This window comes from Hylobates moloch, unplaced genomic scaffold (assembly GCF_009828535.3).
Source record: "Hylobates moloch isolate HMO894 unplaced genomic scaffold, HMol_V3 SCAFFOLD_8, whole genome shotgun sequence".
Classification (NCBI taxonomy): Eukaryota; Metazoa; Chordata; class Mammalia; order Primates; family Hylobatidae; genus Hylobates; species Hylobates moloch.
Window position 1 is genome coordinate 7,839,010 of NW_026652283.1, and position 118,724 is coordinate 7,957,733.

A 118,724-nucleotide genomic window follows, 5' to 3' on the forward strand; every position below is an offset into this window, starting at 1 on the left:
TCAAATAACATATCTTAACTGCTTGATATATGTGAAAAACGGTGCCATGCCAAAATCAGGATGAATTAAGCTATATTCTAATCTCCAGAGATTCACAATCGAGTGGGAATATGTACCCATACATATACACACAAAGCTGTAATACAACCTAGGCTATAATAATAGAAGTAACAATAGAAGTAAAATAATAGAACACTCTAGGCAGGGGTATATATAACCCAGGGCAATCTAGGAGAGTCTTAAGATAGAAATAAGATGTGGGCAAGTCCTTAAGTACCTGTAGGAATTCTAGAGACAGAAAAAGGTGAAAAGCTGCTTAGGCTATAAGTGGAGCCTAGTCAAAGGCAGGCAGGTGGGAGAGGGCAGGTAGGTGGGGAGGTAGGTGGGAGAGCTTAGTGGTCACTGGAGAACAGGCTGGAGTCTAGGTGCTGTTTCATCAGGAAGGAGTACAGAAGACTGAAGGTAATTCCTGCTTAATGAATACTATGCTGTAAATAATTCTTATATTATTCTTTTAGATATATGCATATAATCTTTTAGATATATGCATATAAAATAAAGTTGATTTGGGTCAAATGTATTTGAACACTGTTGTCTGTGATATAGGCTTCAGTCTATATTAATCAACTTGTCCAAACCATAATATCTGCTCCTCCGCTTGTTTGCAGTCAAGTCACCACGGAATATTTTTGAGGCAGAAAGACCAGAAGAAAAATGCCAAGAGTTGAGTAGTATTTATTAGTTTATCTCCATTGTCATCATCTAATTACAAAAATAGAACATACTTTGTTCTAGAAGAGATAAATTGAAATAATAACAGCAGTATAATGGGTAAAAAAAGTGAAAGATTTTCTTTTCAATTCCACTGCCCGAAGTAACTATTTTTAATAGGTTAGTGTTCATTCTTCCTGATCTTTTTTTTTCTGAATATAGCACACATTTTATTTGTTTGAGACAGGGCCTCAGTCTGTCGCCCAGGCTGGAGTGCAGTGGCACGATCTGGGCTCACTGCAACCTCTGCCTCCTAGGTTCAAGCAATTCTCCCACCTCATCCTCCTTAGTAGCTGGGACTACAGGCATGCGCCACCACAACTGGCTAATTTTTGTATTTTTTTGGTAGAGATGGGGTTTTGCCATGTTGGGCAGGCTGGTCTTGAACTCCTAAGCTCAGGTGATCCACCTGCCTCAGCCTCCCAAAGTGCTGTGATCATCAGTGTGAGCCACCCCGCCCGGCCTAACACACATTTTTTTAAAAGGTAGTTTTGAACATAAATGGGATGGTAATTTATATGTGATTTTATGTCTTGCTTTTTTACTTAACAATATATCAAAACGTATTTCCATGTTAGTACATATAATTCTATTGATTATTTTGGGTTTTCTTTCCTCCAATATTTGGAAATATTGAATAATATAGAATATTATTCAGAAAGCATATAAAATGTAAGATTATCATATATGTACATATATATCTAATTAAAATATATTTTATAAAAGCAATTAATTCCCAACGGTAAAAATTAAATATGAGAAGATTAAAGTAAAAACTAAAATTTCCTAAACACCTAGCTATCCTTTTTCCACTTTCCAGATGTAGTCTCTCTCATAAATACATGTATTCTACTATGCATATTGTTTTGTTCTATTTTTTCCACTTATCTTTTTATATCAGGACATCTTGGCCCAAATTATACTTTTTTTTTTTCTCCTGAGACAGAGTTTTGCTCTTGTCGCCCAGGTTGGAGTGCAATGGTGCGATCTCGGCTCACTGCAACTTCTGCCTCCTGGCTTCGATTGATTCTCCTGCCTCAGCCTCCCGAGTAGCTGGGATTACAGGTGCCCACAACCACGCCTGGCTAATTTTTTGTATGTTTAGTAGAGATGGGGTTTCACCATGTTGGCCAGGCTAGTCTCAAACTCCTGATCTCAGGTGATCCACTCACCTCGGCCTCCCAAAGTCCTGGGATTACAGGCGTGAGCCACTGCACGCGGTCCCAAATTATACTTTTTATGTTGCTCCATATTGTTCCATTTAATCAATTATTTTTTGTTGAATATTGTTTTTATCCAATTTTAAATGATTATAAACAAAACTCAATGAGCACTATTGTATTTACATGTTTTTCTGTAGAATAGAGTTTTAGAATTGGAATTGCTAAGTTTAAGAGCACACACTTTTACGTTTTGAAAGATACAGAATTTTCCACTAAAGAGACTTCACCAATTGTCACACTAAGTTCAGTACCATAAACATATAGTCTGCTCCTGCTCCTGACACAGTGTGTTGCACGCGGAAGATGGAGGAGGAATGAGAGATGTATCAGTAGGGGCTACTAGGAGGGCACAATACACCCTGGGAACATGAAACCGTAAGAGACTAATTCTCATGGAAGCAAACCCACGATGATGCACTGAAGAGGTAGCATCCGGGCCATAAGGATGGGTAGAAATTTGTCAGGCAATAGTACTGTAAAATAATACCTTGTTTGTCTCTCTCCCCTACCATGAATTTCTTGTCTGTCTCCAGTGGCTGCTACCTTGCCTGGTATAACAGGTCTGTGGCACCAATAAGTGAATGAATGTTTTTTTGAAAGGGATGTTGACATCTGAATATAATTCAAATAATTAACTTGAGTCCTTAAAGTTGTTTCTGGTGTGAATTCAATTTTACTAATTTCTCTCTCTCTAAAGATTACACAGCAATGTGACTGGGCGTGGTGGCTCATGCCTGTAATCCCAGCACTTTGGGAGACCGAGGCGGGCGGATCACCTGAGGTTGGGAGTTTGAGACCAGCCTGGCCAAGATGAAGAAACCCCGTCTCTACTAAAAATACAAAAATTTAGCTGGACGTTATACAGCAATTTAAACTGGTTTAAGAGCTCCCAGCTGTGTTCCTTGGATTTTTCAGGAAGAAAATTACTACAAACATGTTGTGAATAGTGTTCCTGTTTCTGGATGACTTCTCTCTCTTCTTATACAGTGCTGGTTGTTTTGTGGTGTATTGTGGAAAGCTCTGAGGAAGTTATGTGATTCACTTCTGTTTTGTTCTATTCTGAATATCTAAATATAAATTTCTAAAAGCAGGGATCAGCCACTTTGGAAAAAAGAAAATTTGAATATATATTGCAAAGGCAGCCATATTAAAACCTTTTACCAGTCACTTGACTAATTCTACACTGTCATTGATGGAGATCTGTATTAAAGCTTGTTTGGCCAAAATAAAAATTTTAGAATCACAGAATCTCTAGCTTGTTTTCTCTGAGAGAGTTAAATACATGATAAAGTTATTGTCCTTAAAGACTTCAACAAAAAATGATTAAATCCGTTATTAGGTAATTTGTAGTAACCTATGCTCTAAATTAAATATAACTAAGTGCCAAAAACTGTGGATGACGCAGACAAATGCAATGGCTGGTCAGCAAAGGGTAAGATTGATTGATGGTGGCTAGAATTAGCTGGAAAATTTTTGTGGAAGAAAAGATTCATGAGGTGAATAGAGCACTAGACCAGGAATGTGGAGACATGCATTCGACTTTCAGTTTTATAATAACTACTCGACCTTGCGCTAGATACTTGACCTAGAAATTTGTTGTTGTTTTCCTAGGTGGAAAATTAAAGGTTGGATTAAATGATCTTTCAGGTTTATTTTATATCTAACAATCTATAATTCTCTCATTTGAGCAGGGAGATTGAAGCTGAGAGGGCATTTCGAGGGAAAAGCATGAGCACATATTAAGGGGGAGGTGAGCCCAACACAAATAAATAGCACAGATACATTGCGTTGGTGGGAGTAAAAAGGGTATTCTAAGGACTAAGGGAGGGCAGGTAGAAAGCCTGGGTTTAAGTCTCAGCTCTGCCACTTACTAATTGTATTACTGAAAAGAAATTGCTCACACTCCATGTTCTCGTTTTCTCATCTGCAAAACAGGAACCGTGTCAGATATCATCTATCGATACTCAAGCCGTCCCCACCCCTCCTTATTATCTATTAGAAACCTATGGACTATGCCTCCTTGACCTTCTCTCCAGCTGGGTTCTGAAGAGGATCTTCCAGAAGGACATGTTCATGTGTCAATGGAAAGTAAGGAGAAAGAGGAACTATTGCCTTTCATTTCATAACTTGGTTGTGCACAGAGATTGCAAATCTATTTTAAAAGTAAAAGAGGCCGGGCGCGGTGGCTCACGCCTGTAATCCCAGCACTTTGGGAGGCCGAGGCAGGTGGATCATGAGGTCAGGAGATCGAGGCCATCCTGGCTAACACAGTGAAACCCCATCTCTACTAAAAATACTTAAAGAAATTCACCAGGTGTGGTGGCGGGCGCCTGTAGTCCCAGCTACTCTGGAGGCTGAGGCAGGAGAATGGCGTGAACCCGGGAGGCGGAGCTTGCAGTGAGCCGAGATTGTGCCACTGCACTCCCGGCTGGGCAAAAGAGCGAGACCCCATCTCAAAAAAAAAAAAAAAAAAAAAAAAAATAAGAGTACAAGCTTTTGGTCCAGTGTTCCTGGGTTTGAATTCTGATTCTGCCAATTGCTGTGTGATCTTAGGTAAATGACTTAACCTCTCTGTACCTCAATTTCCTCCGGTTTCATTCAATTGTCATGAGGATAAAATGAGTTAATAAGCATGCATTTGGACCAGTAGCTACTTCACAATGGGTGCTATGTGAATAAGAGTACAAGCTTTGGGCCGGGCGCGGTGGCTCACGCTTGTAATCCCAGCACTTTGGGAGGCCGAGGCAGGCGGATCACGAGGTCAGGAGATCGAGACCACGGTGAAACCCCGTCTCTACTAAAAATACAAAAAAATTAGCCGGGCGTGGTGGCAGGCGCCTGTAGTCCCAGCTACTCGGAGAGGCTGAGGCAGGAGAATGGCATGAACCTGGGAGGCGGAGCTTGCAGTGAGCCGAGATTGCGCCACTGCACTCCAGCCTGGGAGACAGAGTGAGACTCCGTCTCAAAAAAAAAAAAAAAAAAGGAAAAGAAAGCGGTCATTCATGCTTGTAACCCCAGCACTTTGGGAGGCCAAGGCAGGCAGATTGCCTGAGCCAGGGGTTCAAGACCAGCCTGGGTAATATGGCAAAACCCCCCTCTACTAAAAATACAAAAAATCAGCTGGGCATGGTGGTGCACACCGGTAGACCCAGGTACTTGGGAGGCTGAGGCGGGAGGATGGCTTGAGCTTGGGAGGTTGAGGCTGCAGGGAGCTATGATAGTGCCACTGCACTCCAGCTCAGGCAACAAAGAACCTGTCTCAAAAAATAAATAAAAATAAAAAATAAACAAGTAAAAGAACAAACACTACAAAATAGAATAAACATTAAAATTGTTAAAACAAAAGCAATATGGGAGAAAGGGATATCATTTAGCACCTGATTTCTGCAATGGAGGGGGCAGGTGTGGCAGCAGTGGCTGCTGGCTACTGGAGGCTCCAGCGGGATTACTGGTTCCAGCAGCAAGCAGCAACAAGCAGCAGGCCTGTGAGTTTAGATTCTTGTTAAGTGGCAGCAAGAACTCCCATCCTTAAAAGCAAATGCATGCTTTCCTATTCTAGGTAACATCCTTTTCCATTTTTTCTCTTCCAATTGTAGGGAAGCATCCTCCTGCAGTAATTGATACACAGCTAATATCATCTTCTCACTTTTTATTCCTCTATTTCTTTTGACACTTCTGTAGCCAAGTCTTGTTTTTCTTTCTCTTTTCTTTTCTTTTTTTTTTTTTTTTTTTGAGACAGGGTCTTGCTCTGTTGCCCAGGCTGGAGGGCAGTGGCTTTATTGTAGGTCACTGCATCCTTGAACTCCTGGGCTCAAGCGATCCTCCTGCCTCAGCCTCCCGAGTGGCTGGGACTACAGGCATGCACCACCACATCCAGCTATTTTTAAAAGTTGTTTTGCAGAGATGGGGTCTTACTATGTTGCCCAGACTGGTCTTGAACTCCTGGCCTCAACTCCCAAAATGCTATGATTACAGGCGTGAACCACCATGCCTGGCCCAAGTCCTTGTCTCATATATCCCTTTTGAAGTACCTACAGTGGTTTTAGATTTCCTGGCTGGAAAATGACTAATTCAGGGAATATTCTCTTACCTACTCTATAGGATTGCCAGGAGCAGATTAACAGACACACAAAGCTCTTAAAACAGTGCCAGCATATAAGGAGCTTAACAAATATTAGACATTATTATGTCAAAAAACTAATGTGAATTACGGTTGCTTATTAGATCAAAATCATTTTCCATCTCAGACAAGTGGCAAATAATTTACAAAATGTTCCCTTCCCAGTGTGAAATCATACCCTTTTTGTCAAGTCAAATTCTAACCTATGGCCCTCAAAGATGTAGATTAGATGTACTCTTTCCCCCCTAGAGTATAACTGCCTAATTATCCACGTAGTTATGGTAAAGCCAAGTAGGAACACAAACTGAAGAACAAAGTTGCCCAGAAATTAAAATAATTCAGTTAAAAAGTAAATAAAATAAAAAACTGTTAACTCTACCATAATAACAAATATCTATGCCTGGATCTTGAAAGAAATCAGCCAAATTTGGCATGATAACTCCGACAAATCTTAGTGATTTAAGCAAAATCTAACAAACTTTGCTTATTCTATCGATTTATTGGTTTTTGACTTTCTATTATAGAATGTATCTAGAATAGCCAGGTAGGAGAGGCTGAAGTGGAAGTAAACTGAATGCAGGTACATGTTTCATTAACACCCTTTGTGACTTTAGTTCTATAAAGCCAAAAGTGAACAAGGAGATAAGGGAGAAGACCACCCCTCATATTGTCTTTTGCCCAGTTTCTGCCTCCAAAGAAAGAAGAAGTAAAAACTAAAAGGCAGAAATGAAATCCACAAGCAGACAGCCCGGTGCCACACCATGGGCCTGGTAGTTAAAGATCGACCCCAACCTAATCAGTTATGTTATCTATAGATTTCAGACATTGTATAGAAAAGCACTGTGAAAATCCCTGTCCTGTTCTGTTCTGATCTAATGACAGCACATGCAGCCCCCAGACATGTACCCCCTGCTTGCTCAATTGATCACGACCCTCTCAGGCGGACCCCCTTAGAGTTGTGAGCCCTTAAAAAGGACAGGAATTGCTCACTCAGGGAGTTCAGTTGTTGGAGACATGAGTCTTGCCGAAGCTCCCAGCCGAATAAAGCCCTTCCTTCTTTAACTCGTCGTCTGAGGGCTTTTGTCTGTGGCTTGTCCTGCTACAGAGACAAGTCTTCTGTGTATGTCCAACTGATCTAATGAGAAGTCGTAGAAGCTTTTTTTTGGAGGGGAGACATATTGGAGGACTACTGAGGGGTATATGGCTCTCGTCAATGTAGGTCAAGGTATATTTTTGATACAAAAATTAGCTGGGCATGGTGATGCAAGCCTGTAGTTCCAGCTACTAGGGAGGCTGAGGCAGGAGGATTGTTTGAGCTTGGGAGGCAGAGGTTGCACCGAGCTGAGATCGCGCCACTGCACTCCAGCCTGGATGACAGAGGAGACTCCGTCTCAAAAAAAAAAAAAAAAAAAAAGAAGAAAATGTGTTCTCCATTTCTTTTCTCCTTTGCTCTTTCTTCTCCATTTCATTCCCACTAAAATGCAGGCAAAAGAAGGTGATGACACATAAACATTTCAGATAAAATGTTCCTTCTAAATCTCTTCAAATCATACTACACTGGGCAGATTTGTTAGCCATTAGGAGAAAAGGTGTTTTTTTTGTTTTTTTTTTTTTTTTTGAGATGGTGTCTCGCTCTGTTGCCAGGCTGGAGTGCAGTGGCATGATCTTGGCTCACTGCAATCTCTGCCTCCCGGGTTCAAGCGATTCCCCTGCCTCAGCCTCCCGAGTAGCTGGGACAACAGGCGTGCACCACCATGCCTGGCTAATTTTTAGTATTTTAGTAGAGACCGGGTTTCACTGTGTTGGCCAGGATGGTGTCAATCTCCTGACCCTGTGATCCACCGCCTTGGCCTCCCAAAGTGCTGGGATTACAGGCGTGAGCCACTGTGCCTAGCGAGAAAAGGTTTTAAAATGGCAATTATATTTTAGTTGTTATGTTTTGTTATGTATCTTCTGAAGTGCCAAAATATCAATTGTATCATTGTTTATATTTCCCTAAACAAACATAATACTTATTTCAAATGCTAGTTAGTATTAGTAATAACGTACACAGGATGGTTTATTAACTAGGCTCTGTGCTAAGCACTTCATTGGTTGTATGCTGTTTAACTCACACAGCAACCCAATGATGAGATAGGTAACTCATTGTTAAACAGGACACTGACATGCCAAGTAGCTATTTACCTAAGTTCACACCACTATGTAAGTGGCAGAGCTAGAACCAAAGAGCTGGCCTCCAGAGCTTCTGCTGTTAGCTGGAATGTTTCCCTAAATGCGAATACTCTCATTATGTGAGGCAGTCATATTTTATAAAGTCATGGGGAACACATCAAACGATCAATACTTTTTTTTTTTGAGACTGAGTCTCGCTCTGTCTCCCAGGCTAGAGTGCAGTGGCGCAGTCTTGGCTCACTGCAATCTCCACCTCCTGAGTTCAAGCGATTCTCCTGCCTCAGCCTCCTGAGTAGCTGAGATTACAGGCATCTGCCACCATGTCCGACAGATCAATACATAATCTTGTTTTATGTGTCTTTCTGTTTAAAGATGGCTTATTTACTTATTAATTATTTTTGAGAAGGAGTCCTCCTCTTCTTGCCAGGCTGGAGTGCAGTGGCTTGATCTTGGCTTAAGGGAAACTCCACCTCCTGGGTTCAAGCGATTCTCCTGCCTCAGCCTCCCAAATAGCTGGGATTACAGGCGCCCGCCAGCACACCCAGCTAATTTTTGTATTTTTAGTAGAGGCTCTGTTGGCCAGGCTGGTCTCAAACTCCTGACCTCAGGTGATCCACCTGCCTCAGCCTCTCAAAGTCCTGGGATTACAGGCGTGAGCCACCACACTCCGCCAATGGCTTATTTCACATACTTTGCTGATTTATTAGCGTTGACCTTTATAACGAAAGCTCTATAACTCATCCCTGAATGAAGTATAGCTAACACGCATGTTTCCTCTGTAAGGTATATCAAAGCCTTCTTATGTTTAGGAATACTAGACAGTATTTCAGCACTACGCTCAGTGAACATTTTAAATGATAAAATCATTTAAAAACAACAAAAAACCAAAAATTCAAAAAATGTGGCACTAAATAGACTGCGAAAAGGATACTTGTTTATAGTATGAAAGCTAAAACAAGAAGGCAGTATCACCTTGTTTGACAGCTGGATAAATTCTAGTAAGTACCTGATTTGCAAATACGTGATCCATAAATAACAAGTATCTACTGTAATCGCTGTAACTATTGTATATTCTGTCCCTTTTATAGATGAAGAGGTTGAGGAGAGAAGGAAAACATTATTGACACAGAATTGCATACTGGTTAATGACCTGGGTTTAGAGATAATTAGATATATGTCTGCCACTTATGGCTGTGGACAAATTATTTAATCACAATGTATCAGTTTCTTCTTCTGTAGAGTGGGCATGATCATAATAGTACCTATGTCATATGATTAGTGATATGATGCATATAAGCATGTAGAACAGTACTCAGTACTTGATAAATGTTAATTATTACTATAATTTAACCATAGGCATAGCAATGCTAGTAATACATACAAACATTTAACTATAAGTTATAGTCAGCTGTTGCTTTGGTACCAGGAATTTCGGGTTCTGTTCCTGACACTTAAATATTAGATGAGCAAGTCACTGACCTTTCTGTAACTCAGCATACTTTTTATGAAAATGGGAATAACATTACCTACTCTGCAAGATTGTTGTGAGAAATAAATGAGATAGTATGCGTGAAAGCATTTTGTAATCTTAAAGATCTTATATAAATATTAGGTAATGTGATCGTCATGATTATTATACAGAATGTTTATTGTTAAAATCGGTATCTGAGAACTTAGTTGTTCACCATAATTTATTGTGTGTTATATCACATATTTGGAAGAATGCATATAATTAATAGATACATTCTGAATAATAAAATTACCATCCATGAGCTTACCATTCAGCATCAGAAATAGAATGCTACCATTTTCTCTCAAGCATCCTCTACAAACTACCCTGATCTACCTCCTGCACCTCCTTACCAAGTAATCACAACTGGAAATTTTGTATTTATCATTTTCTTTTTTTTTGAGATGGAGTTTCACTCTTGTGTGCAGACTGGAGTGCAATGGCACGATCTTGGCTTACGGCAACCACTGCCTCCTGAGTTCAAGCAATTTTCCTGCCTCAGCCTCTGGAGTAGCTGGGATTACAAGCGCTTGCCACCACGCCCAGCCTGTATTTATCATTTCCTTAAATTTCATAAAATGTTTACACATCTTAGATTTGCCTTTTTAAAAGATTGTATAAATGGGACAGTTTTATTTTTAAATTTATTTTCCCTGCTTAATATTTTATTTTTGTCATCTATCCATGTTGATGCACACAGCAAATAGTTCATTTGTGTTCACTATTTATACTATCCCATTGTTCGTTCTAATGATGGACATTTATTTGCAATGTCTTGCTATTATAAATAGTAAACAACACTGCAGTGAAATTCTTGGGCATTTTTCCTACTGTATATTTGCAGGAGTTGCTCTACCTAAGTAGGAAATTCAGGGGTAATGAGGTATGAGCATATTCCATTTTACCAGATACTGCCAAAGTTCCCATTGCCCCACATCCTTACTGGCACTGGGTATTGACAGATATTTAAATTTTTGACAATCTGGGGTGTAAGAAATGTCCTCTAAGACTCTTCAATGAATAAGCTCATCACTCTGGAAATCAGCTATTTCCTTAGTAAGTCATCTGCACTCTAGTAACCATAGCAGGTAGTAGAAATTCTTTCTGCTGGGTTTCCATTTGATGGTGCAGTAGGGGGATGATGGAGTTGGGGGAAAAAGCAGGTATCTTTAGTTTTAGGGCCTGGTCCTTCTCCTAATTACACCTAGCACCTGCCAGATGACTCACATCCTCATTAAACAGTGGAGATTCACGAAGGGTGAGTCATTGCTGTAAATCTCCCTGGGGCCAAGTTTTATTCATGTTCTGAAGCTATTATATAGCTTGGACATGTAGGAGGAAAGGATATTTCCCTTAAATCATCAGGAAACAGAATTCTAACTTAAAGTGTCTTAAGTGAGACGTATCCTTTGCTTTTCAGGCTGTAGAACCCGATATGTTTTCTTCATGAATAGTATTAATACCAAAGTAGCTTTGATCCTAAGTTCTGTAGTTATAGGATCCTCAATCTTTTTTATTTTTTTCTCTCTCTAGGTTTCTAGATTATTGTCATTTAAACTACAAATATTGATTGAACACCTACCATGTGCCAGGCACTGTTCAAGGTGTTGGGGATACAGCAGTAAATAAATCAAAGTTAGAATTCATTACCCCTCAGATTTGAAGATTGTCAAATTTACAAGCAAAGCCAGTTTAACCTGACACAGCAGCTACAGCACAACACTGCAGAGCAAGGAGTAGGTATGGCTAGATTTAGGTCAATGGCTGACTTTAACTACTATTTGATTAAAATATGAGATCATGGTAAGACCAATACGGTGTTTTCAACTTTAAAAAATGTTCGTTTTTTAATGGTTGAAACTGATGGAGGGCTTACCCATCTCACGGTGGAAACAGTGTTGGTTTGTAAATAATGAGATATGAAGTTCTAATCCTGACTGCATCACCAACTATGTCTTTGGATGAGGTCTGAACTAAAAGGTTACTAAGGTCCACTCTAGCTAAAAAAATCCTGTAAACTATGATTCGAATCTCATTGCAATTTTTATTACCACTGCATGTGTAGCAACTTCAGGATTTAGGAAAATTATACTTTAACAAATACCATTGATAGCATTACCCTGAGCAAAGATAAGTCAGAATTTAATCTGTGATAAATACCTTTTTGTGTGTGCGTAAAGAAGAGCTGGGAAATATGTTACTGGTAGGGATAAGTTAAGAAAACTGTTAAGTTATTTTCATGTTTAAATTACATCTAAAAGTGATCAAGATTTGAGATGGGTAAAAGGCCTCCATGAATTTCAACAAAAGTGCTTTTGTTAAACTTGGTTAAATCATATACTTACAAAACCACATACAAGAACACTAGCTTGACTTTTAGCACAGTCTACTCTCAGCCCAGAACCTATGAGCTGTGTAGCTACTACTCCCAGGTGGTGGGCAAAGATAAGTTCAAGACAAGACATTTTTTATTTTTTATTTGTTTATTTTTTGATATGGAGTCTCATTCAGTAACCCAGGCTGGAGTGCAGTGGCGTGATCTTGGCTCACTGCAACCTTCGTCTCCTGGGTTCAAGCGATTCTCCTGCCTCAGCCTCCCAAGTAGCTGGCATTACAGGCATGCACCACTATGCCCAGATAGTTTTTGTATTTTCAGTAGAGACAGGGTTTCAACATGTTAGCCAGGCTGGTCTTGAACTCCTGACCTCAAGGCCTGCCTTGGCCTCCCAAGGTGCTGAGGTTACAGGCATGAACCACTGTGCCGGCTCAAGACATTTTTAATTATTTTGATTGGGAAAGAACAAACCATCCCTTTTAAGGCAGGCTGAAATGATCATTCATTTAGCAAATAAACATACAGAGTTCTTACTATAGTCTGAAAACTGTGCTAGATGCTGGGAAAACACAAACCTGTTTCTTTCCCTTGGAAAACAGTATGCCAACAAGCAGTTGAATGCAATGTGGTAAGAACTAAAACAGGTGTAAAAATGTTGTGGGAGCATAGAGGAGGCAGTTACCAGCTCTATTTAGAGAAGTTGAGGAAAACTTCTCAGATAAATTGATATTTAGATTAGATCTAAAGGCATCTTACCAAGGAATGAACGGGAAGGGCATTTCAATCTGTGCAAATATGTTCAGCATGAATAAAAATGGCATGTGTGGAAAATTATGGCAATGTGATCAGTTAAGCTAGAGAGGACATCGTGGGTGAGAGTGAGGAAGACTGTATTTTTTTCTGTTTCTGTTGAGATGAAGCGAGAGAAGGGAAATTTAAACTTATATAAAGAAAAAACATGGTTAAGTAAGGTTTTTTTTTTTTTAGGTGAAAGGACTTGAATATACTTATATGGTGAGGGAAAGGGGTGAGTGGAAAATGAGTTTTAAGATACAGGAAAGAAAGGAGATAACTGATTAAGCCAGGTCCCTGAGGAGAATCCAGGGCACACACAAGTGGATAGGAGAAAGAATAGATGAAGATGCAGATAGGACTATGAATAGAGTGTCATTAAGTTGAGAGAGTTCACACAAACTTTATTTTCTTAGGGAAGTTGTAAGATGTTTTACCTGTCAAGAAAGGAAAGGAGAAGACTTAGAGTTGAAGGCCTGAAAGGGCAGCAAAATTTGGAACAACCATTAAAGGGAATGAAAATAAAAACTAGCAATGGCAAATCTGGGTGTTAAGGGCAAAGCTGAGATTCAAACCCATAAACTTTTAGGGACACCAATCTTTATACTTGTGTGATTTGCTTTTGGAGAATGATGGAGGGAGATGGTTGGAATATATATGACTGGAGTCTTTTGGGTTGGCTGTGATGGAAAAACAAAGAGGAAAGGAAACTTAAGGATGCTGGCAAGAGAACTGTTGAAACAAGGAGAGGGGAGGAATAAAGAGAAGGCTAACAATGTGCAGAACATGAAGAAAAACAGGTGAGGTAGAAAAGAGAGGTAAAGATGGTTAGATTTATGTCAGGAGATTGTATGGCTAGGAAGAGTTAACTATATGCGCTTTGAAATCTCTAAAAGATTTGGGAGAAGAGGAAGAGTATAAACTAGTAAGAAGGTGAACCAGAAGCCAGAATCCTCCAAAAATGATTGCCAGTGATAACACAGACAGAGAAAAAAAAAGAGGTACAGTGTGGTGTAGTCGTATGACCTAGGCTTCAGATGAGATCATAGGGTCAGAAATATGGAACAACAAGTAATAAACCACTTTTCTGTCTTTATTTTTCTTTTAACATGTATTCAGTGACGATAATAGCTATATAAATCTTAAACAACAGAGAAATATATGGAGGAGAAAATAAGTTTCTTTCCCCCACTTAGCCCTATATCCTTTGAAAGCCTTCTCAATGCATTTACAGGCATACATATATAATTTTGGGGTGTTTCGACAAAATTTGATAATGCTGTATGTTTTTTGTAGTTGGCTTTAAAAAATCTTGGATCTCTTTCAATGGCTAACCATTTAGTTCAAAACATCTCATAGTAATAGATATGCCATTAACCATTTCCCATTGATAGATGGTCATGTTGTTTCCATTTTTTTCACTACTACAAACAATGCTGTAGTATTATTGTACATACTTTTTTGTGCATATAAGGATTTCTCTACAATACTTATTAGTGAAACTGCTCAATTGAAGATTATGTCCAATTAATATTTTGATAAATTCTGTTAATTTCCCTTTTAAAAATGCTGTGCCAATTTACATTCCTGCCAACAGTGTATGAGATTAGACTATTCCTCACGTCCTCGCCAGGGATAAATATTGTAATTCTTTTTGAAATTTAAGATATCACTTTCTAAGGTGGAGTAGACAAATTAGAGGCAGGTTTGCTTTTTTTTTTTTTCTCATTAAACTTTTTTAATGGGTCTCAAAATTCTGTGACAAATTTTTGGTCAAGTTGTTTCCATTAAAAAGTACTGATTTTAAAAACTAATAACTTAAAACTGCCACACGCAAAAAAGAAAACCAAAGTGGTCCACAAAACATTCTCCTTTCCTTCTGAAGGTTTTACGATGCATTGTTATCATTAACTGGTCTTTTACTACTGAACTTAAATGGCCAATTGAAACAAACAGTTCTGAGATCGTTCTTCCACCACTGATTAAGAGTGGGGTGGCAGGTATTAGGGATAATATTCATTTAGCCTTCTGAGCTTCCTGGGCAGACTTGGTGACCTTGCCAGCTCCAGCAGCGGTGAAAACTGCTGCTGTTGTAATGAGGCAGGCTTGAGTTCCTATCTCAGTTTTGCCACTTGCTATCTGTACTAAGTCACGGTGTTGTGGTTAAGTTTACCTTTGGGGCGCAGAAAGAGCATATTTATTGTGAGAGTTCGGTAGCATTTATCATTATAATAGAACTGGGAGCTAATAGCGGCCATTAGATAGTTCACTATGCTTCCGATTTTATCAGGACTTGAGTTGATCCCATTTATAGTCTATTTAACAGGATCAAATTTTCCAAAAAGATAATCGGAATACACGCTGAAAGTGTGGCAAAACATTTTAACAGGTGTCGTCCTGAAAAATCGGAGATAAAAGTGTCAGGCACTGAATCAAGTTGGGTGTTTTCAGCGTTTAGACTCTGGAGAGTTGAAATCCACGGTGTCTATGACCAGATCATACATCATTCTCCGTAGGTACCTCGTCTGGGATTACCGGCTGGAGGTTGCCTCTTTTCTGCCGGAAGACTACAGTTAGGAAGTGACTCCTGGAAGAAAATCCGTCAGGATTCAATATGGTCCTCGTCCTCGTAGGACGCTCCAGGCACCTGCCTAGAGTAAGATGGCGATTTGCCTAAGCACCTCTCAGGGAGAGAGATTTCCATAACGAGAGTCACGCACTTGGAGGCCATCTTTGCCATTACCCAAGATGGTGAGCCGCGCAGCCTCATCGTTTCCAGGTTTCAATATGGCTCCCCGCGTCACCGAAAAGGTTAATCTCAGAAACTAACTTGAACTCGTGCGGAAGTGACGCAACAGAAGTTGTCGCGCTTTGCATCTCCGCCTCCCATGCTCCGCCCCCGATCTTACGTTTCGCCCCCGGACAGCGGAGCCAAGATGGCGGCCGAGTTGGAGTACGAGTCTGTGCTGTGTGTGAAGCCGGACGTCAGCGTCTACCGGATTCCGCCCCGGGCCTCCAACCGCGGTTACAGGTACTAACCCCGAGGCGCTGCCGCACACGCGTACTCTGTCGCAGATGACAGCTTCCTTCTCAGCTAGCACGCTGTCCGTCCCTGCCACTACTACCTCTGTATTGTCACCTTGCTAGCCTCCCTACCTGGGTTGTCATCTCCCTGACCTCCTGCTCCATCTCCACTCTGGACTGTCATCACCGTATTTCTGCCGTTTTTTTTTTTTTTTTTTAAATTACCACTCTGCATTATTCCACCCTGCCTCCCCCGTAACCCCCTGGGGCACCCATCTGCTCCCCATCATCCACTTTCAGTCGTGCCTGCTCCATCGCCAGTCCCCTTTCATTCGCTCTTCCCTGCGTCCTTCTGCTTATCATCCTCATCCTTTCTCACACACACACACCTTTCCAGTTCCCCATGCACATTTATGGGTAATCGTGTTGCTTGCCACTCTGGATTATCTGATTTATTTTTTGTACTGTTGTCAATTTCGTCACCAACTGTCATCATCCACCATTCGGTTTTTCCTTCAGCAGTTTTACCAGTGAGCAAAGGTTATGATCATAAGCTTTACAATGGTTGTTCATTCTGTTTCTTCTCATTGTATTTTCTTGATGATTATATAGTATTTTCTGTCTTCCTTCCCTACCTCCCTTCTTAACCTCTCCTACACCTTTTCCCTCCAAAGTTGAGGCAGCATTTTCCCTGTTGGGCCTAACTAACCACCTTGTAATCCAATGACTGTGAGGTTCTGAGAATGCTATAGGACATTATGTAGTTGAAAGACAGTTCACTGGGCTTCATGTTAAACAATATGAGTGTGAGCCCTTTCCAAGCCTCAATTTTCTCTTCTGTAAAATAGAAAAAAACAAAAAACCTGTTAGTGATGATACCTGCGCTCTTCTGATAATGTACTTAACAAGGGTTTTGGGGAGAGTAAAATTAAATCATATAATGGATGTGAAAGAATGTAGGAAATGCAATAAAGCAGTTGCAAATACTATTTGTTTGTTCTTTTTTTTTGAGATGGAGTCTCACTTTGTTGCCCAGGCTGGAGCACAATGGCTCAATCTCAGCTCACTGCAACCTCTGCCTCCCGGGTTCAAGCGATTCTCTTGCTTCGGCTTCCTGAATAGTTGGGATTATAGGCATGCACCACCACACCTGGCTAATTTTTGTATTTTGAGTAGAGATAGGGTTTCACCAAATTGGCCAGGCTGGTCTTGAACTCCTGACCTTGTGATCTGCCCACCTTGGCCTCCCATAGTACTGGGATTACAGGCGTGACACCACGCCCAGCCGTCGTTTTTGTTTTTTTTTTTTTTTTTTTTTTTTTTAGAGAGGCGGGGTCTCATTCTGTCATCCAGGCTGGAGTGCAGTGGTGCAATCATAGCTCACTGCAGCTGCGAACTCCTGGCACAAGGGATCCTCCTACCTCAGCCTCCCAAGTTGCTAGGGCTACAGGCATTGCCTCACCACGCCTGGCTAATTTTTAAATTTTTTTGTGTGGACAGGATCTTGATATATTTCCCAGGCTGGTCTCGAACTCCTGGCCTCAAGTGATTCTCCTGCCACAGCCTCCCAAAATGTTGAAATTACAGGGGTGGGCCACTGCACCTGGCCAAGATACTGTTCTTATTCTTCTCTCTGACCCACATCATCATTGTGATTTTTCCTCCTGGCGTTTTATCATTACCTTGGCTGAAAAGTTACCCTCTCCTTATGTCTATTATTTTGCCTCTTACTGGAGTTTTATTCATCATGAATCAATATTTTTATGCTTGCTGACCTGTGCACTGGGTCCTGTGGATTGCACCTTTGGCAAAGAGGTAGCAGTTCTGTTTTTAATAAGCTTTTAGTTGGACCCCAAGCTGACCCTAAGTAGAAATCAACATACTTTTAGATGGTAGTTACAGGTACTATATGAGTCACTTAAACATCACCTTCTTTGGGAAGCCCTATGTGACCCTTCCATTCTGGTTTAGATATGCACCCTGTGTGCTTCCATAGCATCTTTTTCTTTTTTACTTTAAGTTCTGGGATACATGTGTAGAATGTGCAGGTTTGTTACATAGGTATGCATGTGCCATGGTGGTTTGCTGCACCCATCAACCTGTCATCCTCGCCCCTCCCCCGAGAGGCCCCAGTGTGTGTTGTTCCCCTTCCTGTGTCCATGCATTCTCACTGTTCAACTCCCACTTGTGAGTGAGAACATGTGGTGTTTGGTTTTCTGTTTCTGCGTAGCACTTTATTCTTATCTCTATTCCAGGGCTCTTCATTTTGTATTGTAATGGATTACAATGGATTGTACAATGGATTGTTTAGTGTCCCTTTTTCTCCAGACTAGACTGTGAACAACTTGAGATCTTTTTAACTTTATATTCTCAGGGTCTAGCACAGTATCTGGTACACTTTGGGCACCCTGTAAATGTTGACTGAAAGAAGAAATCAGTAGATTACACAGAGAAACCTAATCACATAAATTGGCATTGGTTGAACTGTTAAATAAGGTCAAATAGCTCATTACTTCCAACTTTAGGAATTAAGACTCCTAAAGGATATGCTACATATTGAAGTGGGATTATATTCTTTTTCTCGAAGTTTTTTTTTTTTTTGAGATGGAGTCTTGCTCTGTTGCCCAGGCTGGAGTGCAGTGGCACAATCTCAGCTCGCCACAACCTCCGCCTGCCCAGTTCAAGTGATTTTCCTGCCTCAGCCTCCCAAGTAGCTGGGACTACAGGCATGTGCCACCATGCCTGGCTAATTTTTGTATTTTTAGTAGAGATGGGGTTTCACTATGTTGGCCAGGCTGGTCTCAAACTCTTGACCTCGTGATCCGCCTGCCTTGGCCTTCCAAAGCGCTGGGATTACAGGCGTGAGCCACCACACCCAGCCTACTTCAAGCTTTTTAAAACACCTCCCCTCTCTCACCCATCTGCATTCTCTATCTTCACTTCCTAGTTTTCCACAACCTTTATACTTACATCAGTTAACTGCACTGAGCCATTAAAGCAGTTTCTTAATTTTCCTCTTTTTCCTGTTACCCTTCTGTGTTTTCCATGCCTATTGGCATTTTTTATCCTCCAAGAGGCATGTTATCATCAATCACTTTTTTAGTACAGTACATTAAGAGAGCAGAATTAAGTTTGAATAACGATATTTATTTGCTGGGTTACCTTTGGCAAATCACTACTTTTGAATGTTAGTTTCTTCATTTGTAAAAATGACTATAACTATACTTACCTTGTAGGATTCTCTCACTTAATTTTCTTTCTTTTTTTTTTTTTTTTTTTTGTTGAGACAGAGTCTCGCTCTGTCACCCAGGCTGGAGTGCAGTGGTGTAATCATGGCTCACTGCAATCTCTGCCTCCCAGATTCAAGCGATTCTCGTGCCTCAGCCTCCTGAGTAGTTGAGATTACAGATGTGCGCTGCCATCCTTGGCTAATTTTTTGTATTTTTAGTAGAGATGGGGTTTCACCATGTTGGTCAGGCTGGTCTTGAACTCCTGGCCTCAGGCAGTCCACCCACCTGAACCTCCCAAAGTGCTGGGATTACAGGCATGAGCCACTGCGCCTGGCCCTCTCACTTAATTTTCACAAGAATGGGCATAATGCCTGGCACATAATAAATGCTTGATAAATGCTGGTTTTCTTTTCATTTGCATAATCTTTCTTATTTACCAGAACCCACTTTATATTATAAGCAGGATTTATTCTCTAGGCTGACATTAAAGGACAAACTGGGCCTTTTAGAAAGCAGGAGGAATTTTTCCTTTGAGTGACTGATAAGATTAAAGAGAATAATTGATTTTAATTCACCTAGTGTAAGCTGTTTGTTCCCAGACTTTAACTGACCAGACTTCTAGACTATGAGAAGGAAAATTTGGGTTGACAAGAAACTTACCAGGCTGAGTGCAGTGGCTCATGCCTGTAATCCCAGGACTTTGGGAGGCCGAGGCGCACGGATCACTTGAGGTCAGGAGTTCCAGACCAGCCTGGCCAACATGGCGAAACCCCATCTCTACAAAAATACAAAAAACTTAGCCAGCTGTGGTGGCGCATACCTGTAGTCCCAGCTATGTGGGTGGCTGAGGCAGAAGAATTGTTTGAACTCGGGAGGCGGAGGTTGCAGTGAGCTGAGATCATGCCACTGCTCTCCAGCCTAGGCGACAGAGCAGGACTCCGTCTCAAAACAAACAAACAAAAAGGAAACTTACAAATGCTTAGAAAACAGTCTGGGCTCGGTGGCTCACTCCTGTAATCCCAGCACTTTGGGAGGCCAAGGCGGGCAGATTACCTGAAGTCGGGAGTTTGAGACAAGCCTGGCCAACTTGGTGGAACCCCGTCTTTACTAAAAGTACAAAAGAAATTAGCTGGGCATGGTGGCCTGTGCCTGTAATCTCAGCTACTCAGGAGGCTGAGGCAAGAGAATCGCTTGAACCCGGGAGGCGGAGGTTGTAGTGAGCCAAGATTGCACCATTGCACTCCAGCCTGGGTGGAAGATTGAGACTCTATTACACACACACACACACACACACACACACACACACACACAAATAAATGGTTAGAAAACAGTTTCCAACCTATAAAACAATTTTTTTAACAAAAATATTCTTCACTACCCTCTTCCCTTAGCTAAATCAATATTAACCTCTATAATGTGTTTCAGTGTAATGAAAGAATAATGGACTTTGAAGTTAGGCATTATTACTTACTGTGTTATCCTTTCCATCATTTAGAGAGAAAGAGAGGTATGATAGGCTTTTCATGCCTATTTCACATATCTACTATAAGGACATATTAAAATGTACATTTGGAATCTTACTGTGAATCATCAGTGGTTTTTTATTAATATATATATAAAGTTTTATTACTAAGGTAAATGAAAATTTGTGAGGTAGGTTTAAAGTCTTGTCAGAGGACAAGCAACATCTAGAGTTCTTTAGATTAGGTCTTGGAGTAGGAAAGGAACTAAGGCTCAAGGCTGAGGGAATCTGCTGCCATGAATATCCATTTACTTACAGAATTTGTTAAATATTGGACACTAGATACACAAGGTAACTAAGGAACTCATCCAAGAAAAACACATTTAATAGGCTTGTTCCTAATTTTTTGTTGTTGTTGTTGTTTTTAGAGACGGTCTCACCCTGTTGATCAGGCTGGAGTGCAGTGGGGCGATCATAGCTCACTGCAACCTCAAATTCTTGGGCTCAAGCAGTCCTCCCGCCTCGGCTTCCCAAAGTGCTGGTTATAGGCGTGAGCCACCGTGCCTGGCTGTTCCTAATATTTTTAATAGCCCATTTACATTAGCTCTTGGTGGCATGATTATAATAAGTAATGACTCATTAATATAATAGATGAAGAACTTTAGAGCTCTCTAATCTGGATCAGATTTAGGTACTTGAGGGTCTTTGAAGGCAGGGAATCAAGAGGGAAGAGAATGGGAAGGATTTATTTTACAGATCCTGTTCAAAACCTGTGCTAATTTTCACTTTCATTTTCCGCCTTTCAGCTTTTTACCTCTCATCTTGTTAAACTCATTCTTGCTCAGATATACCTTATTGTTGCTTTTCTAGTCTTTAAGTATTAGTCTTTGATTTCTTAAAAGATGAATTATTAATAACTTTTACTTTGCTAATCTCTTTTCCATACTCCTGGCAAAACAAATCACAAATACAGTGTTTTGTAAAATTCATCATAAATAATCTTAGTTGTTGTTCAAGTTGATTATAACACGTTTTATAAATTTCTGATGTTTTCATGGACGTTTGTATCTCCAGCCCAGATGTCTTTCTTGAACTCGTCTCATATATTTTACTGCCTACTCTACATCTCTTGAAAATCTACTAGACATCCCAAACTCAGCATATTTAAAACTGAATCCCTGATACTTCTTCCTAGACGTGTTCCTCCTCATCTCAGTAATTGGCAACTCCTTTGCTCAGGCTAAACACCTTGGAGTTGTCCTTGGCTTCTGTTTTTCTCCTCTATCCCGCATCTAATCCATTAGAAAATCCTGCTGCTTTTACCCTAAATATATCCAGAATCTAGCCACTTCTGCTACCATTGTGACTTTTCTAGATTACTGCAGTAGTCCCTTAGCTAATCCCCCTGCTTCAGTTCTCTTATCCCTACAGCTTTTCTCCAGACAGCAGATGTAGTCATCTTTTTAGAATGTAAAGGAGATCATGTCACACCTCTGCTTAAAATTTGTAGTAGCTCCTTTTTCACTCAGAGTGAAAGCTGAAGTTGTTACTATGGCCCACAAGGCCCTGCATGATCTGGCCCTCTGTTACCTCCCGCACCTTGTCTCTTACTCTCTTCTAACCACAGTGGCTTCCTTGTTGTCTCTCAAACATGCCAGGCATGCCCCCACCTTAGCGCCTTTGGGCTAACTGTTCCCTATGTCTAGAATGCTTTCCCCCCTAGACATCTGTATGGATAACTCTCTTGCTTCACATTTTAGCTCACATTTCACCTTAATGAGACCTACCCCAACCACCCTCTTGAATGCTACAACTTGTTCATTCTCCCACTGTCTTCTCAATCTTCCTAATTTGCCTCTACATTTTCTTTTTGCCTTAGAACTCACCACTTTCTAAGATACTAATTATGCTGTTTATTATGTTTCTTTTTTATTTTCTATCTTCTGTTAGAATGTAAGCCTCATGAGGGTTGGAATCTTTGTTTTGGTTGCTGTTGTATCCTAAGCGTCTAGACCAGTGATTCCTCTGTCTTAATAAGTACTGTATAAATATTGATTGAATTCAGTGAAAGATAGTATATTTACTGATTTGGGAGGGCTCCCATTACCTAGGATATTTAATTTAGTAGACTTTGTGGTTATCTGATTAGTAAAGCATGGTTATCTAGTATACTATCTATAGTTTGAAAATAGCATCGTTATGAGAAATTTTATTTATTTATTTATTTGAGACCAAGTCTTGTTCTGTCACCCAGGCTGGAGAGCAGTGGCGCAATCTCGGCTTACTGCAACTTCCACCCCCCAGGTTCAGTTGATTCTGCCTCAGCCTCCCAAGGGATTGCAGGCGCATGCCACCATAACCAGCTGATTTTTGTATTTTTAGAAGACGGGGTTTCACCATCTTGGCCAGACTGGTCTCAAACTCCTGACCTCAAGTGATCCACCCACCTTGGCCTCCCAAAGGGCTGGGATTACAGGCTTGAGCCACCATGCTCGGCCAGAATTTTATTTTTTATTGCTTTTATTCGTGCTTTTACATCTTTTTAATGATGCTTATTGGACTCCAAAGTCCTCAAGTAGTAGTAGCATTGTCTTTTACTTGCTTTGGACTATAAGTAACATGAGGCATCTAAATAGATCATGAATTATTCTTGTTGATTAATAGGTAGAAAGAATAGGCAATCCAGGACAGGGAAATAGAAATACAGTCAAAGATTCTGGGTAGGCTTTAGTAAATTAAGGACATGTGCCTGAGGCTTCCTCTTTTCCTGTCCCTAGGGCATCTGACTGGAAATTAGACCAGCCTGATTGGACTGGTCGCCTCCGAATCACTTCAAAAGGGAAGACTGCCTATATCAAACTCGAGGATAAAGTTTCAGGTAATCTTTGCAGGTGACCCTCTAATATTAAGAATATTAATTTGGTGTGCTTTTATAAGCACCTTCAATTTGGGGACTGGAACGGAAATACTACTTGTTAATTGGAGTTCTGGATTTTGGCTTCCTTTACTCAAAAAAAGTCTTTCTCTTATCTCTCAGGGGAGCTCTTTGCTCAGGCACCAGTAGAACAATATCCTGGTATTGCTGTGGAGACAGTGACAGATTCCAGCCGCTACTTTGTAATCCGGATCCAGGATGGTACTGGTAAGAGAACTGGGATTTTGAATGGAACGAAGTTAGGAAAACAGCTGAATGCACAGCCATGAAAAGTGTGTCCGATTGCATTTATCTTTCTTTGGTTTACTTCATTTTTTCTTCCCTTTCTCTAAAGTTACTATAGTTGCTAAAGGAAAAGTATTAACATGTTATTTGTAATAGATAAGCACAAGTTCAAGATGTGGGAATTCATATGTAGACTTAAATAAATCAAAAACACATATCTAACAAATGAATTAACACATTTTGCACTTTAGGAGGCCGAGGTGAGTGGATCACCTGAGGTCAGGAGTTCGAGGGCAGCCTGACTAATATGATGAAACCCCGTCGCTACTGAAAATACAAAAATTAGCCAGGCATGGTGGCAGGTGCCTGTAATCCCAGCTACTCGGGTGGCTGAGACAGGAGAATCGCTTGAATTGGGGAAGTGGAGGTTGCTGAGATCGTGCCATTGCACTCCAGCCTGGGCAACAAGAACAAAACTCCATCTCAAAAAAAGAAAAAAAGAATGAACACTTTTTGCCCGTTTATTGTTTGTGGTAGTTTTTGGTGGGACTATCTTGAATCATCTTATGTGTGGAGGAGTTATTCTCACTCTTTTCTCCATGGTCTATAACAGAGGTTGGCAAACAGACAAATAATAAATATTTTAGGTTTTGCAGGTCAAGTGGCCTCTGCTGCAGCTATTCAGTTTTGCTGTTGCAGTGTGAAAGCACTGTAGAAAATAAGTAAACACATTGATATGACTATGTCGCAATGAAACTTTTTCTACAAAACCAGGCTATGGCAGGATAAAGCCCATGGGCTCTATGTAGTTTATCAACTCTTGGTCTATGAGAAGATGTTTCACATTCAGACTTTGTCTAGTTAGGGTGACTGTTATATTTTCACTGGGCAAAATTTGCCATAGAGCAGCAGTCCTCAACCTTTTTGGCACCAGGGACCCATTTTGTGGAAGACAGTTTTCCACAGACCGGCATTAGGGGATGGTTTCAGGATGATTCAAGTGCATCACACTTATTGTACACTTTATTTCTATTATTATTACATTGTAATGTATAATGAAATAATTATACAACTCATTATAATGTAGAATCAGTGGGACCCTTGAGCTTGTTTTCCTGCAACTAGATGGGGGTGGTGGGAGACCCCCATCTGGGGGTGATGGTAGACAGTGACAGATCATCAGGCATCAGATTCTCATAGGGAGCACATAACCTAGATCCCTCACATGTGCAGTTCACAGTAGGGTTCACACCCCTCTGAGAATCTAATGCTGCCACTGATGTGACAGGAGGCAGAGCTCAGGTGGTAATGCAAGTGATGGGGAGCAGCCGTAAATACAATGAAGCTTTGCTCTCTTGTGTACAACTCACCTCCTGCTGTATGGCCTGGTTTCTAACAGGCCGCAGACTGGTACCAGGGGTTGGGGGCTCCTGCCATAGAGGACACTTCCTAGTCGAGTCTTCCTGCCTTTTCCACAGGGCGCAGTGCTTTCATTGGCATTGGCTTCACAGATCGGGGAGATGCCTTCGACTTTAATGTCTCCTTGCAGGATCACTTCAAGTGAGTGAAGCTTGTCCTTAGTTACCAGGTTGAATGCTTATAGGAATGCTGCTTCTCACATGAATGGGCAGTATCTCTTTTCCTCCTGGTTTCTTTATTTCTTAAACTATTTCATTATGGATATAAATCTCCCCATTCACTTTTGTTTCCTTAGGTCATCTTTGTGTCTATTCTATGTTTCCTTTCCTTATAGCCTGCAATATGTTTTAGATCCCTTGTGCAGTAGTTTGAAATGATGCTCTGTCGAATGTGCCCCGTCTTTTAGGTGGTAGAGGGAGGCCTACAGTAACAGCAGGGCTTTATGTGGGGAGTCGTGTGCCACTCTTGTTACCTTATGTAGCTGACATGTTTTGTGACTTTTGCAACATTTCTTTAGCCCGCTTGATTTTGGTGCAGCTGTGGTTGACAGCGCTGTGCACACTGTCAGCTTTCTACCTCAAGAGCAAGCATGTCTCTCCTTTTCTGCCTCAGGACTCTCTGAAGTTGTAGAAGGCTAAGAGCAAGCTTTAACTTGGAAAGACTGAGAAACTAACACCCCTTCAGGAGCAGCCCTCAACTGTGGGGAATGGGAATTGGTGGCTAAATGTCATCTTTTTTGAAGGGGCGATTCTAATACGTATTCCGTGAGATTTCTCAGAGTCCCCAGTGGAATTGAACCCCAGTTGTTTTCTTTCTTGGCTTTTTTTCCTTTTGTTTCTCTTTTTTATCTCTCACTGTGTTTTCTGGAATCTCATTTCATAAAAGTACATAGACCCAAATTTGTATGTCAGACTCTGCTTTCAGGAAATCTCAAACTAAGATAACTTCCTGTGTTCCCAAAGGTGGGTAAAGCAGGAATCTGAGATTTCCAAGGAATCTCAAGAAATGGATGCTCGTCCTAAGTTGGATCTGGGCTTCAAGGAAGGACAAACCATCAAGTTGAGTATCGGGGTGAGTATGGTTTTTAAAAATTTTGTTTTCCTGTGCTTCCATAAGCCTATGACATCTTTCTCTTGCTCTTCTTTTTTTCTTTTGTAGAACATTACAAACAAGAAAGGAGGTGCTTCTAAACCCAGGACTGCAAGGGGTGGGGGCCTGAGCTTACTCCCACCCCCGCCAGGAGGCAAAGTCACTATTCCCCCACCATCCTCCTCAGTTGCCATCAGCAATCATGTCACCCCACCACCCATTCCGAAATCTAACCATGGAGGCAGTGATGCAGGTAAATCTAGTACTTCTAATTTTGAGAAATCCAATCTTATGTTTTAATTAAGTGACACCTGTTTGTCAAGGAGAGTTAATGTTTTTGCTATGAAATAGCTCATGGTACTGACAAGGTGATTCTGGCAGCTTCTAGCAAGGAATCAAAACTTTTCTAGTCAGCTGAGAGTCATAGTATCTCATAGGTTCTTTGGCAGAAAATATTTGCTTATTAAAATGACAGTTTCCTTCATTTTTTTCTTGGTTAGATGCTTATAAGCTTTTGAGTCAGATGGACCAAGGTTTTGGTCATGGCTCTGCTACTTTATATTTGAATGTGCTTGGTAAACATTACTTAAGTTTTTTGAGTTTCAATTTCCTTATCTACAAACTGGAGATGTAAAACCACCCCAGTGGGGACTTTGGCTCACGCCTGTAATCTCAGCACTTTGGGAGGCTGAGGTGGGTGGATTGCTTAAGCTTAGGAGTTTGAGATCAGTCTGGGCAACATGACGATTGAAACCCCATCTCTACAAAAAAATACAAACATTAGTTGGATGTGGTGGTGCATGCCTGTAGACCCAGCTACTTGGGAGGCTGAGGTGGGAGGATGGCTTGAGTCTGGGAGGCTGCAGTGAACCATGATTGTGCCACTGTACTCCATCCTGGGTGACAGAGTGAGATCTTGTCTTATAAAAAACAAAGAAACAAAAATAAATAAATAAATAGATAAAATAAAATACCATCCCAAGGTCGTGAGGGTTAAATGATTTGACAGCACTTAGCATAGCACTTGGAACATAGTAGCCATTTAGTAAATGTTATTTTTTAAACCTTCCCATTTCTTCACAAGAGCAATTGGGAGAAAAGGAGAAGATATCTAGGTTTGTCCATACACTTTCATTCTTTCTTTCTGTTTGGTGGGAGAAGGAATAAATATAGTTCTATCTTCTCATTTGAAAAATGAGAGCTTTGGAACTGAGAAAAGAATTTTTCTAAGATTAGAGAACTGTATCTTAGAATCTGAGAATTTTAACTTAATGTATTGGACAATGCAGATAATTTGTTGAATTGATTACTAAGGGTGAGCTTTCTCTTTCTGGAATTTTTGAGGTGAAAATATTATAGCCTGCTTCTTTTGGTAAGTGTTGCCAGAAGCCACTGGGGATAGTATCTAGGATTTTTTTAAAATTAAATTATTATTTTGAGATAATCGTAGATTAACATGCAGTTGTAAGAAATAATATGAAGAGATCCTGTTTACCCTTTTCCCAGCTTCCCTCAATTGGTAATATTTTGTGGAACTATTGTCAAGTATCACAAATGAAAAATTGACGTTGATACCACTTTCTCATCTTACTCAGCTTACACCATTTTGCATGTTCTCATCTGTGTATATTTGTGTGGATCTGTATATTTAGTTCTATGCAGGATTTTTTGTTATTTTTTTGAGATAGGGTCTCACACTGTTGCCCAGGCTAGAGTACAGTGGTGCAGTCATAGCTCACTGCAGCCTCAAACTCCTGGGCTCAAGAGATCCTTCTGCGTCAGCCTCCCAAACATCTGGGACTACAGGTGCACACTGCCACACCAAGCTAATTTTTTAATTTTTGTAGCAACAGAGTTTCACTACGTTGCCCAGGCTGGCCTCGAACTTCTGGGCTTCAGTGATCCTCCTGCCTTGGCCCCCTAAAATGCTGGGATTACAGGTGTGAGCCACTGCATCTGGCCAGTTCTTTGCAGTTTTGTCATGTGTAGGTTCATGGATCCACCATCATTTCAGGTTATAGAACAGTTTAATCACTACGAAGATCCCCTGTGTCAACCTTACACGACCGCACCCATCTCCCTCTCATCCTTTCTTCCCCCATTCCTAACGCTTGGCAATCACCAGTCTGTTCTCCATCTTTATAATTTTGTCACTTCAGGAATGTTCTATGAAAGGAATCATATAGCATATAACCTTTGGGACAGGCTTTTCCCACTCAGCATAATTCCCTTGAGATTCATTCAAGTTGTGTATATCAATAGTCTGTTTCTTTTTACTGCTGAGTAGTAGTCCATGGTATGGATATACCAGTGTGTGTAACTATTGCCCATGGAGTGACATCTAGGTTGTTTACAGTTTTTGACCATTATGAATAAAGCTGCCATGGCATTTGTGTACAGATTTTTTGTGCAAACACAAATTCTCGTTTCCAAGATTTTGATTATGTTTTTCTTTTTTCATTTCTTACCTTGTGTTTAGATATCCTTTTAGACTTGGATTCTCCTGCTCCTGTCACGACACCAGCACCAACTCCAGTTTCTGCAAGCAATGACTTGTGGGGAGACTTCAGCACTGCATCCAGGTAATGGGCATAGTGAAACTAGCATACTCTCAGTCAGGGTGTAGAAGATATGTACAGTCAATCAATCAGGTGTAGAAGATATGTACAGTCATTGAAATCTTTGATCTGGAGAAGCAATGGATGTGCAGGTCACGTAGAGTCTTTTGGAGGAGTTCTAGTGAACGAAATATAGTAGTGCTGGGAATGGGGGGACAACAAAGCTGTAGGATGAGCTTTGAGTGGGATATTTCAGGCCTTGGTAAGTAGGATTGCCATGAAGTGTGGTTTTGGAAATTCTAGGCAGTGATTTCTTAGAAACTATTAGGTAAAGAATGGAGTTGTTATCCTAATGTTATGTCTTTGGCTTTCTCTATTCTCCTGTCTTGCAGCTCTGTTCCAAACCAGGCACCACAGCCATCCAACTGGGTCCAGTTCTGAATGGCATTGGCAGGACATTAAGGACAGACTTGAGGAATAAAAATGACCTTGAGGGCACCAATCTGTGAGGGAAGTTAGGAACCCATTTGCTCCCCAGAACCAAAATGACTGGACAATCTTTTTCATTAGCTTCTCCATCACATTCAAGCTGGTTTATGTTACTCCCCTGTGTTGTTACTTGTACAGCCAAGAAAGTATCTGTTATCTCCTTCTTAGTACCAAGGTAGGGGACTAGTGGATCTTATCATAGTTTTGGCTGACTATGCAGGGCTCAAAAGGCCATCATCTGTTTGAGAGGGAATGACCTTTAACATCTGTAAAATTTGTCTCATCTTTCAAATTCTTTAACTTATTTCAAAATCATCTCATGACCCTTGTGTGCCTCTTTGTGAAGCCCTATTTAGCAATTCCAGGGGAGTCAAAAACCTTGCAACTTCCTTCTCCACTAACCCAGGACTAAAAATGGACAGGCTGACCTCAGTGTTTACAAATTCAGAATTTTGATAGGGGTAGATATGGAGAAAGACCTATTTCCTGGGTCTCTGCTGTGTAGCCTCCTTCAGGCTTATTGTACTCAGTGAACATCCAGTGCTGGGTGCAGCTCCATCACCCTCTTGTGTGTTTACATGTTTCTTTCTATGATAAGAGGGTTGTGTTAGTGGCACCTCCACTATTCTTTTCTGTTTGTTGAATTTGAATTGTGGAACATCTTTGACCAGTGGGTGTCTCTGTAATGAAGGAGGTTCAAGAGGCTGTGCTTTCCAAGTGATAGTCTATAGGAGTGTTTAAGTTCTTGCAGCTCCATCTGGTTGCTGCATTTGAAGCATGGCATTAATTTGTATTTGCCCTGTTATTTGACCTAAAGTTGAAGGGTTTAGAGTTTTTAACCTGATCTGTAGAGCAGAGAGGTTGAAAGCACTTAACTCTTGTTTAGTATCCTCATTGCCTCGCTGCCTGGGTATCTGGCCCCTTTCCATAAACATTTCAGTTCATGTAGTTCTTTAATAGAAAGCTGCTATTATGTATATTGTCATTTGTGAAGGAAGTTGGAGAGTCACAGCTTTACTGTGACAGGTTTTGCCCAAGGCTTTGATACCTGTCACCCAGGGTATCTTAAAAGCAAGTTGTTCTCCCACTACTTTCCTGTCCCTCTGCCCTGCCATTCCTTTTACAATGCTGTGAAAAAAGTTCTGCTTCTTAGGTGAATGGGTACTTTCTATTTTGTTTCTAAATGAGCAATTTTGAGGATGAAATGGGAAGATATCATTGCTTCGTTTTTGCACCTATTGGGTATGTACACTCTGGCAGAAGGGAGTCCTTATGTTTAGTTTCAAAATATATTACTTTCCTGGATTCCCTTCTTAACTTTTTCTGACTTCGGGTCCATTTTCTTTTCATTGCCTCCTTTTCTAGGCAGCTGTATTCTTGCAGAGCCATGGCAGGACATATTAAAATTCCAATAGAAAACACTAAACGGAAAGTCTGTAGAATCACTAGTGACTAAATACTGGGAACCTATTTTCTCAATCTTCCTCCATGTTGTGTTCTTTGTATTCTCAAGATGATAATATATTATGTATTTGAATTCCTGAAAAATGGAAAATGTTTAAGATATATGTATATAAAGCATATGCTGTGTTGGTGCAATAATGGTAATTAAAAATATGAAAAAAGTGTCTCTTTTATCTTTTAATTTGCTTATTTGATTACCTTTTAAATTTAATTGACCAAATATAAGTGGGCCAGTAGGTAATAAAGATATTTATATCACTCTTTATTAAGAAATAAGGCTTTTAAGAAGTTGAGACTAGACCTCTGTGCTCATGGTTCTAAAATGACAGAGCACCCTGTGTAATCAATGAATATTCATTATTTATTTTCTGGTACAGTTAATTTAATTTGCTTCAAATTATCTTCATGATCTAGGCCACCTCTTATATCTTAACTGTAATCAGCAGAAATGAAAGGGATCAGTATAAGAGAAATAACTAAGGTCAGAGCCACAGACTTTGGAAACCAGAAAAGATCTTGGGAGTTCTTGTTCAGTGATTGTCACAGGAGATAAATTAGCTAGATGTGGTGGTTTACTCCTGTAATTCCAGCACTTTGAGAGGCTAAGATGGGAAGATTGGTTGAAGCCAGTTCAAGACTAGCCTGGGCAATATAGCGAGATCTCATCTCTACAAAAAATCTAAAAATTACCTGGGCATGGCAGCATGTGCCTGTAGTCCTAGCTACTTGGGAGGCTGAGGTGGGAGGGTCACTTGAGCCTGGGAGGACGAGGCTGCAGTGAGCTGTGATTGTACCATGGTACTCTAGCCTGGGTGATAAAATGAGACTCTCTCAAAAGAAAAAACAAAAAACATGGATCAAGGCTGGGCACGGTGGCTCATACCTATAATGCTAGCACTTTGGGAGGCTGAGGCGGGTGGATCACCGGAAGTCAGGAGTTCAAGACCAGCCTGGCCAACATGGTGAAACCCTGTCTCTACTACAAATACAAAAATTAGCTGGGCGTAGTGGTGGGTGCCTGTAATCCCAGCTACTCTGGAGGCTGAGGCAGGAGAATCACTTGAACCTGGGAGGCAGAGGTTGCAGTGGGCTAAGATTGTACCACTGCACTCCAGCCTGGGTGACAGTGAGACTCCATCTCAAAAAAAAAGCCCCCCCAAAAACCCCCCAAACCGTAAAACTATAGCTACAGTAATTTGTTAGTGGATACACAGTATAAAAATATGAAAATTGGTATCAAAAACAAAATGTGGCTGGGTGTGGTGGCTCACGCCTATAATCCTAGCACTTTGGGAGGCTGAGGCGGGAGTATTGCTTGAGACCAGGAGTTCAGGACCACATAGTAAGACCCTGTCTCAAACAAAACAAAAAATATATATGAGAGGGAAAAGTGCAGAGTTTTTGTATGTGATTTAAATTATCAGCTTAAAATAAACTGTTAAAAAGTGTTATGTAAACCTCATGGTAACCACAAAGCAAAAACCTGTAGTAGATACACAAAAGATAAAGAGAACAATCAAAGGACTATAGAAAATCATCAAATAAAGGAATAGAGCAAGAGAGGAAGAAAGGAACAAAGGGCCCACAAAACAAAAAACAATTTAAAAAATGGCAGTAGTAAGTCCTTACCTATTAATGATTATTTTGAATGCAAAATGGATTACATTCTCCAATCAAAAGACAGAGTGGCTAAATGAATTAAAAAAATGAGACTCAACTGTATTCTGCCTACCAGAGCATCACTTCACCTTTAAGGACACATAGAGACTGAAAGTGAGGCATGGAGAAAGATATTTCATGCGAATGGAAACCAAAAGAGAGCAGGGGTAGCTATATTACTATATAGTCCCTCCTTATCTGAGGTTTTGTTTTCTGTGCGTTCAGTTACCTGCAGTCAACCATGCTTTGAAAATACCAAGTGGAAAGTTTCAAAAATTACTCGTAAGTTTAAAAGTGGCACACTGGGGGCTGGGCGCGGTGGCTCACCCCTGTAATCCCAGCACTTTGGGAGTCTGAGGCGGGCGGATCATGAGGTCAGGAGATTGAGACCATCCTGGCTAACATGGTGAAACCCCGTCTCTACTAAAAAATAGAAAAAATTAGCCAGGCATGGTGGCGGGCACCTGTAGTCCCAGCTACTTGGGACTCGGGAGGCTGAGGCAGAATGGTGTGAAGCTGGGAGGCGGAGCTTGCAGTGAGCTCAGATTGTGCCACTGCACTCCAGCCTGGGTGACAGAGTGAGACTCCGTCTCAAAAAAAAAAAAAAAAAAAATACTGCACACTGTTTTGAGTAGTGTGATGAAATCTCGCACCATATTCCTTTGCCCTGCTCTGGATGTGAATCATCCTTTTGTCCAATGTATCCATTCTGTATACATTACCTACCTATTTGACGCTTAGTAGTCCTCTTGATTATCAGATTGTTGTGGTATTGCAATGCTTGTACAAATTCAGTTAACCCTTATTTTACTTAATAGTGGCTCCAAAGCACAAGAGTAGTGCTCTGGTGTATTGTTATATTTATTCTATTTTATTATTGCTTATTGTTAATCTCTTGCTGTGCCTAATTTATAAATTAAACTTTATCATAGGTATATATATAGGAGAAAACATAATGTATATAGGGTTCAGTACCATCTGTGGTTTCAGGCATCCAAGGGCGATCTTGGAATGTATTCCCTCAGGCTAAGGGGGGAATACTGTATGTATTTCAGACAAAATAGACTTTAAGTCAAAAGCTATAACAAGAGCAAGAGACACGGTCATTACATAAATGTTGAAGAGGTAAATTCTTTTTTTTTTTTTGAGACAGAATCTCCCTCTTGCCCAGGCTGGAGTGCAGTGGTATAATCTTGGCTCACTGCAACCTCTGCCTCCTGGGTTCAAGCGATTCTCCTGCCTCAGCCTCCTGAAGCCGGGACTACAGGCACGTACCACCAGACCCGGCTAATTTTTGTATTTTTAGTAGAGATGAGGTTTCACCATGTTGGCCTCGCTGGTCTTGAACTCCAGACCTCAAGTGACCCACCCACCTCGGCCTCCCAAAGTGCTGAGATTACAGGTGTGAGCCATCGCGCCTGGCCCAAAGAGGTAAATTCATCAAGATGATTGGAGCATCAAAATATATAAAGCAAATAACAGATTTTTTTAAAAAGTGGAAGCAAGTTTATTAAGAAAGTAAAGGAACAAAAGAATGGCAGAACAGCCCTCTTAACAGACTTGAAGAGGGAAAGAGACAGCAATAGAATACCCCACTTTCAACAATGGATAGATCAGGCAGAAAATCAAAGAGGAATCATTGAACTTGAGCTGCACTTTAGACAATGTGGGCCTAAGAGACATATACACAACATTTATTCAACAGCAGCAGAATACACATGCTTCTCAAGTGCACATGGGATGTTCTCCAGTAGAAATATGTTTGGTCACAAAACAAGTCTTAACAAATTTAAGATTCAAATCATATTAAGTATCTTTTGACTCTAATAGTCTGAAATTAGACATCAATAACAGCATGAAAACCAGAACATTCACAAATATGTGGAAATTAAAATGTTTCCTGAACAACCGATGGGTCAAAGAATCAAAAAAGAAAAAAATATCTTGAGACAAATTAAAGTGGAAACACAGCATATCAAAATTTATGGGATGCAGCAAAAGTAGTTCTGAAAGGGAAGTTTATACCTCCTTTAAGAAAAAAGAAAGATCTTAAACAACCTAATGTTACCCCTACAGGAACTAGCCAAAGCCCAAAGTTAGCAGAAAGAAAGAAGTAACAGGCCAGGCAAAGTGGCTCACGTCTGTAATCCCAGCACTTTGGGAAGCCGAGGCGGGTGGATCACGAGGTCAGGAGTTTGAGATGAGCCTGGCCAACATAGTGAAACCCTGTCTTTCCTAAAAATACAAAAATTAGCTGGGTGTGGTGGCACGTGCCTGTTGTCTCAGCTACTCGGGAGGCTGAGGCGGGAGAATTGCTTGAATCCTGGAGGCAGAGGTTGCACTGAGCTGAGACTGTGCCATTGCACTCCAGCCTGGGTGGCAGAGTGAGATTCCCTCTCAAAAAAGAAAAAAGGAAAAAAAAAAAAAAAGAAATAACTAAGATCAGAGGAGAAATAAATGAAATTTATATGCCTTTTCTGCTACATTAAAAAGAAAGAACTGATACCAATCCTTCTCAAACTCTTCCAAAAAATTGAAGAGGAGGGAATAATTTCAAACTCATTTTACAGGGTCAGCATTACCCTGATACCAAAGCCAGATAAGGACGCTACAAGAAAATTACATCCCAGTATCCCTGATAAACACAGATGCAAAATCCTCAAGAAAATACTAGCCAACTGAATTTGGCTAGTATATTTAATAGAGCCTGTTAAAAGATTATACACCATGATCAACTGGGACTTATCCCTTGGATACAAGGATGGTTCAACACACACAAATCAAATGTGATAAACTGTCTTAACAGAACGAAGGACAAAGGCCATATCATCTCAACAGATGTGGAAAAAGCATTTAACTAAATTCAACATTCTTTTATGATAAATACCCTACAATTTAGATACAGAAAGAACTTACTTCAACACAATGAAGGCCATATATCACAAGCCCAGAGCTAACATGATTGTCCATGGTGAAAAACTGAAAGCTTTTCCTCTAATTTAGGAAGAAGACAAGGATGCCCACTCACTACTTCTATTCAACATAGTGCTGGAAGACTTAGCCAGAGCAATTAGGCAAGAAAAAGAAATAAGAGGCATTCGAATCAGAAAGAAAGAAATAAAATTGTCTTTGTTTGCAGAAGACACTAAATGAAATAAGCCAGACAGATAAATGATGCATGATCTCACTTACAAGTGGAATCTAGAAAAAGTCAAACTCATAGAAACAGTAGAATCACAGTTACCCAGGCTGGGAGGTCAGGGAAGAAGGGAGATAATGGTCAAAGGGTACAAACCTTCAGCTATAAGATGAATAAGCACCGAGACCTGATGTATAGCATGGTAACTATAGTTAATAATAACGCATACCTGAAGTTTGCTAAGAGAGCAGATCTCAAGTGTTCTCACCACACACACAAGTAACTATGTGAGGTGATGGATACGTTTATTAGCCTAATTGTAATCATTTCACAATGTATACATACATTAAAATATCACATTGTATATTCTAAATATATATAATTTTTATTTGTCAACCATATCTCAATAAAGCTGGAAAAAAGATATATATATATTATATATATATGTATGTATGTGTATGTAAAAAGTAACACATAACTGCTTTCTTCAGAGATTCTGATATACCTCCTCCTTTTGCCTTCCTGTAGTAGGACTTAAGAGACTTCCTGGGCCGGGCGCGGTGGCTCACGCTTGTAATCCCAGCACTTTGGGAGGCCGAGGCGGGCGGATCACGAGGTCAGGAGATCAAGACCATGGTGAAACCCCATCTCTACTAAAAATAACAAAAAAAATTAGCTGGGCGTGGTGGCGGGCGCCTGTAGTCCCAGCTACTCGGAGAGGCTGAGGCAGGAGAATAGCGTGAACCTGGGAGGCGGAGCTTGCAGTGAGCCGAGATTGTGCCACTGCACTCCAGCCTGGGCGACAGAGCGAGACTCTGTCTCAAAAAAAAAAAAAAAAAAAAAAAGAGACTTCCTGAACTGTGTCTTTTCTTATCATTACTGAGATTTTGAGGCACTGCTATTGATAGAGGTATATCTTAGACCTTAAGTTTTTGTTTGGGAAAAAAAATGTGGACAATCAATTTTCTAGCTCAACTCCCCTTAATTATATTTGATACTACTTGTCTTGTTATAATGTGAGCCTGTATTACTCACTTCCTCCATTCCAATAACCTCCTAGGCAGTCGGCTTGCCAATGGCTTTTTTAGTTCTAATTCATTGCTTACATGTTAACCGCAAAGTAATGTTTGTGTAACAAAGCTCTGCTCATGTTTTTTACTCTCCTATTAATTGCCTTTAATAATTCTTCTTTGCTTATAAAGTCCAAAATATCATTTCATCTTCAACTCAGTTTTCCCATTTCATCTTCAACTCAGTTTTCCCATTCACTCACAATGTGCTTTAACAAACTTAAGCACTACTAGTTGTTTTGCTTTCTTTCTGTTTTGTTTTTTTTTTTTTGAGACGGAGTCTCTCTCTGTCGCCCAGGCTGGAGGGCAGTGGCGCGACTCTGCTCACTACAAGCTCCGCCTCCCGGGTTCATGCCATTCTCCTGCCTCAGCCTCCCGAGTAGCTGGGACTACAGGGGCATGCCACCACACCTGGCTAATTTTTTGTATTTTTAGTAGAGACGGGGTTTCACCATGTTAGCCAGGATGGTCTCGATCTCCTGACCTCGTGATCCGCCCACCTTGGCCTCCCAAAGTGCTGGGATTACAGGAGTGAGCCACCATGCCCGGCTACACTAGTTGTTTTTCATATGCCACAAGTATTGAGTGCTTGCTAAATTAAAATTTCTTCTGCCTAGAATACCTTCCCTTTTATACCTGCCTGTTGAGGTCCTTCCCATTGTGTAATGCTCGCCCAAATACTACTTCATGAAATGTTTACCTATCCTTTCAATCTGAAAGGTGATCTGTTTATTTGAGGGGGCAAAGGGTGGGGAGTGTTGCTGTTGAAATTCTCTTCCTCACTTGTTTTAAGCTCTTTGAATATAAAAACCATGTCTTCATTTTTATGTACTTGCAGTACTTCCCATACACCTTTCTAGATAGTAGATGCTCACTAAGTACTTGTGGAATTAACAGTGATTTCAGTGAGTAGGGACTAGAAGTCAGTAAGTTGAGTGTTTTCTGTCTTTTACTCATTTTCATTTGGGTTGCTCCTGGCTACATGACTTAAGCATTCCTTATATGCTTTATCATAGTTGCAGAAAATCTCATTTCTTTTTTTTTTTTAGGTCAGTACATTTTAGTAAGGCCAGTCCATCACCTTAAATGTTTTCTAGATGAGATACACCAGTTGTGACAAATACTTGGTCTTACATTGAATTGTAAGCCACCTCAGAATAAATTAAATTCCATTTTCCTTTTTTCATTCCAGTGAATTTTCCCCATTTTTCCTCTGTATTTAGGATGGCAAACAAGTACTTTATGCCTTGCAAATAAATTGGTTTCTGTGGTCATAATTACAAATCAAGCCAATTGGGTGCTGCTGTGCATATCAAAGCCTATGGCTTCTCCATGAATCCTAATACAGGACAGTTGATTCTCTTCAAGAAACAATCAAACCATCCCTGCCTTCTCCACCATATCTTTGATGTTTCCCTGCACCTTTTCTTTCTTTTTTTGAAAAACTTCTATTTTAGATTCAGAGGTACATATGCAGGTTTATTATATAGGTAAATTGCATGTCATGGGGGTTGGATATACAGATTATTTTGTTGCCTAGGTAATAAGCATAGTACTTGATAGGTAGTTTTTCAATCCTCTCCCTTCTCCCCCTCCCCACTCAGGGACCCAATGTCTGTTGTTCCCTTCTTTGTGTCCATATGTACTCAAGGTTTAGATCTCATTCACAAGTGAGAACATGTGGTATTTGGTTTCCTATTCCCGCATTAGTTCACTTAGGTTTACGGCCTCCAGCTCTATCTATGTTGCTGCCAAGGACGTGTTCTTTTTCTTTTTTTATGGCTGCATAGTATTCCATAGTGTATATATACCACATTTTCTTTATCCAGTCTACCATTGATGGGCATTTAGGTTGATTCCACAACTTTGCTATTGTGAATAGTGCTTCAGTGAACATATGTGTGCGGCATGCATGTGTCTTTATGGTAGAATGATTTATATTCCTTTGGGTATATACCCAATAATGGGATTACTGGGTTGAATGGTAGTTCTAAGTTCTTTGAGAAATCACCACGCTACTTTCTACAATGGCTGAACTAATTTATGTTCCCACCAGCAGTGTGCAAGTGTTCCCTTTTTCCCACAGCCTCATCAACAACTGTTATTTTGACTTTTTCATAATAGCCATTCTGACTAGTGTGAGATGGTATCTTATTGTGGTTTTGATTTGTGTTTCTCTAATGATTAGTGATGTTGAGCAATTTTTCTTTTCTTTTTTTTTTTTAGATGGAGTTTCGCTCTTGTCACCCAGGCTGGAGTGCAATGGCATGATCTCGGCTCACTGCAACATCCGCCTCCCGGGTTCAAGCGATTCTCTTGCCTCAGCCTCCCAAGTAGCTGGGACTACAGGTGTGTGCCACCATGGCTGGCTAAGTTTTTTGTATTTTTAGTAGAGACGGGGTTTCACCATCTTGGCCAGGCTGGTCTCAAACTCCTGACCTCATGATCCACCCGCCTCAGCCTCCCAAAGTGCTAGGATTACAGGCGTGAGGCACCGTGCCTGGCCGATGTTGAGCAATTTTTCATATGCTTGTTGGCCACGTGTCTTCTTTTGAAAAGTGTCTGTTCTTGTTCTTTGCCCACTTTTTAATGGGTTGTTTTTTGCTTGTTAAATTGCTGTTTATAGATTCTGGATATCAGATCTTTGTCAGATGCATAGTTTACAAATATATTCTCCCATTCTGTTGGTTGTCTGTTTACTCTGTGGATAGTTTATTTTGCTGTGCAGAAGCTCTTTAGTTTAATTTGTTTTCATTTGTTAGTTTTTGTTTTTGTTGTAATTGGTTTTGACATATTCTTTATGAAATCTTTGCCCATTCCTACGTCCAGAATGATATTTCCTAGGTTATCTTTCAGGGTTTTTATAGTTTTATGTTTTATATTTAAGTCTTTAATCCCTCTTGAGTTGATTTTTGTATGCAGTATAAGGAAGGGGTCCAGTTTCAATCTTCTGCATATGGCTAGCTAGTTATCCCAGCACCATTTATTGAATAGAGAATCCTTTCCCATTGCTTGTTTTTGTCAACTTTGTCAAAGATAAGATGGTTGTAGGTGTGCAGCTTTATTTCTGGACTCTCTATTCTGTTACATTGGTCTATGTGTCTGTTTTTGTACCAGTACCATGCTGTTTTGGTTATTGTAGCCTTGTAGTATAGTTTGAAGTCAGGCAACACAATGCCTCCAGCTTTGTTCTTTTTGCTCAGGATTGCCCTGGCTATCTGAGCTCTTTTTTGGTTCCATATGAGTTTTAGAATAGTTTAAAAAAAATTCTGTGAAGAATGTCATTGGTAGTTTGAAAGGAATAGCATCAAATCTGTAAATTGCTTTGGGCAGTATGGCCATTTTAACAATATTGATTCTTCTTATCCATGAGCATGGAATATTTTTCCATTTGCTTGTGTCATCTCTGATTTCTTTGAGCAGTGTTTTGTAATACTTGTTGTAGAGATCTTTTACCTCCCTGGTTAGCTGTATTCCTAGGTATTTTATTTTATTATTTTTTGTGGCTATTTTGAATGGAATTACATTTTTGATTTGCCTCTCAGCTTGGACGTTGGATTTTTGTACACTGATTTTCTATCTTGAAACTTTACTGAAGTTGTTTATTAGATCTAGGAGCTTTTGGGCAGAGACTGTGGGTTTTCTAGGTATAGAATCATCTCGTCTGCAAACAGATGATTTGATTTCCTCTGTTACTATTTGGATACCTTTTATTTCTTTCTCTTGCCTGATTATCCTGCCTGGAACTTCCAGTACTGTGTTGCATAGGAATGGTGAGAGTAGGTATCCGTGTCTTGTTCCAGTTCTCAAGGAGAATGCTTCCAGCTTTCGCCCATTCAGTATGATGTTGGCTGTGGGTCTGTCATAGATGGCTCTTATTATTTTATGGTATATTCCTCCAGTGCCTAGTGTGTTGAGGGTTTTTAACATGAAGAGATGTTGAATTTTATCAAAAGTCTTTTTTGCATCTATTTAGATGATTGCGTGGCTTTTGTTTTTAGTTTTCTTTATGTGGTGAATTACATTCATGGATTTGTGTATGTTGAACCAACCTTGCATCCCAGAGATAAAGCCTACTTGATAATGGTGGATTAACTTTTTGATGTGCTACTGGATTTGGTTTGCTTGTATTTTGTTGATGATTTTTGTATCTATGCTCATCAAGGATATTGACCTGGTTTCCTTTTTTCTTCTGTCTCTGCCAGGTTTTGGAATCAGGATGATACTGGCTTCATAGAGTGAGTTAGCGATGAGTCCTTCCTCCTCAAATTTTTGGAACAGTTTCAGTAGGAATAGTTCAGCAGGAACCTCTTCTTTATACATCCAGTAGAATTTGGCCATGAATCCACCTGGTCCTGGGCCTTTTCTGGTTGGTAGGCTTTTTATTACTGATTCAGTTTCAGAACTTGTTACTGATCTGTTCAGGGATTCAATTTCTTCCTGGGTCAATCTTAGGAGGTTGCATGTTTCCAAGAATTTATCCATTTCTAGTTTTTCTAGGTTTTCTAGTTTGTGTGCATAGAGGTGTTCATAATAGTCTCTGAGGGTTTTTTGTATTTCTGTGGGGCCTATGGTAATGCCCCTTTTGTCATTCTGATTGTATTTATATGGATCTTCTGCTTTTTTTTTTTCCTTTATTAGTCTAGCTAGTGGTCTATTAATCTTCTTTGTTCTTTTAAAAAACAAACTGTGGGATTTCTTGATCTTTTGTATGGCTTTTTGCTTCTCAGTTTGGTTTTGGTTATTTCTTGATTTCTGTTAGCTTTGGGATTGGTTTGCTCTTGTTTCTCTAGTTCCTCTAGGAGTGGTGTTAGGTTGTTACTTTGAGATCTTTCTAACCTTTTGATGTGGGCATTTAGCACTATAAATTTCCCTCTTAACAACTGCTTTAGCTGTGTCCCAGAGATTCTGGTATATTGTATATTTCTCATTAGTTTCAAAGAATTTCTTGATTTCCACCTTAATTTTATTGTTTACCCAAAAGTCACTCAGGAGCAGGTTGTTTAATTTCCGTGCAATTGTATGGTTTTGAGTGAAGAAAATCTCATTTTTGTGCTTCAGAGCCAGTCAATTTGAGAGAGCCAAGTAAGTAGTAATGAAGACAGATTTTACTTTGGTACATAGACTTTTTGGCCTGGGGAAGGAACACCAGGTACCATATAGTAGAGTTGCTGATACATTTGGTAGTTTACTGTCTCATTTTAATTTTAAGTGGCTAAAATTGCATTGTACTTTGCTCATGTTTTAGTTTTTTTGTAGCCTTTTCAAAAACCATTTTTTTTAAATTGCCCCCCAATTGTACATGAAGGAAATACATATGTGACTATAGGACTAATGTTCGGGAGTTCTCCCACAATCACATATTCTCCATCAGTCACATATTCAAAGGAAGGAAAGAGGGAGAATTTTATTTACTTGTGGGTCCGTAGCCTGGGTTTATATAGATGGTTTTCACAGCGTTTTTATGGTTTGACATTTATTTCAAAATTTTGCTAGAACTGTCATCTTCAGTTTCCTTTTCAAAGACATACAATACAGGGTGGTATATTTTCAAAAAAGCTCTGGTATACTTAAATTACCAGCATCTGAGCCAGTAGTGAAATAATTGTCCATTGCGACTTCATGTTCTGCCCCATCAATCTAAGGATAACATCATCCCTTCAATTAAACAAAATCATGCATTAAGACCCACTATGGATTTTTTGGCTTGCTTTTCAACATTTTCTTTGTTCCTACTATATGTATTCTGCCAACGTACCTGTTACTGGAAAAAAAAGTCATTGAAGCACTTTGTGTCAGTGCTGCATCTGGCTGCATATTAGCATGGGACCACTAGAGGGCATGCTCCGCCTAGCAACTGGAATAGTTGTAGCAATTTGCTCAGACTCCTGGTGGCAGGGGAAACATTTGTTTTTTATTTTTTATTTTCTTTTTCAACAATCTAAGATGGGACGAGAACAGGGTGAGCATTTAAAAAGAAAGAAATGAAGACTGGATGGGGGCGTTTAGTCTATGGAGTCTAAGCCTGCAACTGATCCAAAGTTTGTTGAGAATGTAGAAAAATAGCTGTTTGGGCAGGCAGAAAATGAAGTACCAAATGATCCCTTCTTCATACTTTAATACTTTAATAAATACTTGAATGGGGAATATACTTAATTTTAATGACACCCCCCTCCTCCTAGCTCCACCCATAATAGAGGATGAATGGGCAGTAAAGAGTTGTGGTCAGGAACATGGATTTGGGAGAAGACAAACTACTTTGCTACAAAATTTGTCTCTGCCACTTACTGGCTTTTTGACCTTGGAAAAATTAGTTAAACTTTGTTTGCCTCAGTTTCCTCATATACAAAATGAAAATAGTACCTGTGGAATATTGTGACCGTAAAATAAATTTTAAAATTAAATTGCTTAGCTGGGCATGGTGGCTCACTTCTGTAATCCCAGCACTTTAGGAGTCTACGGTGGGAGAATCGCTTGAGCCCAGGATTTTGAGGTTGCAGTGAGATATGATGGTGCCACTGCACTCCAGCTTGGGGTGACAGAGTGAGACACTGTCTCTAAAAATATATATAAAGTAATTAAAGTGCCTAGAACAGGGCCTGGAATATGGTAAGCTCCATTTAAATATTTGTTGCTGGTTTTCCCATCTTGCAAGATGGCGAGTGAAAAAGTTGAGAAGCCAGATACTAAAGAGAAGAAACCCGAAGCCAAGAAGGCTGATGCTGGTGGCAAGGTGAAAAAGGGTCACCTCAAGGCTAAAAAGCCCAAGAAGGGGAAGCCCCATTGCAGCCGCAACCCTGTCCTTGTCAGAGGAATTGGCAGGTATTCCCGATCTGCCATGTATTCCAGAAAGGCCATGTGCAAGAGGAAGTACTCCGCCGCTAAATCCAAGGTTGAAAAGAAAAAGAAGGAGAAGGTTCTTGCAACTGTTACAAAACCAGTTGGTGGTGACAAGAACGGCGGTACCCGGGTGGTTAAACTTCCCAAAATGCCTAGATATTACCCTACTGAAGATGTGCCTCGAAAGCTGTTGAGCCATGGCAACAAACCCTTCAGTCAGCACGTAGAAAACTGCGAGCCAGCATTACCCCTGGGACCATTCTGATCCTCCTCGCTGGACGCCACAGGGGCAAGAGGGTGGTTTTCCTGAAGCAGCTGGCTAGTGGCTTGTTACTTCTAACTGGACCTCTGGTCCTCAATCGAGTTCCTCTACGAAGAACACACCAGAAATTTGTCATTGCCACCTCAACCAAAATTGATATCAGCAATGTAAAAATCCCAAAACGTCTTACTGATGCTTACTTCAAGAAGAAGAAGCTGCGGAAGCCCAGACACCAGGAAGGTGAGATCTTCGACACAGAAAAAGAGAAATACGAGATTACGGAGCAGCGCAAGATTGATCAGAAAGCTGTGGACTCACAAATTTTACCAAAAATCAAAGCTATTCCTCAGCTCCAGGGCTACCTGCAATCTATGTTTGCCCTGACAAATGGAATTTATCCTCACAAATTGGTGTTCTAAATATCTTAAGAACCTAATTAAATAGCTGACTACAAAAAAAAAAAAAAAAAATTTGTTGCTGGTACTGCTTCTAATTCTGGCTCTCCAGGTGTGTAATGGGATGGTGTAAGGGCGAAATGACAGGAGTTCTTTTTTTATTGTCTCAGAAGTGAGGTAGATGCCCAAGATTGGGGCAGGAAGTAGGAAGAGTCATCTGATAGAGGAGAAACGGGGAGTAAGGGATAACAGGGAGACATGCTTCTGAGACATGTTTCACACTGATTCCATAGTAAGGATTTAAATTCTTATTCTGTCTTTGTAATCCTGCTCAACCCCTTTTATAGCTTTTATACTATATACCTTTTCACATAAGTAAGAAACCTCAAACCAACTGTCTTCTTATCCTGTATTTTTTGAGCACTGATCATTTGCTAGGGACTAGCTAAGTGCTTTATAAAGATTGTCTCATTCAATCTTCACACAAACCCCTGGGATTCTTACTTCTGGGATTTCTTAATTCTTACCCTCTGGGGTGAAATATGGTTATCCATAGTTCACAGATGAGGACACAGAGGCATAGAGAGGTTAAAAAAAAAACTTTACTAATTTGTACCTAAAGTGACAACATGCTAGTGTCAAAGATAATAATTAATGAATTGATTGTGGCCTACCTCTGTACCTTCATTTTATAAAAAGGAAACCTCCATATTCGTATTAATACTCCAGCCAGACTGATCTAATTATATGCTGCACTATTTCGTACTACAGTGCCTTTACATTCTCTGGTCTTTCTGCCTCAAGTACTTTTTTCCCAAGTTCCTGTGCATCCACTACAGAACCTTTCCTCATAAGCTCAAGCCGAAACCATCTCTTCTTTCTCCTTTGTGCCACCACTGCACAGTGTATAACTGGGTCTTGTGCTTCTCCCATTGTATTGAAAGTATTTATTTACATGCTTCTCTATTAGATATTAGGTTTTTAAATTAGGAATCATGTCCCTTCCTTCCCCCTAGCCCTTAACTCCTAATACAGTGTTTGTCACATGATAAAGACATGATAAAGTATATAGAACAGTGTAAGTGCCCCCCTTGCTTGCCTTTTTCTCTCCTCAGTCCCTTCTGCAAAGTAAACCATTGTCAATAATTTTGTGTGCATCCTTCTAGACATCTTTTTTTTTTTTTTTTTGAGATAGTGTCTCCCTCTGTCACCCAGGCCAGAGTGCAGTGGTGTGATCTCGGCTCACTACAAGCTCTGCCTCCCAGGTTCACACCATTCTCCTGCCTCAGCCTCCCGAGTAGCTGGGACTGTAGGTGCCTACCACCACGCCCGGCTAATTTTTTGTATTTTTAGTAGAGATGGGGTTTCACTGTGTTAGCCAGGATGGTCTTGATCTCCTGACCTTGTGATCCACCGCCTCAGCCTCCCAAAGGGCTGGGATTACAGGTGTGAGCCACCGTGCCTGGCCCAACATCTTTTTTTTTTGAGACGGAGTCTGGCTCTGTTGCCCACACTGGAGTGCAGTGGCTGATCTCAGCTCACTGCAACCTCTGCCTCCCAGGTTCAAGCAATTCTCCTGCCTCAGCCTGCCAAATAGCTGGGATTACAGGCATGCACCACCACCTCCGGCTAATTTTTGTATTTTTAGTGGACACAGGGTTTCACCATGTTGGCCAGGCTGGCCTTGAACTCCTGACCTCAGATGGTCCACCTGCCTCAGCCTCCCAAAGTGCTGGGATTACAGGTGTGAGCCACTGCACCTGGCCTTCTAGACATTTTTTAAAGCATTCTCTCTCTGTGTGTATCTGCCTATGCAAAGATACTTTAATAAAATAAAAATTACATGTAAATTATTTATGTTATCATTTTAAAAATTAATAATGTTCTGAAGTTCTTTCTTTGCCCATGCATTTGTATTTACTTATGTTTAGTTTATGTTTAGAATTATTCAGGTTCTCTAATGTATGGAGGTACCGTAATATATTTAACCACTGTCCTCGTTGATAATAACATTTCCGACATTTTTGACACTAAATTTTACACTGAACATCTTTTACATATAATATGTACTTAAATGAAAAATTTGAAGGATAGATTCCCCAGAAATGGACTTGGTGGGTGAAATGCGATTAATTTTAAAAAAATTCAACTTTTTTTTTAGACTCAGGGGGTACATGTGCAGGCTTGTTATGTGAGTGTATATATGTGTGTGTGTGTGTATATATATATATATATATATATATATATTTTTTTTTTTTTTTTTTTTCAGACAGAGCTTTGCCCTTGTTGCCCAGGCTGGAGTGCAATTGTGCAATCTCTGCTCACCTCAGTCTCTGCTTCCTGGATTCAAGCAATTCTCCTGCCTCAGCCTCCTGAGTAGCTGGGATTACAGGCATGCACCACCACGCCCGGCTAATTTTGTATTTTTAGTAGTGATGGGGTTTCTCCATGTTGGTCAGGATGGTCTCAAACTCTTGACCTCAGGTGATCTGCCCAGCTCGGCCTCCCAAAGTGCTGGGATTACAGGCGTGAGCTACCGCACCTGGCCTACGTGGGTATATTGTGTGATGCTGAAGTTTGGGATACGACTGATCCCATCACTCAGGTAGTGAGCATAGTATCCAATAATGTTTCAACCCTTGCCTCCCTTCCTCCCTCCCCCAACATTTAAAATTTTGATAGATTTATTTCTATATTATCTTCTGCCTGATTCATATACTTAATATAAATTCTGAGGCTGTTTCTCTGTTTTGTCAACACATTATTTTAAAAATATTTAGTTAATATATTGGGTGAAAAATATATTCATTTCTCTTACTACAGCGAGATTGTGCTCTTTTCATATATTTATTTACTATCTTTTTTTTTTTTCATGTGTTGTCATGTGTTTAAGTTTTAGTTGTGAGTTTGTCTTTAGTGTTTTCCTTATGGGCAATCCTGTTCTACCTCAGTTGTGGGAGTATTTCTTTGGAGTGGTTTTGCATTTGCCTTTTCTAAGTCCTCAGGATTATTATCAGATTGAGACCTAATTTTAAGTTAAATTCCTGGCTCAGAGTCTCCTTTATATCATATAAGTCATATAAGTTTATACTCCAAAATTATATATATCATAGATAATATGAGTTGGTACTCCAAACTTACACAGAGGCCTGGGATTTTCCCTTCCACTTTTTATCATGAATATTTTCAAACAGAAGTTGAATGAATAATACAGTTAATACCCATATATCCATTATCCATTTTTAACAATTGTTGACATTTTGACAAATTTGGCTTTCTGCTTAGGTGATTTGTTTTTGTTTTGGTGTTGAGTTGTACAGTCTTTAAATTCAGAAAATGTTCTAGGGAGAAATTAGCAATGTACTTGAAGTCTCCTTAAAGCTCTACCAAACGCTCTGATGGCTTTTTTGTCCCCTAGCAGCACCCATCTGCAGGTACAAAGACCAGATTCTCAGCCTCCTGCCCATTCTCAGAATTAGCAAACCTCAGAATAAAGCAGTTGTAGCAATCTGCTCACCTTTCAGATTTCTCTCTTCTTGAATCTTATTGTCCTCTCACCCCCTACTCAGATTCTTATTGCCTAACAGGCATGAGAGACTGGAAGAGTTAAATGGGGAAGAGGGAAAGCTAATACAAGGGTGCGTTATTAAGTTGGTTACTGCTTTGGACAACTGGAACTCCATTCTTCTGGAGCTCTGAGGAGCTGTGTAGAATGCACCTTAAAATTGTGTCCAAGTGATAAAAGAGGGGACAATTTGTCCACTAGCTCATGGGGTGTTGGCACCTGCACAGTTTCAGGTTTGTTCTGTACAGGGGGCATCCGTACTTGTAATGTCCCAGGAGCCCTGGGACAGAAAGCAAGAGATTCATGGTTGGCTGAGGCAAGGTGTTACCAGGTTGCACTTGCCCGAGGCTGGTTTCTGTAGCAAGAGCTGAAGTGAAAGGTGAAGATGTGATACTACAAAAGAGGAGTCCATACAGTGCTCAAATTGCCCTAAAATTGGCTAGTACCCTTCAAGCTAATTTGTTGCTTTTTGACGTACTTGCCTTAATGTTTGAGCAATTCCTTTATTTCTGATGGAACAAAATATTGTAGACTCACCTTGTACTTTACTACAAATTTTTCTTTTTTCACCTAAAGCCCAGGGAGAAATACTCCTGTGAACTCTTTCTAGTTTCCCTTTCACTTAATTTACAGTTTTGCAAAAATTATGAATTTTATAGAAGTCTCAATTCCAACTCCTTGCTTAGTGCTTGTCCAAGGCTTTGTTTCCTCATCTTTGTGTGTATTTAAATCCAAACCCTTAGCCATTACTGCATCGAATGATTTTCTACTCCAATTAGATGACTCTGAGCTCACGAAGCTTACCTCAGGTTGAATCTTTACCTGTTGTCCCATGTTGCTATATTCTGATTCACTGAGGACCCAAAAGCATTTCTCAAGAATAGACCGATTACTTGCTGAGAGGGAATGATTTGCTCTAAACTATCCATCCTACTGGCCTCCTTTGAATTCTCCTACCAATCTCCAGGTTGGTTTGCTTTAGGCTCCAATCTGCATGGATTTGCCAAAGAGGGTTCAAGCACCACTAGTTTATTAGGGCTAAGTGCAGACTGTCTACCTGTGGCCTGGACCACCTGAACAGCCTTTTCAGTATGTCACCAAATCCTGGAAGCTTTTCAGTTTTCTGGCAAACATGTTGGAACACCCAAATGTGAAATATATTGCCTTAAAAATCGAAAGAGGCCTATGAATCCTGCCTTTTAAAATGGCAAATTATTTGATATTTTGGAGGGGATATTTAAGTGCCCTAGACATCAATCAGAATCAACTGAAAGGCTGGTTAAAACACCAATTTTTGGGCCCCATTCTCAAAATTATGGATTCAGTACGTCTAAGGTGGAGCCTAAGAGTATGCATTTCTAACAAGTTCCCAGGTGATGCTGTTTGTTTAGGACCACAATGAGAACCACTGCCTGATAGACCAAGACTTCAATGGCATGAGGCTTACCAAGGCATCTAGGGTACCATATTGTCCTGCTTTCCCTGTAGCATCTGTAGGTTATCATCAATGGAGTGAACCAGCAGGATATCCTGTAAAATGGTGAGATGTTTAAGTTTTCTGCAGGATAAATAGTAGGCCAGATTGAAAGAGTTATATAGATCTGAAGAGTTATATAGGTCTGAAGATGATGAAGGTATATTGTTTCTGCCAGGGAAAAGCAATTTGATTATGATTTTTTGCTTATTTATTAACTGGAAGAAATAATATCCACCAGATAATACACATATATGTCACACACACACACACACACACACATAGACACACATATATATATTTAATTTTTTCTAGACAGAGTCTTGCTTTGTTGTCCAGGCTGGAGTGCAATGACACGATCACAACTCACTGCAGCCTCAACCTCCTGGGCTCAAGTGATCCTTGCACCTCAGTCTCCTAAGAAGCTGGGACTATAGGGGTGTGCTACCATGCCTGGCTAATTTTTAATATATATATATATATATTTTGAGACAGGGTCTCACTCTGTCACCTAGACTGGAGTGCAGTGGTGTGATCTCAGCTCACCGCAACTTATTTTTTATTTTTGTAGAGGTGGGGTCTCACTATGTTGCCCAGGCTGGTCTCAAAGATCTGGACTCAAGTGATCCTTCTGCCTCGGCTTCCCAAAGTGTGAGGATTTCAGGCATGAGTCACCGTACCTGGCCATTAATGGGTATATATTAAGGGCCAAGTACTGTATTGACTTACTGTAGACCTCGCATTTGGAAAGCAGCTAAAATTGGAGTCACCCCCTGACTAAATGTATGATCATCTACTCCCATTCTTTATGACCCATCTGTATTGGCAAGATGAGTGACTTAAATCAAGAATATAACAGGAATTGCTTATGCTTCAGTTTTGAATCCTTTGCTAGTGGTACTAATCTTTGTGATTTCTTTATAGATGCTTTACTGCTTTTGATTTTATTTTACTAGGAAGGGGAAGTTCAGGAGCTTCAGTTTGGTTTTCCATCATAATGGACCTTACTTCACAGGTCAGGGAGATAGTGTGGGGATTCTGAACAACAGGAATTTGGGAAATAACCGGAGGGTGACTTCAGGCTCTCACTATACCTGCTGCTTTTGTGGGGATAGGAAACTTCTTGGACTTGGAGTGTTTGTGATGTTTTGGGCAATATATGGGTATCCTCCATATATTTCTTTATCAGTTCTTGAGATCACATTTTATCACAATCAAGCCTCTCATTTTCACTTAAGAGACATAGCAAAGCTTGAATTCAACTGGATTTGCAATTTTTAACCATCGAGTCCAACTAAAACTTTGGTTTTTGGCCTCTTCAGCCTGCAGCTACAAGCAATAAAGAATTCTTTTAATATACTTATAGAAATTCTAGTTTTCAGGTTTTACCTTGGGTCAGAATTTAGGATCTATTGAGTTTGTTACTCTCTTCCTTTGGGTTATCCAGTGCCATAAGAAGCAACTATTCTACTCTACAGTTCTTAAATTCTTTCCTTTGGGGTTGCTTGGGCTCTTTTTTTTTTTTTTGAAGTGGATTCTGTTTCTGTCACGCAGGCTGGAGGGCAGTGGCACGATATCGGCTCACTGCAACCTCTGCCTCCTGGGTTCAAGTGATTCTCCTGCTTCAGCCTCTTGAGTAACTGGGATTACAGGTGCTCACCACCACACCTGGCTAATTTTTGTATTTTTAGGAGAGACAGGATTTCACCATGTTGGCCATGCTGGTCTCAAATTCCTGACCTCAGGTGATCCACCCGCCTTGGCCTCCCAAGGTGCTGGGATTACAGGTGTGAGCCACCGCACCTGGCCTGCTTGGGGTCTTAAAGGCTTGTCTCCAATGGGAACTTTTTTTTAGGTGATAAGGTGTTTCAATTTGCCTATTTTGTCATTGCATGACAAGGACTACCAAGTCCCATCTGTTAATACTAGTAGTACTTCCTCTTTTCTCAACTTCAACCAGATTGGATAATAAATCTCAAATTTCCTCTATTTCACTTCTATAGCTTTCAAGTATTTATGGTACAATTTCTGAAAGCAAATGCCTGGATTTGCAGCTGTTGTAGAATATGAAGAACTCTGTTTCATAAAGTGGGAATATTCTTCAAACATAAAGAGAATTAGATGCCAAGAAGAATGACAACCATTACTTGTGTAAACCAAAAAGTGACTGAGGCAGGTCTCAATTGATTTACAGGTTTATTTTGCCAAGGTTGAGGGCATGCCCAGGAACAAAACACAAATCACAAGAGCGTCTGTGATCAGTGCTTTTTCCAAAGAGGGTTTTGAGGACTTCAGTATTTTAAGGGAAAAGAGCAAGCAGGAGGGGAAGGAGGAAAGGGAAAAAAAAAAAAAAAAGGCAAGGGAGAGTAGACAAGGAGGCAAGTGGTTACTTCCTTGTGAGGCTCTGATTAGCACTCAGTGAATCTACATTTTACATGTGAAAAGTGGGGGTAAAAGAAAAGTCATTTATGCATTCATCTGGGAGTAGACAGAGGGATGATTTCTGGTCTTGTTCTTGTCTTCTACCTGTGAAGATAAGCTAATAATGTACATTGTCAGGTTGAGATTCAACATACAATGGAACATTATTTGTCCATAAAAAAGAATGAATTACTGATTGCTGTGGTTTAAATGTGTCCCCCTCTGTATTAGTCTGTTCTTGCACTGCTATAAAAAAAAAACCTGAGACTAGGTAATTCATAAAGAAAAGAGATTTAATTGGCTTACAGTTCTGCAGGCTATACATAGGAAGCATAGCAGCTTCTGCTTTCTGAGGACGCTTCAGGAAGCTTCCAATCATGGTGGAAGGCAAAGTGGGAGCAAGGCACTTCACACGACCAGAGCCGGAGGAAGAGAGAGAGGGGTGAGGTGCCACACACTTTTAAGCAACCAGATCTCACGAGAACTCACTATGGTGAGGACAGTACCAAGGGGGAAATCTCCCCCCATGATCCAGTCACCTCCTACCAGGCCAACCTCCAACACTGAGGATTACAATTTGATGTGAGATTTGGTGGGGACACAGATCCAAACCACATCATCCTCCAAAACTCAGGTATTGCCAGTGTGATGATATTAAGAGGTGGGCCCTTTTAGAGGTGATTAGGCCATGAGGGCTTTGTGGATGGAATTAAGGCTCCTATAAAAAAGGCATCATGCATTGCTGGTCTATCTCTTGCCCATCTGCCTTCTGCCATGTGAAGACATGGAGTTCCTCCCCTTAGAAGATACAATCATCACCAGATAACTGAACATGCTGGTGCCTTGATCTTGGGCTTCCCAGCCTCCAGAACTGAGAAAATAAATTTCTCTTCCTTATAAATTACCCGGTCTCGGGTATTTTGTTGTAACAACACTAATGGACTGAGAAACTGATATGAGCTATAACATGGATGAACCTCAAAAATACTAAGCTAATACCAGCTGAGTTAACTAGCCTTGCTGCAAAAATGTTCTTAGTCTCATCTTTGGTGAAAATAAGATAGATTTTTTATTCGTTTGCTTTTGTTTTCTGAGACAGAGCTTTGCTCCTGTTGCCCAGGCTGGAGTGCAATGGTGTGATCTCGGTTCACTGCAACCTCTGCCTCCCAGGTTCAAGTGGTTCTCCTGCCTCAGCCTCCCTAGTATCTGGGCTTACAGGCATGCGCCACCACGCCTGGCTAATTTTGTATTTTTAGTAGCGATGGGGTTTCACCATGTTGGTCAGGCTGGTCTCGATCCCCTGACCTTAGGTGATCCACCCGCCTTGGCCTCCCAAAGTGCTGGGATTACAGGCATGAGCTACCATGGCTAGCCTGTGTCTTTTTATTATGAAAGAAATACATGCTTATAAAATATCAAAAAGTAAAAAAAACTTTAAAGTAAAAATAAAAGTGCCCTATTTACCCCATCCTTACTTCTAAATACTGAGATTACTTTCACAGTGAACAGAATGGTCACTTGCCATCATATCAATATAAATAGTCTAACAAATATCTTGTTTTTATGAAATTAACAATACTGAGCTATTAAATTGACTTCTGATATCAACTACCTGGACTTAGGCCAAATTTCACAGGTTGAGGGCATGCCCTTCATAAGACTGCCATTACTTCAGATACCAGCCACAAGTTCAGGGGTTCCCAGGGGTGTCCTCAGTCCTGATCAACTGACTACAAATTTGGGGGTTCCCATGATCCCTTCAGGTTTTATGATTTATTAGAATGACTCACTGAACTCAGGATAGTGCCATGCTTATGATTGCAGTTTTATTATAGCAAAAGGATACAAATCAGAACCAGCCAGAGGGAGAGATGCATGGGGTAAGGCCTGAGAGGGTCCTAAATGGAAATTTCCATTGACCCCATTGATATATCACTTTCTTAGAACTTTTATGTGTGATAATACACAGAGTATTGCCAACCAGGGGAGCTTCAATGTCCAGAGTTTTTATTGGGGTCCATTATGTAGGCATGATTGATTGAACCATTGGTCACAAGTTGAACTCAGTCTCTAGCTTCCCTTCCCCACCTGGGCTGATATAACATGGCTCAAGGCTCCAATGCTCCAATCACATGGCTGGTCTTTCTGGCATGGCCAGCCCCATCCTGAATCACCTTCTTAGCATAAACTATCTTGGAGCCCATCATGAGAGACCTCATTAGCATGAGATATACGGGCCCACCATGAATAACAAAGACAATCCTATTACTTGGAAAATTCCAACAATTTAAAGGCTACCTCCAGGAAGTAGGAACAAAATCCAGGCAAATTCTTTATTACCCAGGTTAACTGCAACATGAAACAATATTCAGAGAGTAAACGAACAAGTGAAGGCACACTGTCAACCTCTCAGAGCTGTGGAACTTCCAGTCTTCCCTCATAATAGGTACCATACAACACATGACATGCAATCAATACTAGTAAAGCTTATCTTCCTTAAAACTTTAAATAAATATAAATAGATGTTTTAGTGTTTTTTCTCTGTGCCTTAGCAGATCCTCTTTTATACTGCCTAAGGTACTTGTGCCCCATTTTGGAGATCACTGCCCAAGAGATCTCTTGGATAAATAACTTAAAGGGGTAAGGGGATAGATTCTATTATTGTTTCCAAATGTCTATGTTCTCCTTTGTGAAAGGATTAAACTTTGATACCCTTGACATGTCTTTCTGTAGACAAAGTATATTTCCCTGTCTCGCTTACAGGTTTGTCCAGGTAACTTGCATTGGCCAACAGAATCAGAGCAAATACAACGTACACCTTATCTGAATAAAGGATGCTACTACATGGTTCAGCTTACAAGGAGCTATTCTGTGATCTCAGCTTCCAGAATGAGAAAAACACTTGGAGAGGAGCCAAGCAGAGCTGCAGTCAACTCCAAGGTGACCCTAAGCACAAGTGTAATGTGAGTGAGAAATACATGTTTGTTGTTGTAAGCCACTTGGATTTTGGGGTTGCTGGTGATACAGTGTAATCCAGTTATAATGTGACTTATTCCAGGGAGAGAGCTATAATTTTAGGAATACGGTTTGCTTTCTAATTATGAGCTTAGATTGTAAAGACTCTGAAAATCAATGATCATTATTTCAGGGAGTATATGTGCATGTATACCTGTCTACGTGCACGTGCTGGTTAGGCCCAATAATTAATCTGTGGAGAACTTAAAATTCCCTTATCCTTCCCTTATGCTTTGTCATTCCCCTTTCCCTTTTCTTACTAAATAATCTGATTCTAAATAAAGCAGTAGCAAGATAGGTGTCTGTGGTGAGGTGGCTGGGAGAGCAGCAGTGTCCTGGCACAGGGTGAGAGCTTTAGCAGGGTGAGAAGGGTGACTGTGCAGCAGGGTGTTGGCTTGACAGTGGTTCTGGAGCCCAAGCAGAGTGAGAAGAACATCCCGTGGGGGTGGGAAAGTGTCCTGGCGTGGAGAACCAGAGCGAGGAGATGTCCACTCCTGACAATGGCCCAGTGCAGGGTGTCAGAGGATAAGATTGAAGAGGGTGTCCACAGTAGGGGTAGCCTGATGTGAGAGGTCAGAGTCTGACAGGTAAAGAAGGCATCTATGTGGTGGGATAGTCAGGTGCAGTGAGTTGGAGTGCAAGCAGGGTGAGGAGGGCATCCATGTGTGAGGTCACCTTCTACAGGGAGTCAGAGTCGCAAATCGCTGAGCACAGTACTCTAGGGCCAGCCTGGTATGTATGTCAGCATGTGGGAGAGGTGAGGAGGACACCCATGCCTAGTGTTGGCCCAGTTGGGGTTGGGACTCTGCACTCAAGCAGGATGAGGAGAGAGAGCATCCTTGCAGAGGGTAGACCTGGTGTGGGTTTCAGAGACCAGGCATGATAAGGAGGGTGTTTATGTGGTGGGGTAGCCCAGTGAGGGCACTCAGATCCTACGTAGGGTAAGATGGGCATTATTGCTGGCGGATGGAGGACCTGCATGGAGTGTCAGAGCCCAAGCAGGATGAAGAAAGCTTCTATGCAGAGGGTAGACTTGGTGTGGGTTTCAGAAACTTAGCAGGATAAGGAGGTGGTCCATGTGGTAGAATAGCCCAGTGAGGAAGTCAGACCCTTCCAGGGTGAGGAGGGCTTCCACCCACAGGGTGACCTTGTGTGGAGCATTAGAACCTAAGGGGGTCTAAGTGGTGACTAGGGGACCAGCATCAGGAACCAGAGTGCAAGCAGAGTGAGGAGGGCTTTCCTGCAGAGGAATGGCCTAGCATAGGGAGTCAGAGCCTTGGCAGGGTGAGGGGGATGTTTGTGGGGGGATGTTCATGGGGGTGGGCAGTGGGCTGGCCCTTTGCTGGCACTCTCAGAGTGAGGAGGGAGGGCATCAGCACAGGAGATGGTGGCTTGGACTGGGGAGTCAGAGCCCAACTAGGAAGAGAGGGACATCTTAGCAGGTGGGAGATTGATGACATCCAGGAGATTGATCAAATAAGGAATCAGTGAAAGACAATGAAAGCAGGTTTCTTACTGTCACAGAAAGGAGTTAGGAATGTGGGAACGGAGAAAACTAGAATGAAATCTGTGGTGTTAGATTGGAATTAGAGGAATTAGTGTGAACTCATGGTGTTCAATGTATTTAGATATAGAAATAATATAAAAATATAGAGGTATGTGTTTGTGTGTGTGTGCATGCATGTATGCATGTGTGTTATGCAGAAGGAATCAGCTGGGGGAGATTAAAAGAAGGATCATTTGGGGAGAGTTGAGGGCAGAGAATCCAGGTGTGAGCTGGGAGCATGTCTATGGAGAGATTCCACGTGAAGGATTTAATATTTGGAGTGTTTTCTTCTAGGCCTTTGGAAATAGTCATATTTAGTACTTTAAGTTTATCCCCTTCTATACTGCGATTCTATTTAATTATCCTAACTGTTAAAAAATAGTCATATATATTGGAGGTGGTGTGGGGATTAAAAGGTTGGGGAAGCATGGAATAAAGCCTGGCCTTCCCTCTCCTCCAACATCCAATAAAGGGAGCTGCTTTCTGGAGATTCTAGCAAGATGAATGCAGACTTTTGATAGAGTTAGTTACCAACAAGGAAACACAGAGAGCGTGGAGGAGCAGCTTCAGAAGGCATGGGGTTTAAACTTTGCCATCCCCACCATGCTAGAGGAAACTGATTCTTTTTTTTTTTTTTTTTGAGACGGAGTCTCGCTCTGTCGCCCAGGCTGGAGTGCAGTGGCGCAATCTCGGCTCACTGCAAGCTCCGCCTCCCGGGTTCACGCCATTCTCCTGCCTCAGCCTCTCCGAGTAGCTGAGACTACAGGCGCCCGCCACCACACCTGGCTAAATTTTTTTGTATTTTTAGTAGAGACAGGGTTTCACCGTGGTCTCGATCTCCTGACCTTGTGATCCACCCGCCTCGGCCTCCCAAAGTGCTGGGGATTACAAGCATAAGCCACCACGCCCAGCCGGAAACTGATTCTTGAAGGTGGGGAGGCCAATATGTGAGTTTTGTGTCAATGATACTCTTGGAATGTGGTACTAACAAGTTGCCTGATCAGTCAAAAGTGATGAGATGAATGCAACATAAGTCTTTGTTCAGGTTGTTTGGTCAGAAGTAATTACATTTGCATGTGGAAGCACACAAATTGTATTTTTTACTGGTGAAGAACACGGTTCTCCAGAAAGACTCTACTTGCTTGGTTCTTTTTTTTTCTTCCTCTTTCCGCAACCCTTTGAGTTCCCACTTTTATTACATTTGCTTGCATTTGTTTCAAGGCTGTGATTCTCACTATACTGGTCCTGGGGAAAGGGCTTCTGTGAACTGCAGTTTTTAGTTTTTATTGTAGTTCTTAGTTTTCATGAGACCCCTCTTGAGGATATGTGCCTATCTGGTGCCTCTGCTCTCCACTAGTTGAGTGAAAGGAAGGAGGTAATTTACCACCATGTTTGGTTCCTATTTATAAGATGTTTTAAGAAAGATTCGAAACAGATTTTCTGAAGAAAGCAGAAGGTCTCTTCCCATTATGACTTCGGAAATCACTTACGCTGAAGTGAGGTTCAAACATGAATTCAAGTCCTCAGGCATCAACTCAGCCTCTTCTGCAGGTAAAGATCATTTTCTGGGGGTCAGAGTGAATGATGAGGTGAAGGATGAGGAGAGGGTTTTGAATAAGGCATAGGTGTTGTCAGTTGCTGGTTGTCTGATTGAGTATGTCTGGGAAACACAAGAGTCCCAGAAGATTGAGTAGCCGGCAGATACGCATTACGGGGTGTACATTTGTATTGTGGAGAAGAAAAGATTTTGTGCCACTCTCTTCAGCCTCCACTCTGCTTCCTGAAACAGAGGTGAGAGAAATCCACTCCAGTTCTGAGCTAAGGCGAGTGCTCTGATGCCCCTGTGTTTTCTGAGGCTGAGTGGGGCTCGGGTTAAGAGATTGAGTACAGCTTCCGAAACCATCAATCCAGATGCAGGGGGTCCTGATGAATTTGTGAGATTTGTTTTTTGATCAGTTAGAGGGAAAGAGTTTGGGTGGACAGTGGTGAGGGTATATTTGCTGGTAATGGATGGAAATGTAACAAAAGGCCATTGCAAATGAAAGACTAGAAAGTCTATAAAGAAAGTCTCCTAAATCTCCAGGAAACTTTTTCTGAAATCAGAGAACCTATTGCATGTTGCATCTCTGAGACAGACTCTGTTACGTTTGGGAGTAGATGCAAGGTAATTTGGTTGTCATGTGTGATATCTCAAGTATAGAGCAAAAGAGAGAAAAGAGTGTATATAGAGTACAAGAAGCAATGGGGGAAGGGGTCAGGACTATAGTTACGCTTTCTAAAATACCTCTGTGAAGGTGTGGAGAGCACTTAGGGAAATTTTTTCTCCTTAAAAACTTTGTATAATTTCTTTATTACACAAGTATTAATGTTTGTTGTAGAAGAAATTAACCAGAGGCACACAGATATTTGAATTATAATTACTCTTATCATCTAGAGAAAATCATAATTTGCAATTTAGTGAATATCCTTCCACATACAAATACAAATAATGTGCATATGTATTTTACTAAAAATGTAATCATATTATATAATACTGAAGTCTTTTCCCCCCATCATTTGACAAAATATCATAACTCTAAGAAAGCGATTCCTAACCATGAGATGGTAACTAAAAAGACTGACTTTATTCTAAACATGTGATGAGAGATGATTATAAAGATTTGTTTGCTATAGCATTATTTAAAGTAAAGTTGGAAACAATCTATTATTTAAATATATGATGAAATACTCTGCAACCATAATAAGGAGTATTAAAGAAGAAAATATAATGGTATGAAAAATGTTCATGATACAGTGTAAAGGAAAATAATAGGTCAGAAATCAGTATTTATGGTATGTCAATCATGTGGGGAAATTTGCATATATGTATATATACATTCAAAAATTGCTAGAAAGATATATACCAAAATATTATGGTGTATTATAACTTATATGGCATAACAGTTATCCTCAATTGTAGGAATCTGTACTTTTATGTATTTTCTAAAGTTTCTACGGTGAATATTATCATATCCTTTCTATTCCTATTCTCATGTGATTTCAAATGTCATACCGTTAGTAACCGTGTGTCATCCAAGAAAAGGGAGAGAAAGAGGAGGAGGAAGAAGAGGAAGTAAAGACCGAACTTATTACTGATAAAACTAATTTGGCTTCTTCTTCAGCTTCCAAGGAGATGACTGCCCCTCACAAAAGTAATACCGGGTTTCCCAAGCTGCTTTGTGCCTCACTGTTGATACTTTTCCTGCTATTGGCAATCTCATTCTTTATTGCTTTTGTCAGTAAGTATGCCAACTGAACCAATAAGCAGTATCTGCTGTCCATGAACAGAGGGTATCCTTTAAAAACTGACTTTTGAAAATGAGCTTATCCAGAAATCTGAAATGAAGTTTTCTCTGGGGAGACATAACTCATGGGAATCCACTGTGAATTTTGCTCTTTATTTGGATTTAGTTACTGTCCTGTAAAAATAATGGCATCCATTCTCATTTAGAGAAACTGAAGCATAAATGTGGGTGTATGTATTTGTGTTGTAGAGTGAAATCTATGGGGCATCATCTCTATACTAGACACTATGTGAGGACAAATCTATATTTCCTTGGTAGCATTTATCAGGCCAGTCTGATTTGAATGCACAGACACTTATGTTTTGGGATGAGCAGGTAGACAACAAGGAAATGGGAAGAAATATTTCAGGAAGAATTCTCCACTGGCTTTTACTCTGATGTTTCCTGTCCTGCTCAAGATGTGTGGGATCTAAAAGTCAATTTAGCAAATTAGGTGGATTTATTCCTCCCGGCTTTGTCGCCCGGGCTGGAGTGCAGTGGTGCAATCTTGGCTCACTGCAACCTCCACCTCCCAGGTTCAAGCAATTCTCCCACCCCAGCCTCCCAAGTAGCTGGGATTACAGGTGTGTGTCACCACGCTCAGCTAATTTTTTTTTTTTTTTTTTTTAGTAGAGACAGGGTTTTCTCATGTTTCCTGGCCTTGTCCTGAACTCCTGGGCTCAAGCAATCTGCCCGCCTCAGCCTCCTAACGTGCTGGGATTACAGGCATGAGTCACTACGCCTGGCCCAAAATTTTTAAAAGGCATAAAAACCAGTATACATTTAGGTAGATTCTTTATTAATTTCTTTGGTCATTTCATAAGTATTGTCCATCTATTGTATGTCAGGCACTGTGCCAGACAGAGAGTCAAGACAGAGCCACAGCCCTTGGTCTCAAGAAATTTAGAGAATGGTAAAATGAACCAGTGGTTATAACATTGTATGGTAAGTGTTGTACAGTTAAGAAGTATAATAAGTGCAAGAGGCTGAGGTAGGCTTCCTGGAGGAGGTGACATCTAGAGCTGTGTGTACCAAGAATGACCTAGAGATATGAGAGAGCATGGAATCTGGGGAAACGTAAGTATGCATGACTGGAACATACGGTGCTAAGTAAAGAACTAAGAAATGAAGTTGTAGGTGGCAGAAATAAACAGGACTCAGACCATGAAGAGTGCTGTATATCATGATAAAGAGTTTGGATTTTTTCCCTCCTAAAGGTTATGTTATCAATTATCTTTTGCTGGTTAATAAGCCAATCTAAAACTTAGTGGATTAAAACAGCAACTATTTATTTAGCTCATAAATCTGTGACTTGGCAATTGAGACTGGTGTCAGTCGGGAGATTCCTCCAGTTCTGGCTGAACTCACTCATGTATATGTGGTTGAGTACTGGCCACAGATAACTTAGCTTCTGAGGAAGAGGATGGTAGATGGAATGGCAGGAGAGATTTGGCCACATTTGTCTTATCATTCATCAGGCTAGCCTGGGTTTGTTCACATGGCAACTGGCAGGCTTTTAAGACTGAGAGAGGAAGTAAGCAAGGCCTTTTGAAATCTCACCCTGGAACTAGCGCAGAGTTGCTCCTGCACATTCTATTGGCCAGAAGAAGTGTTACAGGCAGCCCAGATCCAGGCGGTGGAGAAATAGACCACATTTCTTGATTGAAGAAGCTGCAAAATCACATTGCAAAGCAGTGTAGATACAGGGAATGTTGAAAGTTGTGGCCATTTTTGCAGTGTCACACTCATGGAGAAAATTGAAGAATTTTAAGCAGGGAATTGACATAATTGGATTGGACTTATAGAAATATGATTTTTACAGAGGTGTGGAAAATGGATATATGAGGACAAATTTGGAGGGAAAGAGAAGTTAGAAGGATAATTCATTAATTCAATTGAGAAATATTGTCAGACTGATCTTTGGCTAGTGTTAGTGAAAAAAGAGAAGACGAAGTAGTTTTAAATGATAAAAGGAGGTAGAAGCTTGATGAATATTCAGTTCTGGGAAATAAGGGACCCAGAGAAGTAAAGTGTGGCTCCAATATTCTGACTCTGTAAACTCAGAAATCATTAAGTTTTTCAAAGAGGTAGACAATATAGGATCAGTAGCAGGTTTGGGTTGGAAGATGGTGATTTAAGTTTTGGGCATGTTGAGTTTTATATGACTGTGAGAACCTCAAATGGACGTGTCTACTGGGAGACACATTTGTCTGGATTTAGGGAGAGAGGTCTGAGCTTTGGAAGTCCTTCACATAGAGGTAGCAGGTGATGCCATGGGAATATGTGATATCACTCAGGGAGATAACTTAGTATGAGAAAGAGGGATAAGGATGGAACTCTGGGAAATGTTACATTTTAAAAGAGGTGGATGGAGGAAAAGGAGCTTACAGAAGAGTGTAAGAAGCAGCAGCAAGAAAGGTAAGACAAAAACAACAAAGAGTAGTGTCCCAAGAGCTGAGGGGAAACGTAGCTTGGGTCAAGCCTTTAAGGAAGTCAGATAGGAAGAGGACTAAGTAACCCTAGGCTATTACTGAGGATCCATTTTAGGGATGGTTTTAGTGAAATAGTGGAAGCAAAACCCAGAATATGATGGGTCAAGGAGCAAATGAAAGGTAGGGAGGAGAGAGAAAAAGTTCAGTTTCTAGAGGGAGAGGTGGGTTAGTTTTAAATTGGGAGAAACATGAGAGCATTGGTGTGCTGAGGAGTAAGAGCCAGTTGGGATGGAGACAGTAATGGAGAGAAGAGGAAGAAAATAATGCCCTTTTGATCCATGGGGGGTTCTGTTTTAAATTCTCCATTCTCCAAGGTAACCCAGAACTCCTCAGAATTAATTTGACCCTCTCTCCTCCACTCCAAAGTCCCAGGGTGTGCACATCCTTAAATACAAGTGTTTATTGCCCTCCATCCCCCCACCCCCAAGAGTTAGCCTTTGCATGCATCTTATATTAAGTATTGAAGGAGATCTTTAGATCCATTATGATGGAACTGTTGTGTCCTCTTCCAACTACTGATCTTTCAGCTATTCCTAGAGATATCCATAGTTTCAAAATGGGAAATCTTTTCCCTCTACTCAAGTAATAGGGCATTTGTAAGTTTTGTTTCAATAAAGAATGCAAGAAAGTAACGACAAAGAGTAAAGTCATAATGCTACCAGGAAAATAAATGGTCTTTATTCTCTTTTGCAGTTTTCTTTCAAAAATATTCTCAGCTTCTTGAAAAAAAGACTACAAAGGGGCTGGTTCATACAACATTGGAGTGTGTGAAAAAAAATATGCCCATGGAAGGTAAAAATTAATGTGCCTAGAATTCGTGTGCCTGACTATACTATGTAAGGATCCCAAATCAATATTTCCAGTAAGATTCCCAGGTAGATCATACTGAGAAGTTGAGTCTCATAATAATTTAAGCTACAAATATAGAAATATATGGGACATGCTGGGCATGGTGGCTCATGCCTGTAATCTCAGCTACTCGGGAGGCTGAGGCAGGAGAGTCGCTTGAACCCAGGAGGCAGAGGTTGCAGTGAGCCGAGGTTGCGCCACTGCACTCCACCTGGCGAGAGAGCAAGATTCCGCCTCAAAAAAAAACCAAAAACCAAAAAACAAATATGTAGGACATAAAATTCTTTTGTTGTTGTTTTTTTGAGACAGGGTCTCACTTTGTTGCCCAGGCTAGAGTGCAGTAGTGCGAACACGGCTCACTACAGCCTTGGCCTCCCGGGCTCAAGTAATCCTCCCATTTCTGCCTCCTGAGTAGCTGAGACTACAAGCACATGCCACTACACTCAGCTAATTTTTGTATTTTTTGTAGAGATGGAGTTTCACCATGTTGTCCAGGCTGATCTTGAACTCCTAAGCTTAAGTGATCTGGCTGTCTCAGCCTCTTGAAGGGCTGGGATTATAGGCGTGAGCCACGGTGCCTGGTCCTAAAATTCGTATATGTACCCATATATCTTTAATTTGTCTATGGAAAAAAATAGAAGCTTAATTGTGAAAAAGGTCACATTGCTTTTAGACTTCTTCAACCTTTGCTTCTTTCTGAACCTTCTATACACATTTGCTCTTTTTCGCACATATCAGTTAAAACCATGTGATGAAAATGTGATGATGATTTTTTATGGATGTGAATTATTTAAATTCTTTAAATTAATAGATGATGATGATGATGATGATGATGATTTTTGAGACAGGATCTCACTCCGTTTTCCAGGCTGGAATGCAGTAGTGTGACCACAGCTCACAGTAGCCTTGATCTCCTGGGTTCCAGTAATCCTCCACCTCAGCCTCCCAGTAGCTGGGATCAAAGGTGCCCACTACCACACTTGGCCAATTTTATTTTTATTTTTTGAATTTTTGTAGAGAGAGGGTCTTGCCATGTTGCCCAGACTGGTCTTGAATTCCTGGCTTCAAGCGATCCTCCCACCTCAGCCTCCCGGTGCTGGGATTACAGGAGTGAGCTACCGTGCCCGGCCAGTAGGTTATTTTTAAGAACAGTTTTATATTTACAGAAAAATTGAGCAGATAATGCAAAGAGATCTCATTTTACCCCTGCTCTGCACGCATGCTGTCCCCTATTGTTAACATCTTACATGAATATTGTATACTTCTTCCAACTAATCAACTAATATTGGTATATTATTATTAATTAAAATTCACAATTCTCAGGTTTCCTTAGTGTTCACCTCATGTTTCTTTTCTGTAATGGATCCCCATCCAGAACACCACATTACATTGAGTTCTCATGTCTCTTTAGGCACCTCTTGGCTGTGGTAGTTTCTCAGATTTTCCTCATATTTGATGACCCTGACAGTTTTGAGCAATACTGGTCAGGTATATTATAGAATGTCCATCTATCAGAATTTGTCTGATGTTTTTCTAATAATTAGATTGGGATTATTGGTTTTTGGGAGGAAGATCACAGATGTAAAATGCTATTTTCATTACATCATATCAAGGGCATATATTATCAAAATGATTCTTGACTATTGAGGTTGACCTTGATCACTTGGCTAAGGTAGTGTTTGTCAAGTTTCTCCACTGTAAAGTTACTTTTTCCCTCCCTGCCCCTTTCCATACTACGCTCTTTGGAAGGTTCAGTCCACACTTAAGGATTGGGGAGTTATGCTCTCCATTCATGAGGGTGGAGTATGGTATCAGTCATGGTCAGCAGGCTGGGGACTCAGGAGTAAGAGTTGCAGTTTGAGTCCAAAGACCATCTGCTACAGAACCTTGAAGAGCCAGTGCTGCAGATGAAGTGCAGAGGCAGTCCACTGAGTTTCCTCTTGCTCAGAGGGGGTCCTCTTTTTGTTCCATTCAGATCTTCAATTGATTAGATGAAGTCTACTTACATTACTGAGGGCAATCTGCTTTACTCAAAGTCCAGCAACTTAAATGTAAATCTCATCCAAAAACATTTTCACAGAAACATCCAGAATGTTTGACCAAATATCTGGGCACTGTGGCCCAGATAAGTTGACACATAAAATTAACCATCACAAGTATCTATATAATTTATTTGAAATTTTGTCCAGGTGATATTTGTCTCTTTTATTCCATTTATTTATTTATCCAATCATTTATTTATATCTGCATGTACTCATGGAGATATATATGTATCTTTAACTTTTAAGTTCTGGGGTACATGTGCATTTTGTGCAGGTTTGTTTCATGGATAAACGTGTGCCATGGTGGTTTGCTGCATAGACCAACCCATCACCCAGGTATTAAGCCCAGCATCCATTAGCTATTCTTCCTGATGCTCTCCCTCCCCCGGCTTGCTCCCTCCACCACAAGCCCCAGTGTGTGTTGTTCCCCACCGTGTGTCCAACTCATGGATATTTATTTTAAATTTTGGTTTATAATCCAATACTATTTTATTTTGTAGTTCCAGCTTTGGACATTGGGAACTCTTTCATTTGACTCCTGTAACCCTTTTTTATTTATTTATTTATTTATTTTGAGACGGAGTCTCGCTCTGTCGCCCAGGCTGGAGTGCAGTGGCGCAATCTCGGCTCACTGCAAGCTCCGCCTTCTGGGTTCACGCCATTCTCCTGCCTCAGCCTCTCCGAGTAGCTGGGACTACAGGCGCCCGCCACCACGCCCGGCTAATTTTTTGTATTTTTTAGTAGAGACGGGGTTTCACCGTGGTCTCGATCTCCTGACCTCGTGATCCGCCCGCCTCGGTCTCCCAGAGTGCTGGGATTACAAGCGTGAGTCACCGCGCCCGGCCTCCTGTGACCCTTTAACATATCACCACAATGTGTTTTTTCTTTTGTTTTGGTTTAGCACTTCCTCACTTTCTGGGACTGTAAAATGCTTGAGACTCACATTGTACATTTCATGTCCCTGTCCTAGAATCAGATATTTCTTTGAGGAACCCTAGTTGCTTTGACTGAAGAATAGTGTCCTATGAATTTTGATAATTTGTATTGTCATTTTCATTCAGTTCAATGTATTTTTAAAAATTGCCCTTTAGACATCTCCTTTGACTCATGGATTATTTAGAAGTGTGTTGTTTAGTTTCAAGTGTATGGAGATTTTCCTGTGTTATTTCTTTTATTAATTTCTGGTTTCTTTTCACTGTGGTTGGAGAAAACGATATGATTTCAGCAATTTTAAATTTGTTGATGTTATTTAATGTCCCAAGATATGGTTTGTTTCAGCATATGTTCCAGGGGCACTGGAAAAGAATGGGTATTCTGTTGTTGGGTGGAGCGTTTTATAAATGTGGATTAGATCCCTGTAGTTGATGATGTTTTTAAGTTCTATGTTCTTGCTGATTTTCTGTGTAGTTCTGTCAATTGTTGAGAGAGAGGTGTTGATGTATCCACCCATAATCCTCCTTTCAATTGTATCAGTTTTGCTTTATACATTTTGCGCTTTGTTTGGCATATACACATTTGGGGTCACTTTACAAGGCTCTGTTTTTTTTTTCTCTCTGGTTTTTTTGTTTGTGGTTTTTTTTTTTTTTTTCCAGACGAAGTCTCGCTCTGTCGCCTAGGCTGGAGTGCAGTGGTGCGATCTCGGCTCACTGCAACCTCTGCCTCCTGGGTTCAAGGGATTCTCTTGCCTCAGCCTCTTGAGTAGCTGGGATTACAGGCATGCGCCACCATGCCCAGCTAATTTTTGTATTTTTAGTAGATATGGGGTTTCACCATGTTGGTCAGGCTGGTCTCAACCTTCTCATCTCAGGTGATCCGTCCACCTCGGCCTCCCAAAGTGCAGGGATTACAGGTGGGAACCACCACGCCCAGCCTTTTTTGGGTATTTTTAGTGGAGACAGGGTTTCGCCATGTTGGCCAGGCTGATCTAAAACTCCTGACTACAGGTGATCCGCCAGCCTCAGCCTCCGAAAGGTGTGAGCCACTGTGCCCAGACTTTTCTGTCTAGTTTGTTTCTGTTGTTCAGTTGACAGTTTCTGTTGTTTTGTCTTCCAATCACTAATCTCTCTATCCACTTCATTCTGCTATTGAGTCCATCCACCAAGCTTTTTATTTTGGTTATTATATTTTTCAATTATAAAATTTCCATTTGGTTTTTCTTTATATCTTCTATTTCTTTGCTGAAACTTTCTAGTTTTTCATTTGTTTCAAGCATGTTTGTATCGTCTTGTTGAAGCATTTTTTATCATGGCTGCTTTAAAATCTTTGTCAGATAATTCTGACGATTTTTTTTTTTTGAGACAGGGTCTCGCTGTGTTGCCCAGGCTGGTCTGGGCTCAAGCGATTCTCCTGCCTCAGCCTCCCAAAGTGCTGGGATCACAGATGTGAGCCACCATGCCTGGGCCCATTTTTGTTGTCTTGATCGTAGGCATCTATTGATTATCTTTTTCTATTAAATTTGAAAACTTACTGGTTCTTAGCATAATGAGTTATTTTCTATTGAACTCTGGACATTTTTGCATTATATTCAGAGAGTCTGGATCTTATTTAAACATGTTTTAGTAATAGCTGGGCTTTTCAGATAGCACTTCAGCAGGAGAAAAGGGGCCCTGCCTCATTACTGCCTGATTGAGGTAGACTTGGCTTCCTTGACACCTGAGGGGCAGGGGCTCCTGGTTACATCTGAGTGGGGAGGGGAGTTCCAGCTTCCATGTGGTCTCCCTTGCCTCTTAATTTTAATAATACACACACTTTTAAAAGTGATTATTTATATTGCACATATGTGCCCCTCTTCCCAATACAGAGACAGTCTGGAGCTGTTGCCCAAAGAATTGGAAGTCATTTAGTTCCAACTGCTACTTTATTTCTACTGAATCAGCACCTTGGCAAGAGAGTGAGAAGGACTGTGCTAGAATGGAGGCTCACCTGCTGGTGATAAACACTCAAGAAGAGCAGGTACTTTCTAATAGATAATGGGGCTGTGAGCCCTGCCTGATCTTTGTATATCTCTCTTGGCTAAGAAGGAGGTTTTGTTACTCTGGTGTATTTGCGCTGTGGCGGAAGGCTTTCAATAAAATAGGTAGACAGGGCTCCTAAGCCTTTACATTCCATACCTCCTTCCTGTTTCAGTAAAACTAACCTCCCTGAAAGAATTTGTGACGTTAAAAATATATGAGGGTTGAATGGAAGGATGAAAATGTTTCAGTCTGAAATATCAATTTGTTATTTCAATATGTAAATGTTTTATACATGATTAACTACTTAACAGAGAAGAGGTATTAAGTTGAATAGAGAAAAGAAATAAAGTTAACTCATGATGAATCACAATCAACACTCAGGAATGAAAATAAAGAATCCCTGAAGTTATGAAAGGAAAATGAATCTGCCAAAATTTTCTCGTATACAACTTTGAAGAATGTAATCCCTTAGTGAAGAAAAGAGGGGAAATCTGAGATGAGAATTCATTCTGATCATAGAAATTGCTTCCATACTGGCTGGGCATGCTGGCTTATGCCTGCAATCCCAGCACTTTGGGAGGCCAAGGCGGGCAGATCACTTGAGGCCGGGAGTTCAAGACCAGCTTGGCCAAAATGGTGAAACCCAGCCTCTACTAAAAATACAAAAATTAGCCAGGCATGGTGGCACACACCTGTAGTCCCAGCTACTGAGGAGGCTGAGGCATGAGAACCGCTTAAGCCTGGGAGGCAGAGGTGCAGTGAGCCAAGATCGCACCACTGCACTCCAACCTGGGACAGAAAGTGAGACTCCGTCTCAAAAAAAAAAAAAAAATTCCTTCCATATGTACTGAACATCATGCTCACAAGTGATGTCTTTGATTCTGCCCTGCTCAGCCAGAGACCCCCATTCCTATGTAGAGCTCCAATGCGGCTGTTGCTGGATCCTCTCCTTTTCTTCTTATTTCTCTAAGGTATTAAGAATTCAGTTTAAGCTGAATACTGTAAAGGCTGTGACTCCTTCTTTCCCCCCTCCAGGATTTCATCTTCCAGAATCTGCAAGAAGAATCTGCTTATTTTGTGGGGCTCTCAGATCCAGAAGGTCAGCGACATTGGCAATGGGTTGATCAGACACCATATAATGAAAGTTCCACGTGAGTACAGAATGAGATAAAAGAATCTTGGGTCCCGGATCATGCAGAGAGCTTAGGGTATTCTAGCTATCAGCTATAAAAGTAGAATAGCTCACACTTCTTTTAGCTCTTGGGCACTAGGTTAAATAATTTCATTATCTCATTTAATCTGCACAAGAAGCCTATGAGGCACACATTGTTATTTTTCCCACTGTAGATATGAGGAAATTGAGCTTGGAGAGTGTAGATAATTCAGCTAAGGTCACCCAGTGGTGTCAACAATAGTTCTCAAATCAGGTAGATCTTACTGTGCTTTTAACCCGTATATTTACCTTGTCTCTACATAGTGAAAATCCATGTTGATTAAGATCATAACCAATTATTAAGATTTAATAATTCTTTTTTTTTCTTTTTTGAAAAAAAAAAGAAAGGCTGGAGTGCAGTGGTGCAATCATGGCTCACTGCAGCCTTAAATTCCTGGGCTCAACTGATCCTCCCACCTAAGTCTTCTGAGTTGCAAGGATGACAAGTGTGTGCCACCACACCCAGTCAGGCTGAAGATTTAATGCTTATGAAGCAAAAATGCTAAATTCTGATAATCTTATATCTCATATTTATGTAATTCTTTAATTATATAAATTACATCTTTACATACGTTACATAAATTACATAAAATACATACTTTACTGGATTACCACCTTTGATCTTCATATCCACTGTATGAAATAAATAGTGATATTACTCTAGCCTCATTTTTTAGATAGAAAAACTGAGAATCAGGGAAGTTAAATTACTTGTCCAATAACAAGGATAAGTAGAAGATTCAAAAGATTTTACTAATTCTCTAGACTTTAAAAACAGGACATTAAAAAAAGGAAAAAACTCTATTGATAAGTGGGACCAGGGTAAAATCTTTTCATCATACAAGGACACCCTATAGGTTGACGGACCCATAGGAACAGGACATAAGGATGGACAAATAGAAGAGAACCTCTAGAAAATCTATGGTGAGGACATTCAAAGCAGTAAGATAGAGAACATTGAGTGACATAGGCACAGTTTTCAAAGGAAATGCTGGAAATGCAGATGGAGGAGAAGCTGCATGATGAGTGGCAGAAAGGTGGATTTGGGCATATCTGACCCTATGTTCCATGAAATTCATCCCTAGCTCCTCACCCCTGTCTCTAACCCTTTTCAAAGCTCTGTTTGAAGAAATGCCCTCATCCTTTTTGTCCCTTTCAGATTCTGGCATCCACTTGAGCCCAGTGACCCCAATGAGCGCTGCGTTGTGCTAAATTTTCGTAAAGCACCCAAAAGACGGGGCTGGGGCTGGAATGATGTTAATTGTCTTGGTCCTCAAAGGTCAGTTTGTGAGATGATGAAGATCCACTTATGAACTGAACATTCTCTATGAACAGGTGGTTGGATTGGTATCTGTCATTGTAGGGATAGATAATAAGCTCTTCTTATTTATGTGTAAGGGAGTTCCATAGAATTTAGGTGGTCTGTCAACTATTCTACTTAGGAGAGAATTGGTCTGTACATTGACTGATTCACTTTTTCATAAAGTGAGCATTTATTGAGCATTTTTTCATGTGCCAGAGCCTGTACTGGAGACCCCCATTGTGCATACATGGAGAGAACATGAGTCTCTCTTAATTTTTGTCTGGTTGCTAAAGAATTATTTACCAATAAAATTATATGATGTGGTTTCTCCACTGATTATTAGAGAAATGCAAATCAAAACCACAATGAGATACCATCTCATGCCAGTCAGAATGGCAAATATATATTTTTTTGAGACGGAGTCTCGCTCTGTCACCCAGGCTGGAGTGCAGTGGCGCAATCTCGGCTCACTGCAAGCTCCGCCTCCCGGGTTCACGCCATTCTCCTGCCTCAGCCTCTCCAAGTAGCTGGGACTACAGGCACCCGCCACCACGCCCGGCTAATATTTTTTGTATTTTTAGTAGAGACGGGGTTTCACCATGGTCTCGATCTCCTGACCTCGTGATGCACCCGCCTCGGCCTCCCAATGTGCTGAGATTATAAGCGTGAGCCACCGCGCCCAGCCTCAGAATGGCAAATATTAAAAAGTCAAGAAACAACAGATTCTGGCAAGCCTGTGGAGAAATAAAAATGCTTTTACACTGTTGGTGGGAGTATAAATTAGTTCAACCATTGTGGAAGATGGTGTGGCAAGATAGCAAGTATTTTTTAGGAGGTTTGTATCAGATTTTATTGAAAGTTTAGGGAGACAGAAAAGATTTGCCAGTTTTCAAAAGAACAACCCAATGCTACTTTTAGGAAAAGGATTTGTTTCACATTGTTAGTTCACCTCTCACATCTCATTTAGAAGAGATCTGGCTAAAACAACAATTTTCACTTTGTCTCTGTCTACTGGTATACTAGTGTATGCTTTTATTTTCAATCTCTAGTAGTTCCCATCTTCTCCATTGCTTGTTTTTGCATTACTCCCTGGACAGGCTCAAAGAACTTAACGTTTGTTTGGAGATGTGACCTGAGCCTGCCCACAATTCTGCTTTTGCTCTGATTTAGCATTCTCTCTCTTGATTTTGTTTTATATTATATTATATTTTATATTGGTGCATCTCCTCTTTTTGCCTTTGCTCCTACCATTTCAGCACTTTTCATTCAAAGACATGCCACTGTAATCTAGAAATTTATACAGGACAAAGAAATGGAAAGAAGCAAAGAGGATAGAGCATAGGGTTGCTAATGGTCAAGACCAGAACATGATTAGGGGAGCATAAATAGGAGACAGATGAGAAACAAAGGACTCTTTAAACTACTTTACCTCCAGATAGCTAGGAGAATGTATTCTTTTATTGGACCACCAAGTGATTCAATCCTTGGGTTTGTGTTTCTTTGTCTCTGACGGGAACGGAAACAAATGTTGACATCTTATAACCACTTCGTCTCCCTTGTTCTTTTATGATCAAATGCATCTCAAATTAACCACTGGGGAAGTTTTCTGAGCTTTTATCCTGTTACTCAATGTCTATTTCATCATTCGCTATAGCCATAACTGTCTTGTCACTTTAAAAATCCCTGTTCAGTTTAAAACCATTGTTGAGAGTTTTTATGGAGGCTCTATTATGAAGGCATGTTTGGTTACATCATTAGCCATTGGTGATTGAACTCAATCTCCAGGCCTTTTTCTTCCCTGGAGGAGTGGGGCTGAAAGTTTCCATCCTCTAGTCACATGGTTGGTTCCTCTGGCAACCAGCCCCTATCCTGAAGCAGTCTTGGGGAACATCAAGAGTTACCTCAGGAGCATAGACACCTGGCTTGGTTAAAGGGTCTTGTTATGAATAATAAAAGACACTCTTTTCATCTTAAAAATTTTTTAATGTTCAGCTAGGTAACTATTGTTAATTTTTTTCTTTCATCTTTTATTGCCCTGGAGCTATTTCAGAAACTTGGAACAAAAAAGAAAATAGATAACATAAGATGTTTCTTGCACCTTTATTACTCTAGAACACGGTTGAGAAGCTGAGGACAAAACCCAAGCATTATAACCAAAGATGCTCTTATCATTTCTATCAACCAGGAAGTTTTAGGGTTTCAGAAGTTCTGTGATAAACAAAAATGAAATATACATGTTTCTTATAATATCACAAGTTCAATATTCATAGTAGATTTTCTTGTATACAAGGTTGCTTACTTGAGAATGTGGAGCTGTTTATGATGTTAATAGAATGGTCTACATTTTAGAGACTGCATGTGAATGATTAAGTATTTCAAAGCCCTTGGGTAATCATTGGAGGAAACCAAAATAACCTTCTCTAAGATGACTTCATATTGTTGAGCTGAAGAAGGTGGCAATGTAGGAGAACATTCTTCCCCTCCTTCTTCTTGCCTGTTGGCAGAACAACAATTTACAAAGATGAAGGTCTTCCTGCCCTCCTTTCTACTTTTCCCAGCTAAGGATTAGCTCCTTTATGATACTTGTAAAAGGATTTAGAAGCAGATTTTACTCTTCCTGTTAAAATACCTTCCTGTATTTCATTTCCTTTTGGAATCCTGAAGATACTCCCTTCTTTGTCTTTTCACTATCATCCTAAAGGAAGTAGCTGAAGCCACATTGATATAGAGAGTTTATTTGGGCCCAGGTTGAGGATCACTACCCAGGAAAACACTTCCAGGTTGCCTTGGGAAATGGTCTAGAGAACAAAGGAAAGACTGAAGATTTTAAAGAAAAAAGAATGAATCTGCAAAATCATGGAGCCACCCCAAATGCTTATCAATCAATGAGTGGATAAAGAAACTGTGGTGTAGATATACAATGGAATACTACTCAGTCATCAGAAGGAATGTATTAACAGCATTTGCACTGACCTGGATGAGACTGGAGACTATTATTCTAAGTGAAGTTACTCAGGAATGGAAAACCAAACATCATATGTTCTCAATGATATGGAGAGCTAAGCTATGAGGATGCAAAAGGCATAAGAATGGTACAATGGACTTTGGGGACTTGGGGGGAAGAGTGGGATGGGGACGAGGGATAAAAGACTACAAATATGGTGCAGGGTATACTGCTTGGGTGATGGGTGCATAAAAATCTCACAAATCACCACTAAAAACGTTACTCATGTAAACAAATATCACCTGTACCCCAATAAATTATGGAAAAATAAAAATTAGAAAAAGAATGAATCAGGAGAGGGAGTGAATTAAAAAGTTACTAATCAGTAAATTATCATTGGTTTACAGAAACCACATTGATTAGTAATTAGCTGTATACTGTTAAACTGTAGGGTTCAGTTAGTCTAGAACCTACATAGCAAATGGCTTCAAGAGGTAAATTTAGCTCAAGGTGGGAGTGAGGCATGACTCCTGTTATGTCTCTCTCATGAGTCCACTCTGGACTTGATAGTTTCAAGGCACTCACATTCCTCAAATAAAAGTTTTTTTTTTTTTTTCATTCTCACCACTCCATAAGATTTATGGCTCTTTGTTAACATACTATTTAAGCAAGGCCTGTAAGCTACTGCCTTGAAAGAGATAAATACATTTGAACTGAGTTCTCTCCTGAGTGATGGGTATAGCACACATTGATAAACTGCTGTTTTTTTCTCTTGTTTCTCTGACTTTTGTTTTCAGCAGAGTGTCTCTACTAAGGATCTATGAGGACAAGAAAACAAATCATATTTTCTGTGCTACAATATAAAATTCACGAAGCCTGTTTCTGATTTTATATCACTTCAGGTTCCCTTTTGCCTAATCGGGGAGATTACAAAATGTCACTGACATCTGCACAATGTTAGTCTGGATGCAGTAAGAGTGTTTCATCACCTTTGCAGACTGATTTCAGAATGTTTCATTTTGCAATCACATTCCTTAACAATGTTCATGGGTTTTGTTATTTACTGTGTTACCCTTCATATCTAAACCATATCCATTCAATCAGATTTTTGCTTACTTCCTAGGACACTGTTCAGCACATGGATTAAGGCTTGCATAAAATAAGTAACCAATGTAAAGTTTAGTTAGGGAGCACTTAATTTAACCAAGGTCTCTAAATAGATTTCTTTTAGGAGATACAAAATTTTCTATTTTGCATGCCAGAATGAATAGGAATCAGACAGAGAAATTTTATGTTAGGAACTGAAGAAATGATCTAAGTATTCTTGTCAAAGTTCTCATGAATGGTTTTCAATATGTTTCTCAATTCCTCTTATTTTTTATTTTTTCCCCACGTATCGAAATCACTGGAAACTTTAGTTGTAACTGTGACTTCTTCTTTTGAGGTACACTTAATGTTGGAAGTCTCTTAGTACTATGAGAGTGTGTAGCAGTTTGTCCCTGAGCTCTACCTTCTTTAAATGAAGCTGGGTCTCTGGGCAACATCTTTAGGGAGAGAGGTACAAAAGGTTCCTGGACCTTCTCAACACAGGGAGCCTGCCTAATGACGCAAGAACGGCAACCTCAAGGTACAAGTGAGTATTTCCTCAGTTTCAGAGGAAAGTGGAAGTGTATGATGAAATAAGATCACCTGGAGAGAAGAAGTAGACAAAGAACAGATTGAAGAGCTAGTGATTGGACCAATATAGTAGACTCAAAGGAATTTGAAAGAAAGAGTAATTCTTCAGAGCCAGAGCCATAAGCACTTGAAAGAGTAAGAAAGCAAGTATTTTTTGGGAGGTTTGTATCAGATTTTATTGAAAGTTTAGGGAGACAGAAAAGATTTACATGATAGAACGTAAACAGGGAAATAACTGATTATTAGATATCTGCTCTTAAAAGTCTTTTGACTAATTTTGAAATCCAGGCAGCAGTATTCTTTCCAATTACCCTGAGTTTTTTTTTTACTTGCTTTTCTAATTTTTTTGTTAAGAAAAAAGCTTCCCATTTTTAATGCATGAAAATTTGACTTTAGCTTCAACCCTTTGCATGTCCATCAATAATGTTTTAAAAAATTTTTATTAAAATTTTTTAAGGATACAAAATAGTCGTGCATGTTTATGGGCTCCATGTGATATTTTGATACAAGAATATGATGTGTAATGATAAAGTCTGGAAAATTAGATTATCCATCACCTCAAATATTTATCATGTCTTTGTGTTTGGAACATTCCAAATCTACTCTTCTAGCTATTTTGAAATATACGATAAATTATTGTTGGGCCAGGCTCAGTGGCCCACACCTGTAATCTCAGCACTTTGGGAGGCTGAGGTGGGTGGATCACTTGAGGTCAGGAGTTCGAGACCAGCCTGGCCAACATGGTGAAATCCCGTCTCTACTAAAAAGACAAAACCAAGCTGGGCATGGTGGCATGCGCCTGTAATGCTAGCCACTCAGGAGGCTGAGGCAGGAGAATCACTTGAACCCAGGAGGTGGAGGTTGCAGTGAGCCAAGATTGCCTCATTGTGCTCCTGCCTGGGTGACAGAGTCTTTACACGTGAATACCTATGTAACAAATCGCCGTGTTCTGCACATATACCCCAGAACTTAAAGTATAATAATAATAAAACATAACAAAGCCTTTATTTGGATGTGTTTTTCTTTAATTAAATTATAGGAAACTGGATATAGGATTTTGTTGCAAAGCTATTAAAGTTCCGAACACAGGAGTGTGCAGCACTGGAAAAGGAGATCAGTACTAAAACTTATACGAAATATCAGAGAAACCATTAGCTTTTACAGCATTGTCTGTTTAAAGGTTAAGTTGACCAGGTGTATAATTTCCCATCAGTCTATTCTTACAGTAGGCAGGGCAATTTCTATTTTCATGATCTGAATACTCAAATATATCCAAACATCTTTTTAAAGCTTTGATTTATAGCTCCTAGAAAGTTATATTTTTTAATAGTCACTCTACTCTAATGAAGCCTATTTCTGCTCATTTTGGAGCCTCACTAAAATAACAGATTTCAGGATAGCCAAGTTCATCAGAAAGACTCAAATGGAATGATTTACAAAATAGAACACTTTAAACCAAGTCAGTCCTATCTTTTTGTAGCTGAAGGGTATCAGTCACAACAGTTTCACGTACACCTCTGCTCATTATGGAATTACACTTAAAGCGAATCTCAAGAGGGTGACCTTTGTTGTTTCAGATGCCATCCCTAAGGAGAATGGCAAACAAGAAGATTGCCACTGTTACTGATGGAAAGGCTTTTTTTTTTCTTGCCAAAGACTCATACCATTGTTATAAATTAAACTGTCAGGCATTTTCCTAGGCAGGTTTTCCTTTTTAATGTAGTGATGAAGAACTAAGATAAAAATCGTGACTTTCGATTGCTACTCAACATTATTACTTGCACCAATATTGCACACATCTGTTCTGAACTGTTAAAATAATCTTCTGAGTCCTTGGGGTGCTGTTTTCTCCCTTAGAACACAAACACAACTTATCTAATCAGCTTCCCTCAAAGATGAAATTGACAAAGTTAATATACTGGAATAAAATGAAGAAAGAAAAAGGCAAAGACTTTGTACAGACAAAAGTCTAAGTTTTCTCAAAGGGTTCTGTGTCCCCTACACATGGGGGCCATTTGTAAGCACTAGTGAAATGAATACTAGCTGTAATGCCTCTAATTCCTCGTATAATACAGAACCTTGGTCCTGGTGTTGCGATGATGTCACTGTATGGTTCTTCCTGTGTCAGCTCAATAGCTTGCTGCCTTTTAAGAACCAAGAAGCTGTAGAACTTCGTGACAGCTTGTTTTCTGTTCGTGTTTTGACATAGCTCAAGCAAACTGATAGATTCAGCTCCAGTTTTGGCAAGAGCTCGCTGAAGACCACGAAGCATCTGCTGAGTCCTTTTGTTCCATCTTCTTTCTTCCTGATCTTGATCATCACCTGAAGCAGCTTCATCCTCTTCATCATTTTCTTTTTCCTTCTCTTTCTCCATCTCTTTTTCTGGCAGAAGTTCTAACTCTGGTAGTAGCTGACATATTTTGTAGGTTCTTCTGGGGGAAGCTCTACAGGTGGTATTTCCATCTGCTCCACCTGCTGAGGAAGCATCACAGGCTCTGGGTCACTTTATCCAGCTTTTCGCTTAACTCCCTGAGGTGGTGGTGGAGCCGTAGTTGACTCATCCAGGTTTGTTCTGCTGGCCTCCATCACTGACTCCTGGAGGTGGCTTGGCTCTTCCAAAATGGGCTCGTCGAAAACATCACGCTGCTGATGCCGCTGTTGCTGGCCCTCTCTAGGAAACTCTGGATTTTCCAATTCTTTGAGGAACTCATCTAAATTATCTGCCTCTCCTCCTTTCCTCCTTTTTCTAAGGTCTTCTGGTACAAGCAGTGTAAAACAGCACGTAAAAAGCTTCCGTGGTGTATTATTCCACAAAGGCTGAGCAGGTAAATAAAAGTTTTTCTATTCGTCCTGTCTCTTTCCACATCATCAATTTCTTGGTGGGCGGTGCCACATCCAAAGTAGTAACAGTATCAGAGTAACACTAAGTTGGGCTCTAATTGTGTTGCTTTCCAACTCTTTGACACTGTCAACAATTAGCTTCCTCTTCCTCTCGGCTTTTGTTTCTTTAACAGTTATGTCAACAGGTTCCAATGCAAATGCTTCTTCCTCATTTGGAACAGGTGTTGTTTGATCGGTCATAGTTGGCATTTGCTCAATGGATCCACTGAATTAGGGCTGTCAGGCCCACCCATTGATCCATTATCCTCACCCACATCATCATGTGCAGGCTGCTCTGGCAACGTCACCCGTGCCTCAGAGAAGGCAGGGGGATCATCAAAGATACTACCATCATTATTCCTAATAAGTTTGTCATCTAATATTCCACCATCATTTCCTTCTCCAAAATTATCATCCGTATATTGGTCTTCGTATTCTAAATGGTTAATGTTCTCATTCAGATTGCTGGTGCTCTGTTCAGACTCTAATAAGAGGTTAGAAGCAGCAGTGCTTACCAACACGTCCTCATCGTCAAAAGCACTGCCTTCTCCCATTATCTAACAAGCATCCTTTCCAAAATCGCCAAAATCATTTTCTTGTAAAATACTGATGTTCTCAGTTTCTTCTGTCATGGTTATCTCTACCACTCTACTCTGGTTCAAGCTGAACTGCTGGGCCACATCGATGTCATCTAAGTCAGGCAGTAGCTGATCAAAGTCATGAAATTCTTCAGGTAAATAATAACATTATAAGCTGCTTCCCGATTGTCCTCAGGCAGATTAACAACACCTGACGGAAAAGACATCTTTATCTTAATGAATGCTTCATTACAGTCTGCAAGAAGGTATTTAGCTTTCCTGTGACAGATTTGAACTACTCCCAGTAAGAGGTGTCCTGATGTCCGTAATGCCGTTTTCACCTTTGGTGAGGTGATACTTTCCATGCTGCTCTCTAAATTACACTCAAACACATGGGCTTTGGTTAGCTTCTTATCCCAATGGGCCGCTAGCCAAATTTTGGTCAGAGACCTTCTTTTACAGAGGACAAAATATGCGTAGAACATTGCCGTGGTTGGCTATGAAAACAGAAGGAAACCTTGCTCTCCGCTGGGAGTTGGGCGGGCTGGGTGGCCCGGGGAGGGGAAAAGGGTCGGGGGAGGGGACAGGGAAAGAGGGGAGCCCTTGTGAGGTGTAGCTAGGAAGCAGCTCTCACTGCCACCACAGCCGCTGCCTCGTTTCCGATTCACTCAAACAAACATGGCTTGCTACAATGTATTTTATGTTCCTTTTTTCCTTCTTGCTGCCTTGGCTTCCTTTAGATTGATTACTTAAAAAATTGTTACTTTCCTCCTTTGTCATTTTGGGAGTCACATGCTTATTGACTACTCATAGTGGTTACTCTAGAAATTGCAACATGCAACAATGACCTATCAAATCTAATGGTAACTGATACTTTGGCTGTCCTGAACAATATGAGAACCTTAGAGCACTGCTCCATTTGCCACTTCTCTCTCTTATAAGCTAAGGTTGCTATGTATTTTAACACTATATTTTCTTTGCACTTAATACAAGTTTTATACAATGTTCATACAGATTTATCTACATATTTATAATTTTTATTTCTCTTCATTGATTCCAGAATCTCAGATCTTAGAGTTATTTTCTTTCTTTCTTTTTTTCTTTTTTAGAGATGGAGTCTCGCTCTGTCGCCCAGGCTGGAGTCTCGCTCTGTAGTCCAGGCTGGAGTGCAGTGGTGCCATCTCTGCTCACTGCAAGCTCCACCTCCCGGGTTCACGCCATTCTCCTGCCTCAGCCTCCCGAGTAGCTGGGACTACAGGTGCCCACCACCACACCCGGCTAACCTTTTGTCTGAATAATAGTCTTTATATTTTTATTTAGGGTCAATCTTCTCATGACAAATTTTCTCAAAGTTTGTTTGCTTGAAAATGTTATGATTTTACATTTATTCTTGAAGACAGTGTTTGCTGAGTATCGAATTCTCTGTTGATGGTGATTTTCAGCTCAAGGAAATTATCATTCCACATCTTCTGGCCTCTGTAATTGTGCTGAACAAGCTAGCAGTTCAACTAAATTTTGCTTCTCTGAAGGTAATTTCCCTTTTTCTCTGGCTACTTTAAAGATTTTCTTTGTCCCTTTTTAAAAAAATTTTATCAATTTTTATTATTGAATTAATTAATTTATTTTTATTATACTTTAAGTCCTGGGATACATGTGGTTTGTTACATAGGTATACATGCAGGTTTGTTACATAGGTATAAACATGCCGTGGTAGTTTGCTGCATCCATCAACCCATAATCTACATTAGGTATTTCTCCTAATGCTATCCCTCCCCTAGCCCCCCAACCCCCATCAGGCCCCAGTGTGTGATGTTCCCCTCCCTGTGTCCATGTGTTCTCATTGTTCAACTCCCACTTATGAGTGAGAACATGTGGTATTTGGTTTTCTGTTCTTGTATTAGTTTGCTGAGAATGATGGTTTCCAGCTTCATCCATGTCCCTGCAAAGGACATGAACACATTCTTTTTTATGGATGCATAGTATTCCATGGTGTACATGTGCTACATTTTCTTTAACCAGTCTATCATTGATGGGCATTTTGGTTGGTTCCAAGTCTTTGCCACTGTGAACAGTGCCACAATAAACATACGAGTGCATGTGTCTTTATGGTAGAATAATTTGTAATCCTTTAGGTACATACCCAGTAATGGGATTGCTGGGTCAAATGGTATTTCTGGTTCTAGATCCTTGTCACACTGTCTTCCACAATGGTTGGACTAATTTACACTCCCACTAAAAGTGTAAAAGCATTCCTGTTTCTCCACCTACTCTCCAGCATCTGTTGTGTCCCAACTGTTAATGATTGCCATTCTAACTGGTGTGAGACGGTATCGCATTGTGCTTTAGATTCACATTTCTCTAATGACCAGTGATGATGAGCTTTTTGTCATATGTTTGTTGGCTGCATAAATGTCTTCTTTTGAGAAGTGTCTGTTCACATCCCTTGCCCACTTTTTGATGGGATTGTTCGTTTTTTTCTTGTAAATTTGTTTAAGTTCTTTGCACATTCTGGATATTAGCCCTTTGTCAGATGGATAGATTGCAAAAATTTTCTCCCATTCTGTAGGTTGCCTATTCACTCTGATGATAGTTTCTTTTGTTGTGCAGAAGCTCTTTAGCTTAATTAGATTCCATTTGTCAATTTTGTCTTTTGTTGCAATTGCTTTTGGTGTTTTAGTCATGAAGTCTTTGCCCATGCCCAAGTCCTGAATGGTATTGCCTAGCTTTTCCTCAGGGTTTTTATGGTTTTAGGTCTTACATTTAAGTCTTTAATTCATCTTGAGTTAATTTTTGTATAAGGTGTAAAGAAGGCATCCAGTTTCAGTTTTGTGCATATGGCTAGCCAGTTTCCCAACACCATTTATTAAATAAGGAATCCTTTCCCCATTGCGTGTTTTTGTCAGGTTCATCAAAGACCAGATGGTTGTAGATGTGTGGTGTTATTTCTGGGGCCTCTGTTCTGTTCCATTGGTCTATATATCTATTTTGGTCCCAGTACCATGCGTTTTGGTTACTGTAGCCTTGTAGTATAGTTTGAAGTCAGGTAGCATGATGCCTCCAGCTTTGTTCTTTTTGCTTAGGATTTTCTTGGCTATGCAGGCTCTTTTTTCGTTCCATATGAAATTTAAAGTAGTTTTTTTCCAATTCTGCAAAGAAAGTCATTGGTAGCTTGATGGGGATAGCATTGAATCTATAAATTGCTTTGGGCAATATGGCCATTTTGACAATATTGATTCTTCCTATCCATGAGCATGGAATGTTTTTACATTTATTTGTGTCCTCTCTTATTTTCTTGAAAGCGGTTTGTAGTTCTCCTTGAAGAGGTCCTTGAAGAGTCACATCCCTTGTAAGTTGTATTCCTAGGTATTTTATTCTCTTTGTAGCAATTGTGAATGGGAGTTCACTCATGATTTGGCTCTCTGTGTTATTGGTTTATAGGAATGCTTGTGATTTTTGCACATTGATTTTGTATCCTGAGACTTTGTTGAAGTTGCTTATCAGCTTAAGGAGATTTTGGGCTGTAATGGTGGGCTTTTCTAAATATACAGTCATGTCATCTGCAAACAGAGACAATTTGACTTCTTCTTTTCCTATTTGAATTTATTTCTTTCTCTTGCCTGATTACCCTGGCCATAACTTCTAATACTGTGTTAAATAGGAGTGGTGAGAGAGGGCATCCTTGTGTTGTGCCGATTTTCGTGGGGAATACTTCCAGCTTTTGCCCATTCAGTATGATATTGGCTGTGGGTTTTTCATAAATAGCTCTTACTATTTTGAGATACATTCCATCAATGCCTAGTTTATTGAGAGGTTTTAGCATGAAGTTGTGTTGAATTTTGTTGAAGGCCTTTTCTACATATATTGAGATAATCATCTGGTTTTTGTCTTTGGTTCTGTTTATGTGATGGATTACGTTTATTGATTTGCCTATGTTGAACCAGCCTTGCATCCTAGGGATGAAGCCAACTTGATCATGTGGATAAGCTTTTTGAAGTGCAGCTAGATTCGGTTTGCCAGTATTTTATTGAGGATTTTCGCATCGATGTTCATCAAGGATATTGGCCTGAAATTTTCTTTTCTTGTTGTGTTTCTGCCAGGCTTTGGTATCAGGATGGTGCTGGCCTCATAAAATGAGTTAGGGAGGATTCTCTCTTTTTCTATGGTTTGGAATAGTTTCAGAAGGAATGGTAGCAGCTCCTCTTTGTACCTCTGGTAGAATTCGGCTGTGAATCTTTCTGGTCCTGGGTTGATAGGCTATTAATTTGGTTGATAGGCTATTTTTTTGATTGATAGGCTATTAATTACTGCCTCAATTTCAGAACTTGTTATTGGTCCAGCCAGGGATTCGACTTCTTCCTGGTTGAGATTTGGGAAGGTGTATGTGTCCTGGAATTTATCCATTTCTTGTAGATTTTATAGTTTATTTGCATAGAGTTGTTTATAGTATTCTCTGATGGTAGTCTGTATTTCTGTGGGATCAGTGGTGATATCCCCTTTACCATTTTTTATTGTGTCAGTTTGATTCTTCTCTCTTTTCTTCTTTATTAGTCTGGCTAGTGGTCTATCTATTTTGTTAATCTTTTCAAAAAACCGCTCCTGGATTCACTAATTTTTTGAAGGGTTTTTTTGTGTCTCCATCTCCTTCAGTTCAGCTCTGATTTTAGTTATTTCATATCTTCTGCTAGCTTTTGGGTTTGTTTGCTCTTGCTTCTCCAGTTCTTTTAATTGTGATGTTAGGGTGTCAGTTTAGATCTTTCTGGATTTCTGATGTGGGCATTTAGTGCTATAAATTTCCCTCTAAACACTTTTTAGCTGTGTCCCAGGGATTCTGGTATGTTGAGTCTTTGCTCTCATTGGTTTCAAAGAACTTCTTTATTTCTGCCTTAATGGTTATTTACGCAGTAGTCATTCAGGAGCAGGTTGTTCAGTTTCCATGTAGTTGTGTGGTTTTGAGTGAGTTTCTTAATCCTGAGTTCTAATATGATTGTACTGTGGTCTGAGAAACTGTTTGTTACTATTTCCATCCTTTTGCATTTGCTGAGGAGTACTTTACTTCCAATTATGTGGTCAATTTTAGAATAAGCGTGATGTGGTGCTGAGAAGAATGTATATTCTGTTGATTTGAGGTGGAGAGTTCTGTAGATGTCTATTAGGTTTGCTTGGTCCGGAGCTGAGTTCAAGTCCTGGATACCCTTGTTAATTTTCTGTCTCATTGATCTGACTAATATTGACAGTGTGGTGTTAAAGTCTCTCAGTATTATTGTGTGGGAGTCTAAATCTCTCTGTAGGTCTCTAAGAACTTGCTTTATGAATCTGGGTGCTCCTGTATTGGGTGCATATATATTTAGGATAGTTAGCTCTTCTTGTTGCATTGATCCCTTTACCATTATGTAATGCCCTTCTTTGTCCTATAAATCTTTGTTGGTTTAAAGTCTGTTTTATCAGTGACTAGGATTGCAACCCCTGCTTTTTTTTGCTTTCCATTTGCTTGGTAAATATTCTTCCATCCCTTTATTTTGAACCTATGTTTGTCTTTGCACATGAGATGGGTCTCCTGAATACAGCACACCAATAGGTCTTGACTTTCCATCCAATTTGCCAGCCTGTGTCTTTTAATTGGGACATTCAGCCCATTTACATTTAAAGTTAACGTTGTCATGTGTAAATTTGATCCTGTCATTATGATTCTAGTTGGTTATTTTGCACATTAGCTGATGCAGTTTCTTCATAGTGTTGATGGTATGTTTTTTTGCAGTGGCTGGTACCGGTTTTTCCTTTCCATATTCAGTGCTTCCTTAGTAGCTCTTGTAAGGCAGGACTGGTAGTGACAAAATCCTTTATCATTTGCAAGTGTGGGAAGGATTTTATTTCTCCTTTGCTTGTGAAACTTAGTTTGGCTGGATATGATATTCCAGGTTGAAAATTCTTTTCTTTAGAAATGTTGAATATTGGCCCTCACTCTCTTCTGGTTTGTAGGTTTCTGCAGAGAGATCTGATGTTATTCTGATGGGCTTCCTTTTGTGGGTAACCTGACCTTTCTCTCTGACTGCTCTTAACATTTTTTCTTTTATTTCAACCTTTGTGAATCTGACGAATATCTCTCTTGGGGTTGCTCTTGCAGAGTATCTTTGTGGTGTTCTCTGCATTTCCTGAATTTGAATGTTGGCCTGCCTTGTTAGGTTGGGGAAGTTCTCCTGGATAATACCTGAAGTAGTTTTCCAACTTAGTTCCATTCTCCCCATCACTTTCAGGTGCACCAATCAAACATAGGTTTGGTCTTTTCACATAGTCCCATATTTCTTGGAGGCTTTTTTCATTCTTTGCATTCTTTTTTCTCTAATGTTGTGTTCACACTTTATTTTATTAAATTGATCTTCAGTCTCTGATATCCTTTTTTTCCACTTGATAGATTTGGCTATTGATACTTGTGTATGCTTCACGAAGTTCTTGTGCTGTGTTTTTCAGCTCCATTTAGTCATTTATGTTCTGGCTTTGCGGAGCTGTGACGGGCTTCACCCAGTTCCAAATTCCTGGTGGCTTTGTTTACATTGTGAGGGAAAACTGCCTACTCAAGCCTCAGTAATGGCAGACACCCTTTTCCCCCCCCCAGTGAAGCTCAAATGTCCCAGGTCAACTTCAGACTGCTGTGCTGGCAGGTTGAATTTCAAGCCAGTGGATCTTAGCTTGCTGGGCTCCATGGGGATGGGACCCACTGATGAGACCACTTGGCTCTCTGGCTTCAGCCCCATTTCCAGGGGAGTGAATGGTTCTGTCTTGCTGGCATTCCAGGTGCCACTGGGGTACAAAAACAAAACAAAACAAAACCCAAAGACTTCTGTAGCTACCTTGGTGTCTGCCCAAATGGCCGCCCAGTTTTGCACTCAAAATCCAGGGTCCTGGTGGTGTAGGCACCTGAGGGAATCTCCTGGTCTGTGGGTTGTGAATACCATGGGAAAAGCGTAGTATCTGGGCCTGATAGCACTGTTCTTCATGGCACAGTCCCTCATGGCTTCCCCTGGCTAGGGGAGGGACTTCCCCAATCCCTGTGCTTCCTGGGTGAGGCAACACCCCACCTTGCTTCTGCTCACCCTCCATAGGCTGCACCCACTGTCTAACTAGTCCCAGTGAGATGAGCCAGGTGCCTCGGTTGGAAATGCAGAAATCACCCGCTTTCTCTGTTGGTCTCACTGGGAGCTGCAGACCGGAGCTGCAGCTATTCGGCCATCTTGTTACTATTCGGCCATCTTGCCAGCCCTCTCTTATGTTTCTTCTTAAGACATTAACTTATTAACACAACTTCCAATGACTACTTATCATTAAGAAAAGTATATAAAAATAGCAATAGATATTTGTGATATTGAATACTTGTTTATATTTTGAAGGCATATAAACAAATTATCTTTATGCCATTTAAATGCTTGTTTTTCGCATAATCTACCATGATAATCAAAAAGAGAAACTTCACATAAAACATCATGAGAATTATTTGAACATATTTGGAGAGTCAACATTCTTTAAATTTTTGAATGTTCTTTTGCTTGTATTTTTGTCAAGATAAAGAATAAGATTTGAGCTTCAAAGAAACCCACACAAGTGGTTCCTGTCTGCCTCACTTTGGAGTTGTACACGCAGTGATTCTAGAAGAATAACCGCAAAGTGGACATGAGAACTGTTTTTCTTTTTAGTTACAGGGAGGAGATTAAAAGTAAAACCGAGAATGGAAGATTAGGAATTGATGTTAATTCGAAGACTGATTTTTTTTTTAAAGTAAGCAAATGAACAAAGTGGAAGAATTGTAAAGTTAGATAATCTTAGGACTGAAATAGAGATTGAAACAAGGTAATAGGTTAGAAAATGATGAAATTAGGAAAATAAGTCACACTTAAGGGCAACTGAGAGAAGAAGAAAAACTTACAAATTTGGGAGTGGAAAAATTGGAGAAAATAGTAAAAATTGGGGAAAGTTAGGGTATCAAAGGGAGGGTGCTCTTGAAGAAAAAAGATAATAGTAAGCTGAGACTGCTTTGCATTGCCTAAGTTTGTATTTGGCCGTTTGATCACACGATGTTTCTAGGATTCTTCTAGCTTAAATTTTCCCCAATATTATTAATCTTAGGTTATTAGTCATCATTTTCTATACTCCAGACTCCTAAGTAACTCGTCTCCCAAGTCTTTTGACTGAGAAAAGTATAAACCTCTGCTTTTGGTCTTGCATATTTGATAGAAGGAGCTTGTAGACCCAGGAGAAGCCCCAGAGAGTATCCCTATGGTTTCCACCCAACTTCTCAGTGGCTGTTTCATTGTAGTTGACTTTGTAAATTCTCACTTGAAATGGAACTATCTTTTCATCACTTGTGATATAGCTTTTTAAACAAATGTCCCTCAAAATATTTCTCTTTTTCTTAATGTGCCAATCTCTAATTTAAAAAAAACAAAACAGATTTCAAATATGTATTATAGACTTGATTATTTTTCTTCTTTGACCTTAAAAGTACTAAAATATGCTTTTTGATAATTGGCTCTCAGTTTTAGTTTATTTGCCTGAGTCTAGCTGTATTTTCCCAATTTTGGTTCTGAACTCATCCATGCATGTGTAGCAATGGTACTCACCAAACTAATTGCTACTACCAATCCTAGGGTTGCCAATGCTTAAATGGATCAAAAAGTCATACTCAAAGTAATTAGCATCTTCCATCATTATAATATCTAGACTAGTGTCTTTAATATTAATGTGAGAGTTTTTTATACCATTAGAGAAAAATGTGTTCAAAGAATAATTTCATCAAGGAATATGGCAGTGAAATATATCTTTTGTTTCCTGCACCACCAAATTAATATCTAAGGTTTGCTATTGTGACAGGCTTTAAAGATCTCCCATTTCTCTGCTTTATTATTTTTCTGATTTAAAAAATAGGTCTACTTTCTGATATGGTGATAAAAAACAGATAATAAGAGTCTGTGGGAGAGTAACCTAAGGTGCTATCTTATGTAAATTGGAAACATGACGAGTTTAGATACATGAAAATTTTTTTGGATATTAAAAAAAGAATATCACAGACTTTAGGATATTAGAAAGAAACAGTATTATCACCCAAGTTAGCTCCAATTTCATTTTTTAAGATCAAGTGCTAGAGAGAATTGAGTTTAAGAATAAATCATTAATCAAGGGGAAGTAGATTAGGAAACTCATGTTTAGACTAAGAAAAATGAATAGTAATTAAATTGGGTTGAGTCTTCAAAAATCACAAAAAAATGAATTAAAGGAGTAAAGAGATGAAGTGGAAAACAAAGATATCAGTGCACGTTCTAGCCAAAAACATAAAGATAGTTTTTATTGTGAGATGTTTAAGATACATCAAAACATTAAAACCTCCCCTCGTTTAGTTAAAAATTACTCCTTATTTAAAAAAAATAGATAGTAGCAGTCAGAAAACTTCAGAAATTCTAAAAAGGCCCATGAGTTTTCTTCAGAAATAATAAAATACAGAGACACAGGCAGCCAGTGAGTCAACAAATTTTTATTGGGTAATTAGTATTTTCCTGGTATTAGGGGAACAATGAGGCATGTAACAGAGTTCCTGCTCTGAACTGTATCTTTTACATTTTAATATGATGGACACTGAAAAGATATGTAAATCTATAAACAGATAAAATAAACAAATATAAGCAAGCTCTGAGATAGCAAAGTTTTCTTTCTTGGCTTGGATATGTAGAAGAGCGAGTATATTCAAGAGGACTGGAGAGAATTGACATTGAGTCAGAATCATGATGCCAGTTTTAATCTTAAAACACATGAGAGAGAATAACGGTGACATAACAGGGTTAAGCTGCTCTGTGAGAGGGTTGTGTTCTGAAGGATTTTAAGAACATGAAGCTCTTTAGCTTGACAGACATAATGAAGTCTAAGGGAACTAATCCACCTTCCTCTTTTCCAGTGACTCATCAAAAATCTGCATAATGCAAGGGGTTTTTCCTGATCTACTTTGAAATGCAATTCCGCTTAAAGGTATCACTTTGCCATGAGTAATCAGACTTCCTGTTCTAATGTCCACATTCCTATTCAGCTTGTTCTCTGTTATGAATTCCATGTACGTCCTGCTGCTTCAACTGGAGACCCTAAATAAGCATTTCAAACTTAATAGGCTGAAATGACACTGTAGTCTGAATTCTAAGTAAATTATGAAATAGACAAAAGAATCAGGAAGCAATCTAAACACTCACTTTATTACTGGCAAAGCTGTACTGAAACATGTGAATTGGATTTAAAGCCAAAAAGCGTTTCCTACTATGCCCAAACCCAAGTCTAAAATAGAAACCCTTTTTGGGAGAATTGTATAGGCTGCCTGAGGGGGGGAAAAAAAGTCCTTCCTCTCACTTCCTTGAGAAAAGCAACACTTGAATACTGGCCTTTGATTAATTAATTCTCTCCAGTGGAAATAATGAGAACATTTGACCCTATATAAAGTGTTTTGGATATTGTGAGAAATGAAGACATAGGAAACATGTTGGACTTGTTGGTGAAAGTTCCTTCTGGGTGAATTGAAGGAGTATAGGAGAAGAGAAAATGGTTTCTATCATGCTCGTTGCCTTCTTTTTGAATCAGTTGAAGTAAAATTTGTATACCACAAAAGATATCCATTTAAGTAAACATTTCAATGAGTTTGACAAGTTTTTATACTTGTAAACTGTGAAATGTTGACCTAAAAGGAAAGGGCTGAGACACAAATTATAATTAGAGTTTTCTTGAGCCAGAGTGAGGGCAGAAACCAGGAAGAACAGACCCAAGTACTCTTGGCTGTTAGCTTCCTCTGGCCTTTGCTACAGGCAGGTTTTTGAGGGAGACAGGGAGTGGGTTGGTACAAAATTGTTTGTCAGGAATTCTCATTGGTTCACAGAAATAACACTGATTAGTGATTGGCTATAAATCATTAACTATAGATCATGGATTATAGTGTCCAGTGTGACATCATTAAGTTAATTTGTAATCACTCCTGGCAATAGCAAGCAGTTTTAAGACATGAATACACAGCTCAAAGAAAGGGAGTAGGATGTGATTGCTCTCATTTTAATGTTTCTCTAGGCCTGATAATTTAAAACGAACCTCATTTCTCAGATAATTTTTCTTTCTTTTTTAAAATGCAATCAAGCTGAACATTTTTATTACCGCAAAGTTCTCTAAACCCCTTCTTAGTCAGTCCTGCTTCCACCCAACCCCAGACAACCATTGATCTGTTCTAAATGTGGATTATATTTTTCTTTTCTAGAGTTTCATACAAACAAAACTATACAGTATGTTCTCTTTTGTGTCTGGCTTCTTTTGTTTAGCATACTGTTTTTGAGATTTATCTATATTATTTTTGCTGCCAGTAGTTAATTTCCTTCTACTAGTGAGTAGTATTTCATTGTATAAAAGCAACATACATATAAATATCTATACATTTTCCTATTGATGGAAATTTGTTTTTTTCCTGGATCTGGCCTTTAAGAAAATCTGTTGTAAATATTTATGTGGAAGTATTTTTGTAAATATTTTTTCCTTTCTCTTGAATAAGTTTCTAGAAATAAAATTGATGAGTCAAATGGTAATTGTAAGTGTATCTTTATAAATATGCCAAACATCTGATGAAATGTCTTGGGTTTTTCTTTACGTTTTTTTCTCGGGATATGATATATTTCCTTTCTCTGACTACTTTTAAGATTTTTCACTATCGATTTTTATTTTCTAAAATTTTCTGTAGGTTACTGTGGTACGGGTAGTATTTGGGTACATGAGTAAGTTCTTTCGTGGTGATTTGTGAGATTTTGGTGCACCCATCTCCCGAGCAGTGTACACTGCAACCTATTTGTAGCCTTTTATCCTTTGTCCCCCCCACCCTTCCCTCCAAGTGCCCAAAGTCCATTGTATCATTCTTATGCCTTGTGTCCTCCTGGCTTAGCTCCCACATATCAGTAAGCACATATGATGTTTAGTTTTCCATTCCTGAGTTACTTCACTTAGAATAATAGTCTCCAGTCTCATCCACATCCCTGCAAATGCCATTATTTCATTCATTTTTATGGCTGAGTAGTATTCCATGATATAAATATAAATACCACATTTTCTTTATCCACTTGTTGATTGACAGGCATTTGGGCTGGTTCCATGATTTTGCAATTATGAATTGTGCTGCTATTAACATGCATGTGCAAGTATCTTTTTTTGTATAATGACTTCTTTTTCTATGGGTGGATACCCAATAGTGAGATTGCTGGATCAAATTATAGTTCTACTTTTAGTTCTTTAAGGAATCTTCACACTTTTTTCCATAGTGACCGTACATTCCCACCAGCAGTGTAGAAGTGTTCCCTGATCACTGCATCCATGTCAACATCTACTGTTTTTTGACTTTTTCTTTATGGCCATTCTTTCAGGAGTAAGGTCGTATCACACTGTGGTTTTGATTTGCATTTCCCTGATCAGTAGTGATGTTGAGGATTTTTCTTCATCTGTTTGTTGGCCATTTGTATATCTTCTTTTGAGAATTGTCTATTCATGTCTTTAGCCCACTTTTTGATGGTATTGTTTGTTCTTTTCTTTTTTGTTTGTTCTTTTCTTACTGATTTGTTTGAGTTCGTTGTAGATTCTGGATATTAGTCCTTTGTTGGATGTATAGACTGTGAAGATTTTCTCCCAGTCTCCGGGCTGTTTACTCTGCTGACTGTTCCTTTTGCCATGCAAAAGTTCTTTAGTTTAATTAAGTCCCGGGTATTTATCTTTGTTTTTATTGCATTTGCTTTTGGGTTCTTGGTCATGAAATCCTTGCCTAAGCCAATGTCTAGAAGGGTTTTTTCAATATTATTTTCTAAAATTTTTATGGTTTCAGGTCTTAGATTTAAGTCTGTAATCCATCTTGAGTTGATTTTTTTATAAAGTGAAAGATGGGGATCTAGTTTCATTCTCCTACATGTGGCTAGCCAATTATCCCAGCACCATTTGTTGAAAAGGGTGTTCTTTCCCCATTTTATGTTTTGGTTTGCTTTGTCTGGTCTCTCCTCTGCAGTGTGACTGTGGCATTATGAAGATGTAAGCATTCAGGCTCTTTGTTCCTTCCCCAGCCTAGTGGCAGCATGGGTAGATACCACTGCAGTGGTAGTGGCAGAGGGGCTGTCAGTTGCTTTTTGGAACTCCACCCCAGAGAGACACAGGGCTGCTGCCAGTAGGAATGTTCAGCTGGAGATGGGGTGGCTACGCTATGGGCCCACGCCCAGGGCCCTGCCTAGTGAAGAGCAGGGGGTCAGGGGCTCACAGGAAGGAGAGACTGGCTCACCTCTGTATGATGGCTGTGTGTGCTGGAGGTGCCAGCAAAGCAATCAGAGTCTGTGTTCTGTGTTCGTTCCCTAGCCCAAGGGCAGCAGGGGCGGTACCACTGTAGTGACAGTGGCAAAGTGGCTGTCAGCGGCCTCTGAGAACTCCACCCCAGAGGGATACAGAGCCACTGCCCAATGGGAATGCTCAGCTGCGGGTGGGGATACCATGCTGTGGGCCCAAGATGGGGGCCCTTCCTGGTAAAGAGTTGGGGGCAAGGGATTCACAGGGAAGAAAGACTCGGCTCCTCCTCATATGGTGGCTGTAGCATGCTGGAGGTGCCAGGAAAGCAATCAGTCTCTTCGTTCCTTCCCTAGCCCGAGAGCAGCAAGACTAGTATGCTGCCATGGCAATGTAGAGAACCTGTGGTTTGTCTCTGGGATTTCCTCCCCAGAGAAATGCAGAGCTGCCACCACCTGAAGTGCCTAGGTCGGGGCAGGGCAGCTGTGCTGGGGGCTCAGGTGGGGAGGCCCTGCCTAGTGAGCAGTAGCAGGCACATGACCTTGCATGGAAAACAGTGTGGCCACTTTTCTGTAAGGCAGTTGTTCTACGCTGGAGGCCTGTGATAGTCCTTAGGCTCTTCACCCTCTTCCCAGCCTGAAGGCAGTAGGGGCGGTGGCTATGGAAGTGGCAACAAAAATGGTGCTCCTGTTGTGTTACCTCTGGGAGCTCCATCCCATAGAAATGCAGAGCTGCTACCAGCCCAAGTCCTCAGGCAGGGGCGGAGTGGCTGTGCTGGGGGCCCAGGCCAGTGGGCTTTGCCTGGCAAGGTTTAGCGGAGGCCTGCAGTCTGTCTGCTCCTCAGCACCATGAATTCGACCCAATGCAGTCTCCCTGTAAGTGCAGGCCTGGTGGAGGGCAGGGCTTGGGGGAGTGTCAGGGGAATCTCCTGCGCCCAGGATTGTACAGGTTCATGGCAGAAGTGTGGGTCCCTGGGGACTGTCACTCACTCATCATTTCCCTGTTGTGGGGAGCCATCCTTGGCTCCATGCCAATCCCGGGTGGGCAGCTGTTCTGTGTCGCTCTTCTTTGCTCTCTGTGGGTCATGTTACTTCCGTGATGAATCCCAAAGTGTCCTCCTTCAAATTTTGTAAACTTGTTCTTGCGGTCCTATCAAATTAACCACTTTACCTTTTACCTGTGATAAAGATTGTGTCTTTACTACAGAATCTCTCTCTCTCTCTCTCTTTTTTTTTTTTTTTTGCCTTAATGAGCCTGATTTCTATTATCTAGGAAGATCTTAGGGTTTAATTAACAGCTCTGTAACGTCTTCTTCAACTCAAAAATAAAGGTTAATGGAGGTTTTGCTCATTGTTCATATTGTCTTTTTGTAATCTTAACTGTCTTGGACACAGCTTTTCATTCATCTCTGAGAAGTTTCTAGAGTAGGGTTTCCCTCATATTTTTAAAATTATAGTCACTTTCTGAGAACAACAGAATGTACCAGACCTATTCTATTTTTTTCCTGTTCTAAGCAGGATTTATGTATTCTCTAGGAGTCCCAGGTCCTTTTGATAGAAATAAATATTACTTTAGCCAAAAATCTAGTTTCCAGGGTTGCATATCAGAGTTTGTGGGTTAGTGCTATTGTTGCTATCAGAATGCTTCTTGTAGTGACTGACAGTGCCAGAAAATATATGGATTGCCAAATTTATAATTTTACCTCCTCCCATCCCCAATTCAATGTAGTAAAGTAGTATTTCACTCAAGATCACAGACTACATATACACATATATAATTAAAGTAATATTGTTTAGGGAAGAATTCAGGGAAAGGGCTATATTCTGGAAATTGTAGAGATCTTTTTTTTTTCTTTTGAGACGGAGTCTCACTCTGTCGCCCAGGCTGGAGTGCAGTGGCGCAATCTCGGCTCACTGCAAGCTCTGCCTCCCGGGTTCACGCCATTCTCCCGCCTCAGCCTCTCCGAGTAGCTGGGACTACAGGCGCCCGCCACCACGCCCGGCTAATTTTTCTTGTATTTTTAGTAGAGACGGGGTTTCACCGTGGTCTCGATCTCCTGACCTCGTGATCCGCCCGCCTCGGCCTCCCAAAGTGCTGGGATTACAAGCGTGAGCCACCGCGCCCGGCCCGAGATCTTTCTTAAAGGATCTCTAAGCTGTTATGTACTTGTCTTAGTGAGCTTGGGCTGCTATAACAGAATACCATAGACTGGTTGGTATGAAAGAGAGACATTTATTTCTCACAGTTCTAATAGCTGGAAGTTTCAGATCAGAGTGCCAGCATGGCAGAAGTGTGGGTCCCTAGGGACTGTCACTCATCATTTCCCCATTGTGGGGGGCCTCCCTTGGCTCCATGCCAATCCTGGGTAGGCAGCTGTCCTGTCTTACTCTTCTTTGCTCTCTGTGGGTCATGTTGCTTCTGTGATGAATCCCAAAGTGTCCTCCTTCAAATTATGTAAATTTGTTCTTGGAGTCCTGTCAAAGTAACCACTTTACCAGTGAGGGCTTTCTACTAGCCTTGCGGATGGCTGCCTTCTGGAGAACTCTTTCATCTCTCTTTTTTTCTCTCTCTCTCTTTATTTTTTAATTATTTAAAAAATTTTTTTTATTATACTTTAAGCTTTAGGGTACATGTGCACAACGTGCAGGTTTGTTACATATGGATACATGTGCCATGCTGGTGTGCTGCACCCATTAACTCGTCATTTACATTAGGTGTATCTCCTAATGCTGTCCCTCCCCCCTCCCCCCACCCCACAACAGGCCCTGGTGTGTGATGTTTCCCTTCCTGTGTCCATGTGTTCTCATTGTTCAATTCCCACCTATGAGTGAGAACATGCGATGTTTGGTTTTCTGTCCTTGTGATAGTTTGCTGAGAATGATGGTTTCCAGCTTCATCCATGTCCCTGCAAAGGACATGAACTCCTCATTTTTTATGGCTGCATAATTTTCACGTAGCTTCATTTCTACAATCACAACATTCCTGAGGTAAACAGGCAAGGTGTAATCATTCTCTTTTTACAGAGGGAGAACAAGGAACTTAGGGAAATCAAAATGGGGACACTAACAGGATTTCTGTGGAAATGTAAGTAAATGAGAATTTGTAGTAAATTTTGTATCCTAAAACAAATAACTCACCTTGGCCGCAAAATGGGATGTTACCCAAGGTCCCCTACTGGGCCGGTGGAGAAAAAGACCTACCTCCTACGGGGGCACAAACAAGGCAGACTAGGACCCAGCAGCTGGCCAGGGCCCAAGGGTCTCCAGTCAGGAAAATGTAAAATGTGAGTGTGTGAGACTGGCCTAAGATATGGAAAGAGCAGTAAAGAGAAGAAAACAGACGAGCAGAGGGGGAAAAGAATTATTAAACATGGTCAAGGAGCCAGGAGCACTACAAAGCCTCAGGATTTCTTCAAGGGATACTGCTGTGCCAGGTCTCGAGGGCAGAAGGATACAAGTGCAAGACACCAGGGCCACCAAGCTGATGGGGTTACTGAGCCTCTGGACAGCACCTTCTGATAGGAAGCAAGGAAGCACACTAGAAAGGCTGCAATCCTGGAGGCTGAGACAGTCAAGAGGGAGTAGAAGGAGCTCTGCTGCTCTGGGAAGGTATCTTATAGGGCAAAGAAGCTCTTACTGTGCCTAAGAGAAAGGAAGAGGAAGGCAAGGCAGGTGTCATGGCCTTAAGAACTTTCTAGAGGTTTATATATATTGACATTTGACCTAGACCTTTGCATGAGCAAGGCGCAGCCTTGGGCCACAGGTAGGAAAATCAGCATCCTACTCTCTCCTCAATTCCATCTGTTAATCCACCAACCCAATCCCTCCCACCCCCACCTGTAGTCCAAATAAGGTAAAATGATAAAATGATGTGCTGCTCTCTCAACAGTTGGCTGAGTCTGAATCGGAGGGTAGGAAGCATTTGAAGCTCTGCCCATTTAGTTCCAGAACAAAAAAATAAGCAGAGGCAGGAGGTGGAGAGCAAAGATGCTGGCAGCCCTGCATCTTGCTAGGTCTTTATAGCTGTGTCTTTGGATTTGTAGGCCACTCCTCGACTTTTCAGCTCCTGCACAGTTCCTTGGGGCAAGTGACCAGTGGCTGACACCGCATATACACCTGGCTTAAAGTTATTGACTCGCTGCCAGTTGGAGACCCCGCTGTCCTTTGGACTCATCATCGCGATGATTCCATCAAAGGAGGAGCTGATGCAGCCATATAGCATCTCTCAGTTACCCTTCATCTGCAGATATGCATCACAATAGTCACAACCATCATATTCAAACTGGTCTACAGTACCTTGAACAGTGAACACAGCAAACAGGCCCACAGATGCCGCAGGTCCTTCAGCACCATCTCCAGGGCCATCTTCTCCACTGAGAAGAGCAACAGCAAGGAAGATGGCTACAGCCTGCGCACCCGCAGGAAGTAAACAGCTGGTTAGCCAGGTCTCTTCTTCTAATTCCATCATGAGGACCCCATTCTCGTGACCTCGTACTAAACCTAATTACCTCCCAAACTTTTGACCTCCAAATGCCATTACATTGGAGGGTAGGGCTTCCATAAATGAATTTTGAGGAGATACAAACATTCACTCCCTAACAGTGCTGTAAATGAAGTCAGGGACTCTGATGGTGTCTTTATCACAGAATCTTACATTTTCTTTGTCTTTACCTTAACACAACTCTTTTTGCTCACCTAGAAAGTTCTTGGGATTTAATTAACAGCTCTATCATCTCTTCCTCAACTCTAAAACAAAGGTTGCTGTGTCTTCACATACAATGTACACACAATGTGTACTTTAAAAGTTTTTGTTCATCATTCACATTGTCTTTTGCTCTCTTAGACTCAACTTTTTATTCAGTCCAGAGAACTTTTTAGTATAGAACTCACCCCAAGAATATAACTAATATAACTGCCTTTGATAATATAATATTCACAAAAAGAATAAAAAAATAGGGGATATTTACTAAATTTTTATTGGGCATAACAATTATTTCTTTTAGGGTGTTGCTAAATTTTTTGTCTAAATGAAAAAAAAAAAAACAAATTGAGAAATTCCACATTACACACTGATCTAGTGATCTCAACATACCTGTGGGTTTCTACTAACTGTTGTTTGGTATTGCTTTCTCAATTTCCTTTTTTTTTTTTTTTTTTCCTCATCTCCCGGAATGAATCAAAGGAAACCACCGTCTTTGAAAAAGACTTCTTTTGAGTTAACTTTCTTATATTGGTACCTTTCTAATCTCACTACAATATGTAACATTGGTGTTCAATCTCAAGTATTTCTGAGTATATTCCTCTATCCACAGAAATATACTCTGGGGGAAAAAATTAGAACAAGTTCTTGCCCTCCTGACCATTGAACAAGAGACTAATTAGACAATGGGGCTAGAAAAACCTCAGAGTAAACGTGAGTACTTCTCTCCTTTCAATTTCAAAGAAGCAGATGGAATTATAACTAATTTAAAAGATATGAATTGATGGTAGTTTTAAAGATTGTTGATGATAATGGGGAGGAGGAGGTGGAAGGAAATAAAAATGACGTTGGTGAAGAGGAAGGACATAGAGTGAAATAAGTTGGATAACAGAAACTTCTTTATAAAATGTCTATTGGACCAAGAGGGGAGATAAAATATATAAAAGAGAAATAAGATGAAAAGAAAGAGAGTAATATGAGAAGATTCTTTTAAAGAAAAACTAGAAAAGGAAGATGTAGAAAACACACTTAGGCTTATGCTGTATCAGAGGCTCTAATTGTCCCATTTTATGTTTGACTTAAGTGACACCAGTGGATTTGTATTGTGGTAATATTAAATAATATTTTTGTCAGATATATAGAACAAATGTGGAAATGTTTAAATTAAAATTAATGTTTTACTTTATCTCATTACCATGGCAAACTGTAACCACAGTGTGATCCTATTGAATTACCTAAAAATATTGTTACCTTTTTAGGTAATAATATTTCTTAGAGATTTTTTGCATCAATATATACTGATTACATGCTTATTTAATTACTATATAGAATATCATTGTGTGAAGTGACCATAATTTAGAATTTCTACTATTGATAATACACATGTAAATATTAGATTACAGTATGTTTTTTCTATTTTGAGAAGTACTGCAATGAATATCTTTTAACATAAACAAGCTCAATTATTTCTATAGAATAGATACCTGTAATTGAAATTATTGTGGCAAATGAAATGCATTTAAAAATGGATAAATGCTACTAAATTGATCCTTCTAAAATGCATTCTTAATTTTCCAGTCCAGGCAGCAGCATTTATTTTCTCACTAAGAGCACTTATTTCCCCTCAGCCTTGCCAACACAGCATGTATTTAATTGACTTAAAAAATCTGATGTGTGAAAAGTTATACCACAATCTTTTAGTTTACAGTTCCCTGATTGGGCATATTTTTGTTTGATTAGTGGCTATTTATAACTTTAGCAAATTAAAATTTCAGCAAATTTCCTGCTCAGAGTTTTGCTCAGTTTTCTAGTTGATTTTGAAATACTTTATACAGTGTGGATATTAATATTATGATAAAACTTTCCTTTCATACATTCCTTGACTCTAACATTGCTTGTGTTATATAGAAGTTTTAATTTTTATGTACTCAAATTATCTATTCTAATGGCTTTTGGGTTTTGTATCTTACTTATAAAATTCTTTTCATTTCAAAAATTACCAAGCAATTTTACATTTTTCTTTCTTATTTATTTATTCATCAATAAGTTCTAAAATTGATTAATTTGGAGAAAATATTTATACTTTTCTCTAGATCTGAAATATTTTGTTTGCTCTCATTTTTAGATTGCTCCTTGGTAGAATTAGCTTTCCTAGCTTGTAGCTGAGAGGAGGTTCATCTCTATTTTTCTTTTGGTCCTAGTGGAAGGAGGCGTGCATTCCCAGCTGATCTCTTGGGTTATTGCTGTGGTTTTCATCTTGCTTCTCGGTGTCTGTTTTATTGCAAGTTGTTTGGGTAAGTCATTAGCCAAAGTAGAACTCTTCTTGAATTATTATTTCCGAACAACTTTTCTGAAGTTGCTCTAAGCCTTTTGGTATCTTGATTTTTCCTAGCGTAACCTGTCTATAATATCTTCAGGGTCTTGCACTGAATATTCAGAGCTACATTCTTGACCTTCTGTCTTTCGATGCTGGTACCTTGTGATAGAGATTGAATGATGGAATTTAGACCATTTTCTGTACATGTAAAAGTTGGTTACTATAGTAAACTTCCCCCATTTTGGACTGGGAGTACAAAGGGATACATCTTATGAGTAAAGAGTAAGCAGAAGAAAAATAACTTTCAGATAGACTGGCTTTGAAAAGAACAAGATTGGAAGAATTGTTCTCTCTCTCTCTTTCCCTCTCTTTCTTTTTTTTTCCTTTCTTTCAACCTCTTTATTGATGTACAATTGACATATAAAAACCTGTGCATATTTAATGTATACATCTCAATTTGGGGGATTAGTATACACCCTTGAAACCATCACCACCATTTAAAAAATTCTTTCTGATATCAAACCCAAAATAATTATAATTAAAGTAATATGAAATAGCTGCAAGACAAATAGACTAGAGGAAAATAAAGGAGAGCTAGGTTACAGATCCTGCATGTATATAAGACTCTTTATAGAAAACAAAAGAAGATATCTCAGATATACGGGAAAAGGACAGTTTTGTTCAATTAATGTTGCAGAGCCCATTGATTATTTATACTTAAAAGATGAAATTGGTCTCCTGCATCACACTGTATACAAAAACAAACCTAGAGTGGATTATTGTCCAACATGTGAAAAGTAAATCAATAAAGTTTTAAGAAGATAAATGGAGAATATCCTCATGACCTTGGGGTAGAGAACGATTTCTTAAACAAGCCGCAAAATGCACTAGAAAATAAACATTGACAAATTATACTACATTAAAATGAGTCACTGTACAACAAAACATACCAGTAACAGTGAAAATAAAAAGCCGTAGAAGATACTTGTAATGCATGTAATTAATAAATAATTCACATGTAGATTATATACAAATTTTTTCAAACCAGTAGGAAAAATACAATAAAAAAGGTGGTCAAAGTCTTAAATAGGTACTAAAACAAAGAGAAAAATGAAATGTCTAATAAACACACAAAAGTGCCAGCCTCATTAATTATCAGGGAAATGCAAATGCAACTAACAGTGAGACACCTTTGCAAACATAACAGGATGGCAACCATAAAAAGTCTGGCACTACTAAATATTGATGCCATGGAGCAAATGGACCTCTAATGAACTGCTTCTGGTGGAGTTTAAGCGTTACAACCACTCTGGAAAAGTTTACCACTATCGTAGTTCACAATATTCATACCTTATTGCCTGCAGTTCCACTCCTACATACGTGCTCTACAGAAACGCATGCTTATGTGCTCCAAATGCAGAGTTGAAAATGCTCAGAAGATCATAGTTCACAGCAGCCAAACACTGGAAACAATGCACACATCTAATAGGAGTAGAATAGATCAATATATTTTATTTCATGAAGACAATAGTTCACTTTACAGCAATGAAAATGGATGAATTACAGCGGGCACGTAACAAAATAGATGAATTTCAGAAACAATACTCAACAAAAGAATCAGAATACATACTGTATGACTGCCATTCAAAAACAGGCAAATCTGATCTATAGGGGACCAAGTAAGTGATAAAATTGTGAAGCAAAGCACAGTGGTTACTTTAAAAGCCAAGAGTGGTTACCTGTAAAGGAGAGTGGTTACCTTTAAAGGAGAGGGAGTGAGTTGCCTTTAAGATGTGAAGGCTATATGGGGTTTTGGCAATATTCTGTTTCTTGAGCTGAGTAGTTGTTACCTGGAGTGTTCACCTTACAATAATTTGCTAAACTGTTTTCCACTTTTTTACATTTGTTTATATATTTCAAGGTGAAAGTATTTTAGAAAGGCATAAGGTTCATACAACCCAGCGTGCACCAAAAACCCCTATTCTAACACAAATTTTGATAGAAAAACATGCTTACAAACATAAAAGTTTGCAAAACTTCTCCCATAAAGCACAAAATGGTCCGGGCGCGGTGGCTCACGCCTGTAATCCCAGCACTTTGGGAGGCCGAGGCAGGCGGATCACAAGGTCAGGAGATCAAGACCATCCTGGCTAACACGGTGAAACCCTGTCTCTACTAAAAATACAGAAAATTAGCCGGGCGTGGTGGCAGGCGCCTGTAGTCCCAGCAACTCGGGAGGCTGAGGCAGGAGAATGGTGTGAACCCGGGAGGCGGAGCTTGCAGTGAGCTGAGATCGCGCCACTGCACTCCAGCCTGGGCGACAGAGCGAGACTCCGTCTCAAAAAACAAACAAACAAACAAAAAAAACAAAAAGCACAAATAGGACAATATAATAATAAAAATATTAATTCTCAACAATTGCTTTCAACCAATTCACCTGGAGCTGAAACAAACAAGCTGCATAGACAGAAAAGAGAATATGAGGGCCTTAATTATTAGGATAAGAGAAAGGTTAGGGAGGTCAGCCCCTATTTCCCTAGTTAGTGGTTATATAGAAAAAGAAACCTAACTTGCTTTTATCCTTGACAGTGACTCATCACAACTTTTCACGCTGTAAGAGAGGCACAGGAGTGCACAAGTTAGAGCACCATGCAAAGCTCAAATGCATCAAAGAGAAATCAGAACTCGAAAGTGCTGAAGGTACAGAGTGTAAGATAATTTCTTTTTTAATTTCCATTTTCGTTCAAATTCATAATCTGACTTGAGGAATGTCAGTAGTGAACCAGGAAAGATTAAAATAGCATAAGATGAGAATCTGGCATCGGAGTAAATAACAATACCTTAAGATAGAATTATTTCTCATTACTGTAATGGAGAATATGGCTTAACAGATCGATGGGTTATTTTTGACATCCAAAATGTAACATTAATCAAATTCAATTTTCCCTTGATTCAGACATATCATAAAGACAGTTTCCTCCTAGAATATACAGCTTTGCTGACATGTCTTTATTTATTTTATTATTGTGGAATTTGTCATCTCATTTGGGAGAATGGGGCAGTGCTTAAGTTTTAGTAGGTTCTTTACCCCCTTTAGGTAAAATATCCTGCAAAAGCTTCGTAATGGAAACACTTTAAATGTGCAAGTCAAGAGATGTAGGAACATTGAACAACAGTCATGCCTTCTAAGATAATATTTTGTAATTTTCTCGTAGTCATTATGTGGTGTCCAGTGCTTATGTTTAGAAGATATTTAGGAATGTAATTTTCAGGATCTTTTGGTAGAAGAACAGAATAATTTTGGTGATCTTGATATTATTCTCACAAATATTAATTGGATATAGGCAGTAGAATAGTTATGCAATCTGTTACAGATGAAATGCTATTTTGTTACCAATTTCCATTTTAATTTTCACTTGAGGGAGCACCTGGAACTGTTGTCCTATTGACTGGAGAGCCTTCCAGTCCAACTGCTATTTTCCTCTTACTGACAACAAGACATGGGCTGAGAGTGAAAGGAACTGTTCAGGGATGGGGGCCCATCTGACGACCATCAGCACGGAAGCTGAGCAGGTGTGTTGGGAGGATCACATCAGCTTCTCTGCTGCTTTGAATCTCGATCCAGAAAAGAGGAATTTCTCTGTCCTGTTATGCCTCTGTCTGTTTTCATCTGCTCCATCTGCCTGGAAAGCCGTTTCTTCCTCCAACTTTTTGTCACATGGCCAACCTCTTTTGGTCTTTCTATATTTGATTCATATGTTATTTCCTCCAGAAAGCTACCCTAACTACCTTCCTCATTCTAGCTCTCCCTATTCTAAGTGGGAGGTATTTCTGTGGGACTTTGTGCACAATGAGATCATGGCCTTTACTCCACTCCACTATAATTGTCTGTTCACTGCTCCATCTCTGCCAGTGACTTTTACTAGGTGGAGGGCTGGAACCATGCTCTACTCACCTTTGCGTTTCCAGTGTCCAGTGTGAGGCACACTGGATAGGTCTTGATAAATGTTTGGTTAGTAGGTGGATAAATGAATGGTTAATCAGGACTGAACTAGCTTTTCAGGATAAAGTATAGGAAAACTAATTCAGATGTATGGATCTAATGATAAGTAAAGAAATCTTAGGGTAAATTCTTTAAGGCTAAAATTTATTTCCTCATGTAATATGTTTCCATTTATGTACCATGACTCAGATTCTAACTTTTTCTTGGTTAATAGTTTCCTCAAGGATTTTGTCTCCATAGGTTTACAATCCATAGGTTCGGTGATTCTGAATAAAATGGAATTTAATGAAATATGCACACAATTAAAGAAGGTGATATTAAAAACAAAACCTCCTAAAAAATCTAATCCTATTAAGCATTGTACTAAAAGGGTTGCAAGTCTGACCTCACTTAATCTTCATAGTAACTCTATAAAGTAGTGGAGCTGTCCCTTCTGAAGACCAGAGCACTGGGGTTTTGGTAAGATTGAAGCACTTACTAACATTACAGGCAGGATTTGAAAACAGATCTATCTGATGCCAGAGCTTTTGTGCTTAACCAGTAATCTAGTTGACATATTTCCTCTTTTTCCAACATCATAGCCATCACTTGATTCATGCAACTATATTAAAATTTATATCTTTATGCAGAACTTTATTATTCAGTTTCTGGATAGACGGCTTTCCTATTTCCTTGGACTTAGAGATGAGAACGCCAAAGGTCAGTGGCGCTGGGTGGACCAGACGCCATTTAACCCACGCAGAGTGTGAGTATATTGAGTGGGCTAAAGGGATTTATAAGCAAAGGTTAGAAGATGGTAGCAGGAAACATTCATTTTGAAGTGGAGTACATTGATATCAAAATGGTAGGAGAGACCACTGTAGGTTGAGTAATCTCCATATGCTATGTCCATATGCTAGTTCCAGAATGGTCCTATAATTTCCAAGAAATTGTCAGTATTCTTTTTTGTACAATGTCAATAATGAAAGAATGAATAGCATAGAAATGATATAAAATTTGTTTTAGGCCTGACATTTAGATAAACAATATAAGCGATAAAAATTTTCTTTGAAAGAGAATCAAAATCTTGTCATTTTCTTTCTTGAAGCCAATATCGTTTAGTAAAAATATAATGCAAAGCTACATGTGCAATTTAAAATTTTTTGTTAGCTATATTAAGAAAGTAAAAAGAAGCAAGTGAAATGTATTTTAATAATGTATTAATAATGTATTTAACCTAATATATCCAAATCTTATCATTTCAACATGTGATCATTATAAAATTATTACTGAGATCTTTGCCATTCTTTATTGGCGCTAAGTCTTCAAAATACAGCACTTAAGACTTAAAGCACGTTTCAATTCAGAGAAGCCACATTTCAAGTGCTCAGTAGCTACACGTGTCTAGTGAGTATAGTATTAGTGCAGTTCTAAACTGTTCACTAGGCACAGTTCTCTGAATTGTCTCCTAATATATCTATATCTAATCTACACCTATAATCTACATTATCTATATATACCTATAAATCTCTATCTATGTTGTTTTTCTTTCAGATTCTGGCATAAGAATGAACCCGACAACTCTCAGGGAGAAAACTGTGTTGTTCTTGTTTATAACCAAGATAAATGGGCCTGGAATGATGTTCCTTGTAACTCTGAAGCAAGTAGGATTTGTAAAATACCTGGAACAACATTGAACTAGAAACCCACAAAGTGGTCCTTGTGATGAAAAGAGAAAAGAAGAACCAATTAGAATAGGGCAGAATGTACATGCATCACTGGAACACAGAAAACATGCTGGGTCATACAGCGTTTTTAGTCATGATGGTCTTTTTTATTTTGTTTGATTCATTCGAGACAACGTGTGTGTGTGTGTGTGTGTGTAGATAATGTGGTTTTTGTATGGTGTTTGATGGAAGGAATAATCTTTCTTTGCTTTCTTAGTAGTATTTCAAGGTGTTTACTTTTCAACTGGTGTGCACTGAATGCATGTATGGAAGAATAGCGTGAATAATGCAATCTCTTTGTCATTTTTCCCTTGCTCAGATTCTTAGCTCTTAAAATTCAAAGATGGGGGCCGGGCGCAGTGGCTCACGCTTGTAATCCCAGCACTTTGGGAGGCCGAGGCAGGCGGATCACGAGGTCAGGAGATCGAGACCACGGTGAAACCCCGTCTCTACTAAAAATACAAAAATTAGCCGGGCGTGGTGGCGGGCGCCTGTAGTCCCAGCTACTTGGAGAGGCTGAGGCAGGAGAATGGCGTGAACCCGGGAGGCGGAGCTTGCAGTGAGCCGAGATCGCGCCACTGCACTCCAGCCTGGGTGACAGAGCAAGACTCCGTCTCAAAAAAAAAAAAAAAAAATTCAAAGATGGGATATTCTAACTGGTCGTGGTGCATCATTTTTAACCCAAATATTGCAAGCACTTTAAAGATTTTAAACCACATTTTTATTGTTTGATGCTTCATTTTCAGACTTTTTAATGTCAGTCATTACATTTACATTGCATGAGGAAAATTTTTCCAGAACGACAGTGTGGAATAGTTCTGAATTATGCTATTCTACAGATAGAAAAAAAGTCCAAATACCTTTAAAAATGTACTTCTTACTCCACCCAACATGTTTTTGCAAAGCAAGAAGTCTTTGTAAGACACCTTAAACAAAGTCCTTCAATTCTATAGCAGAGGAAATAAAATCCCCAGAAGCCAAAGGGCTCACCTTCACGTTGCTAGTTCATGACAGACCCAGGTGTGCTTCATTAGAGATAAAATACATTCCCTTTGGTGGCACAGGAAGTTACTGGGGATGACTTGACCTCATTACTTAGCTAATGACTGGATAAAATTTCTCAATTATTTGAAGTAACATTGTATTTGTGTTTGCATTATTAATTTGAATAGAAAATAATCACATTTTCAACCCATTTATATAAATTGTTAGTGTTTCTTTGGAGCTGTATAACTATAGTTTGAACTAGAAAGGAAGTTATTGTTTTGACAACCAGAAATTATGCTTTTCTGGTGCATGTAGCATTAATTGCAAAGGGCAGTCACATCCAACTTTAATAAAATATGGTGGTCTTTCTTAAAATTTTCAATTTGCTAATTTTTCCTGGATCTAAGCTGAAAAATTCCAAGCAACGGCTTTTTAACCTAACTTTCCTACTACTACTTTTAAAAACAGTATTTATTTTGTAAATTAGCTATTGATTTTTTGGGTTTGAAATACTGGTGTTTGATTATGTGTGGTGGTGGTGGTGATGGATGTGTGTAGCTGTGTTAAAAGCTGATACTTTGGGCCGGGCGCGGTGGCTCACGCTTGTAATCCTAGCACTTTGGGAGGCCGAGGCAGGTGGATCACGAGATCAGGAGATCGAGACCACGGTGAAACCCCGTCTCTACTAAAAATACAAAAAATTAGCCGGGCGTGGTGGCGGGTGCCTGTAGTCCCAGCTACTCGGAGAGGCTGAGGCAGGAGAATGGCGTGAACCCGGGAGGCGGAGCTTACAGTGAGCCGAGATCGCGCCACTGCACTCCAGCCTGGGTGAGAGAGCGAGACTCCGTCTCAAAAAAAAAAAAAAAAAAAGCTGATACTTTTAGCTGAAATGGTGCTAACTAAATTTGATTGTGTTTGCCATATTCACTAAATTATGTAGCATGAAACCTATGAAACTTGTTGAAGTAACTTTATGTAAATGCTAGTGGGCTTTGTATAGTTAATATTATCCATTTTTAATTTGTAGAGAACTATACGTAAGTTGAGCTTCAGTTGTCAATAAGTCATGAAGTTTTTGCCCATGCCTATGTCCTGAATGGTATTACCTAGGTTTTCTTCTAGGGTTTTTATGGTTTTGGGTTTTACATTTAAGTCTTTAATCCATCTTTTGTTAATTTTTGTATAAGGTGTAAGGGAAGAGCCCAGTTTCAGTTTTCTGCATATGGCTAGCCAGTTCTCCCAGAACCATTTACTGAATAGGAGATCCTTTCCCCATTGCTTGTTTTTGCCAGACTTTTTGAAGATCAGATGGTTGTAGATGTATGGTGTTATTGCTGAAGTCTCTGTTCTGCTCCATTGGTCTATATGGCTGTTTTGGGACCAGTACCATACTGTTTTGGTTACTGTAGCCTTATAGTATAGTTTGAAGTCAGGTAGCATGATGCCCCCAGCTTTGTTCTTTTTGCTTAGGATTGTCTGGGCTATACAAGATCTTCTTTGATTCCATATGAAATTTAAAATAGTTTTTTCTAATTCTGTGAAGAATGTCAACATTAGTTTGATGGGAACAGCATTGAATCTATAAATTGCTTTGGGCAGTATGACCATTTTCACAATATTGATTCTTCCTATCCATGAAGATGGAATGTTTTTCCATTTGTTTGTGTCCTGTCTTATTTCTTTGAGTAGTGGTTTGTAGTTCTCCTTGAAGAGGTCCTTCACATCCCTTGCTAGCTGTACTCCTAGGTATTCTATTCTCATTGTAGCAATGGTGAATGGGAGTTCATTTATAATTTGACTCTCTGCTTGCCTATTGTTTCTGTAAAGGAATCCTTGTGATTTTTGCACACTGATTTTGTATCCTGAGACTTTGGTGAAGTTGCTTATCAGTTCAAGAAGTTTTTGGGCTGGGATGATGGGGTTTTCTAAATATAAAATAATGTTGTCTGCAAACAGAGACAATTTGACTTCCTCTCTTCCTATTTGAATACCGTTTATTTCTTTCTCTTGCCTGATTGCCCTGGCCAGAACTTTCAGCACTATGTTGAACAGGAGTGGTGAGAGAGGGCATCCTTGTCTTGTACCAGTTTTCAAAGAAAATGCTTCCAGCTTTTGCCCATTCAATATGATATTGGCTGTGCATTCATCATAAATAGCTCTTATTATTTGAGATACATTCCATCAATACCTAGTTTATTGAGAGTTTTTAACATGAAGGAATGTTGAATTTCATCAAAGACCTTTTCTGCTTCTATTGAGATAATCATGTGGTTTTTACCTTTGGTTCTGTTTACATGTGATGGATTATGTTTATTGATTTGCATATGTTGAACCAACCTTGCATCCCAGGGATGAAGCTGACTTGATTGTTGTGGGCAAGTTTTTGATGTGCTGCTGGATTCAGTTTGCCGGTATTTTATTGAGGATTTTCGCATCAACGTTCATCAGGGATATTGGCCTGAAGTTTTCTTTTTTGGTTGTGTCTCTTCCCACTTTTGGTATCAGGATGATGCTGGCTTCATAAAATGAGTTAGGGAGGAGTGCCTCCTTTTCAATTGTTTGGAATAGTTTCAGAAGGAATGGTACCAGCTCTTCTTTGTATTTCTGGTAGAATTCAGCTGCGAATCCATCTGGTCCTTGGCTTTTTGTTTGTTTGTTTTGTAGTCTATTAATTGCTGCCTCTATTTCAGAGCTTGTTATTGTCTATTCAGGGATTCAACTTCTTCCTGGTTTAGTCCTGGTAGGGTGTATGCATCCAGGAATTTATCCATTTCTTGTAGATTTCCTAGTTTATTTGCTTAGAGGTATTTATAGTATTCTCTGATGGGGGGTTGTATTTCTGTGGAATCAGTGGTGATATCCCCTTTGTCATTTTTTATTGTGTCTATTTGATTCTTCTCTCTCTTCTTTATTAATCTAGCTAGTCGTCTATCTACTTTGTTAATTTTTTCAAAAAACCAGCTCCAGGACTCGTTGATTTTTTTGAAGGGTTTTTCATGTCTCTATCGCCTTCAGTTCTTCTCTGATCTTAGTTATTTCTTGTCTTCTGCTAGCTTTTGGATTAGTTTGCTGTTGCTTCTCTAGTCCTTTTAACTGTGATGTTACAGTGTCAATTTGAGCTCTTTCCAGCTTTCTGATGTGGGCGTTTAGTGCTATAAATTTCCCTCTTAATACTCCTTTAGCTGTGTCCCAGAGATTCTGGTACATTATCTCTTTGTTCTCATTGGTTTCAAAGAACTTCTTGATTTCTGCCTTAATTTCGTTTTTTACTCAGCTGCCATTCAGGAGCAGGTTGTTCAATTTTCATGAAATTGTGTGTTTTTGAGTGATTTTCTTAATCTTGAATTCTAATTTGATTGCAGTGTGATCTGAGAGACTGTTTATTATGATTTCGCATTTGCTGAGAAGTGTTTTACTTCCAATAAGTAGGTCGATTTTAGAATAAGTGCCATGTGACACTGAGAAGAATGTATATTCTGTTGATTTGGGATAGAGAGTTCTGTAGACATCTGCTAGGTCCGCTTGAGCTGAGTTCAAGTCCTGAATATCCTTGTTAATTTTCTGTCTCATTGATCTGTTTAATATTGACAGTGGGGTGTTAAAGTCTCCCACTATTATTGTGTGGGAGTGTAAGTCTCTTTGTAGGTCTCTAAGGACTTGCTTTATGAATCTGGGTGCTCCTTGTATTGGGTGCATATGCATTTAGAATAGTTAGCTCTTGCTGAACTGTTTCCTTTACTGTTATGTAATGCCATTCTTTGTCTTTTTTAACCCTTAGTCTGTTTTGTCAGAGACTAAGATTGCAACTCCTGCTTTTTTGTTTCTTTCCATTTGCTTGGTAAATTTTCCTCCATCCCTTTATTTTGAGCCTGTGTGTGTCTTTGCATGTAAGATGGGTATCCTGAATACAGCACAGCGATGGGTCTTGACTCCTTATCCAATTTGCCAGCCTGTGTCTTTTAATTGGGGTATTTGCCCATTTACGTTTAAGGTTAGCATTGTTATGTGCGAATTTGATCCCATCATCATGATGCTATTTGTTTTTTTTTGCACTTTAGTTGATGCAGTTTCTTCATAGTGTCATTGGTCTTTATATTTTGGTCTGTTTTTGCAGTGGCTGGTACCATTTTTTACTTTCCATATTTAGTGCTTCTTTCAGAAGCTCTTGCAAGGCAGGCCTGGTGGTAACGAAATCCTGCAGCATTTGCTTGTCTGGAAAGGATTTTATTTCTTCTTCGCTTATGAAGCTTAGTTTGGCTGGATATGAAATTCCAGGTTGAAAATTCTTTTATTTAAGTATGTTGAGTATTGGCCCCCAATCTCTTCTGGCTGGTAGAGTTTCTGCTGAGGGGTCTGCTGTTAATCTAATAGGCTTCTTTTTGTAGGTACCTGGCCTTTCTCTCTGGCTGCCCTTAACAGTTTTTCCTTCATTCTGACGTTGGAGAATCCGATGATTATGTGTCTTGGAGTTGATCTTCTTGTGGAGTATCTTAACGGTGTTCTCTGTATTTTCTGAAGTTGCATGTTGGCCTGTGTTGCTAGGTTGGGGAAGTTCTCTTGGATAATATCCTGAAGTGTCAAAAAAAAAAAAAAAAAAAAAAAAAAATATCCTGAAGTGTGTTTTCCAGCTTGTTTCCATTCTCTCCATCTATGTCTGGTACCCCAGTCAATCATAGGTTTGGTTTTTTTATGAAGTCCCGTATTTCTTGGAGGATTTGTTTATTCCTCTTCATTCTTTTTTCTGTATTCTTGTCTGCATGACTTATTTCAGTAAAGTGGTCTTCTAACTCTGATATCCTTTCTTCCACTTGGTCAATTTGGCTGTTGATACTTTATGCATCATGAAGTTTTCATGCTGTGTTTTTCAGCTCCATCAGGTCGTTTATCTTCCTCTCTAAACTGGTTATTGTAATTAGCAATTCATCTAACCTTTTATCAAGGTTCTTAGCTTCTTTGCATTGGGTTAGAACATGCTCCTTTAGCTTATCATAGTTTTTTATTACCCATCTTCTATAGCTTGCTTCTATCAATTCATCCATCTGATCCTCTGTCCAGTTCTGCACTCTTTTTTTTTTAATCTTTTTTTTTTATTATACTTTAGGTTTTAGGGTACATGTGCACAATGTGCAGGTTTGTTACATATGTATCCATGTGCCATGTTGATTTCCTGCACCCATTAACTCGTCATTTAACATTAGGTATATCTCCTAATGCTGTCCCTCCCCCCTCCCCGCACCCCACAACAGTCCCCGGAGTGTGATGTTCCCCTTCTTGTCTCCATGAGTTCTCATTGTTCAATTCCCACCTATGAGTGAGAACATGCGGTGTTTGGTTTTTTGTCCCTGCGATAGTTTACTGAGAACAGTTCTGCACTCTTGATGGAGAGATGCTGCGATCATTTGGAGGAGAAGAGGCATTCTGGTCTTTTGGGTTTTCAGCATTTTTTCAATGATTGTTTTTCATCTTTGTGAGTTTGTCTAGTTTCAGTCTTTGAGGCTGCTGACCCTTAGATGGGGTTTTTGTGGGGGCCCTTTTGTTGTTGTCGTTGATGCTGTTGTTGTCACTTTCTGTTTGTTTGTTTTTCTTTCAATGGTCAGGTCCCTCTTCTGTAGGGCTGCTGCAGTTTGCTGGGGGTTCACTTCAGGCCCTGTTAATCTGATTCACTCCTGTGCCTGGAGATGTCGCTCAAGGAGGCTGGAGAGCAGCAAAGATGGGTGCCTGCTCCTTCTTCTGGGACCTCTGACCTTCAGGAGCACCAACCTGATGCTAGTAGGATCATTCCTGTATAGGGTGTCTGACAACCCCTGTTGGAGGGTCTCACCCAGTTGGGTGGCACAGGGAGTAGGACCTGGTTAATGAAGCACTTTGTCCCTTGTTGGAGAGGGTGTGTTTTGCTGGGGGGAAACCCACTCATCTGGGCTGCCCGGATTCCTCAGAACTACCAGGAGGAGAGGCTAAGTCTGCTGATCTGCAGAGACTGTAGCCACCGCTCCCCCAGGGGCCCAGGCCCACGGAGAACCAAATTGTGTCCCTGAGCCTGTGGCTGGAGTTTTTGGAGATCCTGCAGGGAAGTCCTGCCCCCTGAGGAAGGATGGGTGAAGGTTAGGCCTGAAGAGGCACTCTGGCCGCAGACTGCCACAGCAGGTGTGTTGGGCTGTGGGGACAAATCTTGGGACCAAGCTCTCCAGCCTCCCTGGCTCCTCAGGGGAAAAGCACAGCCTGAAGCTACAGAAATGGGTGCTTCCCTTCCCCCGCCCAGGGAGCTTTGCGTGTTAGGCAGCTGTGAGTCCCAGTGCTGGCTGCTGCCCCTCCCTCAAGGAGCTCAAACCCTTAGACAGCAGGCAGCCACAGCCAGTGCTGGTCGCCCTCCGCCCGCGCCCCCCAACCCCTGGAGTTCAGTAGGCCTTGGCACATTCCGGCTGAGAGCCGGTGAGAGTCGCGCAGTCCCGGGTTGGGAAGCTAGGCCCCGGTGGCGTGGGTTTGTGAGTGGGATCTTCCAATCCGTAAGTTACACAGTTCCGTGGAAAAAGCACAGTTTCCCTGGCTGGGTAGTGTGCTCACCGACTGCCTCCCTTGGCTCGGGGGAGGGGGTTCCCCTTCCCCATGTGGCTCTCAGGTGGGCCGCTGCACCACACTGCTCTTTCTTCTCTCCGTGGGTCACACCAGCCTTCTAGTCAATTATGATGAGACAGCCTGGATATCTTGGTTGCCGGTGAAGGATCCACTCACTTATTACAGTTTTTTTCCATGAGAGCCTCAGAACACCACTGCCTGAGAGGTGGGGCATTTAAGAGGCGATCCGATCATGAGAGTTCTATCCTCATGAATGAATTAACTCCCAGTTATAGAATAGTGGATTAATGGGTTGATGTATTAATGGGTTATCATAGGCAGAAAACTGGTGGCATTATAAAAAGAGAAAGAGGGACCTGAACTAGCATGTTAGCACACGCAGCACCCTCACTGTGTGATCCCTGTACCACCTTGAGACTCTTTAGAGAGTCCCTACCAGCAAGAAGGCCCTCACCAGACACAGCTTTTTGACCTTGGACTTCTCAGCCTCCATTACTATAAGAAATAAATTTCTTTTCTTTATAAATGTCTAGTCTCAGCTATCGTGTTATAAGCAGCAGAAAATGAACTAATACACATTCATAGTCTCTTTCAGTCTATTCTGAACCCTCATGGCACCTCATCACAGTCTCTTCCAGACAAAGACAGTAATTTCATAAAAATAGGTTCTAATTATTTTAATACATTATGGTAGTTCTAGAAGCTTAAAATTTTTAAAAATTTCCAACAGTGTTTTCGTTTTTGTTTTTTGTTTCTTTTTTTTTCTTTGAGACGGAGTCTCGCTTCGTCACCCAGGCTGGAGTGCAGTGGCGCGATCTCGGCTCACTGCAAGCTCCGCCTCGCGGGTTCACGCCATTCTCCTGCCTCAGCCTCCCAAGTAGCTGGGACTACAGGCGCCCGCCACCGTGCCCGGCTAATTTTTTGTATTTTTAGTAGAGATGGGGTTTCACCGTGTTAGCCAGGATGGTCTCGATCTCCTGACCTCGTGATCTGCCCGTCTCGGCCTCCCAAAGTGCTGGGATTACAGGCGCAAGCCACCGCGCCCGGCCTGTGTTTTCGTTTTTGCAACAGTAATATATGTGTGTTAAAAAGGCAAACTGTAAAAACATTAGTAAAAGTATAAGATAAATAAATCTTCTAACCTGAACTCTAGTTACTGAAATGCCTCTTCAGAGTAACTATGATTATCAGTTTCTTACTTACATTTGCATAAATGGTTATACTATATGTACTACATATAGAGTATATAGGAATATATACTATATATAAACTACATACTATACATAATAAACATGTAATTACATACATATGTTATATACTAAACATATATAGACATATAATCCACATTTTAAATATGAATAGAAATATAATCTACATATTCTTAAACATTTGCATTTTTTACTTAACAATATAGTTTGGAAATTGTTTTATATCTTGTTCTTGTAAGTGAATAGCATTTATATTGTATTGTTGCATCATAATTTGAAATAACCTTAAAATTACAAAATATTTTCTTTTTAAATAACACAACAAAATAATGGCTGTGAAGCAAATCACCAGAGCAATCTCGGTTCAAATTGGGAAAGGAAGGAAATTTTCCAAGAAAGATATTTTTCCCTACAAAATTATGGGATAGATGGAATGCATTTGAATGAATTGAGAAGTGATATACATTTCTGGAGAGTTAAAAGATGAATTATGTCAGTATGTAGAAAGCCAGATAAATTTAAAAAAATGGGTGCTGTGTGGTGGCTCAAGCCTGTAATCCCAGCACTTTGGGAGGCCAAGGTGGGAAGATTTCTTGAGGCCAGCAGTTTGAGACCAGCCTGGGCAACATAGTGAGACCCTGTCTCTACAAAAAAATGAAAAATTAGCTGTGTTTGGTGGTGTGTACCTGTAGTCCTAACTACTTGGGAAGCTGAGATGGGAGGATTGCTTGAGCCCAGGAAGTCGAGGCTCCAGTGAAGCCATGGTTGTGCCACTGTACCCTGGCCTGGTGACAGAGTGAGATTCTGTCTCCAAAAAAGAAAAGATGTCAATATAACTCCATAAAAAGCAAAATGTAATTAAAAATATGTAATAAGAATACAGTAAATGGTTCAGCTATGAATAATATTTGCATATACCAATGCAAATGTTGAATATTGATTTTTAAATAAATGGTTATATAGTGATAGCAGGGGGATGGGAAAGAGAGAGAGAAAGAAGACTATTCTTGTTTTCATTAGTATGGAGCTCATAAACTGAAAAAAATCAACGAATTATAGCATATACTTTTGATAGAAATAGAAACATGGAACTCAATAGAAAAGAAGCATCTAAAGAGTTGAATACGATTGCTGCTCAGGTGTGGGAATCAGAAGTGGGCAGGAAACAGCTATTTTTAATTAAAGTCCTCTAGAAGAATTTGGTTTTTTAAACAATCTGCATATATGGACATAGTGTGCAAATCTATTAATGTAATTAATCTCATCAACATTTTAAAAGAGATGCTTAAGCATCATCTAGTAAAATCAATAAACCACTTAGCATTAAAACATTTAACAAATAAGAAATGAAAGGAATTTTCTGCAGGGTGTCTACTACCCCAAACCTGTAGCAACTATTACATTTAATGATAAGCCATTAGAAGCATTTTCTTTAAGTTTAAGAACAAAACTATAGCAGCTTTATGCAACAATATATTGGCGTTCCTAGCCAGCTCAATATGACCAAAAGAACTGGAAGGGAGTTTTAAAAACCCACAACTATCATTATTTCTAGACCAGAACTGTCCAAGTGAAATATAGTGAAAGGCAAAAATGTGAGTTGCATATGTCTAAATTTTCCAGTAATTATATCAAGAAAAAAAAAAAAAAGCCCAAACAGGTGAAATTAATTCTAACAACTTATTTTATTTAAATAAACATATCTAGAATATTATCATTTTAACATGTAATCCATATAAAATTCTTAGTGACATATTTCATATTCTTTTTGCAAATTATCAAAAAAACTAGTGTGTATTTTACACTTACAGAATATCTCAATTAGGATAGTGCTTAATAGCCTACTGTGGCTGGTGGCACTGTACTGGATAGCTCAGTTTTTTAGACAATATAATTATCTGCACAGAAAATAAAAGGGAATGTATGGACAAAATGTTTTAAAAAATTAGGAAAGTTAAACAGTGTTTCTGAATAAATTATTATTATACAAAATTCAACAATATAATACTCTACAAAATGTAGAAAATAAATATTACACTTACAATGGCAATAAAATTCTAAGATACCGAAGCGTAAACTGTGCGAAATTTTAAAGTTGGTTGCAAGACATATATGCTGACCCGCTCAGGCTCTACCTCTCCATCCTGTGTTGAATGACCTGTGTGTGCCCTGTGGCCCTCCTAGACAGTCCTCCTGCTTCGGCTCAGACACCTTTGCTCAATCACCCCCACATGTGGGCGTCCTCCTCACTCTAGCTCAGGCTTTGAGACTTTGGGCCAGTCCAACCCCCACCAGGATGCCCTGCTGAACCCACTGGCATTCCCATATCCTTACTCTCTCCTCCTTCCCCCACAATCTCCCCTTTACACTGTCTAGGATCTAACTCTCTGAGGGGTAGTCATGCGCCCCTCTCCCCCTTCCGCATATACATGCACACACGTATAAAGACCACCTTGCTCTGCTCCACCCACCTGGCAATGATTTTAGGAGTCATTATCAGGAAATGGAAAGGCAGAAAAGGGGATTGGGAAACAGAAGAGCAAAAATTTGACTTAATGGTTGATTGTTTATAATTTTTGGTTTTTGTTTTTTACTTCAGAGGGACCTTCTGGAAACTAACTTTTTTTCATAATCTATAAATGCTATAACATTCTCGAACTCAGTAATTCTTCAATTTCACTTCAATTTTTTAAACTTTTGGGTAATGAATGTGTTAATTACCCTGATTTGATTAATATAGAGCATACACATGTATTGAAACATCGCATCGTATCCCACAAATGTGTACAATTACTATGTATCAATTAAAACCAAAATAAAATTTAAAAAATTAAAGTATTATATAATTCCTTTCGAAAAGTGTGTCAATGCATGTGTGTATGTGTGTATACATATAAATATATATTTGTTTTTTTTAACTCTTTGTTTTTCCATTTTTTCATCTAACTCTTGAAGTCGTACAGGAGAAAAAGTAGTATCTTTTTCTCACCAATTGCAAGGTTCATGGCTGAGGCCCTTATAACAAAACACAGATTAACAAGACAAAACCATACAGATGTATTTAATGTGTTTTACATGACATGAGAGCCTTCGGAAATGAATACTCAAAAAACAGAGAAATCTATGTAAATTTTGTGCTAAGCCTCATGAAGTGGAGAGTTGTGAAAAAAAACATGGTTAGACAAAAAGCGATATGATCTAATGATAATAACCTAAGGAGACTTAGCAAGGCCTGTTTGTTCAGATTCTTCTTGGCTTCCCTGTATGACATTCTTTCCTTTTGGGTATAGAGCAGGACAGCTGTCATAGGAGAGTGTTCAGAGGAGAAAGGAGGAAGAAGGTCAGAGATGACCTTCCTAGATGCTATGGCCTGCTTCTGGTAAGAAGGGCAAGAGAAAGATGAGAGTGGACTTCCCGCTTTTGCGCTTTTCTCCATTCCCAAGGTGCCATATTTTGAGGTAGCATTTCCTGCACCCCATTAAATGCATAAAAAATTTCCTGGAGTGACGTTCATGATAATTATCACTGCAACTTGGAATTGGAATTTTAAAAATTTTCATCTTTCTATAATTGTGATCTGTAGGAATTTTTGGTAATGAACATGTATCATTTTTACAAAAAATAGTAGAGTAATTTTTCTTTAAAAAAATTGGGGACCCATATAGTAGTATGTAAATCTTAACAGTAGTTTATTTTGGGAATATGCTCTTAAGAATATGTATCATTAATTAATCTACTATTCTTTGAAAATTTCTGGGTTTTCTGGTGCCTAAGGTGGTAAAGTGTTTGTGTAACCCCACTTATAAAATATTGTATTTTAAAACAATTTCAATTGGATGATCTACTTCTCAAAAAATAATTTTCCTAATAGATAATTTATGTTCCAGTAATCTTTAACCACTAAACCCTTAGCAATTCTTTCTTTTCTTGGCAAACGACAAGTTTTGTCTTTAAACTTAAATTCTAAATATATATGGAGAAATAATCTAGAATAATATTTCCATATGTCTTTCAATCTAGAAATAAAACTTAAATTATAGCCACCTTCAGGCAAACACCAATGAACAAAAAAAAGTCTTTCAACATCTCCTTATTGATGTTCATGATTTTAAAAAAGGGAATTAGAAAGTTGAAAGTATGTTTAAAATTACTTTTAGGTTAAATAATGTTTGGCTTAAAGATGTGTTGATTTCAAAACCAGATTGTCACAATGCCTAAGAGAAATAAACTTTTGTAATGAAAGCTAATGTGTTATATTCACTTGTCCAGTTGAATTTTCTCATTCAGTGATTACACGTGGTGTCCAGTGATTGAATTTTGAGGGTCTCCTCATGGCACTTTGTGCAAGAAACATGGTTATGAAAGCTGCCACGTTATTGATGTACTCTTTAATAACGTCATTAGTATTGGTAGAATTTTACGCAATAAATGAATGGGCTATTACTGGATACATACCCAGAGAAATATAAATCTTTCTACCATGAAGACACATGCACATGAATGTTCATTGCAGCACTATTCACAATAGCAAAAACATGGAATCAATCTAAATGTGAGTTAATAATAGATTGGATAGAGAAAATGTGATACATAGATACCATGGAATACTATGCAGCCATAAAAAAGAAGATGATGTCTTTTGTGGGAACATCGACAGAACTGGAGACCATCATCCTTGGCAAACACAGGAACAGAAAACCAAATACTGCATGTTCTCACTTATAAGTGGGAGCTAAATGATGAGAACTCATAAACACAAAGAAGGGAATAACAGACACTGGAGTCTACTTGAGGGCGGAAGGTAGGAGGAGGGAGAGGAGCAGAAAAAAACCATATTGGGCACTGGGCTTAATACCTGGGTGATGAAATAATCTGTACAACAAACCTCCATGACATGAATTTGCCTATATAAAAAGCCTTTGACATGTACCCCTGAAACCTAAAATAAAAGTTAAAAAATAATGGGTGGGCTTGAGACAGGAAAGTGTGGAGATGAATGTGCGCTTAGAATAATTTGACTACTGGACTTGGGTCCTAGCTGAGCAATAGATACAAAATCTGGTGAGATCCATTCAGTCAATTGAAAATAAGGCAGAGCAAAGGAAGCCCCAGGGATGGGTGGACTTGGTTACAGCCTGTTTGGAGCTGATGGCTGGCATGCCCTTCCCTAAGAAGGTGCAGTGGAGGCCTGTAGCCAGAAAGGCCACACCAGTATTCTGAGCAGGAATAAGTGCCATGACTTGAAGAAGCTTCTTACTCATTATATAGGGGAGTACAGAGACGATATATGCTTGGGCAGGAGATAAGAACGGTATGAAACCAAGGAGAGAAGACAGACTTGTCAGAAGCTAGAAAGAAGAGGACCTGCTACAGAGCCCGGATTCAGGTGATTGTTGGAAGGCACCTTCCAAAATCCTCTTCTTTGCTAGACTCTGTCTTGGCTCCGTGTCCCTGTACTTTCATACAAA

The 118,724-nt window shown here is 39.9% G+C and overlaps 4 protein-coding genes and 2 pseudogenes across 5 annotated transcripts; 4 read left to right on the plus strand and 2 right to left on the minus strand.

Annotated features, from left to right (window-relative positions):
* Nucleotides 1-15,818: 15,818 nt before the first annotated feature.
* NECAP1 (NECAP endocytosis associated 1) lies at nt 15,819-54,485 on the plus strand. Of its 2 annotated transcripts, none has more exons than XM_058442769.1 (8): nt 15,819-15,954; nt 23,417-23,517; nt 23,677-23,781; nt 25,278-25,359; nt 26,181-26,289; nt 26,377-26,560; nt 28,787-28,889; nt 54,407-54,485. In XM_058442769.1, exons 1-8 carry the CDS (start codon nt 15,860-15,862, stop codon nt 54,468-54,470), a joined length of 843 nt encoding a protein of 280 aa, XP_058298752.1. In that variant the 5' UTR covers nt 15,819-15,859; the 3' UTR covers nt 54,471-54,485. The 2 variants fall into 2 exon arrangements, with proteins under 2 accessions (XP_058298752.1, XP_032015436.2); XM_032159545.2 differs by lacking the exon at nt 54,407-54,485 and adding an exon at nt 29,258-30,982 and having other exon boundaries at nt 15,821-15,954.
* LOC116472218 (large ribosomal subunit protein eL6-like) lies at nt 43,342-44,258 on the plus strand (annotated as a pseudogene).
* Nucleotides 54,486-57,101: 2,616 nt separating the features above from the next.
* CLEC4A (C-type lectin domain family 4 member A) lies at nt 57,102-70,710 on the plus strand. Its single transcript, XM_032159547.2, has 6 exons — nt 57,102-57,755; nt 59,366-59,482; nt 62,713-62,811; nt 67,711-67,862; nt 68,900-69,015; nt 70,237-70,710. The coding sequence occupies exons 1-6, from the start codon at nt 57,674-57,676 to the stop codon at nt 70,388-70,390; spliced, it is 720 nt and encodes a 239-aa protein (XP_032015438.1). The 5' UTR covers nt 57,102-57,673; the 3' UTR covers nt 70,391-70,710.
* Nucleotides 70,711-76,970: 6,260 nt separating this feature from the next.
* LOC116472638 (double-strand-break repair protein rad21 homolog) lies at nt 76,971-78,944 on the minus strand. Its single transcript, XM_032159546.2, is given in 6 exon segments — nt 76,971-77,425; nt 77,428-77,837; nt 77,839-77,923; nt 77,926-78,099; nt 78,102-78,620; nt 78,623-78,944. Coding segments are annotated over 6 exon segments (1,965 nt in total).
* A 751-nt stretch (nt 78,945-79,695) lies between these two features.
* CLEC4D (C-type lectin domain family 4 member D) lies at nt 79,696-104,846 on the plus strand. Its single transcript, XM_032159548.3, has 9 exons — nt 79,696-79,988; nt 88,394-88,464; nt 94,788-94,848; nt 97,076-97,176; nt 98,664-98,756; nt 101,369-101,479; nt 102,201-102,352; nt 103,412-103,527; nt 104,316-104,846. Exons 4-9 carry the CDS (start codon nt 97,149-97,151, stop codon nt 104,461-104,463), a joined length of 648 nt encoding a protein of 215 aa, XP_032015439.1. The 5' UTR covers nt 79,696-79,988; nt 88,394-88,464; nt 94,788-94,848; nt 97,076-97,148; the 3' UTR covers nt 104,464-104,846.
* On the minus strand, nt 95,738-96,128 carry LOC116472641 (transcription elongation factor SPT4-A-like; annotated as a pseudogene).
* Nucleotides 104,847-118,724: the final 13,878 nt, after the last annotated feature.

What these genes read in the sequence shown, in the direction of transcription:
- NECAP1 (XM_058442769.1), top strand. Translation starts at nt 15,860, where the DNA reads ATGGCGGCCGAGTTGGAGTACGAGTCTGTGCTGTGTGTGAAGCCGGAC. An exon ending in GCCTCCAACCGCGGTTACAG is followed by an intron (nt 15,955 to 23,416) that starts GTACTAACCCCG and finishes TCCTGTCCCTAG; the next exon opens with GGCATCTGACTGGAAATTAG. An exon ending in CCATCAAGTTGAGTATCGGG is followed by an intron (nt 26,290 to 26,376) that starts GTGAGTATGGTT and finishes TTTCTTTTGTAG; the next exon opens with AACATTACAAACAAGAAAGG.
- CLEC4A (XM_032159547.2), top strand. Translation starts at nt 57,674, where the DNA reads ATGACTTCGGAAATCACTTACGCTGAAGTGAGGTTCAAACATGAATTC. An exon ending in AAAAAATATGCCCATGGAAG is followed by an intron (nt 62,812 to 67,710) that starts GTAAAAATTAAT and finishes TTCCCAATACAG; the next exon opens with AGACAGTCTGGAGCTGTTGC. An exon ending in TAAACACTCAAGAAGAGCAG is followed by an intron (nt 67,863 to 68,899) that starts GTACTTTCTAAT and finishes TCCCCCCTCCAG; the next exon opens with GATTTCATCTTCCAGAATCT.
- CLEC4D (XM_032159548.3), top strand. Translation starts at nt 97,149, where the DNA reads ATGGGGCTAGAAAAACCTCAGAGTAAAC. An exon ending in TCAGCACGGAAGCTGAGCAG is followed by an intron (nt 102,353 to 103,411) that starts GTGTGTTGGGAG and finishes ATCTTTATGCAG; the next exon opens with AACTTTATTATTCAGTTTCT. An exon ending in CCATTTAACCCACGCAGAGT is followed by an intron (nt 103,528 to 104,315) that starts GTGAGTATATTG and finishes TTTTTCTTTCAG; the next exon opens with ATTCTGGCATAAGAATGAAC.